This window comes from Furipterus horrens, unplaced genomic scaffold, assembly GCF_987537825.1.
Source record: "Furipterus horrens unplaced genomic scaffold, mFurHor1.1.pri manual_scaffold_4, whole genome shotgun sequence".
NCBI classification, from domain to species: Eukaryota; Metazoa; Chordata; class Mammalia; order Chiroptera; family Furipteridae; genus Furipterus; species Furipterus horrens.
Window position 1 is genome coordinate 32517198 of NW_028327174.1, and position 144179 is coordinate 32661376.

Here is a 144179-nt window from a genome sequence, read left to right on the forward strand (position 1 = left end):
CAGAGACTCTGCCCCACCCAACTTATGGCCTACCTACGCTGCTGCTTTTCCATATGAATGGCTAGTCTTGGCTCATGCTTTATGATTTCCCAAATTCTATCAGACAAGCAATAGCTGGTCTCAGTGAGCCCCAGGCCTGATGCTAACAGCAGCCATCTTAGATTCACAACTTGGCTTCACCTGGGAATTTCTAAGCCTAGCAAAAATAGCAGCTATCTCAGATTGCTTCACAGGCAGGGGGGTCCTGGGCAAAACATAGGTAGGGGCTGACCTTGGCCTGCACCACCTAGCAAACCCCAGGGCCAGTGCACCCAGTAGACAGCTACAGACCGCATCAGAGTACTACCACCCTGCCCCTACACAGCTGATCCTCCATGGAGAGAGGACGTTGGTGTTCAGTGGTCATAGCCACTCCACCTTGTAGCTGACTGGCCTGAGTAAGTCCCTCCCATTGATCTCCCAACTGCAACCAAGGCTCAACTACAAGAGGAGGGTGTACTTAGCCCATAAGAAAAGCACACCTTGTTAGGGGAGGCTGTGTCACTGGACTCTACTCTACAGGACACCTACTATATTAGGCCACACAACTGAGATACAAAGCAGCTCTACCTAATACCTAGAAACAAACTCAGGGGGGCTGACAAAATGAGGAGACAAAGAAACATGACCCAAGTGAAATAACAGAACAAAACTCCAAAAATGAGTTAAACAAAATGGAGATAAGCAATCTATCAGATGTCAAGTTCATAAAACTGTTTATAAGGATGCTCAAGGAACTTAGCGAGGACCTCAGTATCATAAAATGGATCCAGTCAGAAATGAAGGATACATTATTGAAATAAAGAACAATTTACAGGGAAACAACAGTAAAGTGGATGAAGCTGAGAATCAAATCAATGATTTGGAACATAAGGAAGAAAAAACAACCAATCAGAACAAGAAGAAGAAAAAAAGAATCCAAAAAAGTAAGGAAAGTATAGGAAGACTCTGGGACAACTTCAAGAGATCCAACATTTGCATCATAGGGGCACCAGAAAAAGAAGAGAAAGAGCAAGAAATTGGAAATCTATTTGAAAAAATAATGAAATAAAACTTTCCTAATTTGGTGAAACAAACAGACATGTAGATCCAGGAAGTACAGAGTCCAAAACAAGATGGATGCAAAGAGGCCCACTCCAAGACACATTGCAGTTAAAATGCCAAAGATTAAAGATAAAGAGAGACTCTTAAAAGCAGCAAGAGAAAAGAAGCTAGTTACCTACAGGGGAGTTCCCATAAAACTGTCAGCTGATTTCTCAAAAGAAACTTTGCAGGGTAGAAGGGATTGGCAAGAAATATTCAAAGTCATGAAAAGCAGGGACCTATAGCCAAGATTGCTCTACTCAGCAAAAATATAATTTAGAATTGGAGGGCAGATAAAGAGCTTCCTGGATAAGAAAACACTAAAGGAGTTCATCACCATCAAACCATTACTATATGAAATATTAACTTATTTAAGAAAAATACCAAAACTATAAACAGTAAAATGGCAAAATATACATCTATCAACAACTGAATCTAAAAACCAACTAAGCAAACAAGAAGAACAGAGAGAATCATGGATATGGAGACGATTATGATTGTTGTCAGATGTAGGGGAAGGGGTGAAGAGGTGAGGGGATTAAGAGATACAAGTAGGTAGTTATAGAATAGCCATCGGGATGTACAGTACAGTATAGAAAATGGAGTAGCCAAAGAACTTATTCGCATGACCCATGGACATGAACAATGGTGGGGGGATTGCCTGAGGGTGTGGAGGGTGCTGGATGGAGAGGGGCATAGGGGGAAAATCAGGACAACTCTAATAGCATACTCAATAAAATACAATTTTACAAATTCATACACTATACTCTAATGCAGCAAGTAAAACAAAATGTGAATGTGTACACACAGGTGTGCGTACTGGGAGCCCATATACACATGCTGATTGTATGTGGAGGATAGTTTGTAACCTGTGAAAGAGGCTTAGTAATACCCTGTGACAGATTCAAACAGCTGAGGATTCTGTTTATGCCTATATTCAAAGGATTGATAAAACATTTGGGTATTTGAAAGAAAGAGAATAAGACTTTTTAAAAATTGCTCTTTACTTAGTGTTGAAACAAAGCCCCAATTACTATGAGCCAAAGAGCAAAATACCTAGAAGAGTTGGAATAAATCCACTTGGCTCTAATAATATTAAAGGTCAACAGTCTTTTACTTAATAATAACTGATCTTCTGTATAATTAGTACATACTGTAGCCTTTTCCAAGAGAAAAGTGGGAATAAATCAGCATTAAGCAGTGTTGCATTGTTGATGTGTTTGAGCCAGTTTTTAATGCAGTGGGAAGATTAAGTGATAAAAATAATAGTCTGAAAACAAAGCTTTGTCATTACAATGTAGTATATAATCAGAGATGGCCTATGATGGTTGGTGACGCTAAGGTCACAGAGGGCATTCTTCCCACAGCCAATTAACTTAGCCAACTATGGATTCCTTGATCTTTGTCAATCTAGAAAGAGTGCATCATGCGAATAGCTAAGGGAAATTTGCTACTGCCCATATAAAAGGAAATAATTTAAATCCTATGTAGATATGTAGAATAAATATGTCAAAAATGATGACAATAGCTGCAGAAAAATGTGAAGGTGGAAACAGGACTAATAATCATCACAGATAATTTACCTTCTTCCTGTATTGTGAAACATCAATGTGGAACCTACCCAAACCGGTCATGTTTATGTCCTACATACATTTGGATATATAAATTCAAATTTAGCAAAATAATGTGCAAATGACTCAATTGCTAATTCAAATTGGGGCGGGGGCTTTGCATCTTTGTGTAAGCATTTCCTTTAGATCACATTATTTCTGATTAAATCACAAAATAAAATAGGATTCAGAATCCCTGTTTGTATCTTCTCAGCTAATATTCCATTCCTTGACTGTTTCCTTTACACTGGAACTAAGACAGTTTATTCAATGACACGGAGAGGCTTGTTTTAGAAATTCCATGTAAGGTGATGTCAGGAAAGATAGGAAGCATATGAACATCACCTTCAGTATTTTACAGCTCCATGTCATGCATAATAAAGAGAAACCAGGGTGCTGGCTTAGGTAGATCAGTGATTCCTAAATTCAGCTAACTATGAAACCCACCTGGAGGCACTTGCTAGAAATATAGATACCACCTTTATACTGCAGTTTGAGACAGGTGACTCTTACTAATGCTTGAAAAAATCTGTTGTAAGTGATGTGGAGTTACTGAAGAAAACATTAAGTCTAAGTGACAGAGTACATACTCGTGGCTACCGTTCTTCATTCTACAAGGCTAAGACTAGAAGATGGCATTTAACTTTGGATAATGGATCAATAAGGGAATTATCATAGTTCCATAAATCCCAGAACTCCAAAAACTGTAGTATAAAATAAGTGAAAAAGATAGATGTGAAGACAACCATAGAAGTGATCAAGAAACCTTGGGGAAATGTCCAGACATCCAACTATTTAATTACAGATGCCATAAAATTTATTGATATAGCTGTTTCACTTAATGGAAACCTTCATGAAGCCTATATTATATAATTAATGAAGTGCATAATTGATTGAAGCAAATGTGAAACACAACTGTCTCAGCAACAGCTGATTTATTTCTATTGATCATCCCTGGTTGATAACCAATGGTGTTATAAGTGAGAGAATAATCACCCTCTTTAATCAAGCAAACAAAAGAGTAATTTATTATATAACATAAAGCCAATGTATTTTCACAGTAGGATAAACACAACACAGAAAGTGAATAACCCATAGTTCTAGATACATTACTAGTTGTAAAAATAATCAATGAATCAATTAACTATATCTATTAGAGATTATTGTGCACTAAGCACTTGTGTTACATGCCAAGGGCACAAAGACAAATGTTGTTTGGTCCCAGAACTCAAGTATGAGTTACTTAGAAGGGTCTTCTGGTATCTAATCTAGATCTAAATTGAATTTTAAAAGGGTCATGAGTAGAAGTGTACAAGTAGAGGACATAAAATTCTTTAAGAGAATACTTCTCCCTCAGTGATATCAGTGGCCTTATTACTTTCATTACCCTGGCTGGTTTGGCTCAGTGGATTGAGCGTCGGCCTGCGAGCTGTCGCTGGTTCGATCTTCCAGTCAGGGCACATCAGAGAAGGAAAACTCTGACTCCAAAAAATCTCCGCTGCCTTGCGGCATACCTCTTCAGGGGAAAGGCTAAGGGAGTAAACCCCGACAGAAAATCCGGAGCCGGAGTCCCTAAGGCGGTTTGACGTTGTAGTCAACACCGGCAACTCCTGCGGCGCACCTGAAGCCAAGCTGTATTGACTCCGTCTTTCCCTTGGATCCTTCAGCTGCGAAGAGAGGGGGGGTCTGCTGCATGGGCAACAGCAGACCCTCCATATCACCCTGCCCAGGCTCTGTAGCTTCAGCGTCATCACAAGATGTCGATTCAACACGGGAGGAGACAGATACCATGTCACTCCCGAGTTGGACTGCACAGCCATTCTCGGCGGTGCAGATAGACTCTTAAGAAGCTACACCATCGTCTCTCGAGACGGACGGCTGCCGCTGCCGCCGACAATTACTTTCATATAAAGCTTTATGTATTTATTGCTTTTACCAAATCTTAAGCATTTACAATTCACAAAATTGATTTGGTTAGTTAACTGGAAAATTCATGAATGTAAAATTTGACTTAGTTACAGATAGTCTTTTATAGATGCATACCTATTTAGTAAAAAGTTAAATCAAGATGAGTTATGTCAGTACTCAATAAGTCATACAAAGGACATAGTAAACGATTAAACAATTAAAAAAATCATCCCTGACTTATCCTGTTAGTTTAGTTTTGAAAACAATTACTCAATTTAGGAGATTAACAGTTATAAGGGAACCAGCAACCATTACAGCGAATGAATGGTAATTAGATATGCTTCTGCTGACATTGCTTGTATAGCAGTATAGTTCACAAATATTATGAGGGGTTATTTCTATGGCTAAATCTCCATTTCCCTGTGAGAGTGAGTTATAATTTGATACCAACCATCATGTAAATTCAGCCTTATGAAACATTGCATGCCAGGAATACTGTAAGAAGATTGGTGGAAATTTTGGAAAGTATTTTCAAGATCAAATTAATAGTTACTGATTCTTTTCTGTTCACCTTTCTGAAAAGAATAAGAGGATTTTTCTCCAAATGGTGTTTTGTATATATCAATAAATGGTGATGCTTTAAGCTAAATAACATAGAACACTTTTGTCCATCCTTGTGAAACTTATTGCGGGTAAATATCAGGCCTCTATATTCAGGTGAATGCCCAATCAGATATTCTGGATAGACAAGTATTACAGATTTTTCAAAAGTGAATGCATAGTACAATAAACTGAACACAAGAACTAAAGGATGGGAGCATAAATTCTCTTTTCCAATTGATCATAATTCTTCAATATTTTGCAGTGCATGCAGATGCTCATATGAAGATCAGTGACATACTAGGTGGGCACAAAACTGCAGTAGAAAGCTTTGGGTGCTAGCGTGACAGTGAAGGTAACTCTTAGTATTTTTGAATGTATTAATTTACATTTAAGGAAACATAACACGAATATGCCATCACTTTTCACATGCATGTTAAACTAGATCAGGATTGTGTGTGACACAATTGGGCATAACTGTCTAAACAAAATACAGTATTCCCTCATTTATCATGGGCATTACGTTCTAGACAACCCCCATAATAGGTGAAAGTCCGCAAAGTAGAAACCTTACATTTATTTTAGTATTTATATATATTTTAAGGCTTTGTAAACCCTTCCCACACACTTCTAAACCATTCCCAGTCCCTTATTAACCTTTCCCACTCCCTTATTAACCTTTTCCACACTTTTATAAACATTACTTATGTTCTTAAACATATTCTACACTCTTAAACCTACGTAACTTTAACAACATATGTATACAGTACCAAAAAAATCCCATGATATAGTGAAAAATCTGCAATAATTAAATATCATATTTTTTAAAATCCCGCAATACAGTGAAGCTGTGAAAAGTGAACCGCGATATAGAGAGGGACTACTTTACATTCATATATATATATAATCTGCTGTGCAAGAAAGGCCTCTACTCCTGAATCTTGAATATGTGAAAATTTAAGGACTCAGGATCAAACAACATCTAATTGTGAATTAAACCATACAAGGCTTTAGCTGGCATGCCACTGAATGAAGGATTGGACCTAATTACCCTGATCTTCAGTCTAGAAAAGGTGCATTATACCTGATATCTTAATAACTCTGTCCTTACTAGACAGAGAAAAACAGAATTTTGAATATAACTTTTCAAATATTCAAATTCTTTTCATGATCTTCCTAGTTAAGACTTTGGCTTTATAGAGCTATTATAAATATGATAAGTTTTTGATAACAGGAAACAATTTAGATGAAAAAAATAAAAGAGACTGCTAAAGGAATAATTGTATTACTAATATTAATGAATACAGAAAATATTCTCACACAGCAGATAATAAATTTGAAGGTTTCATTTTCTAACTGATTAGAAAACTTGTCCTTTTATTCTCTTCCAGTAACATCTAGAGACATCAACAAAAATGAAAATATATTCATACAAAAAGAGTAAAATAAAACTGAATACTCATTTTAATTTCTATGCCTGAGATATATTTATCAGACCTAAAATCATGAGAAAAGATGATTTAAAGAAGCTTACAAGTTTTAATACAACCTTAAAGGTAAAATGGTTTAATCTTTATAAAAACATCAGTAATGAATATATTAGCCAGTAATGTCTTGGAAAACAAAACACAAACTAGAAAGAAAAGTTGACATAGGAAATACAATATTCATTGGTAAACTGACATTGTTACTAATTGCAAAGTTCTACAACATAGCAAGTAAGCTTTATAAAAATGTGTCAAAGTTTAAGATAGCAGTTTGCAAAGGTCAAGCTGATGATCCATTGAGTGGGTTATGACTATGTTATTTTTAATATGTGTATCATTTAAAGACATCCCTTCACATGTCTGCACGAACAAAAGAAGCAAATACTCCATCTTCCTGGGCCAAGAGGCTTTCTGGAGTGTCGTATTCTAAAATATTTCCTCGCTTCATCACAATAACTAGGTCTGCCGTCAGAATAGTGTGAACCCGATGCTGTGAGTGAAAAGAATACATGTATTTGTTACAAATTTTAGGGCACAAGTCAAAGCAATGAATATGCATATTTCACCAATTATTTATTTACCTTGGGGTGAATTTTTAAAATACTAGTCAGTATGGCCATCCTGTAAAGGCTGGATTAAATTGATTGTTGCTAATATAGTACTTCCATCATTTTCATGGAAGTGTAATTAGGCTAATAAATGATTTGTCAAATAATTAAATAAAAAGAGTCATCGTGAACCAGTTGGGTTATAGCTTCGTCTGGACCAAAATTATCTCTTGTGTGGAGTCAACTAATTCTGTGGGCAAACACACAATTTGAAAAACCCTGGAAGGTGGTCAATTCTAGGAAGACAATATGGGGATGTCCATTTTGGCACGCAGTATTAAAATGGATTATTCAGGATTTCAGACATGCGTCTCTTAATAGTTAGAGATCACTGCCACACACTTGTTCTCTCTTTCTACATGACAGCCTTGGAGAGAAGCTTTGGTGTTAGTAATTAATAATAATAAAAGTGACCACTTATTGAGCATATAGTACACATTAAGTGCTCCACACATATATTTGTTAATCATCAGAACATTCCTCATCTGTAGTTGTTATCCCTCTTCATTTTATGGGGAGACTCTTAGAGTTTATAGAGATAAAGCAAAATCAGGAGATCACATAGAGAGTTAGCAGCAGAACCAGCGCCGACGCCAGGCTTAATTTTAGAGTGTGAGATATTTCCAACCTGCCACCGAACTGTTCCATGTGGGGCATCTGGTAATTTAGAGGATTGTTCACCTGGCATTGTTAGCATTGTGGTTCTGAGCGCAGGCTCTGAAACTACAGTAGGCTTATATTTTGGTTTCACCACCTGTTAGTTGCAATCTTGAGCAACAAACTGGATTTTTGTATGCCTCAAGTTTCCCATCTGTAAAATGACGGTAATAGTAGCACCTTCCTCGGATGATGGTGCTGAGGATCAAATGAGACAGTCCATGTAAAAAAAATTCAGCAGCACATTGTCTGACACATAGCAAATAATAAGTGTCAGCTCCTGTTATTTTTTATTTTTAGGATGTGTAAAGGGAAAATTTGTGCAGTAGGCCTTTTCACTATGCTTGCTAATTGTTGTATAATAGCAATATAATGTGGGCTACAAATGTGAGATACATGTAATTATAAATTTCTTAAGAGCTACATTTTAAAAGCCAATTAAATAGGTAAAATCCACTTCAATAATATATTTTAACCCAACATATTAAAAATGTTATTTCAACATGCAACCAATACAAAAATTATTAATGAGGTCTTTTACATTCTTCTGTTAGTGCTCTTTCAAATCTAGTGAATATTCCACACTTACAATACTTCTCAATTTGGACTACACATATTTCAAGTGCTTCCTAACCCTGTGTGGCTAGGCACTATCATATTGCACCTGGACCATGTGGGTAGAAACAGCATGCTGATAGGAGTGCTAGACGTTAAAGCCGTCTCCAGGGGCAAAGGCCCGTCTTCTGCCCTGGGCCACCTAGATGGGGTAGTCTCACTGTTCCTGCTCTCAGAAAAGCAAGCAGTCATAGCTGGGACTCACGACTAGAGGAGCAAAGAAACACTTATATGGAATGTGATAAAGACAGCTTAGAACACGCATCACTATTTTCAACATCCATAGACAAACCTATCATTCACTGAATATTGGTAGCTAATGATATGTATTTAAGGAATATCACTAGTTGGAAGATAATGTTTATTTGTGTTTGTGAAAGTACCAGAGCCATTTGCATACCCACACATTAAAAAAATATACACTTAAATGGAATGTACTATTTAATATAGGCTGTGCATTTTCCCTCCAAAATAAATTAGTTCTTTAATAACCATATCACAGATGTTAAGAAAAGAATTTGGCTTCTAAACCCACAAATAGAATATTATAAACATTGCCTTGATATTTTAAAATAATGTTTATTTAAAATATTAAACATTGAAAAACTTGGCCAGTGGAAATAAATATAGCTGGTTTTATTCCATTAATCCAAATTATTTTTTGCTTGACAAAGTGTGGTGTCAACTGCAATAGCATTGATGAAATTTTCAAAATGCTCCTCAGAAATTAATCTAATTAACAGTGAAGAACAAGTCACTTTTATAAATAATGCCATGTACTATTTTGGTGCACAAGGGCTTCTTTTTAGAAGCCAGAGAAAATTATCTTAACCTATTCCATAATTTTCATTGGTAAGTAACAAAATTAACAGAACAATTTTTAACAGGGAAGGAAAAATAGTTACTTCTAATAGAGTTGAGGGTCATTCTATAAGGGGTCCCCCACAAGCTGGTGCTCTGTTTCCTATGATCTTTTAGGAGGAGTTGGCCCCACAGCAATTTGTTCTTCCCCACAGCTTTCTGTGTGTCCAGTGGGGAGAGCTCTAGGTATCCTGGTAGCCACCTCCACACTAGTGATCTTGAAATATAAAACAGGTGAAAGCTACATAAGCACATAAAAAAAGTGTTTGGTGAATGTAGCAGAACACAAATGAGGTAAAGGACATAATTCTTTTGGTGAAAAATACATATGATACACAAGTAATCTTCTTGGTGTAGACTAAGAGGGACCATCCAACAAGATCATGCTTCATGCAGAACAGAGAAAACAAGTCTTTTGAGTAGGGTTAGGGTCTGTTTTCCCTCCTTTACCTACCTGCCTATTTAGAAGGAACAGGAAGTTCTTTCTCCCTATCTCTCTGGTAAAAATAGTTTGTTGAAAATATTATGGAACCATTTTTCAAGTTAGCCAATTCTCTTACTCATTAAACTGTTCATTCTTTAGTGTGAATAAATTAACCAGGTGACGACTCCTCCAGGGCAGAAGGAACTACCGAGTTCACTGGGAAAGCTATAGGATGTGGGTTTGTCTTTACTTAGGCATAGTTTACAGAAGGTAGACTCTGACAGGGGAGTCATTTGCTGCCACCTTGAAAAAGCCAAGCTTCAAGGCGTGCATTTTCTCCCATGCGTCATTCACAGAAATGGCAGCCTAAGCAAGCACTCCATACGTAGCTACTTAACTCAACTGCTCAACTGAAGTAATTATTTAAATTAATGCATTCTTCAGGGCAAGTGCAGGACATGCATCATGTTCTTCATGACACTTACAGAACATCCCCAAGAAACAGGACAGAGGTCAGTCTGGTTTTGGGTTTTCGTAAACACTCTCTCTTACATGTTTACATTTTAGTACACATACATGTGCCTCATTCGAACTGAACATAACTGAAGCACCTGGTTGGTGAGTAGTTAGTTCCCTTGCCAATCCCTCCCCTTGGAACGGCTGCCTTAGCCTTGCCTTACTGAGGGGACGCTGCTAAGATAGCTACCAGAGAACAGGATACTTGGCAGTAGCTCATGACGGTCTACTTGTTGGTCATCACCAAAGTGGAAAAGAGACCATTCTTGTGGGCGAGCAAGTTTGGAGGCGTACCACACTCCACTAAAATACCCTCAGAAAAGACTAGAACAAGGCCCGCATCCAAAATAGAAGAAACACGATGCTGGGGAGAAAAGAAAAGTGGAAAGAAGAAAGAGAATCAGCAGAAGAGAAAATGTCCAGGTGATGCATTTACAAAATAGTTTTTGTTAAATATGAGCAAAAATCCACTCATCTGCAAAGAGGGGGAGAGAAAACCATGGCCTATTGAAAGGCAGTTAGCACGTGGATGACAAAGATTTAAGCAGTTCTTTAATTTGGTGCTCAGAGAAAGTATTGCTCAGTTGAGAGGTATTTCATTGCCCCCCCCCTTTTTTTAAGAAAATAGGTAAATGAATAGAGACACAGAAATTCAGTGTAATTAGTAGCAGAATTGGAAGTCAAATTGAAGAATTTTGCTTCTCAAACTGCTCATTAGATTATTAGATCATTGAAAAGACACTTGTCCTATATGAACTACCACCTGTATCTGGGAAAAAGTGCAGGCCATGGCCTGCTGGAACCTTAGATTTAGGGTGTCCTACACTGTAACTTAGGGGAGTTGAGTAGAGCAGATAGTCCAGAGAGAACAATATAAAGGCTTTCAGGACATAGCAGGTATTTTTTTTTCTTTCTTTCACAGATACAGAAACATTAGCAAAGAAATACATAAATCAATATTTGTATATTTTAATTGCTCAAAAACAAAGATGATTGTATCTGGAATGAAAACCAAAGAGGAATATGTCAACTCCATCTCCCATACTTACAGCTATTGTAACAACGGTGCGGTCTGCAAAAGCTGTCATTACCACTTTCTGCAAAATGTTTTCCTGCCAAAAAATAAACAAATTAAGTCTGAATTTTCTCTGGACTACTCCCTCTCCCTATGATATATGGTCCCCAAGAACAATGCTTCCACATGCCCAAACTCTTCTGAGGACTCCCACTCCTAAGTCTGTGGCAGGAGATGTAATGGGGAGCAGTCCTCAGCAGCAAGGCTTTGTTGGGCTCTGTGGGTGTCTTCAAAATGCAAGTAAAACTCATCTGATCAATGAGAATGACTGACAGGTGTATTGCCAGGGGAATGAAAGAGGAAAATGAAAGGAAATGGGCATGGAAATGCTCCTCTGAGCTACACTACAAATAGCATGTGTTCAAAACTAATAAAATCTTTAAAAGATTATTCTTTGGGTCATAAAAAGGAAAAATAAAACGCATGCCCCAAATTTGAAATTTGACCTATAAAAGAACATTTCAGGCAGGAAACATTTTTATTCCAACCACAAACCATTGTTATCATTATATTTTAAAAGATTCAACCAGTCTACTAGAGGCAAGCTTGATTATTTAAGTCTTAATGTGAAGGTGTTCTTTCTTCCAATCAGGTGATTTATTGTCAGTTAATTCATTCTCATTCACATTCTCTCTCTCCCCCCACTTCCTCTCTCTCTCTCTCTCCTTCCTCTCTCTATCTCTCTTAACTCTATTGAGGCAGTATTATCCTTAAAATAACCCCCAATGTTGTAAAACCTTAGTAATTAACACTAATTTTGATATAGTTATGCTTATTTAGTGAAATGGCTTGATTAAACACTATTTTATATCTTTAAATTATGTTAACTTTGAGAAGATATACTATAACTTTGTATAGTTACTTTAATTGATTAATCTTAGTTAGCAGAGAGAAATGCTGTCAAATTAGCATCTTCATATATAAGTGGCTCTTAATCCTAAAACTGTTTCACTATTTGGGGTAGTTTTACCCAATCTAATGTATACAGCAAGAAAATACCATGAGGTTGTGGATGTTTTTATTTTTATCCTTTCTGATGCCAAACTTTTAATAAGGTAGCTTTTATACAAATGTTGATTGCTAGATCATTCAGTTTGTGGTTTAATGTGACTTTAGTTAATCACAGCCTTTGAGGTAGATCTTTCTTATACATAATTGACATTTTAAAATAATTTATTTTTAAAGTCAAAGTTTCTGGTTTGTTAAACACATTGAGATGACCATTATTAATTGTAGCCATTATCAGTTCTAGTGATTCTTCTGCAAATTACTCTAGAAATTAATGATTGACTTTGGTCATCAATAGAGTTTATTAAACAGAGATTTACATACTTCATTTTAGACCTTCCATTATAATACCTGAATTCTTGAATACAGTATAGTACTCTTATGTATTGAGCCCTGGAGTTTTACTCTTTTGAGAATTTAACAAAAAGTAATGGGAAATTAATTTTGTGTTTATTGGCAATAGGAACACCTTTAAAACTAATGTCCGTCTCCTTTATTGTAATTTCCCATGTGCTAGTATCAGTTGATTAAGCAGATGAATGAAATGACCCTCAAAATAATAAGACTGAGGATTCAAGAGAAAAGAACTGTAGTTCTCATGCACATTTCTCCAAGTCATCAATTTAAAAAGCTTAGATGGTGCACTCACCGTGGCCATGTCGATGGAAGCTGTTGCTTCATCCATGATGAGAATGCTGCTCTTGCGGACAAAGGCCCTGGCAAGGCAAAACAGCTGCCTTTGCCCAACACTAAAATTCTCCCCGCCTTCAGTGACAACTGCATCTATATCAGAGGAAGAAGAAGGATTTCACTGAAGAAATGTTACTATCATACTCTTTGGGTAAGGTAGTGAAACAGGTTATGTCCTATTAAAGCAAGCTGGATATTACTTTGTACTGGTACAAGGATTTCATATATGAAAAGTATAGAGGAGTTTTATATTGGAAAATTAATATACTATTGGGCCACCCTATTTTTGACAATGGATGGTAAGTTACATCCATATAGTATGATGTAAAACACTGTTAAACATTTTGAAGAGTAGAAGACCTTGGAGATTATTTAATTATGTAATGTAATTATCTAAGGAGATTATTTAATATAATTGTTTTAGGCCTAGAGAGATGAAATGGCTTGTCCGAGGTTACATAGCTTAATTGTAGTAGACCTTGACAAGAATATTCTCAACTCTATACCCTTTCATTATTTTTCCAAAGAGATTTCCAAATTCTTGCTCTTTCTCTTCTTCCGGCACTCCTATGATGCAAATATTGGCCCTCTTGAGTTGGGGGCTGACTTTGTCCTGCATCACTCAGGAAACCACAGAGCCTGTGCACCCAGTGGACAGCTACAGACCACATTGGAGCACCACCACCCTGCCCCTGCACAACTGATCCTCCATGGAGGGTGGAGGTTGGTGGTCAGTGGTCATAGCCAGTCCACCAGTTGTGGCCTTCTGAATCATCTGAATAATTTCTGCAGATGAATTTTCAGGCTTAACACAAAATCTGATGCAGACTCATTGCTCTACTGGCTCAGTCATATTGAATGCGATGGCCACACAATACACATGCTCACTCAAGGGCATCTATAGCCCCCACTGACTAGTATAGTGAAGTCATCATTATTCATGCATGCTCATTCCAGTCCATTCTTCTTGGCTGCCAGGTTAATCGATGTTGCACAAACCATTCTTGTTACATTAAGTGGCTGGACTTTTTCTGGACAGACCTCAAAATAAAATGAATATGACCTCTTGGCAGCAAAGAAAATGGCAACCAATGTGGATAAAGTACCTGCTCCTAAAGGGCACCAAGTACTCTTTGAAACTAACAGTCTTCTTTTGTCCTCTTACCCATTTGCTGAGGGTAAGTGAATAGGTAGATCATGTGAACAGAATCAACACAAGGAAATATTCTGATTGACGTGACCTGTGCCCACCATTGGTGAAAAGGCAATAAATGTATTTACTGGAATATTTTGGAGTGCTCACATGGAACAGAATGTTATAAGATTCATCCACTTCTACTTCATAGAAAATCATTAGATTTTGAAGTATCCTAATGACCTTTAAAAGATTATTTTAAACTTAAAGAGATTTAACATTAGAATTGTGTGATACTAGCATAAATTATAGATACACACACACACACACACACATATATATATATAGTATTAATTGCATATTTAAAAAAATAAATGTATAATTTAGAAATTTACCTAGGCCTCCGGGTAGGGATTTGACCATATTCTTCAACTGAGCAATTTCTAGAGCTTCCCAGAGTCTGTCATCTGTGCATTTGCATTCTGGATCTAAATTAAATCTGTAGGGGGAAAAAATCAGTTAAATAGTCAATAAGTAAAAATAAATAACATTTTGTATGTTTATGTATTGCTGTTCTTTCCTTAAAATATAAGTTCTATTTGTTTTGGTTGCTGCTGTTTCCCCAGTATATACAACAGTCTTAGGACAGAGTAGGCATTCAACTTATGTTTGACGAATGAGTGAATGACTTTAATATTACAAAGAAAAGATTTTTGGTAATATAATAAATTTATATGCATGAAAATATATAATAAAATTTATTATTTGGATTCTTCTACTTTTATATTGCTTTATTTGTAACTTGAATAGTGTTTAGCAAATATTCCTACAGAAATAATGGGTACAAATACATAAATCTCTCTGGGAAAAAAATGATATATTATCTTTACCAGCTCATTGTGTTGTACAAATATATTTAGAGATATAAATTTATTATGGTATTGTTAAATAAATTGATACATTTGGAACTTATAAATAAAATAATGTTACACCTGAATATCGAGCAATCTCACATATATTTTCTCTTCAAGACAAGGAGCACTAGTAAAAAGAAGTGGCAAATTATTTCTTTGTAATTAAATAAATGGAGAAGGGGAGCAAGTGAGGACAAAGGGGAGATGAAATGAGAGACATAATCTTGTGGAAGATGCCATGGTGGAGTTTGGAGTCAAACTTTATTATCAGTTCTACACTTGCTAAAAAATGAACTTGGGCAAGTTACAACTTCTCTGAGATTCAAAATACTCATCTTTAAAATGGAGACAATACACAGGAAGGGGCAAAAACAATTTTACAGTTGTTCATATGAAAAATAATACAATAAAAATAATAATATTAGAATAAACTCTAAGTTTCATGCACTCACAACTGTAAACCTACTTTTGCCCAATCCTGTATATACTAGAACAATATTATGAGGATTTAATGAGATAATGTATTTAAAGTGCCTAACAGATAGTAAAAATGTCCATCCTTTTTCCCCCTGGGAAACCAAAAGGCAGGAACAAAGAAGACTGCAGCAGCTTCTTAAAAGCAATTTTGGCTAAAAGAAAAATAGTGAGGGATGGGAGGAAGCAGATCAAGCTTGGTTAGTACCTTGATCTGCTAAGGTCAGGCCAAATACACAGAGAGAGGCAGGATATTTGTAGGGTATAACACCTAACAAACATCTGCCAAGAATCACAGCCCCCAAGTCCAGAGAAAAAAGTGACTTTTGTAAAATCAAACAAAAAAGAACTGGAGACATAAAAGACTGGCTTCCACAGGCTAATTTAGCAACTCTAGGGTTCCCCAAACCAAATTGTTGGACAGATATTTGATCTTAGCCTCTTGATAATGTCATTTCACACCTACTTGAAACAGAATTCTAAGCAAAACTGTCCTATAAGCCAAATGGTAAATCCCAAGGTACACAGTTTTCTGTAGAACATGTCACCTACCTAATAGAACCGCTAAATAGTATTGGATCTTGCAGAATGATTGAAAGTCTTGAACGTAGTGTATGCAGTGGTAGTTTTGAAATGTCTATCCCATCAATGACAATCTTTCCTGTTAAAGTAGAACAAAAATGGCACGCATGTAGTAAAATCATAAGCAAAATAATATTTATTTGCTTTCCAAATTGAAAGTACTTTTCTAGTTCAGGGTTGAAATTCCTAAAATTCCTTTATCTCAGTTCCCTGCTTTATTTTCCTTCATAGAACATTCTTTATACTGGTCTTTTTTATTGTGTTTCTCCCCCAACTGAAGTATAAAAGCTCTTTGAAGAAAGGGATTTTTGCATGGTTTTTTTTTTTTTTTCACTCCTATATGGAACAATGTAGTGTATTACAAATAAAAAAGTAAATTCTATGACATAGTTATCAAATCTTAATGAATTTCTCCATAGTGTACACAGACTTACAGAGCCTTGTGCAATTGTCATGTCTTTTCCTCAAACCTGACAGATTTATTTTATCATATCACTTTGTGCAAAAACAAATATGGCCCCATGATATTGCTGTACCAGGTGAAACATGACAATTGAAGTCCCCTTTCCAGCTGACTTTAGATTCAGGAATAGTAAAGGTGCTTAATTAAACTTTCTTTCAGAAATAATGTATTGTCTATTAAAATGCTAATAGTCTAATGATATTAAAAAGAGAACAAGTCATTGAGAGTCTGTATGGTTGTGACTATGTTTCAGTCATAACCATAGTTCTTTAATGAATAGTGTCTATCAATTGTCTTTGGATCATGTAATTGACTTATACTGCAAATCCCTATGGGAAATCTGTGATGTATCTGTGTATTATTACTAGCCATGGAAAGAGCAAACTGATAGTCCAGTGGCAGAAACCTAACCTGTTCCTGAATCTAAACCGTGAAGAGACAGCAATTACCACAGTTCAACTTTGTGTTCATAAACTGATCTCTTTATCTCATTGAACTATTGTGTAGATTAAATTAAATAATATAAACTGTCAAGTACAATAAAAACATGAACTACTATCATCATCATCATAATCATTAATGATAATAGTAAGCGCTCCCTTGAGCTGATGGTCAAACATGTTGCTGGATCCTCTTTTATTCAAGATGGCTTATGTGCTGGTCTATTTATAGGCCACTTGATAGACTAAATATGTGACATATTTTTTTCTGAAGTAAAGATTAAATTATTTCCATGTATCATAAATAATTTTGCAGATGAATAAATATTTTTTATACTGTCAACATGCGCTTGGAACTTTGATAGTAAAGTTTGCTTCCTCACAAAATGTTCAACATCATTAAACAATGTTAACAAGAATAAGATAATATGAGTCATGCACCAAAATTTAAAATGCAGATTACTTATCTCCTTGTACTTTTTTTTTTTGATGAAAAGAGATATATTTTTAGTCTTCAGAAAACAAGACAGTCTTTCCCTCAATTCCTTCTTCTTGAAATGCTACCTCCATCTCTGTTATTCAAAATGGGTGGCCTTGTTTTCATTTTATCAGTTTATTAGAATTCTTTACCAACTATGTCTACAACTAAGTTTTGGGCTTATAGTTTTATTTCCCCAATTCTATATATTTTTTTCTTTACTTCTGGACTGTTTTCCTGGGATACAAAGTCCTTATAAATATTAGTTTTTAGTTTCTATAGGATTAAGTAAGTTGATATTGCATTTTCTAAGGGAAAGGACCACGTGGCTAATGAAAAAATGTGGTTAGTAACTCACCATCAAATATATCAACCATTCTGAAGAAAGCCAGAGATAATGATGACTTCCCGCTGCCAGTGCGACCACATATGCCCACCTGAAAAAGCAACTGTCACTCAGAGAGAATGACAGACTCAGACAAATAATAAAAAATGGAAAAAGGTATTTTTAACTTGGACAAGATACCACAGTGAAACCACAGTTCTATTTAAATACTTATATTAATATCACCATTCTCTTTTTAGATCTCCATTATGAATGATAATTATTAAGATGAAAACATGGAGTCTTCACCAAATCTTCAATAATTCCATTTCACCTCTTTTTATTTTTATGTGATTGTGTTGTTTTTCTTTGTGGCTTAATTTTTGCATTAGTTAGATGTTGGTTTAATGAATATTCATTTTTTCTTAGAAGTGATGATCTTATTTTTTTTAAAAAAGTAGAACAAGTCGTTTATTCCCTGCATGCTTGCTCTTTTTAAAATAACTAAAACAAACCATTTGGGTCTAGAGCTAGTACAAATGCAAAAATTCTCAGGAGGATCTCTGTTATGGCTACAGACATTGACAGAAATTTTGAGAAACACACCTATTGTTGACTTTTCTAATCTCATGGGTGACTAATGAATGGCAATATAATAGAAAACATATATTTTATTCTGATCTTATCTCTCCTATTTTGTTTTACGAAGATAATTTGACCTATAAAGTACAGAGAATATTATGTAAGCCAAGTGAGAATACACTTGGCTGGAATGTCTGAAGACCTCAGGAGGTAACAGAAAATCCATCAAGAGTTTGTATGAAATAAATCAAATGTCAGTGGATTCCATACCTTTTGCCCAGGTTTGATGTAAGCCTTGACATGTTTAAGAACAGGTTTCAGATTATTTTCATATCTGACACACAGATCATGAATCTTGATCTCCCCTTCCTGTGGCCAATGTTCTGGAACTTGAGAAGGATCTGGGGGGTGGATTGGGGGAGTCAGGGAGAGGGTGAGGGAGAGAGTGAGGGCAAAGGAAGAAAGAAAGAGAGAGAGAGAGAGAGAGAGAGAGAGAGAGAGCTTTATATACATTTATACATATGACCATAAATTTTTTTCCTAATTTTAAAGTAATACTGAACTAAATTCTGTGGTTTTTAAATTAAAATTACATTAGAGAAAGGCTTCTGGATTAAGAACTTTTAAAGCAGTATTTTTCTTGTTTGTTTGTTTTTGGAGCATTCAACACCATCATGGCTCTTCAGCATTTCACCACTTAATTCTATTCAAGATAGTTCATCTGTGAATTGATTCATTTGTTCAGTCTGTTGGTCATCAAACATTTGAGTGCTTAAAATGTGAGGGGTGCTGTGCAAGGTATTAGGAGTATGGAGATGATGAAAGACATGCCTCAAGGTGCTCACTGTGTCCTGGGGGAAGCATACATATAAGTCAGCATCTACAGTACTGCATGGAGAGACACAAGAGGGAGGCCAATCCAAGGTGTTCTGGGAGCACAGAAAGTGGCATCCCATCCAGGAGGGCTTCAAGAGGAGGTGGGGTCTGACATGAATCATAGAGGATATGTGATGGGGAAATTTGTTTCAAATGTACTTTGTATATATACAGAGAGGGAATAGAACAAAAATTAAAAGAAAGAATAGCCTGTTTGCATGCCCAGAGTAAAAGGTACGTGGATGGATGATGAGAGATGAGACTAGGTAGGTGGGTAACTGTTGACTAACGCAGGGTCTAGTGGTCTGGATTTTGTCCTTGAAGTCCTGGAGAGCTATTGGAGGATTTAGGCAGAGGAATGGATTTTAAGCCTGAGGTTAACATTTAAGAAAGATTTTTCTGTCCTCAGTATTGAATTTCCTGCCAATTTAATTCCAGCAAAGTTGAGAATCTCAGTCAGTATAAAATCCAAGTTTTCTGACATCTAAGTTAATAAGGTCTTTAAGAAAGAAAATACGATAGTGTATGGTTTAGGTTGGTAATTAATGTAATAATGTCCAAATATTTGTATGATTCTCTTTAAATATTACTAAATAATATCTCTTTGGACTCTGACTGTATCCAAGACTTTTCAGGCCTAGAAAGTCTTATCATCTGCTGTGCACCTAATCAAGCAAAATCTAGAAGAGAGGTGATTCTCTGGATATGGAAGTGGAAAACAAAAGCAAAAGTGATGATGTGTTTGACACACAATGTTTGAATAATATACATATTTAATTGAAACAAAATAATATTCTGAGCAATACCCATGGTGCCTTCGTAGTTCTCAGACTCCATAGTTAAGAAGCTGTTCACTTTCTTCACTGCTCCCATCTGGACCTCCAGGTCAGCCAAGTTCCTCACAACCCAGTTCAAATAATTGGTTATCTGTTAGACAACAGCAACAACAAAAATGAACACATTTCAAATAAAGTATCAATCTTTGCAACCATTGCATGTTTGGAGATAGAATGACTTGGATAGTAAGTATACATTATGTGGTACAATTCATTAGTGCTGCAGGCTATCCAGAGAGGATGTCACGGGCAAGTTGTCAAAGAAGGTGTCTGTTCCCCTTCAAGGGTCCTCAGATGTCACTGTTTTGTGAAGTCCTGATTTCCCTGCACAATGGATAATGGCATGTGCCTCTGTTTGCACTTATCTAATTTATGTTCACATCTATTTTAGTGTCCCTAAATGGGTTGTGAGTAACTCAGGACTTGGATCCTGAGAAGCCTTGGGGGGTGCTCTTGATCATAGGGTTTGAGGTGGTTCTAAAAATTGGCTCACAGACTTGGGGCAGTAAACACACAATATACAGATGATGTATTGTAGAATTGTATACCTGAAACCTATATAATTTTATTAAGCAACATTACACCAATACAATAAATAAACAAACAAATACATAAATAAATTTAAAAAAATTGGTTCACAATATCAGAAATAAAGCCATGTTGTCTTAAAAAAACTGGTTTGGGCCCAAATCTGCTAATAGTTGTGAGATATCATCTTGTTAGAAATTTCAAAGTTATCCTCTAACATCCATGAATAAGAGTTGATAATAACTATGAAAGTACCTCCAACACTGCACAGAAAGATTTTCATCCGTACTTACCGTAAGTGCATATAGAAGACCTAAGCCCACCAATCCAGAATTGGAAGACCCACTAATGCATGCAATAGATGCAGTGAGGACAATGCAAGCTCCAAGATAATCCTAAAAAGGAGCAAGAAAAAATGTTAAAAGTATTTTGCTCAAGTTCTTAAACCAAAGATCCCAATCAACTTAGGTGGTCACCAAGAGAATACACATCACTCCTATGTGTCCTGGTAAGAGGAAGGCTACCTAAGTTATAAAAAATTGCAACTACAATATTTGGGCTGAAATGGGAACGATACAGTGTTTTTATTGTATCCATGCAGATATGGGTTCAGAGAAATTAAATAGCTTGCCAGAAATTGAGCTGTAATTTGTGGTACAACCAGGTTCAGATAGAGAATTTCCTTTTTTTCCCCCTTTCTACTTCTTTGTATTTCTGGACAAGCAACTATTTTTTAACTTGATCTTCTACCTTAAATTTCATGTGTGTTTATGTCAGATTGCAATTAGCTCCCTTGTGTGCAAAGTTCTCCACAGAAATTTGCCTCTGGTTAACTTGTTGGAATTCATATCTGAATTTTTTGGTCAACTCTCTGGACTCAGAGTCTGGGACATTAAATCTCCAGATTATATATAAATAAAAATAAGGATTATATGTGCTCATAAATTAGAAGTGGTGGATATGTCGTATCTGAATTGTCTATGACTCAATGATAAACCCTTTTGTGAGAGTTTAAAAATTCATTAAGGCCTGCTTTAAATTCAAATGAGAGACAGGCCACATGTGTCCATTTGCTAACACCTACTTCCTTTCCCATTTCTCGGCATTCTTAGTATTGTTATCATTCCAAAAAAAAAAAATCTTAAAACTTATCATGCTGATGTGTCACACATCCCAGAAGAGGGTTCAACATTCATTATTCATTCATTCATATATCCTTTTAAAACTGTATGCCAGTTTAAATACTTGCCTTCCTATTATACTCACAATAAATTCTGACTCTGATGAATTACAAAGCCTTATGTGATGTGAAGTCTGGATTTTGGACCCTGCCTACATAACCATATCTGAGAATAATTTTCTGCTTCTTCACTCTGCTCAAATTGTTGTAGAGTGGGGTCCCCAAAATTTCCCAGAGCTTGCAGTTGGGGGATGGGAGAAGGGGACTGCTTTAAAGATGCCTTTGCATATCTATGGCTGGTAGCTAGGGTCTTAGTTATGCAAATGGCTTTGGTTCTTCCAAGGCCCCAAGGAAGTGGGAGGGGTTTTGACCATAGAATGGTGAGGAAAGAGCATAGAAGACCTGTGCAAGGTTCTGCTAATGGCCAGAACCAATTACCTTGCCCACTGCATCACAGACCAGTCAGGGATTTAAAAATAAGGTGGCAGTCATTTACAGGAGGAGAATCATACAGTTTTAGAAGGAAAGAGAGCACCACGCGGTTTTAGAGGGAAGAGAGAGCACCATGTGGCTTTGAAAGGAAAAAGGAGAGAGAACCATGTGTGATCCAGTGCAACATGGCACATGTTTTCCTGGACTGTTATACGGAAGCTGATGACATCGTATCCCAGATCCCGAAGGAGACAGAGCTGAGAGATCAGGGATGGGGAACTTCCGGGCATGATTACAGCCTTATAGCCTTTTGGGGGGCAAGGGAAGTGCTGAGTCCCCTGGGAGAACAGGGCTCTGAGCTAAAGTGCACACTGCCCTCCCCAGGTTGAAATATTGTAAATAAAGACCTGATTTCCTCAACACTAATTGTTGGGTTTTACACCAAGGCACCACATGAAAGAACCCCCTTTCGCTTGGCAACAAAACCACGCTGGCCTTCCTGTCCTTAGTGTTAATAAATCTAGGTTTATTACCTGATCTAACTGCAATTTCAGTCTCTTCTGAAAATATACTCTTAATCAACCTGTCTGGAGTGTTCTGCGTCAAGAACTGGCAGGGTAATCTGTCAGAGGGGTCCTCTCCATTGCACTTCCCCATCCATCAATAAAAAGAAGAGTCAATATGCATGATAAAAACCCTTCACATTCCTGTTTTATTCCTCTCAAAGGAAAAATATCCTGTGCCCAGGAAGAATCCTTTCTTTTGTTAATAGCTCCCTTGCCCCATCCTCCTTCCTATAAAACCCTTCTCCTTTGTACAACTTCTGAGCGTCCTTCCAGTTGCCAGATGGGATGCTGCTTGATTCCAATTAGATCTTCAATTTTACTCCATTGAATTTTGGTTTTTAACATCAGGAACACACCAACTTTGTTTTTGATACTTCAACCATAAGGCTTAGCTTTTTGAAATAAATACATCTATTACAATTTTTTTTTCAGGGGAAATACCCATTTTCAAAATCTCAGTCTACTAAATAGATATGAGATCTTAAAAACCAATAAGTCTGCATTTTACTATCTGTCACAAAGTTATTTTAGTTATAAAAAATAGGTTTTGATTTTTTTTAATTTTAGAAAATGCTATTCATGTGGTTTTTTAGTTATACCAACTAGATACTTTTGAGCTCACTCCTGGATCATTACCACTGCTCAAAAATGTTTTTTTTCTAAGGCAATGGACATTTTTGGAGGCATTTGATAAGAATGTTACCTTGATCTGCCTAAGAGAGGAAGCTCTTTTGTGAATAATATTTATCAAAAATTTTTATAGCTAAGTCATTAACTTACAATCACTTTTCTTCAAACAGTACAGGACTATAGAAGAGTGAAATTGATAGACAATGTAAGAGCTTTATGTTAACTTTCCATTTTATACTTCTTTACCATTAAACTTACCAAGTTTAACGAATTACCAAATGACCTTATAATTATACCTCCTTTACTTTCTCTTCACAAATATTTCAACAGCAAAATGCAATAGATTTAAAAAAGGGAAGCAGATGGTCTCAATAACTCACACACAGGAAAGCAAATACTTAGGGATCTCGAGCAGCATTTATTCTATTGCTAAGACCTCGCACATCCTAACCAATCAATTCAGTGAAAAATAAAAAAAAAGACACCTGTGGTCAAAACAGTACAATGGAATGAGAGATTCAGTTTAGAAACTAGAAGTCACTACATATGTGAATTACCCACTGTGAATGAGGGCCCTACCACAGAACATTTTATCTGTACACTGATAAGTTTTAACATCCATTGAGTTTGTGAATTTGACCCTTTCCTCCACAAGAGAAGCCTTAGATTCCTATGTCAAGACTGAGGTTTCTTGTCAGATCTCTAGTGATTCCATGACATCTATCTATATGTGAGATTATGGTAAAAATGATAATTTTCTAAAAAACATACTTGTAGATACTTAGTAGCAACATAATCTCTTTCCTCCCCAGAGCCCTCAGAAGTCTCTGATACCACTGAGTGCGGGTGTGTGTGTGTGTGTGTGTGTGTGTGTGTGTGTGTGTGTGTGTGTGTGTGTGTGTGTATTAGATCCTCCAGATTACAGGATCAGGGCACACCTGTTTATCACGGAGTTAGGAACACAGGAAAAGGCTCTGTGCTGTTTCACAAAATAGTCTCTTGTGTAAGCTCCCCTGGAGACTATTTTCACGTTAGCCTGTTGATTCTGAAGACTTGTTTTTGTTTTTTTGTTTTTTTTGGCTTCCTGGTGTGAATTTTCTTTTATCCTCTCACCACACAGCAAGACAAAGCCTTGGAAACACAGACTTTAGATAAAGTTACACAATTTTTGCAAATAGAAACACCGATGCCAAAGAACTGGAACTGTTTAGTGCAGAGGGATGAAGAGAAACGCTGTGCCGAACAAAAGAACGTAAGCAGCACTCAAAGGTTAGGACGTAGTGACACACTGCGCCCACGGCGGCTCACTTCACTTGGCATCCAGAGGAAAAACACTCCCACCGGTTGCCAAAGCAACCTGGGTGGTCACAGTCTAGCTACTTCCCGACACGCCAACTTATTTTTTCTTTTCGTTCTTGTGCAGTTTTGATTTGAGTGTGTTTTGACCTTTTTTTTCCGGCCCAATTCAAAATAAATATTGTGGGAAGGGCTAAATATTCCGTAGGTAAAAGCATTTACCCAGAGAAAGGAAATAACTTGTGATTGTCTTTACTCTTACATACTAGAAAAGAAGTGAAAGTCATGTGGCAATTAAATCATAAACAAAACATGGATGGGGCTCAAGGATCCTCCCAAATTCAACAAAAGGTATTTTTACTCTGCTTCCCTTCTTTCCTTCTCCTTAAGATGATCTGTCCATAGAATTCAGTGGCATGGCTTTAGAACGTTAGAGTTGGGAATGAAGATAAAAATAGTCATAAAAAGCTATAATAAGTTTTCTCCTTATTTTCTTCCTCATGGTGATGAGTCCATGAATTATAGTTGCTGAAATCCACAGCTCTGTGTCAGAAAATCCGGCTTGCCTCTTCTGGTTTACGTCCAATGCCTCAACCCTCCCTGTACCATTTTAGTTGTGCTCTGGAAACTCCAAGAATATTTGCTATAAGCAAATACTTTTGTTAATTTACTGAGTAATATGGCAAAAGGGGCTGTGTTAATACTGTGAATAAGATCAATGCAGATTCATTGGGCCAAATAAAAGTTTTCATTACTTTTTTTTTTTAAATGACTTACAAGGCGACAATGTCCAACTGTGGGGTTCAGAAAGCAGTTCACACCCTGGTCTCCAAGGTCCTGTAGCTCAAAATTTATTTTCTGACACGATTCATTTATTTCAAACTGAAATTTGTCTCCAGTGATATGAACATGTCCCCAGGAACCGCAAAGTTGTAATGAGGTCATTTATACATGTACAATTGGGAGAAAGGTTCTTTCCTATTAGGAATCATCTACTTAATTATTCGGTACTGCTACTACGGCATATGTTCCTGGATTATAGCATTTATAATCCAACAGATATGTTAATATTCTAATATTCCAATTATTCTAGTCTATTGAAAACTCTCAATGTAGTCAGAAGAACATAAAGAGAGTGAATCTGACTGGTTTTAAGCTGTATCTCTAGGATTGTCTGGAGCGTTGTGTGTGTGTGCCCATGAGCATACCTACGTGAACTTACTGACACACAAATGCAATTGATGAAGAAGACAAGTGATATGCAGAGGACTTTGGACCTCGACTTTGTCAGCAGATATGCCAGAAACTTTGCAACAAATCAACAAGTTTCTTACCAAAGTTTACTTTTACTCATCAGAAATTGAAGAAAATCATTTCTTCTTTTTTTTTGGTACTGGCTCAGAAGAGAGTTTTGGTAATGAAACTAGATAGCAAGTCTTGAAGAGAGTATAATACAGAGAAAACAAAGACATAATAATAAAGGTACCAGACAGTAACAGAATGAATGACAGATTGTGAGCTTCTTGTTGAAATACCAATATTTTCTTTAGGTTTCTATCAGTGGAACTAGAATTATTTTATATTCAGGTAGGTCTGACTGCTTTCTCCTGTGGGGGTTGAAGTAGTGGGTTTTAAGTCAAACTAAATAACTCATTCTGAATCTGGCTGCCGTTCTAATTTTTCCTGACCTTCCCTTTCTTGGCAGTCTGAAGGCTCTAATATCTTTCATTCTGGCTATGAGAGCAGAACATATGGTTTGCTTGAAGATTCTTGTTAAACACTTGTCCATTAACCTGACAGTAGGAAGTGCTAAAGAGCAGAAACAGAACTCAAGTCAGACACTCACCTCAAGTCCAAAGCAAACACACTTGCCCCCTGAAAAACATACTGATCTCCAAGCATAGGAAAACCATATACAATGGTAGCTTCTAACATTTTTCCCTTATAAATTTGGGACCTTCTTTCATTAAGTTGTTTCATCATTAATTCTGTTATTCAGATATGATTATTTTTCTTAGAGAAAATAGATTTAAACAAATAAACAGATATTTTAAGAAAAGATTTAGGATCTGGCCAGGATCTAGAAATAATATTTTGGTTTTGTTATAAATCCTAAGGAACACTTTATCGGCTTTATGTTACATGTAGGTAATCCAAAAGACATTCCTCCACAGCTATCTGGAAGGAATTTCTTATCAACAACAAATGTTTCCATCAAAATTTGTGAAATAGAATTGTGTTATGTTCTGAATAGTTCCTACATAATGATTAATATAGTGGTAGAGAATCTCTGTAAACTAGAGAGAAATCATGACAACTAAATCTCATGGGGGATCCACGATTCCATATCAATCTGTATTCACCCATCAATAGCTAAGATTTTAACTTGGGCTCCTTCATTTCAATGTTACCAAATTCCCTTTACCATTTGCCTTCTCCGGTCTGTTGAATTTTAAGAGATAGCCTGCATATGATAGGGATGATGAACCCCCGGGCAGAAGTGAGATCCTTCCAAGAGTGCAGATAAACTTCCTTTTCCTTTTTACAAACTAATAGAGAATTGTTTTTTAAAAAGATTACAGACAACTCATCATTACCACCAAAGTAGCTTCCCTATACTACAGATACACAGACCAGTATCCAAACCAGTGTTGACTTGAGCAAAACAGGGGTTAGGGGCACCAACTCACTATAGAGTTGAAAGATATGTATGACTTTTGACTCCCCCCAAACTTCACTACTAACAGTCTACTGTTGACTGGAAGAAGCCTTACCAATAACATAAAGTCAATGAACACATATTTTGTATGTGTATTATATACTGTATACTTATAGTAAAGTAAGTTAAAGAAAAGAAATGCAATTTAAAAATCATAAGGAGAAGACAATACATTTACAGTATTTACTGAAAAAAATCCATGCATAGGGGACCCATGCAGTTCAAAGACATGTTGTTCAGGTGTCAACTGTACATTCCCTTCCCTTCTGAAACCCATGTCTCATCTATTTCCTACTCCACACTCTAGCTGGATGGCTTATGAGTCACTTGCCAGGGCAGGTACTGTTTCCATGCATCCATCCCTCCATCCCTTTAAAAGACATTTGTTGAGCACATTTGTTACTCAGTGAACTAGGGGATTTATATCACTATTTTAATCCTAATATCCCCATGAGGTACATATTCTTATTTCTATTTTATAGATGAGGAACTGGGACTCAAGTAAGTCTGTAAATGCCAATGTTTGTGCCCCTTTCTCCCACTTCATACGAGAGAAGGAGGCAATAGATGATTAGCAGCAGTTTTCTACATTTTGTGCTAACATGATCCTCCACTGACTTAAAACAAAAAAAGTCACCATCTCTTCCAGGCCTGTCAAGCTGAGTGAAGGAAATGAGTACATCTGTTCATTTGTCAAACTTGCTCTTTTGGAAAAAAAAATGAATGTTATACAAATATTTGTCATTCCATTAACTTATGTAATCTAGAGACTAATGAACACAGAATGAAATTTTGCTTTTGGGGCTATTTGTCTTACCATTAGCTAAAACATTGTGACAAATTTCATCTGCAATATAAACAAACCTGATTTATTTTTAAAGTCCAGAAAATGTGAAGCTAGTGCTGAATCTCAGTGGCAGACTAATTTTTACAACTGTCTCCCTCTTTGCATCAGGCCTCTTGACTCTGTTTGGTTTCCATTTCGAAATCATGAAATGAACGTACCGTTCTGACCTCTAGCCATCTGTTGGCAGCTGAGAGAAATAAGTAGGCAATGTTGTTTGTGTCTGTCAGCTCCAGCATACGTTGCTTAAATCTGGTCTCATGCCTGCAGAGAACAAAAATATTCTAATGTTAACCACATAACAGGAGAAATAATAGAAAACAGAAAAAAAGTCACACTTATTACTACACTATTTACTCAACCGAGTGACATACTAATGGGATGAAATGACTAGTGAATGACTCCTATTTCAAAATAAAGGCCGGCTGCTACTGCTCTGTGATAGTCTCAGTAAAGACTGTGTGGTCCAGTTTTTCCTTCATTTCTCAGACCCCTGCTATGAAGAGGACTCTCTCTAAGGACAAAGTCCCATGGATGATCACTTCATAAATTTCCACATAATTGTAGCCATGGAAAAAAGATATGGCCTATGTTGCAAGGGTCTTACACAAACCAGAATCAGTTGTACAAAAATGCAAAAAGATCCCTACCTACTTTTTATTGCATTTATTTTACTTTTCCAAACATCATGGTTTGAGTTGAGTGGAAGGTACTGGATAAGAACCAAGGAAGATGGGAATCTATGCATTTGTATCAAGCAAATATGTACTTCTACATTTCTCCTTTTGCCTGGTGTTTCAGGGAACCAAAAAAGCAAACTGGGATGACATGAAAAATAAAAGGAGTCTTGGAGATGGCTGACGTTCTTAGAAGAATTATGCAATTTCAATAAGATATTTATGCCTCAAAGTTCTAACTATTTGTAAGGATGGTCATTGAATGGAAAGAACCCTTACTCTGTGGTACTTATAGGGTTTAGATACTAACCTTTGATCAAATTAAGGTCATTCCTGGTGAACAACAGAATCAGACCAAATTCTGTGTAACTTGTGTTATAAAGGAAACTTCTAATAAAAATTGTAGCCATTTGAACATATAAGCTATCCTCACAGCAACATGAGCTAATGGTGATAAATCCTTTAAAAATTATTTTTCTTGAATAACAGAAACAATGGAAAGCTGGATAATATAATCAAAATAACTGGTCTGCTTCCTTCAGAAACATTTAGCAAGCACCAACTCTAAGTGACACATTTGAAGGCTGAAGGAAGTGCCAAATCAAAACGTGGTTTATTCACTCTCTGCCACCATGGCTGGTCTTACATAGACCTCCTGTCTACACATCATGTTTGCAAGGGATAGCTAAACTTCATCTGACAGTCTGCCCGTGGTTCCTGCTTGATAAAAGACTGCCTGCCCCAAGTCCCCCCAAATGTTCAAGTCAATTTGTAAAACTTTGTAATAAACCACTACTATGTCAAAGACTGAGTGATCTGGGTGGGGTGTTCACTTGGCCCATGAAACCATCCATACAGGCCAATATAAAGCAGATACTTGGTAACTGTCCAACTGACCTGATCATTCCAATATGCCAAACCAGATAAATCAGATAATTGAGTCTGACAGTAACATCTGATCTAAAATAACCGAAGGATTCTGCCATCTGAGCCAAATAATGACCTCACTTTGAGTGTATAGTCTTGACCCAAATGCCAGGCACAGAGGACCTGTGATGACAGCAACACAGCAGGACAGGACCCAGCAGTCCCAGGAACATGCCTACCCTTGTGATTACCCTTTTATAGATGAATAGAGTGAATACTTAAAAGATAGGATGGTTCATAGGATCAGAGGATTTACTGAGATAGTGAACATGAACTCTAAAGAAAGATATCCACATAAGGACCTTTTTTTTCATGTATTTGCAGAGATAGGCAGATTTTCATCCATTCATTCAGAAACGTTTAGCAAGCACCAACTCTAAGTGACACATCAGAATATGCATATGAACAAGACATGACTTTGGACTCCTGTCCTTGAGGAGCCCACTGTTTGTGAAGGAGGGTTTAAGGCAGTAACAAGCGAGGGTGGTACAGCAGAGAAGCTAGGTATAAGTGCCCAGTGTACAAAAGGCGACATGAGCATAGAAGAAGGGGATGATTTCCAGTGTCCAGAGGATTGGAAGGGCAGGGAATGGGGTGGAGGGTGGGAGAGGAGAAGAATTAAGCCAGGTTTCACAGAGGACTGGGAGGACAGTCTGAGTGTGGTTTAAGGGATGAGTTGGATTTTTCAGGTGAACAGGAGAACAAAGCAGTGGGAGCAGGGGGAGCAGCATGAGCAACGGCACGTAAACAAGAAAATTAAAAACTTTCAAGGGTTCGAGGCAGGGTCCTCCCCTAACAGGATTGCGGTGATGGACAAACTGGAGATGGGCCTGCGGGACCAAGGCCAGTGGACGACATTGGAGACAAACATCAAACATTTCATTCTGACAAAGTGTTTTGTCTGGGACTGTTCTCACTCCTCCGTGAGCTTTGGGATATTGTTTCAGATACGCTCTTAAAGAGTTTGTAAATGTAGTTGGCAACAGTCTGAAGCAGCAGTGAGAGGGGAGGGGTGGAAACGCAGTGAACATTCTTTCTGTGTGTTTCTATTTGGCAAGAAACCTTCTGTTTTCCTAATGGAAACTTTGACACACTCAGTCTGTATCTTTTCATCCACATCCAGCCCATCTTCTGAACATTCTTAGACCTTTATTCTGTCAGACAAAAAAATAATAGGAAAGGTCACTGAAATCTCAGTCTAATTTAACTGTGATACTTTCGTGGTAAAACTTCTTGAGGGAGTTGACGGCTGCATGTGAGTACACCACGGACTCTGAATGCAGGGGAGGAAAAGCAGTCTAATCAGTAAATACTAACTTTCCAAAAGAGCTGAAGACTCTGGGGACTCTGGGTAGCTTGAAAAAAATGGAAGAAATGGATGGAAAAGAATGTGCTTGATTCTTCGCCATATGTGCCGATCCTAAAGATTCTAGAATTGTATTCATGGTAATGGGACCATCCCCACATTTTAAAACTTCTTTTGGTTTAACAATGCTGATATTTGTGGTATTTAATTTTTACTTTAAAAATAAAAGAAGATCTAAATCTGAACAATTCTGGTGCAGGTACTTTTACATAAAAGCTGGGTCATCTTTTGTTTTTTGCAACCATAATTCAAGCCTTAAAGGTTAACAGGTATATTATGTTCTTCTAACAGCTACCTGGAATTTTCCTGATGTAAAATTAGGAACAGTCATGCTAAATTCTGCTCATGTATCTAGTGAAGGTAAATGAAAAATTTAAACATTGACTCTTGGTTCAGTTTCTCTTTCATTCTAAACTTTCTGGATGCATTACCTGATTCTAGTCCTCATCATTCTCAGAAAATATCTCACCTTGTTCTTCAGCAAGAAAACAGAGGCTTTTATATGCTGAACCCAGCAACTTCTTGCTGATCAACACCTAGCAAAAAGCTGATCCTAACAGCATGCCTGAATCTAGTCATGGCTTGCTCCCCGCCACCATGTGATTCTACCCCGTTTCTTTGTGGTTTTTATCTGGGTTGGTAATAAAAGGTCACATCTTTGTAGTCTTTATAGATCCACAGTAAGAGCAGTACTTAGCACGTGTTCGACACTCAAAAAAATTAACTCAAAAGGGATTGTTTGATGAAAAATGTAATCTTTATTTAAAATGGTGTACTCATGAGTACATTTGGTCATTGCTGGCTACTATTAGAATATAAATTTAGTTTAATATCCACATTCAATGTCAATAAATAGTTTTTCTACCACCAATAGAAGTCATTGCACATTCTGATGGGAATATACAAAGCCAAAGAAAATATGAATGCTTCATGATGAAACCAATGTAGATTTATATGGGGATTTATGTATATATAATATATGTGTGTGTGTGTGTGTGTGTGTGTGTGTGTATAGTATTTCTTAGTTTAGAAAAATCCCTGAAATCAATACACATTTGCATTTAGGGTTGCAGAAAGATATAATAATTTTAGATGTAAATTTTTAGATTAAATAAGATATTCAGTGATGCCAGTTTCTTTTCTGATTTACTTAAAGAGGGAAAACAGAAGCAGGTTTTTTATTTTTATTTTGAGGGTTAAGTATTACTCTTGATCAAAAGTTTGGGTTATTACTCTGTTTACCAACATTAAAAAAAACTAAGTCCTAACATAACTAACATAATAATATTTCTTTTATTATTATTAATAAATTTATTTTAACTTATTTGTTGGGTGCTTCTTTGCTTATCACTCATCTGTGGTTTACATGCATTATATCAGTTATCTCAATGACCCTAAGAAATGAAATTGATTTCACATTTCACAAATGAGAAGACTGAGGCTAGGGAATTTAAAAGCTTGATCTAAATCACACAGCTAATATCTTTCCAATGAGGTGCTTCATTCTTTCTTAATTCTTGTTAAAATGGCAGATAATTAAACTCTAACTTTGATCATTTACTGCCTCATTTTCTTCTAATTTAAGACATGGTCATGCCCACAGTGGACATCCAAAAAATGGTAGCAGTTATAAGTTATTTGTAGATAAATATTTCTGATGATGTAATTGCCTAATTAACAAAGTGAAAACACATTTACTCACCTAAATGCCCGAATGGTGGTGAGACCTTCAGCTGTTTCTGAGAAGTGGCAAAGCAGAGGGAGCTGGGTACTATCGTCAAGTTCCTGGAGGTCCCTAGAACAGAGAGAAGTGCAAAAATAAACTTCACGTGCCTTCAGGCTCAAAGACCACCATGTTTATTCTAAAGTAAGGTTATTATTTATCATTAAAGCTATTTCTCTCTTGCACTCAATTAACAAAAATTTAACAGCTTACAGTCTAAAAAGGAAGAGAAAGATGGTTATATAATTAATATGGGTCCAAGCTGAATGTAATACGTTGTACAAAAATATCAGCTTTGTAGGACAGCTGAAGTAACTCCTATGGGGACACAAAGGAATGATCAATTAAGTCATAGGTAATATTTTTTTCAGGAAGCAGCATTTAGGCTAAACCTTAAGCATAAGGAGGGCCTCCACCAAATAGACAAGGAGTAGAGTATTCCAGCTAAGGGAACAAAAAAGTAAGCACAGAAAACTGAAAAAACTTGGCAAGTTCAATCAGTTCAATCTGGCTGGTGCCCAGAATCCTTTGGGGATGTTGTAGTGGGAAAGGGCTTCATAAAAAATGAGCAAGACTAGATTGTAGAGGATCCTGGGTAGGTCAGAAAAATCACTGACATCTAGAAATAAAATGATCAGAGCTGTGCTTGAGCAACAGAGCTTGGGAGACAGTGTAAAGAGTGGAATAGAATGAGTGAGTCCAGTAGTCTACATAAAAGATGTTTCTGAAGTTATGAATTAGTCTGATCATTGTTAAATTTAAAATAGGTGAGGACTGTAAGTCAGCCTTCTAAAAGCAGCCTTCTAAACTGCTACAATCAATTAGTTGTAGCAAGATGAATAAGACAGAAGAGCCAAATATGGCCTGGCTGTTGCTTAGCAGACTTGGAAAATGACAGTGCAATTTACCAGGGTGAAGGACCCAGAATAATTTTATTTAAAAAGGATAACAAGTTGGCTTTGGACACAATGAGATTTAATCCCTGCTTTCTTGGAACTTTTACGAATAAAAGTTTTATATATATCCACACATATGTATACATGCATACACCTATATATCCTTATCTATATGGATATATGTGGCATTAATATGGTGGGCAAATGACTGAATTTAACCCTTTTCATAAGGATGAACATTCATGACAATTTTTCTTTAAACTAAATAAGTTAGCATTTCTACATGATAGGCTGAGTTATACCACGTTTCAAAACATTCCTCCTTTTTTTTTTTTTTTTTTTTTAGTTGCTTTTTCTGCACTTACTTCTCCAGCTCTTTGTAATGGAGGGAATTAGAGTAGCAGCATTGACATTCACAAGCCAGCGTCAACTGAACTGATTACACTGTTAGACAACCTTCAACAATCAATATATGCCATTTCTGGGCTGTCTGTTTAGTCGCACAAATAAATGCAACATCTTTTTTGAGTTTCTGAAATGGATTTGCTCACTTCAGAAACTGCAGATGAGGGGAGGGGAAGAAAGAGGGGAGGATAATGCACATAAAGGAATGTAAATAGTCTGCTATTTTTAAACATAAAACCAAGTGGCTATTTGTAATTTTGACACAAGCAACAGGTGGCCACTACACTGAGGTTAGTGGTGAAGGAAAAAAAATTAGGAAGGAGGAACATTTGTTTATAGGACTGCATTTTGTGAGTAAAGGTGGAAGTACAATTTAATCTTGTAATGTTGGAAGGAAGAAACAGAGTTAACTACACATTAGATCTTTGATTTTAGACTACTCAGAAGTTGTGACATTTCCTGCAGTACGTCCCCCATTCGATTTCTCCTTGGTTTTCACAAAATCATCTGTTAATGCTGCCTGAGCTTTCCAACAGGGATGAGTCCTGCAGAGCTCAATGCCTAGAAGGGGCTTTTTAATCTGAGAGACTTAAAATCATGTGGTCATATTTGCTAGCTTTCAGAGAATTTCAAATAAAAATGGTTTACAAGCCATCATCAATGTTAATATTTAAAAGTTATCATCCTTTCTGTTTTTTAGTAACTACCAATGCTAACAAATTATTCCCACTTATAATGAACAATCTTCACAATTCAAATTAATGAACTAGATCTTTGTCTAGGCTTTACAGTCAATTTGTATAGCTAAGGGATGAAAATAGTCCCAATTAAGTATGCAATTGAAGTAAGTCATGACTGTTCATTTAGTGGTGAAAGGCAGAAATGAAAGAACTAAACGTTTTTGCCCCTCCATCACGGCAGCATAAGCCATAACACTAGGAAAAATGAAAGCGTGATTTTGATGATTAGCTTCTCTCATTTGCCTGAATTTGCTATAAGAAAAGGGTATGAGCCTGGGGATGAAAAAACATTCTAGCTTTAATACAGATCCCTAACATTTCAGGGCCCTAATTCACAGCCTTGAGGGAGAAACTACATTTTTTAAATTAGGAAATGTATGATATTTTCAGAAGTTCCCAACTTTATTCTTGCCCTTTCTTGTTACCTTCCCTGATTTTTCTTACACTTCCCTGCCTTGAGTCCTATTAAACATTTGTAGTTAACTGAATAAACTTAATGCCTTTCTTCCTATTCCAGCATTTAATATGTTTTATCTTCCCAAAATACTGTTTCATAACAGGTCCTTGTCATGTTGATCTCTTCATCTGCCCCATGGCTCAGATAATTATTTGCAACACTGTCAATGCTTAATAAGTGCTTGTTGAAATAATGTGATTATTGCAATGATACAACATTTACTGTACTGTTTATAGTAGGGCTTCAAAGTTAAACTGGAAATTTCAAAACAACTGGTACTATATTTCATTTAACTATTCAACATCTCAGCAACTAACAAATCTTATATTAACAGAATAATTTAATCCATGGCTATCTTTTATTTATTTGGCTGGATGTTCAAGGGCATGTTTAATGATCCAATCTGCACATTTCCAGTCTCCTAAAGTTACAGCAGTCAAGGTTATCTACTTTCATAGTTATCAGTCTGTTTTCTCTCTGATCTTTTTTTTTTTCGTACTGTATTTTTTTTTACATAATGCATCTTAAGCATTTAAAAATATTATACCTTTTTCCTGTACTTGGGAATATAATAACATTAAATCACTTATCCTTTGAGCCTATATTGGATTTCGTAGGTTTTTTTTGCCAATGTCATGTTCAGTAAAAGGACCATGGGATAAAAAATTTGGCAGTCTGTGAACCACTCAGTAGGTAAATCCACGTGTTAATATATTTACATCCTGGGCTATATAAGGTTGGACAACCAGTTACAGAAACAATTATAGTAGATCTCCCATGTCAGGATAGGTTGCATCATGCTAAAAACAGGTGGTATTTCCAAATCTCATACCTTATATTGAAAAACACTACAGCAAATATGGACCACAGTAAATCAAATTTATAGGCTTTTGAAGATGAACAGAATAATGTTTTACTTACTTAGAGGCCACTCGGAAGTACTTCTGGATAAAATAAAAGGCAACTCCCAGAGGCACAATAGCAGCCAGGAACACACGGGTAGCATAAGAAATCATGCCGATAGCAGACAGGCAGAGCAGTGTTGAGCGAGTGAGAGATTCTAAAGTTGGAGGGATGTGCTATTATGAAGGTAGTTTGAAAGGAAAATATTTTAGCTCAATACACGCTAGTTACAATGAAAGATAATATTTATTTTATATTAATGTGATCTACAGTTAATTACAAAAGTATATAAACATTTTTATTGTAAGCAATTTTTTGCTCCAACTGTACTCACTTCCCACAGTTTAGTATATTTAGCCATTTATCTACCTATCTACTTATCATGGATCAGTTATTACTTACCTGTCTATTTATCTGGAGGGCTATAATAGCACTATACTATAAACCTTATTTGTCCATGTGCTTGTTTCTTTCCGCTGAACAAGAGAGACTATAAGTCTTCCCGGGCCACTATATACAAATCAATTTTTTAATGGCTGCATAGTATTAAAAATGTATTTAGCTATTCCTCTACTGTAAGACATTTAAATTAATTTTCTGTAATTGCTTGCTCATATCTTTTACATGTTTTTGATTAGCTTATCTTCCTTATTGATTTTTAGATGCTCTTTATATACTCTAAATGTTTATTCTTTTTCTTTTTATATGTTGCCAGTTTTTCTCCCAGTTAATCTATTGTATTTTAAATTTGGCTTTGATGCTTTTAGCTCAATAGAAGTTTAAAATTTAATATAGTCATTTCTGTTCATCTTTTCCCTTATTGTTTCTGAATTTTGAGTCTTATTTTTAAAAACTTTGCCACTCCCAAATTCTAAAATTACATTTACTCTTACATTTTATTTTTTAATTTTATGTTTTTATATGGCCATCTTTATTCCATATGTATTTGCTTTATATTTTATAGCTAGCTAGTTGTTCCAGAATTATTATTGAAAAAATAATCCTTTTCTTATTGATTCAAAGTACACATTTATCCTATCTTAAATCTCTATATATGCTGGTGTTCTTGAATTCTCCATTTTGTTTTTTTGATAACTATTTTCTGTGATCACCAGAGTGTTTAAATTCAATAGCGTTTTGGAGTTATCTGATAAGAAAATTCTCTCTGTCTATACAGATTTTTATGATTTCCAGGATTTTAAAAATCTCTTTTTTTGTATTAGTTTTATTTTTATCTTGACAATTTCTGTTGTTTTATAAATGGAATTTGTTTTTCACTTAATTTTTTAATTAATGTAGGAAAAGATTACTTTTTTTATATGTATTATGCTGACACTCTGTTGAACTTCCAAATTGGTTCAATCACTTTGAACTCTCAAGGTGGCAATCATTTCATCTTCCAAACAAGGATTGTTTTTTTTCTAATAGATATTTCTTACTAAGTCTTTTAGGTACAATGTGACCTTACAGCATCGTTGTGAAAACACCAAAATTTTTCAGCATACTTTTCAGTCAGCTGCATGTAGTAAGCATTCTTTTTCCAAACTGAGTAATTTAGGTGTTCCTAAAGGCTACTCTATAAAATCAGAAAAGGCAAGGGCTAATTTGATGGATTCTTTTCTCAGTCATCCTAAAGGGTCTGTTCTCAGAGTTAGCTAAGTTCAGAGTTTGAGGTCTTTAATTTCAGGACAAACTTTTAGAGATCTAAGGATCTAAAACTAAGCTGGATATCTTTGGAATATTATTAAAATATCTCACCACCTATAGCTTCTCTCATTCAAGAGCCTATGTAATAAAAATAAAGGACATTTAAGACAGCTTGACATTCCATTCTTTACTTCTGGGAGACACTTTGTATCAACTGAACTTTTAAGAATTTTATTGTGAATGGAGATACAACTTTGATCAAAATCATTCCTTTCTATAATTAAAATTTAAACATTGTGTGTTCTTTGCTATTTCTATTTATTTCATGCTGATTCTCTAAGTGTTCTCTTCTACATGCATAAATTATTTTGAATTAAGGTTTTCCTTAAAGATTTTATTCAATAAATTATTTATCCATATAATATTGGTATGAACATAAATTCGCTTTCATTTAAGTTTTAGAAATCCTATATTGATAAAAGGAATCATGGTTTATCTCAAAATGTTATTTAGCTTACACTAAGAAATTTATTCTTGAACTTGGAAGTAACTCAAGCACTCACCTGATCGATGATATTTGTATCAGCTGAAAAGCGATTGAGAATCAGTCCCAGGGGCGTGGTATCAAAGAATCTAGGCAACAAACACATTGAAATGTATGATAATATTAAACTATTTGGAACCTGAAGACTGTGAATAGACATCTTGGAGTCATGAAAATGAGAAAGTCCCTTTTCACTTGTTAAAGGACTGAATAAATTATTTTAAATTCCACATTTCACTTACATTTAAAAATGCATGTAGATTTTATATGTGGGAGTAAAAATAATTACTTTTTACCTTATTGGTCCAAGAATAATCTTATTGAGGAGATTGTGATGAAGATTTTTGGCAGCTGTGAGACCCATCCATTCCACAGTGAGTGATGTAACAAGGCAGAGGAAAATACCTGCTCCACAGAGTATGCCAAATCCAGCCACATAGTAGGTCTAAGAAGCAACCAACACACACACACACACACACACAAACACATGAAATTATCAGTTGTTTTTTCTTACTAGAACACCAAATATCAAAGTCAGACAATATTGTCAACTTCATTATCTTGCATCAATTTAGACAGTTGAAGGAGTGCAATTGTTGAGAGTCAGAGCGATATCCCCACCAAAATCCTGAGCCCAAGTTCCCCCTTGCTTCCTTCACTCTTTTTCAAGGTTTGCCTAAGGGCAGATGAAGCATGGAGTCTGTTTTTAGGTTTGAAATGTCCTTAGATTTTTATACTGTAGTGCTCATTCTTTTTATCCCTAATTTCAGAATAAACAGCTAATTCACTAGTATAGGTAGTTAAAATCAAATACCAACAGAGCAATAACAGAAGCCCTGTGTGCATGTTTCACACACACACACACACACATGTACACATCATGTGTACATAATTCCCTTGAATCCAAATCCAAACATTATCTGTAAATATTTCTTATGATAAACTTGAAAAATAAAAGTGATGATAATAGATCTCACTTTGTTTGGCAGGTCCTGTTCTAATTAACTTGTTGAATCACTACAAAAGCTTTATGACATTTGGGCTATCAGTATCTAACTAGAGTAAAAGGTATCATTGTCACTCTCACCCTTTCCTTGATGATTGAAGAACAGAACCTACTGTACCTGATCAGCTTTGCCAGTATTGTTTATACTATACACTGATGTCCACGTAGCCAGCCAGTAGTCTATAGCTACAATGACTGAATGCTTCAAAAGCTTAGAGAAAATCATCAGGAAGAGCAAGAAGAATCCTCCAGAAGTGAGGTAGCGCCAACAGGTTTTCCATGGCATTTTAGTCCTGAGCCTCATTACCGTGGACATGTTGTCATCTTCATCTTCCTCCTCTTCTTCCTCTGCATAGAAAACACTTGTTGAAGTTTCAGGCAGGCAGCAGGTAGACAGAATTCCTATTATCCCACAAAAAAGCATATGACAATCTCCCTCAAATTTATTGAAATAGAAGTATTAGTCTTGGAAAATTTAAATACTTTTAGCAGAGAAAATATCATTTTTAAAAAATCAGTGAAATGAATAAACGCATGAGTGAAAAAGTAAATATAAAATCCATGTCTGGATGAGATAATTTGCTGATATACTACACATCAAGTTTACTGGAAGTATAGACTAAAAATTTACTAAGTTATTGAAGGGATTGTGTTGCCAATAAAACCACATACCTGGCCTGCAAATATTTATAAGGAATTCTTTGAACTCTAAATTTCTGAATTTGGAAAACTGTACCAGGAATAAACAGGGTCTGAAATGTGTCTATGGTCCATTTTAGATGTGGTCATGGCAGAGCAAGGCAGAGAGAAACTACCTGAAGGGGAAAACCAGAACCCACAGAGGATTATGGGCAGGGTGTTCCTCTCAGATGTTTAAACCATCTGGAAACTCCAACATGACTATCTTTAGAACATACTACATTATGAGAACAGAGAATCTGGGTATTTCCTGACCAGCAAAATTTGATCATTTGCATGGCTCCATGACTGTTGTGTATTTCCCTTCCTCTCCTTTTCCAAAGGCACATTTCATTGCAGTTATCCTGTATGTATGCCTCCTCTGAACATTGAACAGGTTGTGAGGTGGAAGGACTGATAACTTGGTTTTCGTTTATAGGTTGTCAGACCACAGAGATCTAAATATGGATACAGGGGGAAGACTGAGCATCATCACGGATGCTAATATTTGAGCTGGATGGTATAAATAATCAGGTCTTGAAAAATCTCTCTCTTAAGGGTGGGCTCAATGCATGAGAAAGACAAGATGCAAAAGTCATAGGATGAAAGAGGCAGACACTTGCAAACTGCCAGGTGTCTCCCCAATATTCATTTTCTGTTTCCATAGTAACTGAAACTTCAACTTGCTTGTGACCGTCCCACTAAAGGCAACATCCCTTCACTTCCCCTGTACATAATCTGTCCCTATGATAAATTGGCCAATGTAAGTAGTAGAAACATGTGCAATTACTTTCCTTCGTCCTTTCCTGGTAGTTTGAACAGACATACTGATAGGACCAGAACCAGCAACCTAATAGGTAATATGTACGAGTACCATACTGAGCTCTTTCCTATATATTACCTCATTTTGCCCTGTCAGAAAAGTGTTTTTATCTTACTTTATACTTGAGAAAATGGATGAATAGACTACGTCCAGGGCAGAGTCAGCATCTCAAGTGGTATACTCACCACAGGAACACTGGAGAGAGTAGCTGGACAGGACTCCACTTTTAGAGTGCATTAGAAATAATTGGGTTAGAATTCTAGAGGCTGAGGTCACCAAACAGTCTTTAAAAACATTTAAGATCAAACAAACTGAAGTAAAAATCTATCTATTCATTCAGTCAGTCACTCAATAAGTATTTGTTGAAATACTGAATAGTTATCATCTGAAACATAAAGGCAGCCCATCTTGGTTTTCTTTGGCTCAAAATAACTTGTGACAATGTCACCTTAAGCAAAAACTGTATAGAGAAAATGAAGTCCAGTGCATGTAGTCTATGGGCCTAAGAGTGATTTATCTTACAAACTTCTTGGCAATAAATGCCAATGCAATGTAATTATTTCATCTTATTCCTCAAATTTCCAGTAAATCTTTTTTCCACACTATTCCTTATTAGGTCCAGAAAATTGAAACATAACACATGGCTCCTAATTCTCATTCTTCATTGCTATATTGTCACGAAAACTGCATGAGGAAACCCATGATTCAATATAAATATTTTAGAACAGTATTACCTCCATAGTCCCCATTTATTGTTTACTTCTGAAAGACTGACATTTATTAATAACTTCATTCAGTCATGATATTAGACTTTTCTAATTTTTATGAACAGGGTTCAGATTTATTTACAAACTGCTGCCTTTCCATTTCAGCTTCCTCTCACACACAGCACAAATATACTAAGACACACCATGGGAAATCCTTTAAGATGCCTGTTGATTGATTACACACAACTTTCCTTCACTCTTGCTCTTTGCATTTTCACTATTATGTACTTAATTTAGCTCTTTCCCCCTTGTAAAGTGACTTATTCCTCAGTGGCACACTCATGTATCAGTTGCCAAGGTACAACCCTCATGTCCTATTACCTACTTGAGTATTCCAGATGTAAGAAAACAAAAGTCTACCTTCATCTTCATCCTCCATTTGAGCTTTGGCCTCTCTCGAATACATGGCTCTTCGGAGAGTTTTCCGCTCTAAGGTTGTTTGGTCAGCTTCCATATCCTGCAGTGAACATCGTGCTATATCACTCAAGGAGCTCACAGCCACAGGAAGGTTTTGACTTCTTAGTCAATAACCCACACACACCAATCGTCAGTTTCCTTACCAGCCTGGGCTCTCTACTCTCCCTAGAGATCCATGAATCCTGTCATAGGAGCAGTTGTGGGACAACGCCTGAGGACTGTAGGAAGGGCTGCAGAGCTAAGAAGCACAGAGCACGAAAAATCCAGAAAAGCAGTAACAGGGTGATGCAGCTGACCCCAAGGGCAGGGGACACCTCCCCCAGCCCTAAAGCTGAGGTCTACCACTGACACTTGCTTTATTTTTACATTACCTTCAGATAACCCCTATAATTTCTCTAACTAAAAATTTATTTATGTTGATAAATACCTTCTTTCAAAATACATGTTGTTCTAGATTGGTTAAAGCACTATCTGTCATTCACTGTTATTATGAACTATTAAATCAGAATGAGTTTCTTTAGCATCTCACTAAGATAGCTGCACAAGAGATAGGGACTTCAATAAGATTGAAGGCACTTTGGTAATTTTGAAGAAAATGGGAAATGAGGGTACTTAGGTGCCCAATATTTTAGGAGAAAGCCTGAAGAGGGGAGGTATATGCAGAAAGAGAAGGGGGAAAGTACCAAAAACAAACTGTGAAATTTGTAAGGGTTCCTCCAGACTTGTCCAAGAAAGGAAGAACATTTCGTTTTCTCTGCTCCTCTGCTTCCCCCACCCCTGCCTCCTGACTTCAGAACAGGAGTAGCATTGTGTTGCATTGTGGATTAAACCAGCTTCTGCAGGACATTCTGGGAAACTAACCATATCCTCCGGTTTCTGTGGGGAAATGCACTCTTGAGTTCCAAACAACTGACCCACAAACTTTTGAAATCTAGGTAATTTGAAGGTTTCCTGTACATGCCGATACAAAAAAAATCACAGTTTATTACATCAATAAACCAATAAACCTTTGATGTGATCAGTCTCTAGATAGTGATTTTGGTTTGGGTTTATTTATTCACTTAGCCTCAGATGACATGTGTGATTTAGGAGACTTGCTATTCTAGGATGGTTCTATTGCTTCCAGATTCTTGGTTCAAAACGAATAAAAGTGAAAGTGTCTCATGAACAGTATTTTTTTCAGAGACAACTTAACATCAGCTTTTAATTTTGTCTAATGATATGAAAACCAACACTTGTACATGAGGTTAGATAAAACACAGAATTAAAAAGAACCTAATCCTTTGGGGTTAGTATAATGAAATAAGATGAACATGCCCTTGAAAAGTAGATGATTTTGGTCTTGTTCAACCTCCACACTGTGTGAGCAAAAGATTTAGCATATCATAGACATTTTTAAACATCTGTAAAATCAAGTTCCTTATGAGTAGATGCTCATATTAGGCTCACGGCAGGTTAAATATTTTAAATAGTGTTGATATTTGGATCAGATAAATATGAATTTAGTGTCATTTATCCAATAAATATTTATTGAATGCCTACTATGGGTCAGGTCAAAGTGAGAGCTAGGAGAAGGGGAGGAAACACCAAACGATGCTAGTTTATTTAGCTTAATGACATTATGAAGATAATGTTTGATGCTATCCAAGCTAAAAGTTTTAATAATATTTAAATCAGCTAAAAAAATGAGTTTCTTCTCCTTCTTGTAGTTTTCACTGCTATTCTTTTAACGTGTTTTTTTTCTGTGTACCCTTAACTCTTAAACTGATGGTTCTGTGTAAAGTCCTGAGACAGGATGTTTTTTGGTCCTTTGCGTTCACCTTCCTTCTTGGCCTGCTTGGTCTGTTCTGGCTGTGGGCCAGCCTTCCTCAGCCTTGGCACTATTGCCTTTCAGGGCCAGGAAACTCTCTTTGGTGGGGGCTGCCCCATGCATTGTAGAAGTTTAGCACCTTGTATCTTCTACCCACTGGATGCCAGTAGCACCTTCCCCTGAGTTGTGGCAACCAAAAACATGTGTAGATGTTGCAAATGTCTCCTAGAAGGCAAAAGTGGCCCTGGTCAAGAGCCAATGCTCTAGGGAAACACCCTGCCACATAAGGAATTAACAAAGAATCTATTTTGACAAACACTTCCCCAAGGTGTTCTAGCAGTCTTGTCCCCACAGTGTGACTCTCCCTGGCCTTCCCTAGGTGGCGGTACCCTCCCTCCATTCCCAGGTGAGGATTCTGGGCAGGTGCATGGTTCATTCTGGTTTCTACTCGCCACGCATCCACCTCACACCTGGATTCACTCTGTCCACACCTTAACTTTCTCAATATCTGCCCCAGCAGTTAGAACCCTGTAATGTGTCTTTAATTATAGAGCTATGCTATTTCAAGTGATCACTTCATTTCTAAATATAACTTAATGGACTTTCTTCCTGGCTTGCTTAACAGTATTACTATAAAATCAAGCCAATAGCTAGTTAGCATTCTCTCTCTCTCTCTGTCTCTCCCCAAATCTTCCTTTCAAAGTAAACCATAAATGGTCCCACTCCTTAACCTGACATCATATTCTTTTCTCCCTGGCATCTGAAAAAATATCATTTGGAGTCATCCCTAGTAAGTGCATAATCAAGCTACTCACAGTATAATTTCTAGGTGGGCACTTTCCAATTGTACCTTATTATTATTTTTTAGACAAATGTCTTATTTTCAATGGTTCCATGATTTGTCTTATTCTACTTAAGAATTTTTACATATATCATTTCTTCCTTATGTAGTTAGCTTTTGATATTTTTGGCATATTCACAGAAGACAGAGCAATCCAAGGATCTCTCTGACTTTTTATCTTCCCCTCTCTATTGAACATAGATCCTTTTATGCCCTTATAAATTAAAACATTTTAATTTCCTGATATTCTCAGGAATTTGTTGATATAAAAATTTCATTTTATAATGCTCATTTCTGGCATGGGGTACCAAATTCTGGAGACTTCTTAGTCACAACTCAAGAGATGACAATTCAAAATTTACTAATTCAAGTTACAATTTCATTCTCAATCACAGTTCTTTTTTATGCACTCAGTCTGATTTCCCATGTTATATTTACATCATACATGACATTATATATAATTACACTGGATACGGACCTGGATTTAAGTTCAACTAGTACTGTACAATTTGGGGCAAGTTACTTGGCCTCCCTGAGCTTGTTAGGTGTCTTTTGTTTTCTTTTTTGCTTATTTTTCTCTCACTCATTTTTTTCCCCTGATTTCTGGGATTTTATGGTAATTAAATGATATCCTGTAAAAGGGGCTTTGTGAACTTTAAAAGCTAAGCAAATGTAACATTTGTTATTTCTTTCTCATCACCTTCCTTCATTCCCAATCCTATTCAATACATGCTTTATAATTTCATCCACAGCTGATAGATCTTCCTTTTTTTCTAAATTACCTTAGATTTTGTTTTGCCCATGACCAATCACTTGTAGGTGGTGAAAATATTCTCATATTACAGATGAGAAAAATAAGAAATACATCATAAGAATGAGGATATATGAAATAAGTATATGCTTCAGCAAGTAATGTTTAAGTTTTAATCACATGTATAATTGCAATATGGTTCAAATTCAAGTAAAAAAATCTAAAAACCTGACAGTACTTCATCCAAAAGATAACATTCGAATTTTATAGTTTCAAGGTAGCCCTTTTGTTAATGACATGTAAATATACCATTACTTTGGGTATCAGATGAGGATCATTATCAAATGTTAAACATTAAAATACTTCTTTAAAATATTTTTAGTAATTATACAGTATATTTCTGACTCTTCTGAACTGAACTCCAAACTCTTCTAAACTATGAGCAGTTACCTTTTCTAATTCTTGATCTTGCCGGTTCATAAGTGTTTTCCAGTGTTCATAAAGCTCAACATCTTTGGTCTGAATGTCCTTCAAAGTCCCTTCTCTCAGTACACTTCCATCTTTCATGGCTATGATCTAAGAAAAGCACATGTTAGCAGAACTGTGATGAAAAGCCTTCAGCGGCCAAATGAATTATCTTTATCTCAGAAAGCACTTCTTAATGTCCCTATTTATGAAAAGGACTATAACATAGAAATTAATGAAACTTCTTTTAAACTCTCACCCAGTCAGCATGTGTTAGATACTGTAATTTGTGAGTCACGAGGACGAGTGTCCTCTTGTCATCTTGGAGAAACTTCAAAATTCCTTCCTGCATTAAGTGATCACTCAAGTGAATGTCCAGGGCAGAGAACGGATCATCCTACAACCAGTAAAGAGAGAGAAGGTAAAAGTTTTCTATACCTTTTATGTAATTATTTTCTCTAGAAAGCAGAAATACAAATAACAAAGGACAAATTATCCCTCAAATCTAATTTATAAAAACAGACATCATATATCAATAACTTTAAATAGTCAGAAATGTTACATTATAAAACGAAGCTTTTATTTTCTTTAACCTTAAAAAATTTTAAAGTAAACAACTATATTAAAAGTGGTTTGAATTTTATATATAGAATCTTCAAATTCAAAACTCAGCATTTTTGACAGCCTTTAGCAACAGACTAAACAAAGAACACGCCATATTTTTGGCTCCATAAGACACACCTTTTTCCCCCAAAAGTGGGGGGAAATGTCTGTGCACCTTATGGAGCAGATATTGCATCACAGCTCATGATGTGTATTACCTGACTTGGGGTTCCCAGAAAACTAGAAGAATACTTGAACCTTAAACTCTCTCTTCATTTGTTAATGACAGTGATGATGGTTCTTAATATCGCTGTTGACTGTTGTTCACTTTAAATGGTTGAAATATTATTCTGTTATATTTTATTAAATATTTTAGTACACCATTTGGTTCAGAATTTTTTTTCTGGTTTTCCTCCTCTAAAGCTAGGTGCATCTTATGGTCAGGTGTGTCTTATAGTGTGAAAAATATGGTAATTGGAGTAGTTGAATTTTAGATGATAAAAACAGGCCTAGGCTCTGGACCAAGATGGTTACACAGGAGGCTCCTGAATTTCCCTCCTCCCATGGATGCACCACATATGCAGCTACACACAGAGCAACCCAGAAACTAGTTGCATTAGGCAACTGAGAAAATACCCACATCTAAATGGGTAGGAATAGCTGAGATTCACTCTTACCATAAACCCCACCCTGACACTGCACCATACAGCTGAGAGAGAACCCCCAACTCCCAGCTTCTCCTGAGGAGGGAAGGGCTGGAACCACACATCTAGTGCCATGAATTCTATGGCTGCCACCTGAGGGACAGATCCCAGATCACCTAGGTCTGATAGCCAATGTGGCTTTCATTTATGATCACAAAGGGCTATAGGAGACCAAGAAGCAGCTGTTGACGGGCACATGAGAATCTGCCATGGCTATCTCTTCAGGGCTCAGCACAGAGGGAGCAGGAAAAAGCACCAAGCTCCCAGTCTTCCCCTGGAGGAATATTGACTGCATACTTGATAAGTGTACCTGAAGATCCAGCTTCTAATTAGTATGAACGTAAGTGCTGACATGGACCCCTTTGTAGAGCCTTAAAGAGCTACTGGGCACTTCCTCTGCCTTCTATCTCCAGTTCACTCCAACAATAAAGCAGAGTTGCCAGTATCTCCCTAGAGAGAGCTCCTTCACCCATCTGGTGCCCCAGCTTTTATGGCTGTCACCCAAGAGACAGCCCCAATCACCTAGTTCTGATAGCTAACAGGACTTGCATTCACAAATCTCACAGCAAACAAAGAAGCAGTTTTTAAACAGTGCAGGAGCACCCCACCCCCCACCACACCTGACTATACAACCTGGCTCAGCACAGACAGAGCACCCCAAAATGCCCATCTCCCTCAAAGGGATTTTGATTGAATATTTTCCCAGCCACTTGCTACCTAAGGGTCCAGTTTCTATCAGCTTGCATCTAGGTGCCTGAGCAACCACAAAGGTCTGAGGGACCACCAGGAGCTCTGGTGGGAGAGGTGGTTGTTTTCCACAATGAGCAGAAACTAACACAGAGTCAAGGGGAATGAAGAGACAAGGGAATGTTTCAATAAGATAAATCTCCATGAATCAATCTTCTTAGTGAAATAAAAATAAGTGATTTATGTGATACAGAGTTCAAAATAATGGTCAGAATTTCAACAAAGAAAACAAAATTTTAAAAAGTACCAAACAGAAATTATAGAGCAGAAGAATACCATATAACAAAACCAAAAAACAGTCAGTAAAGGATTTCAAAAGCTGACAGTATCAAGAGGAAGAAACAATTTCTATAAAATTCTGACTTTAAATGTTGCAAGATAGTAAGACATAATGAAAATTTCGTTAACTCTAAATTAAGAGACCCAAATTTTAGTCATGATTCTGCCACTCACTGACACTGAGTAAACTTTCAAATTCAGTCACTTGTATCCACACTTGTAAAATGTGGGTAATGTTGATACCTATCAGAGAGCATGTAAGATTGTTGCAAAGATCAAATAAGATGTAGAAGTCCTATAAAGTGTTTTAAAAGTGTTATTTTATCATTAGTTTCTTATTTTTAGAAAATATGTGGTGGAATAATACTAATCCCTTTAAAGCATCACGGTGAGAGTTTAGTGACTTCCAGGAATCTCTTAATAAGGAAGAATGTGGTGGTTAATGACACAGGCAATGGAATCCGGCCACCGGGGTTTGAATCCTTGCTTTACTATTACTCTCTGTGTGACCTTGGATCAATTATTCCCCAAAGCCTCAATATGCTCTGTAAATAGCAGCAGGAGTAATAATGATAATAACAACAACAACAACAATGCCAAACCTAACAGGGTTATTATGATAATTAAATGAGCTAATGTGTATTAAGTGTTCAGAATTATGCCTAGGTCATAGAAAGCCCTCAGTGATGATCACTTTCTTTTATTTTTTTTCACTTTCATTTTTATGCCATGGCTTCATTATGAGGCATTTTGGTGGTAGAGTACTCCCTCACTTATTGCAGGTATTACATTCCAGACCCTCTGTGAAGTAGGAACCTTACATTTATTCTACACTCTTAAACCTACATAACTTTAACAACATACGTATACGGTACAGCAAAATCACACGATATAGTGAAAAATCCATGATAAATAATTAAGTATAATATTTTAAAAAATTCCACGACACAGTGAGGCCATGATAAGTGAACTGTGATATAGATAGGGACAGGGACTACTGTATAGTCAAATGTAATCTTTTATACATGGTTTGGGAATCATTCCTCAAGATTCAGTTTGCATATTAACATTTGAAGACAACGCTTTCTTTAAAGAAAGTAAGACAATTTGCCGAATGGCCAATTCCTCATTTTCAAGAATACACACACACACACACATACACGCACACACACATAATTCTCATTAATACATTCTTTCCTATATTCACTGATTATGTTCAAGTATTATACTCTTTGTGTGGATATACTTTTAGAAATAACTCCTTATAAATATATTCAATGATACAGCACATTTACAGATATCATAAAGCTTCAAAAATAACTAGCATGCTTGATATATCATTAAAATATTTCCATTTGGCTTTGATATTATGTAAAGACTAATGTAATAAAGTTTAATGATAGCAAAATATAAAACCATTCCAGTAATTATTTGTACAAGTAAGAACCTTAGAGATAAGAGTAATGTATTTTTCTTCTTTATTTCCTCTACCTAGCACAGAACATGGCACTGAAGAGGTTAACTAAATATTGATGGATGAAAAGAAGGAAGAGAGGAAGGGAGGGAGAGAGGGAGGGAGGGAGGAAGGAAGGAAGGACAGGGAAATGAAGGGGAAAGGAAAGGAGAAAAGGCCAAAGGAAGGGAGAAACTAAAGGAAAGCACAGGTCATAACTTGATGGTAATAATTTTTTGAAGATGAAGGAAGGCAGACATGAGCCAAAGACTGTGGACAGTCTCTAGAAGCTGGAAAGGGCTAGGAACCTGATTCTCCCCTGCAGCCTCCAGAAGGGAACGCAGCCCTGCTGACACTCTGATTTTAGCCCAGTGAGATTCACGTGGCACTTCTAATCTACAGAACTGTAACATAATAAATTTTTAATTTTTAAGCCACTAACTATGGCAATTTGTTATACCAGCAAAAGGAAACTCATACACTTCCCAAGAAGGAAAAGGCTACCTTAAAGATAAGCAATTTGTCTTCAGAATGAGTCATCAAGAAGCTGTTAGAAATGATGCAAAAAAAAATAACGCTGTAATGAATAATTAGAAATCCACAATAAATTAACCCTATGACTTGAGTCCTATGGTTCTCCAGTTGAAGTAAGTAAGGGTCACTAAATTGAGGCAGTAAAATGAACTGGAACAGAACACCATACCCAGAGGGCCTTGGTCTATCTCAGATTTCCAAGTCACTTGGGTCTCAGGTGGTTCAGTCATTAACTGATTCCAAAGTTCAAGAAGTCATTTCTAGTTGTGGACCCATCATTATGAAAAAGATTTACAGTTACATAGGTTAGTGCTAGAACTTACTATGGATTTTACGGTGTTTTTTTCTGGAAAAATTTGGGGACTGGTATTCTTAGGGAGATTAATCTGAAGTGAATTTACAATATGTCCAAATTCTACTCCCATCACCAATAATGGATCCAAACTTAGTGGGAAACTCCAAAACCAACCTACTCTTTGAAGTGCATTTCAAGATTAAATTAAGTGAAAACTCTAAACCATATTTATGAATAGTCAATAATTGAACAGAAGGAAAAGACAGGGAAGGATGCACTTGCATCATCTTCTGATCGCTAATATACGTTATCTATTTGTAAGTTAAGAACTAGAACAAATTCATAATCATCTCATTTTACCTTTGGATCCACAAACAGAACCAAGTTATAGCCCAGAATATACATGATAAACACCAATGGAGCTTTTTCAAAACACAGGCCCTAGAATCTGCCTTTCCAGGTTATGATTCAATAGGTCTAGGATGGTAACAAGATTTCTATAGTTTAAGAAAACTTATCCATAGCCTAAGTTGCACACCACTTGACAGGATTTCTATGTTCACCAAAAATGTATTTTCCAACCTTTTTTCTTTGCCATCAAACATAAATGAGAAGACCTATGGTCTTGTCCAGTTGATCCAGCACCATTCACACTCCCTCAATAATAATCCTTGCAGTTAAGAAACTCATATAAACAATCATATAGGAACCTCAGTCCCTTGCACATCAATCTGGCTCCTCTAACTCTCAACTTACATGTCAATCTGATTTGTACTGTGAGGATTTGTTTCTCCTACATTTTCTATGATTTCACAACTTCAACCATCTTTCCTTAAGTTATTTGACTTGTCCTTTGAAAACTCATTTTTTTCCAGAGGGAGAAAATGAAGTAGAAATAAAAGTAAAGGCCGTATTCTCACCAAGAAGACGATGTTGGTGTTTTGATAGAGAGCTCGTGCCACACAGATTCTTTGCCTCTGACCCCCACTCAGGTTGATGCCCTAGAGAAGAAATATCCATAAATATCCACCTTGTGCATTAGTAAATGATTTGTTGGTAAAAAAAAGTCCCTTTCAAATACAAATTTCTCTAAAAAAAATCTTAAACTAATGGTAATTTACTAACTACACTGTAATAAAATTGATAAGATAAAATGAAAACTGTCTAGTGGTCAATGCCTGAATTCTATATTAAGGTAATTTTTGACTGATAGCAGTAATCCCTCTTTCACTCTGAGAGAGAGCTATGTTGTACAAAAATATTAATAATCAGAACACTGGTGAGTGCTGAAGACTGTCAACAATTCAATTTTTTTTTCTAGCTTTGTGTCTGTAGTGTACTTCATATATACTTCTTAAGTTTGATATTACAAGTTTTGTTCAACAGAACTGTGCAGCAATACAACTTTATAATCAAGTGCTAATTATAACATTTTAAAAACTATTATAGTAAGTCCTCACTGAACACATCCGCAAGTTCTTGGAACCACAGCAAAACAACATATAACAAAACCAACTTTACCATAAGCTAATTGATATAAACAATAGTTAAGTTCCAATGGCATCTGAATGTTATAACAAAACAATATTGAACAAAATGATGTTACTTGAGGACTTGCTATATTTATTGAGCACATGTGTGAATGGCTTTACATTCTTCATTTCTTTTATTCCTCAGAGGAATTCCAATGTGGAGTATTGTTCTCACTTTACAACCACAGAAACTAAGGCTCTGAGAAGTTAAGTTCATGCTCTTAAATACTATATACAATGGTGCAATAAACAGTCATTAAGAATGCAGACTGCAGCTCTTTCCCTGTTACCTCGGAGTTGCATAGAGGAAGAGACTTGGGTATATTCAAGATTTAGCTCCACCCATAACCCAGCACCATAGCCAAGGAAGGCATCGCTGCTGGAACTGTAATGGACATTAATTCTGCTTTACAAGAAGTGCCGAAGGCTGCCCTGACTCACAATGGCCTAGCGTGTGGAATTAGCGAAGCTGCCAAAGCCATAGACGAGTATCAAGCCCATCTATGTGCGCTTGCATCCAACTGTGTGAGCCTGAGTATGTCAAGTTGGTGGAGGCCCTTTGTGCTGAACACTAAATCAACCTAATAAAAGTTGACAACAACAAGAAACTAGGGGGATGGGTAGGCCTCTGTAAATTTGACAGAGGGCAGACTCTATAAAGTGGTTGGATGCAGTTGTGTGGTCGTTAAGGACTATGGCAAAGAGTCTCAAGGCCAAGGACATCATCGAGGAGTATTTCAAATGCACAAAATGAACAAATAAACTTGACTTTTGTTTCTTAAAAAAAGAATGCAGACTACAAAGTCAGACTAATCCCAGCTGCACCACTGACCCAATGATTGGGCTAGTTCTTTAATCTAACCTCTCTCAGCTTTTGCTTTCTCAGCTTCAACATACAGGTAGCATAAAAAGTCTTTTCCTGAACACTTGATGCTTATAAGAGTAAAAAAAATTTAGCCAACATTGTTATAAAGATTACATAGTTATAAATATTTTTCAGCTCGTCAGAATAATATAACGTCAATGACAAAGATGTTTACACAAAGAAAAGAAAACAACACTTGAACAAGAATAAATAGATGCTGACAAGAGTGGAAGAAATTGTTGAAAGCAATCTCAGTTTCCAAATCAGTTTAAAGTAACCTCCAAGTAAGTAAAATTACGTTTGATCAAAAGCAGGAACTGCTCTATTCCTTGAGGACTCTCAAGTGGCCAGCACAATGTTAAATATATGGTGGTTACACAACAACCACTTAAGAGAGAGTGGCATCAAAGAGCTCCTGTCCTCCTGTTCCTGGAACTTGTCACTGGTACAACACACAAACCTTAAACTCGCAGATTTTATTATGCTCCATTAGAGGTTAAAGACAACCAGAAGACTTTTTCTAGGTTTTTGTTCATCATTTAATTAAACTACACATAGCTCACCCTCTCTCCAATTTCAGTTTGGTCTCCAAATGGTAGTAAGTCAATATCTGGCTGAAGAGAACAGGCATCTGTGACAGCTTTATACCTTTAGGAGAAATGATTTTGAATTTTTAGAACACTCTTAATAGGTTGCCCATAAATGAAGTCCCAAGTTCAGTATCTTGGAAGCTGAAATATAACATTTATTGAACAATTGTACATATTAGCCTCTAAGCTAAGTTGTGGATACGAAGATAAATAAGTATTGGTTCTCACTCTCACACATCTAGTAAATAAAGTGCAAGACTGATACAGAAACATAATAAAAATGTACCTTGTTAGGTGCTCTAGCAACAGGTAATTATAAAATGCTCCTAGAATACATGGGGAAAAAAATGACTGACAGTTCTGAGAGGTAGTGACATCTCTGCAGAGGAAGGAAGGTATAACTAACATCCAGAAAGAGAAGTCATAATTAGTCAAGAAACGAGGGAAAGGAAGCTTAAAAAACTGCTTGAAGGTGAGTTTATGGTGCATATGAGAGAAAACAGGAGGCCCGCCACGCCTGAAGCCTGGGCTGTGGGTGGGTGTCTGTGATATACTCATCAATCGTGATGCTGCAGGACCAGCGAACAGAAGATGGGGCGGGTTGACAGTGCTCACACTGATCTAAGGCTGGGACCGGGGATGGAACGGATTGGAAGTATAAGGAAGCACGGAGTTTGAAAATGCTGCAGAAACTATCGGTGGTTTCATTTTCTCAGTCACCTAGTCTCCAAATATTCAAGTCATTCTTGATTCTTCCCTCTCCTCCCTGCTCATATTTGGCCGCTCTTATTCGAGAATGGTTTTCTGTCAACCGCCTCCTCTTCTCCATTTTTCTAGTCACCCCCCATGCAGGCAACAAGCCCTGAGTGGTTGGATAATTATTCTAACAAGCATCTAAATGGAATTAGGATGCACCTAATTCAGATGCATCTGCATATCTGTCATTACACTGCCAGATGAAACACCACGTTTACCTCACTATTTTCCTTCTTCACACATACTGTGCCTCCCCAGAATCCACGCAGTTACATCCAGTTGGATTTTATGGCCCACCATTACCTCATCTCAGACTTCCTTTACAATCTAGTTCCCCACTGTCAGTACCCCCAAACTCCTTTCTATCCGGCCTGTTCCCAAGCCCCAAATGACCCCCACACCATTTAGGTTCCTCCTCCCACACTATTTCCTCTTCCCACCCCCTTCCTCGTGCCTCTCCCATGACCTAATTCTCCTTAACTTTTGAGACCCAGTTTGGGGTCTTAAGACCCACCCTTGTGAAAGTAGCATAAGGAAAGCGTCATACCTTGGAACACTCCAGTGGTATCTAAAAAGATGGGTTAAATATAGCACATTCTGATTGCTCCTAGACACTAGATCCCTCAGATCCCACAGTCTTCCTCTTCTTTCAAGATGTGAACCTTCCTTCTGCTGCTTACTTGGGTTTTCCTTCTGCTTACCAATAATCTCATCACCACCACCCCTCTGTGCCTCACATACTCATATGCACACACTTCACTTTCGGCTCTTTAGTTTTGGTGTACAGACTGTTCTCAGTAAGTGTACAAAACAGACTGAAACTTCCAATAAGGCTTCTCTTCAAAGAGTTGAATCAAAAGGCCTGGTCATGAGGCAACCAGGGGGGAAAGGAACTCCCGATGTAAAGATTCCAGTGGAGGTGGACCAAACATAAGGATTTTATATGTTGAAAATTACCTCTGTTTGTTGAAAGGACTTCCAAAGGTAATATTTTCTTCTACTGTCGCATTTAATAGCCAGGGCTTTTGAGCTGCATAAGCCACAGAATACCTGCTCCTACTGGAAAATGGAAGAAAAAAAAAAGCAAATAGCAAAATCTTGCAAGGGTGCTAGGCTTTATGTGTATTTTAGTGTGATTAAGTCGATAAAATATCTCAAGTGCAAAAATAGAGAACTTCTAAAAGAAAACATTTGAACAACCAGCAACCTTATTAATTAATGGTTAAAGATTCCACCTGAACTCAAGGGATTAGAATTTTATCAAAATGTCATACATTGTGTGAAATTTGATTTTGCTATGCTAAAGCAGTGTTTTAAAGTAAAAATGATTAATTATAGTGTTATTTTCTAGAATGGTATAATTTTTAAAATAACTAAAGGTTAATAACAATTCACTTTCTCATAGCCACAGCTATTTTAATTTATAGTATAAGCACTTTATATCACTGTGAATTTTGTATGTAGATCTTTAAAAATGTGACTTGAACTGTAATTATAGTATGTGTCTGTGGCTCAATCATATTAACATATATTGAGGCAATAGATAACATATTTTAAGACAAAGAATAATATTTTGAGGAGTCCATTTCAATATTGAAAGACATATACATCTGAAAACTACGTATTTCAATGCATATTGAAATAGTTTATTTAAAAATGATAATGCTCTCCTCTCGCATTTTTGGGCTTGTAAATTCTACCAGACCGATATCTTGCCATAATTAGGAAAATGCATGTGAGCTGAAGATAAAGAAGATGATGGGCTTGGGGCAGGGAAAAGGTTACACGTCCATAGTTAGTTCATTGACTGTAAGTACTCATAAAGGAATTAAGGTTAAAAGTGTAAGATTAAGAAAAAGAGTAGTTAGAAATGGTCAGTGATTATCCTGAAACATAATGTCTAGCAGTTTAGAAGACATGATAATGTACAGTAAGCTAGTGGTCTCTCAGGTAACCACACGTACAGCAGAACAGTGATTCCCAACTTCTGACATGTCTGCTTCACCTTCCCTCAAGCCCTTTAAGTGCTTTTTTTTCTTTTTGAAATACAGGAAACGTTTGGTTCTCCATCTCTACCTTATTCACAAATTCCATCACTGTTTAATTTGTAAACAACTTACATGTTAATTCTTGCATTTTCATTGAATTTATTGGGGTGACATTGGTTAATAATAATATTTAAGTTTCAGGTGCACAATTTTATTATGCATCATCTATATATTGTATCGTGTGTTCACCACCCAAAGTCTATCCTCTTTCCACCACTATTTATTCCCCTTTACCCTCTTCTACCTTGCCTTGCCCCCTTTCCAATTTTTTGATATCCCAAACCCAATTTGCTAAGAATAGATTGAGTTTCAGCCAAAATTGTGACATATGTGACTCAGTGAAGGAAAACAATTGACACAATGGGACCTTCTGTTTGGCAAATTAATTCTTTCAGCAGCCTGCAAATGTTGGGAACCCCTGCTATGGGAAGTATTCTAGCACATTTTAATAAATAACTTTCTACATCATCAGAATGAACAAAATGACTAGGAGAAAGAAATTGAGTATCAAGTAAAGTCTTAGGAAGGAAGTCATTCTTATTCAATGCAGATTAAAATAGAAATACCTTCTGGTTGCTTCAAAAGAAGGTTCAGATTCATTTACACTGTAAGTATGGCAAACAATGTTCATTAATAATGAAATGTAAATACAGAATGACTGTCTTCACATATCAAGCAAAAGATAAAATAAACATTGGACATATTAAATAGCTATATTTCCCAAATGATTTTTATATTAGCTTCAAAGACAAATCAGATAAATATTTTAATGTCTTAATTTGTTAGAAAATAATTACTTAGTAAGCTTCCAAAAGATAAATAGCACTGTTCTTTTTCATACAAAATATGGATTTATACAATGATCTGGGTTCTAGCCCCAACTCTGCTCCAACTTGCTGTATAAATTTAGGCAATTTCTCTAGAATAGTTTCCTAGTCTGTAAAAGGATTTAATATCTCCAAGGCCTCCTTACCTTTAAAATTCAAACTTAATTTATTTAAATTCCTAATTAGCTACCCTAAAGTATGAGAGAAAGAAATAACTTTGGGACTCTGAACTTTAAATATTTAGAAACAGCCTGGTCCTTAAGGAACTGGTAAGAAAGATAGGCATTCACAATAGGTCAAACTGCCACATTTGGGTATAATTAATTACTGATAGATATAATTTTTTTAAAAAGAGGTGCTTGACTAATTAAATTTAATTATAGTTTTAGTATGGGGAAAAACACCTAAATACCTGTTTGTTTTATTTTTACTAAATTTTAATAATTCAGTTGAACTTCATCATTCTAAAGAAACCTGAATTTGAAAATCACACACATATTAAAATCTATAGAGCTCCAAAAATAGATCTTATTTGACTTTGTAAAGCAACATAAACTTTTTTGGAGAAAATTTACCTATGATACCTAGTGATATTTAGTTTGGAGTTACCACTGATAAGATTTTCAAAATGGCACATTGCTAATGACATCTTGAGATAGTTAATAGAAGCAGAAAAGGCAATCTCAGACTAAAAATTCTCTCTCAATAATGAGTATCTCCTAATTTAAGTTGCTTACAGAATATAAATTAATAAAACACAATTTCCCAAGTGATATTTTCCATATAATATGCTTTCAATGACAAGAAATTTGGATTTTATTTTTTTAATGATAAGAAGCCAATAAATTTTCTCAATAATTTTAGTTTATCTGAGGAAGATAAAGAACAGAAGAGGAAGAGCAAGTAAATGGAAGAATTAATAGATTAATTCTCTTACTGGCCAGCCAGGTGGAAAGACCCATCAGACATTTGAAAATGTCAGCCCAAACTGAAGATACAACTTTGGAAGTTACCAATTTTTTTCATTTACTATTGATTAAATTCCAGCTATATTTACTCACTACCAATTCAAAAACATTAATTGATCATCTCCTAGTGCCAAAATAGTAGAGATGCTGTAAATGAGAAAAACTCATTACTTCTTTCATGCTGCTTCATGTTTTATGGCAGTGTGATAAGGGGACAGACAGTGGGATAGGTGAAGTAAAGAGTGGTATTAAAGCACAGATAAAGAACCCCCAGTTAAAGGTAAACAATAGAGTTGATGCCAGAGGAATAAGACTGGGCTAGATGAAAAAGGTAAAGGGTATTTCACACTAGATACCTGGTCATACAAGGAACTGATAAAAATTTAGCATGACTGAAATGTAAGTATAAATAGCAAGTGAAGAAAATTACATGGTAAGCTTTTTAAAAGCATGCACAGCCCAGATAATGAAAGGACTCAAACTATTTTACAGAGTTGGAAATTTTCCTCAGAGCAATGGAAAACCAGTGAAAGGGTTTAAACAAAAGAGGTAGGTTTTTTAGAAATATCACTCTGGTTGCAGAAAGGAACAAATGAATTGAAGGGAGCAAGACTGGAGGTAATATAGAGACCACTGGAGGCTCTCAGAGTAATGGAGATAAGAAGGTAGCGCCCTTAATTAGGGTAATGGTGAATAAATGAAAGGAAGTGGACATATTTCAAAATACCAAGGATTGTGTAACTGATGATATGGGAGGGGGTGAAAGAGAGAAAGAAGTCAAGGACAGGAAACACAAAATAGGAAGTACATATGGAGTACATATGGTAGGAGAAGATAGTGAATTTGATAGCAGACACATTAAGTTTGAGGTAAGTAAGGAATGTCCAAAAGACCATGGCCCAGAAGCAGAATTTGAAACTCAGAGAGAGATCTGGTAAACAAATAAAGATATTGGGGTGATCTGACCTTATAATATATGCCTTAGATAATAAAGACTTTGGGTTCCATCCTTTGTTAGTGAAAAGTCAATAAATGACTTTAACAATTCTTGGTTGTTTCATAAGCAAACAAAGAAACAGCCTACCTTTTGTGACAATGTGGATGGAACTGGAGAGTATTATGTTTAGTGAAGTAAGCCAGGCAGTGAAAGACAAATACCATACGATCTCACCTAATACAGGGAACTAATGAGCAAAATAGAACCAGAGGTATGTAAACAAGGAACAGACTGACAGTGACCAGGGGGGAGATGGGAAAGGAGGGAAAGAAGGGGAAGGGTCTAGTTAAGGAGCTAGTATAAATGACCCATGGACATGGACAATGGGCTGGGGATTGACTATGGGGGTCTGGTAGGGGAGAGCAATGGGAGAAAAAATGGGATAGAAAAACAATAATAATAATAATAATAAAAAGAAATGGAAGTAGACAGATAAAACTAAGTCATGGCAAGCTATGTGATTCCCCAGGGAGCATGTCGTCGTCGGCAGCCGTCCGTCTCGAGAGACGATGGTGTAGCTTCTTAAGAGTTTATCTGCACCGCCGAGAATGGCTGTGCAGTCCGACTCGGGAGTGACACGGTATCTGTCTCCTCCCGTGTTAAATCGACATCTTGCGATGTATATGGGCAGGAAAGAAGGAGACAAAGGCAGAACCCTGACAACATCACTATTTAACAAATGGCTAAGGAAGGGAAATCTGCAGAAGAGACCAAGAGGATCAGGTAAAAGCTATCAGAGGTAAACAAAACCACGAGTTTTATTGGGAACTAAGCAAGAGACATTCTGAAGCACAAAATATGTCAAGTGGCCTGGAGGTCAAGTAAGATAAGTATCATAAAAATGCCCAGTGAATTTAACAATTAGAATGAAATCTATGGATTTGATAAGAATAGTTTCAATGGGGTGGCAGAAGTAGAAACCAGACTGCAGTGGACTGAGGTGAGAGCAGAAAGAGAGAAATTGGCGAGAATGAGCGAAGACCTTTTATCTACAAAAAGAAGAGGAAAGGGCAGTAGTTGTTGGCTGAGATTAGAAAGAGAAAGAGAGGGAGAGGGAGTGAGAGGGAGAAGGAGGTTGAGAGAGAGAGAGAGAGAGAGCTGGAGAGGCAGAGATAAAGAAAAACAGAGAGTTCTGTTTTACAGATAGAAATGAGAATGAACCAGGGGCTGGGCAAGATGTGAAGCAGATACTGTGCTTTGGTTTTAGGATGTCCCAATCTAGTGAGAGGACTAGACTGAGTGACTTGAATCCACCTTAACGAGTTGCACATTGTACAGAGGAACTAGAAGGAGAAAGTACATCTCAGTCCACATGGGAGAATAAGAGGCTTTGTCAAAGAGGTAAAATATAAGTTGACACTAGAAACAGGGATGAAGCCACCAATCTGAGGCAGGGTATTCCATACATCGTATGTGCATTTGAGAACTACCTGCAGTTCAGGGTTATGGGAGCACAATGGTAAAGGTGGTTGGAATGGCAGGATATGAGTTTTATAAGTCAGACAGGAAGAAGATTATGAAAGACCCTGATACAGTATGCAAAGGTCTTTGGAATATTACTTTTTTATATAAGAAAAAATTAAAAATAAAGTAATTGGATTTGCATGTTAAAACGGTAAATCTTGCAGTGATGTGAAGAAAGGTGAAGGAGTTATTAGGGTGAGTAGTCCATATAAGTGAGAACTACTTAAACTAGGACTATTAAAACAGACATAGAAATATAAGGACAGACATAAGAAAAGGGATTGGTTGGATTTTGCAGGCAAGGGAGAGAAAGAGATGAATCTAGATTGAATCTTTGAGCACTGACATTTTAAGAATAAGCCAAAATTAATGTGTCAGGAGCTGTATTAGAAATGGTGATGAAATGGAGGGGGCATTCAAATTCTTTCTCCAGTTTTCTGCAGTCTCTACCTACCAAGGCATAGGAGAAGCAGGCTTTGGAGATACGAAAGATATGAGTTAAGTTTGGATGTGTTGAACTCACGGCTTGTATAAAACTTATTGGAGCTGCTCTTAGGTCTTCAGAAGAAAGATCTTAGCCAGAAATGTACATGGGTATGTCGTTAGTACTTTCAGAGTAGCTGAAGTCAAGATAATAATGTAAGGGCTAAGAGGAGGAAAAGGGCCCTGGCCGACATGGCTTGGTTGAATGTCATCTCGCAAAGCCGAAGGTCTCTGGTTTGACCTCTGGTCAGGGCTCATGCCTGGGCTGTGGGCCTGGTCCCTGGTTGGGGTATACGTGGGAGGCAACCAATCGATGTTTCTCTTATACATCAATATTTATTTCCCTTTCTTTCTCTCTCCCTTTCCCTCTCTCTAAAATAAATAAATAAAATCTTTTTAAAAAAGGAACAAGATCCTACAGTATACTGCAGAAAAATTTAAAAATTGGAGTGTTGTCCCACCTAGTGCAGCTCCTGACTTTTTGACATGTTAACTATGGTTTATCCTCAAAATGTAAGTTCAAGTACCGTTCATTTATTCATCCCCCTAAAAAAGTGCTTGTCGAACCCACAGACTTGACTTAGATCACTCATTATTTTTTTCTTATAAAACCCTGCACAACTTTTTCTTGGCATTTATAAAAATTGAACCAAATAATTATGAAAATTTTTTTCTTACTTCCTCATGGCCTTTGCTGCTAAACAGTAAGTTTTGTGAGAATAGGGGCTGGCTCCCCTTGTTTGTTATTTACCTCCAACAACTAATACAATGATTTGCCTGTTATAGGTGTGCCATACACATTTTTAATAAATGAATAAGTGAAGGTGTCATTGAAACCAAGAAAACAGTTGGTTTCAAGGAGTCATCATCAGTGGCGAACAGTTTAAAAAGCTATGGAGAAGTTAAGTAGGATTGCAACAAATTATGATGATTTAGCACTTAGGCAGGCATTGGTGAGAACTTTTCAGCCAGACTGCAATGCAGTGAGTGCAAGGAAAGGAGGAGGTTAAGTATGGACAGACTCCTCCAATATACACACCCCTGTGTTCATTGATCGGACTCCTCAAATATAAGCACCCCTATGTTCATTGTAGCTTTATTTATAATAGCCTAGATATGGAAGCAGGCCAAGTACCCATCAGCAGATGAGTGGATAAAAAGATGTGGTGCGTTTACACATTGGAATACAACATGACTGTAAAAAAGAAGGAACTCTACCTTTTGCGACAGCATGGATGGACCTGGAGATTATTATGCTAAGCAAAATAAGCCAGTCAGAGAAATACAAATACCATATGATTTCATTTATATGAGGAATCTAAGGAAGAAAATAAATTAACAGATCTCAGAGGGAAGGGCATGTATGTGTTGGTTGGACCAGAAGAGATTAGCCAAAGAATGTATTTTGCATATATTCTTAGTCCATGGACACAGACAAAAATGTGGTGAAGGCTGGGGGTTTGGTAGAGGGTGACAAAGAAGAGGGAATGGGACACATTTGTAATAGTGTCAACAATAAAAAGAGAGAAATGCCCCCAGTTTAAGACAGCAGCAAGACTTTTCTTCTTAATGGAGTATAATGGAATGTCAATAACAAGAAATTAAAGACATATAAGAAAGAAGGGTTAATTAATGTAGTAGTGCCCTCAATTAGACAAGACAGTATATAGTAGATTTGCATTTGTGAAGCCCTCCCATTGCAGGATTTATATATATTTTCTTTTAAACATTAAAATTAAATATCATGTACTAGTTTCAGAGGAATAAAAAGGTAAATATAAATCCATTTGTTGGCAGTCATCTTACATAAGCAAATAAAAAATTATCCTACTCTTTCAGTAACATTTTCCTTGAATAATGATATAGTCCTTAACTTCTAGAGACTACCTACTCTAACTCTTTTGCATAGCAACATATTTAATGAAATTCAGTTGTGGAAGGTTTTCTCTTGCAAAATAAATAACTAAAGCTAGTTTTATATTCCAACAACAGGTCATATTTGATAACATGAAAATCCCTGGATACATGTCCAAAGTTATCTTCCAACATTTGGTATGGTATCATCACTGAAGGCAACAAGAGAAAGCAAAGAGGTCACATGGAAAATCCTCTTCTGGAAAAATGTCCTAAAATTTCATTTCTGCACACAGAATTTGTGTATATGGCTCTTGAAGTGTAAAAGTTAAACTTGGTGTTCCGAGTATCATAGTTGATATCTCATGGAACAGAAAGAGTGACTTTCACAAGCCTGAAACAGGAACAATATTTGGAAGAAGGGGAGATGTGGACACAAGCATGCTATATTCTATCAGATCCAAGAAAGCTGACTCAACGTGTTATCATTCCTTCATGCCAGGTAAAGTCACATGAAAAGGAGCAACTCTTTACTTCACCAGTCTCAGAATAATTGAGCCACTGTTCTAATGCTGATTGCATGAAGGCATAAGAAGATGACATCAAGCCGACGACATAGCGAGGGGAAAGGGAAAGCAGAGGTAACGATGGCTCTGTCTCACATGATTACCACAATCATTACACATTCTGGACTCCCTCACTGGAAGCATCCATCAGGTAGAGCATTTTAATTCTAGCCCCTTAGATATAAGTAGGAATTATTGTTTATCATGACATTTAATAAAGGACAACTTCTGTCCGGCAGAACATCTTTTAAACAAATAGAGAGCACACCTAGATGCATGTGTGAACCCCCTGGCATTCTGACAGTTTGGGAGAATGGTTGGGTCACTCCTTCCGCTCTCTCACCTTTCTCTTCTAGGGCTACAAGATGTCAGACTAAGTCAAAGGTAGCAATTTCCAAGGAAACATCTACAGATGTCTTTGGGGTGTACCAGGTTCTATCCACATAGGCATGTCTTGCACAAGTAGCAGTACCTTCTCTACTGTCCAGAGTAAACACTTAGTGCTTCAAGAGGGCAGAGCACTTTATTGCTCTTTGCTCATCTAGTCTGTGAGGACATATATTGCATTCATGCAACCAGAGATATATGCAGCACTAAACTATGGCAGCGAGGCACTTGGTGCCTTACCATAGCATTTGATGTTTTGTCTTGCTTTTTTATTTTTTAAGGTTTTAAAAAAATATCAAACAATTCAGTCTGCTGAAATAAAGTATTTTGCACAGCATCAACCTATCAATGGTGATAATTTCTAAATTTGCTTTTTTCTCGTAACAGTTACATGCCTTTCCTTATTGGACCAGGCACAACAGCTTCTTTTCTGAAATGAAGAGCAACTAACTCTTTAAGAAAAGATCAGTATTCTCTGAATATTCCTGATTGAAAATATGTTTTATCAGCTATTAGGATGCCATGGAAGAAAATTAAGTGATTAAAGAAAAATGGAATAAGTGTTAGCTTATCCAAACTCTTAAAGGTTTAGTTTTTAAGTTGTGTTTGTGTGTCTGAGCCAACACAACATTTTTTATAGAATATCTTAGTCCTTCTGCCATTAAAAGATGGGGTTATTGTTTATTGCGTATTCATTAAAAAATGATTTATAAATTATAGGAATTTTATAAATACTTAGAATTATCTTAAATCTTTTCTTGCACATTAATTATATTGTTCTTTCTCCAACATATAACCTTTTATTAGAATTTAAATTAGAATCCATGGGAGAGATTTCTTTCAAAAAAGTCTTAACCTCTATTGAATAAAAGTATGTCTTTATCTCTTATTTCCCTCTTTGCTAGCTTTCATAAAGCTCACAGTGAAATCTATGGCCTATATTTTATAATGGACTCCTGTGCATGCATTTCAATTTATTAATTTATCAGATTGTTATTTAAACCTTATTTTCCTTCTTGATATCTTGATATCTTTATCAAGATTTATTATACTATGTAAGTTTAAATAAAATAATTCACAACCTTTATGAAATGAAGATATCTTACTTAGGAATGCAGAAAAAAATAACTAGATTGTATAAAACAATTAACACAATTATAATAATTATTAATGATAATATTGGGAATCAACTTGGCCCAGGTGGAGGTAGGGGTTAGAATCCTTTTTTTTAACACTGGAGAAAATGTGATAAGGCGAATGTCCTAGAGCTATGAAAAGTGAACCTCAAGCTTTTTCTGTCACTGTCTCCTCTTCATTCTCTCTGTTTTAATGATAGTGAAACAAGGCATAAACAAAACCCACATCACTTGATTATGGCTGTACATGTCACACAATGTAATTTAGCCCAAGAATACTTGCTTCTCCAAACCTACAGTCATGCAGAATGGAAGGTGACAGTGGCACGGTAAGCACTGCCTGGTGCCTGACCTTAGTGACCAGCAGGAACTTGTCATGAAGCAAACAGCAGGTAGCAATTATTTACCAAGCTCTCTGCTGAGTAGTCATGAAACAGTTTCATGTGGACTATCTGTTAAATTTGCTCAACAGAAATAAAATGTGCACTCAGCTTCTCAGCCTTCTTTCGCCCGTGATACCAAAAATAGGATTTATAGTTCTATTGTTTCCAGTTCAAATTTCACATCCAAGTACTTCCTTCTCTTAATTGGAGTTTAAAATAGAATCTATCCTTAAAATGCCCTTAAATAGTCTTTACTCATTCTTGAGAGATGTCTGTGTATGTGAACAGCAGGCTAGGCCACAATAAAATTCACAATGATGGGTACAAAATGATATTAAAGAACATGTGTAAGTCTACAGCAAGATTTTCTAATCTTGGCACAACTAACCTTTGGGGCCCAATAATTGCTCTTGGTGGGTGGGTGGGGTGGGCATGGAGCTGTCCTGTGCATTGTAGATTGTTTGGAGGCATCCCTAGACTCTGCCAACCATATCAGTAGCAGCCTAATTTCCCTTTTTGACAGCCAAAAAATATCTCTAGATGTTACCTAATGTCCCCAAAGTTACACCTGGTTTATAACTGGTCCACAACCCAATTTCTTAGGAAAATGTAACCAATTTGTTACATAAACTGCTTATGAGGTCTACGAGGTAGATAATACTATATAGTTGTGAGGCACAACATGCTTTGAAGACACCAAGCCAACCACTCAAATATCCAGATGAGGCACCATGCTATATAACTTCTTTTTTTTTTATGTCCCTAGGGGTATACAACATACCAGTCCGACCTATTCTTGTCTCTAACTAGGTACTTCTATTGTTTAAATTGGGTGTGAAGATAAATGCTGACTTCTCAGCCCTTTATAAAGATTCTGGAAAATATTATTTCATATTTCTTCTCTGAACGTTGAACCATTTGCATTTAAACTTTATACATACTGCAAATTCTCCATAACTTCTTGTAGTATAAGATGAATTTTAAATTATTTCTTTGATTGTTATCCATTTAACTTTAAAAATCTATCTTTACAATCTCAATTTTTTATCTCAGCCACACACTAGTTTATACTATTATAAACCTCTATAAAGTTACTTTGTGATTCTTAATTTATGACATTTAATGTTCCACTAATTTAAGTAAATAAATAACTAAATAAATAAGTAACTGTTTTTATTTCTGAGGGAGTTCTCAGACTCCTGGCACAGGAATCTATTACTCTAATTTCTCTCCTTGGAAGATCATCAGATGTGTAACAGAGCAATAGAAGCCATTTTAAAATGCACATACTTGCTCCAGTGAACTTTTCCTTCCAATGTCTGCATCTCGCCGAGGATGGCAAGGAGAAGAGAGGACTTCCCACATCCCACCTGGCCCACAATCATGGTTAACTGACCTAGAGAAATGAACAAAGGACACAACAGAATGAGATGGAGTTTTCTTGGTCAAATAAAAGCAAAATACATTAGAAAAGGCCTGTGTTTCACCATCAATGAACGGCTCAGTTTTGGTCTTTGACAATAAGGTATTCAAAATAGCTCCTTTCTTTGGTATGTCAGTTTTTTGAAAAAAGAAAAAAATTATAAGATATATAACTTAATTTATTTTGCAAACTATAAGAATAGCTGAAATTAGTGAACAGAGCATTGAAATATTTGCCTAAATTCTCTAGATTAGCTTTAACTTTCTTATTCAATTCATTTGGAGAAAAAGGCAGTTTTGACTAAAATCAGTCATTGGAATGAGTGACTTGGGCTGTTACTAAGAGGTCTTCTCCAATATCTTACATTGATTTGCATGTATAATAGAAAAATTCCAAGCTACTGACCATCAGGAGATATCAAAAATATTTCTACTTAACTATTCAGACATTTTAAATAAAAGTTATTGCATATTTCAGCCTTAAATATCTTGAAAACTTCATCAGTCTTCATTAGGGATAAAAAAATATTTTTCTCATATACTCTTCCTTTAAATCCTTTATCAAACAAAATAAGAAATCAGCTACCCCATTATTTAAATAAGACAAATCAACAAAAGAATCCATCACAGTTTAATCTGGACATTGTCCAAAAATCTACACTCAATAGTGAAAGGCAAGTCTTCTCATTTCCAATCATTTCCACAATAATACAGACAGTCAGGTGCTCCCTGGTGCAAATAAAATAACTATAAATAATATTTGTAATTCTTTTCATTAGGCTAAATTATCTTGAAAATTTATAGTTGTGATTATTAACAATTACAAAAATTAGTAACCAATGATTCTTACCTGTTGGAATTCGAATATTTATATCAGATAACGTAGCTAACCCACTGCCCCAAGAAAAGTACCCATTTGTGACCTAGAAAATAAGAATATAAAAATTAAATTATAAAATTATGTAAATGTGTAGTGTTAAAAATAATACAATTAAAATAAATTTTCTTTTTAAAGCATGGACAAACTTTAAATACAAGAGAGAACACACAGTGGTGAAATTATTTCAAAGGTATAAGTGAAAAACAAAAGAGAATATAAGTATTGTAAAAGGAGGGTCTCTGAATTAGTGACATTATGAAGAATACTGAAAATTTGGGATTCCTGAGCATTTTCATGTGAGCAGTCTTAAAAAGCAATCAGCCCATTTATTTTCCAAGTAACCCTCTCCATTGATTCTTTTCTCACTACCAGGCAACTCCCAGAACCCTGGTGATGTAACAGAAATAACTACAAGTTATTCCACCCAAATGATTCTGTTACCTGAGGAGAAAGATTTTGTAATAAATGAGTTTCTTGTACTCTATGGACACTTGTTATTCATTGAACTTAAAGAAAGAGTAAAGAAAATACAGGAATAAAGAACAGAAATTAGGCAACCTTGCTGGGGACTGGAAACCTCAACAACCAGCAAAGATCACAGGAACTTAGAATCAGCCAAAGCTATATATTTCTTTTGTTTTTGTTATTGTTTTATTTTTGCATTTTTTATTGTAGCAGGCTTCAAGTGGACTTGGTAGTTTTAATAGTTACAATAATGGGAAATAAAATAGGCATAACGGAACTCAAAGACTGGGAGGGTGAATAGAGACAGATGAGGGGAGGGAAAGATTTTGAAAAATCAGAGGAAATTAAAGTAAGAATACATATTGCTTATAAATTAATATGTTGTTTCAAAACTACAAATGATGAAATCTCTAAGTGCATTATGTTTTTTGGAATTTTGCAGAATAGATTGGTGATGTCTAAATTGTTACTAAATATATCTCTAAAAACATTTTCATAAAACAACTTAAAGAGTAAAAAAGTTTTTTGAAAAGGCTAGATTGTGTTTTTCCATGTAGGTTTTCTCTAGCTTGTAAAATGCATGGCAGTTATGCATGAAATATCCATCATATAGATATGTATGAAATTAATCCTGGAAAGAGGGTGTAGGGAAGGGCTAAGTTACTGATTGATTTATAAATTTTTGCTGAGCACCCACTGTGTGTGAGGTGCTGTGTTGGGATTGATGTCAGCTACAAAGAAAGTATGTATAACGCACCCTCCTTACCCCTATGGAACTTGTTATCAGATGAGTATAACAAACCATGGATGTAAGTGCAGGATAGTATGGGCTAAGTAATAATAGACAAAACAGACAGACAGTAAGTACAATAACAGAGAAGAAAGAAGATCATTTGTATATACAATGCCTAAAAAACTGTGAAAGAAGAGTCCCTTTAACTAGTTTTAGAGAAGACTGAATTTCAGTGAAGGCATTTCTGGGTACAGAACTACAATAAGAATAGCTGCAGGACCAGAAAACTATGAAACATAGTATAGAAATAATAAAGGTGGCTGGGACAGGGGTTTCAGATACTGTACCTAAGTGCCAATTAATGCTTAAAGAAATTATACAGCCTCAGAGGCTGAGGATCCTTCTTTCTCTAAGGCAGTAAACAAGGAAGCTAAAAGAGGTGTAAATTAGTTTGGAAGAGGGTCCGCATGGAACCAAGAGAGGCCCTACAAGACAACTTTTATGTGTTCAGTGAATTGGGATTGAAGGATATCTGCAGAAAATGGGGACAGTGGAGAGATAGGAGATGGGAAGAGAGTGGTGGGAGTGGAAGAGCTACTGTAGATTCTGAAAAATAATGCCGAGGAGAGGCATGCAAATGAATTGCCAAGAACTACTGAGGGTCAGCTGAGGCTGGAGATAATAAATCTGTGGCTATGTCAGCTTGGACCATTGTGCCATTTTCTCCATAGTACTCAGCAGCCCACTTATAGGACAGACTGTAGAAGAGTCAAGGTATCTCCAACTCAAGATGGGCAGACCATGTGTCAGAGAGGCAAAGTAATTTCCCCCAAAGTCACACATCAAATTAATGGCAGCGTAGGACTATCAGAGGCTTATTCCACCCACTAACACGTTTGCTCCAATTGCAAGCTATTGTAGGACAGGTATTGTGCCAGGCAATAAGGAAAGGAGAAAAATCTAATGTAGCTCTTGGCTCTACTATATACCCCACTGAGCCTCACTCATTCTCTGATTGGCTGGGCAGTGCAGGGAGTTAGATAGTTTGGAGCAGCGAAAGCAGGTAGTTTTGTTCAAGGGCTAGTTTCTTGGTCTCTGGTGGCTCCAAAGTCCAGAGGCTTTTGGCTACTGCAAACATCTGTCCTTCTCTCTGCACAGTACTGACCCCTCCCTGGGCTTACCCTAACTATCAGTCCTCAGCCTGTGTTCCTCTGGTGGCCTGTTCTACCAAAGCATGGGTGCCCTGAGAACATACTAAAAGATGAGTATAAAATTAGATCAGAGGCAGAATTAGAAACCTGGGTGAATGCATGCATGCAGTATTAGCATAAACTTTTCCTGGTTGAAGACAATTACTAGGTCATTTATTTACTTAAACATTGAATTTATAATATTGGTATTCTTTATATATCAATTTACTTGGTAGATAAACATAAAAGTGCAATAGGAATTATGCTGGATACTAGATTCTAAAGCAAATTAAGAAGAAAGGCTCCTTCTCAAACTAGTAAAGCATACTGCTGAGGCAAAACTGAGGTTGGGAGGTAAGGAAGAACTAAACTCATCGGTATATCCATTTTTCAATGTTATAAGGATTAGTGATCACTGTAAAGAGACTTTAAAGCCACATTTCAGGACATGTTTGCTGAACTTCACCATAAAATAGTAACAAAATAGTTTCTATTCATGTAAGAATCCAGGAAGTAGAATAACCTTTATTGCAATATCCTCTGTCTCTACAGGACGGAGACGTCTAGTTGATTGCTCATAGCTGTCCAGGTGATATCTTCCAGGCTGTTTCCTGTTTATAGTTTTTGGCTGCTGCATTCCAAATGGAAAAGGACACAAGTTGAAGCTTTATGAAAAAAACGAGGTTTTACTGAACTCACATTGCTACTTCTCCACTTGAATTCCAAGAAAAAGAAACAAAGTAAATGTCATACTTAAACTATTTCAATGGTTTCTCCAAAAAAAGGCAAACGATAACAAATATGTGCTCAGCTATAATTTTAAATCTAATTCATAGCTTTTTAAGAAAAACGAAAATATGAAGATATGCTACACTAATTGCAAATGATGGAGGTTAAAGCACCAAACTCCAAACTAGGTTTTGCACATTTTCCCTCTCGTTAGCTGGATGAATATACCCAAGCAATAAAAGCCTGTGTGTCATGTCAAAAGGCACACAGACTAACTCATGTCAAACCTGAATTTACTTTGTTAGGCCATCAGGCTTGTAAATGTTCCAACAGTACATTTTTTTATTACACTCTCCGTCACGAGAACTTTGAATCTCATCCACTCACTTAAATCAGATTGGGCTAACATCACTTGAGGACCCAGTGTGGAGTGAGAAAAAGCATAAAGATGTAGGATATATTTGCCCAAACATGTGTTATTTCATAAGGAAACCCATAAGCATTGTACAATGATATAGTCTTTCTCAGATGTTATAGCATTGTTCCTCGTCAACAGACTAAAGCATCCATAATAAAGAAGATGCCAGCTGTAACTGCTACTCTTCAGATACTTACGATGACCTTAAGTTAGGTCATAACTAGAAGTCTATTATTCTCCAATTTTGAGTTTAATTTCAGGGGATAAAGACAAATGGCCAAAGAGAAGGTAGAAAATTCAGCTCTGTAAGTCTCTAATATAGAAAAGTTTATAAATTCAAACTTTGTGTTAGGAGTCAAATGAACAAGTATTTCAACATAAATAATTATCTGTCTTACTTAAATACTTTATAGAGGTTTTGAAGACTAAATAGTAATACACTTTAAAACTGATAAAGTATCTATAAGAGCAAAGGATCCTAGAATTGTGAAACATTTTTTTTGGCCCAAAATTATAGATTTAGTTTTTTGAAAAATCCATTGAACTCTACTATCAGAATTAGGAATATACTCAAATAATCAGTAACCTAATTCAAACAAGGTATTGTTCTTCCAAGTTCTATCAATTGGTGCATTAACTAAATATCATACTATGAAATAAACCACATGTGAATAAATCCACAGATTAAAAAGCCACTGAGAACTATCAGTGGTTCTGTCACAGAAAATACTTAATGTGTTTTAACTTAAAAAATAAAAAAGTGTTTATGAGATTTTATTTTAGTTTTGGTTTTTTTCTCACAATTCTCACAGATGACCCTGGAAGTGCATTCTATGAGATGCTGCAGAAAGTCACTATCCCTTAAGAATATTTCCCACACAGGACAGGTCTATGCCAATACATATTCAATGTCTTCTAGAGTAATTCTATAGTAGTATTGTCCCCAGAGGTCCAAAAGGAATGACTTCATATTCTTCACAAAACTAAGGAGAGGTGGGGAGGAGGAGATGTGTTGACAGAGATTTGAGTTGGAGCTCCACAGATGTAATTTGAAGAGACTTTGGCTCTAGAATGTCACTAATTCTCCATGGAGATTCTACAGCCAAAACCACTTAACTCTAAGCTTTTACAGACAGCATCTTAAGCGCTCTCAAGATGGAGTCTCCATTAGTGTTATTTTCAAACGCACAGCTTTTTTCACTCCATTTTAAAAAGTTTGTCGTTTGTGGTTTGGCCCATCAGCAGTGATGAATGACCCTGAAAGACATCAGAAGTCCAGTCTGGTTTCAATAACCCTGAAGATATTGGATGCATTTGAAGGGGATTCTTTTTCCTTCCAAAAATCTTTTCTCAGTTCAATTTTTCTTCTAACCCTCATCTCCTCTGAAAGATTCTTCAGATTTCCCTGACTCCACAAACTTGACCTCTATCCCCTTTCTCCAGGTCACCTCTTCTCATCCTCACATCTCTGAAAGATGATCTAATAAGTTCTTTGGTAATCTCCTGTCATCCGAAGTGTGACAAAGCTGGTTCTAATCAAATGCTTGACTTTCCTGCTGCCTCAACGTGTAGACACTCTACAATGTGTTGTTGTCTTTGTGACCATGCCCACACGACAAACAAGTGCTTGGAGGCACCGTGATGTTAGTGTCCACAAGCAAGGGTGGTAGTTCCTTCTCAGACAGAAATCACACCTGCTCAATAAAATCCCTTAACAGAGAGTGAAAAATAACTTCAGGAAAGCAGAAGAAAAAAACAAATCTAAATATAGTCAAATGCTCAGCTTAAGTGTTTTCAGTATTGTTAAACATGATGTAAAGAAAAATTCAATATTGGATTTCAGACAAAGGCTTTTCAAGCCTCAATCAGTTCCAGTCAGACGGAACTTGCATGTTGCAGTTTTGTTAGGTTATATAAATGGTACATACATTAATATTTTCTCTAAGAATAAAAAATGATTTATACTAACTTGTAACATAACTCATTTTAGAATAATCTTTCTATTTTACTCTTAAAATATATACATGCTAATTTGAAAGACTTCAGAATTTTTCAGATACACTTCTAGAGAATCTAGTTCTATTGACTTAAATACATACTATTATCTAATGGCTAAGGGCTCCTTTTCTATATATTTTTTTTATTTTTAAACATCATTTAAAATATTGATATTTTATTGATTATGATACTATATTTGTCCCAATTTTTCTCCTTTTGCCACCCTCTGCCCAGTATCCCCATTCTCTCCAGCAATCCACTTCCTTAGTCCATGTCCATGAGTTTTGCACATCTTTGGCTTCTCCATTTTCTATACTGTTTTTAACAACCCCCTCTCTATTTTGTACCTACCAATTTGGACTTCTTAAACCATACACCTTTTCCCCATTCTCTCCCTTCCCCCTCCCAACTGATTACCATGCATATGATCTACATATTGACAATTATATTCCTGTTCTGGATGTTTGCTAAGTTTGTTTTTTAGATTCTGTTGTTGATAGTTGTGAATTTGTTGCCATTTTAATGTTCATAGTTTTGATCTTCTTTTTCTTATATTGTTCCCTTTAATATTTCATATAATAATGGCTTGATGATGAACTTCTTTAGTTTTACTTTGTCTGGGAAGCACTTTATCTTCCCTTCCATTCTAAATGATAGCTTTACTGGATGGAGTAATCTTGGTTGTGGGTCCTTGCTTTTCCTCACTTTGAATACTTCTTGCCAGTCCCTTCTAGCTTGCAAAGTTTCTTTTGAGAAAACAACTGATAGTCTTATGGGAACTCCCCTGTAGAGAACTCTCTGCTTTTCTCTTGCTGCTTTTAAGATTCTCTATCTTTAACCTTTGGCATTTTAATTATGATATGACTTGGTGTGGTCCTCTTGGGGTCTGACTTGTTTGGGACTCTGTGCTTCCTGGACTTGTATGTCTATTTCCTTCACCAAATTATGAAAGTTTTCTTTCATTATTTTTTCAAATAAGTTTTCAATTTCTTGGTCTTCCTCTTATCCTTCTGGCATCCCTATGATTTGAATGTTGATGCATCAGAAAGCACTTTTAAACCAAAAAGTGTAATATAGTAAAAAGTATTATAAAGAATATGGAGAAGGAGTTATAAGTTGAACTTGTATTACTCTTATCTAGAGTTTTGGGTATAATCTCTCAATTTCTGCTTGAATTAAACATGAGCTGTCTTGGGATATAACCTATAGCATAGGAAATATAATCAATAATATTTTAATAACTATGTATGGTGCCAGGTGATTGTTAGATTATCAGAAAGATCATTTTGTAAGTTACATAAATGTCTAACCACTATGCTGTACACCTGAAATTAATATAATATTGAATGTCAATTGTAATTGAAACATAAAAAATAGATTGTTAAAAAATGTGCTGAGTCTCTTCAGATAATTCTTTGATGATTTATAAAGATAAACCCTGTATATTTATTGACTGATTTTAGATTTGTGAGGTTTGTTGTAGAAGCAGGTGGCTATCGTTCTTCATATAAATGAAAGTAAAGCTTATAATTTCTTCTAATTGTGCCCATTTTAAGCCATCCATTCTCAAGGCTATTCCCTGGTCACAGTTTCCATAATGAGCAAAAGCACTTACAACTCCGGTGTGTTTCTTACAGGACTCAAAAGGAAGAGAGCCTTCTCCCGTCCGCCAGCTGTCATCGCCAATCTCGTCACTCAGGAGAAACTCGTTCAACTTTTGAACACTGCAGAGAGCAAACAAACACAAAGATTCAAAAATAATGCTACAAACAATGAAGTTTGACTTAAATAAACAAACTGTTCCCCCCTCATTATCCTGTTGAGCAAGCAACTCTGAGAGTCAGGTCTCAAGACCAATGGAAAATTTAGCTCCGATAAAGAAGCATCCTAAATAGCTCAGGAATGATGGGTTCCCAGGACCTTGGACTTTTAGCACTAAAACTAGAAAAATCCCGGGGGGGGGGGGGAGGAGAACAATCAGGCACCTTAAATTAGTTAAATTTCTTTTGCACTGGTTTTTCTTTTTGCAATTGTATTCCTTGTCAAAGATAGTAGAGTTGGAGAAGAACTTGAAACAGAGGGGTTAAAAATAATAATACCAATGAGGGAAGTAGTCATTATTCCAATTTTACAAATGAGGGGAAATAAGGTACAGAGAAGTTAAGTAACCTGTCTAAAAGCATTTGGTGTGAACACACAGACCTGGGGTCCATGCCACTGTGTTATCTGGCTTAAGCATTATATATTACATGTATTTTCTGACCTCGTAAGGAGAGGGCCCTCTAGACAGCAGGTATATAAAGTGTTGGCCAAGGACCAGCAGCATCAACATCCATGAAATATTATGAGAAACAGAGAATCTCAGGCCCCACCCAAGGCCTACTAAATCAAAATACACATTTTAACAAGACCCAGGGATGCTCCATAAGCATATTACAGTGTGAAAAGCCCTGCTCCAGGAGAGTGGTTTGCAAACATTCTTTATTATGGTCCCCTTAGGCTGGGCACAAAACTCCTTGGCCCTTCTGTCCCTCCCATTCTAATGTTCAAACCAATACCGCAGGATTAGAAGCAAAAAGAAAGAATCAAAGAAAACAATTAGATGATTTGAAAACACCTTCCTACAAATAAAATAATACACTACAGAAAATTCTGTGGAATTGCAAAAGAAATGTTCCCATTAGCATTCTAAAATGGGACATGCAGCCTCAACCACAGGGAAACACTGCCTTGGGTAGGATACTAGAAAATATATATCTGAAACAGTTTTATTTGTTTTTTATTTGAAATTGTAGTCAAGTTAAGTGCCTCCAAATAGGTCTGACTAGTTTGACTTTGTGACAGACTAGTAAAATGAAGAAAATTTAATTCATGTTTTTACCCATGAACTTTAAACCCTTTATCCTTACATGCTATAGAAACTACTTCCTTCTATTGAAAACATAAAAGTAGATAAAATTCATTGGGGCAATCTAATATTAGTTTTCAAATTATATTTTCAGGGGACTAAAAGAGATCATTGTGTAAGAAGAGCTTTGGCTGATTAATAAATATCCCATTGTAGGTATATGCCACAGTTTATTTATTCATCCATTTATGGACACTTTTTGTCTATTGTGAATAATGCTGCTATAAACAGGTGTATCAATATCTGTTCAAGTCCCTACTTTCCATTCTTTTGGGTATATACTCAGAAGTGGAATTGCTGCATGATGTAATAATCTTGTGTTTAGTTTTTTGAGGAAGCACTATATTGTTTTTTCACAATGGTTGCACCATGTTTCTGGAATTCTTGATTCATTTAAACATATTACTGTTATGAAAACATGGATGAACCTTAAAGACACTATGCTAAGTAAAACAAATCAGGTACACACACACACACTAACAAATGTATGATTCACTTATATGAGATACATAATATAGTCAAATTCATAGAGACAGAAAGTCAGTGGTGATTCCCAGGGACTGGGAACAGAGGTAAATGGGAAGTCATTGTTTAATGAGCATAGAGTTTTGATTTGAGAAGGAAAAAGAAGTTCTGGATATGGAGTAATGATGGTTGCACAATAGCGTAAATATACTTAATGCCATTGAATGGTATATTTAATCCAGTTTAAGTGGTAAATTTATGTTAAGTATTTTACTGCAATTAAAAAAGTTTCAGACCCCAAAAAGAAAAAGAAGAGCTTCAGTTTGTGTGCCCTTTTTTGAGTCTTTGCAGCAAAGCCTGACCATTAGAAATGCCTTATACAATGGTATTTTACTAATCTTACATAGCATTATTCTCTCTTCATTTTCTTATTGAGGTATAACTGACATGTAACATTAGCTTCAGGTGTACAACGTAATAACTTGACATCTGTATATATTTCAAAATGATCCCATAAGTCTAGTTGCATCCATCACCATATACATTTACAAAGTTTTTTTCTTGTGATGAGAACTTTTAAGATACACCTTAAAAGCAGTAGTGAAAGACTTTCTTTATTTTTATAGATTTTAATTGTCATTTTGTTCCTATGTTTTGAAGAGATTGTATTTTAAGGCATACAGCTTCATAAATCAAAGGTCTACTTCAAACAATCTCACACTATGTCTTCACACACAAAGGAAAGTACAAGGCCAGGCTCACTTGCCTTGGTAACTCTAAGTCTACCAGCTCCTGGCACATATTACTCAATGAATGTTTGTTGAATAAATCAAAAAAGTAATAAATCAATGATTCAGACATTTAAGTAAAAGTAAAGTCAGTTGATTCAATTCTCCATTTCACTTTTTTAGTATACATGCAAATCTTACTGAAGCTTTTATGGAATTAATGAGCCCCGTTATTCTGAATATCTAGAATAGTCTCAGCATAATTGGGGTATAGGAGAAATTTATTTTCTCTTTATAAAACCCCCTTTTGGAACTCCAATTACAATGAAGACTGGAGAAGCTCAAAACTAAGCCTTCTCTGAATTTCTCCCTTCCTTTCCCCTCTTCTGTCCCCTTCATTCTAGGCTCTCTGGCTGAGGGTCCTATGCATTTCTATTTTGTCATTGTTTGTTTATTGTCTGTCTCTCTCACTAGGCTGTGAACACCTTAAGAGCAAAAATTTTTGTCTTCAGAATCTAGCTCAATGGCAAAGATATAACATAGTAATTCCTCAAGAAATGTCTGGTGAATTAATATGTGTGTAATACAAAAAGCATTTCCTGTTCATATGAAATCAGATATCAGAGGCAAAACCATTATGAAAAATGCATGAGTTTTGACTAAGGGTGCAGTAATTTCCACCATGCTGCCAGGCTTATATTTTAAAATCCAAATCTATTCATATAACAATTCTTTCTTTAAAGTAACAAAGGACACTCCTTACCTTTCAGCATCCTTAGCATCATCTGCCAGCTTCATCCCCTGACTCTTTCCACATCAGATCCTTCCCCTAACTACACTCAACTACTTTCTGTGCCCTGAATATACCGAGACCTACCTATTCACCCTTCCTCCTTGCATATGTTGCTCCTTTACATAGGACATGTTTCCCCTTTTTATTCAAGTAACTGAGTCTTCTAATTCATTAAGATCTAATGAAGGATCCATCGTCTCCTTTAAACATTCACTGATCAGACTGTCTGCCTCCTCTTTTGATGAGCTTCAGTGATCCCCATATATGGGCACATGGCATTCTGTGTAGAGCTCTACATCATATTGTAATTAGTTTCCTTGCTTGGTCTCTTTAACAGGACTTTGGACTCCTTGTGAATTTCATGCTACCTTTTCTCTTTGCAATCCCTAGTGCCTAGCGATGTACCCAAAGTGTTAACAAATGCATGTAGACCTACAGAAATATCTCTCTAAAGTATGGAATGGAGATCAGTAAAATGGTGGTAAATTAGTAAGATGGGGATTTAAAAATATATACTTTTCATGTATTATCTCATTTAATTCTCTCAATCTCCATAAGCAGGAGCCATTACTATGCCCATTTGATAAAAGAGAAAGATGAACTATAGAGACACTAATGTGTTTGAGGTTAAACAATGAGTACTCCATGGCAGTGCCAGGGTTGAAAAGCAGGTGTATTTGAGACCAACCAATTTGCTCTCCACTCTCCATTACCTTTATAAGCATGACTTGGCATTTTTAGGTAAGTATAACTCAGTATTTTCACCAAATCATGTCTTGGTATTTTAAGCAAGCATGACTCAACATTTTACCAAACCAGGTCTCAACACTTTTGGCTAAGCACGACTTGTCATTTTTAGGAAAGCATTATTCAGCATTTTTACATAATGATGGCTCATCATCTTTAGGCAAGCATGACCTGGCATTTTTACCAAATCACAACTCAGCATTTTCACATTACTATGACTCAGAATTTCTAGAAAAGCACGACTTAGCATTTTTAGAAAAGTTTGACTCAGCCTGTTTATATAAGAATGACCTGACATTTTTAAGAAAACATGGCTCCGCATTTTACCAAATCATGACTCAGCATTTCTAGGGTAGCTTGACACTGTTTTTATATAATGATGAGCCATCATTTTTAGGAAAGCATGACTCAACATTTTCACCAAATCATTACTCGGCATTTTAGGCAAACACGAACCAGCATTTTACCAAATAATGACTCAGCATTTTTGGCTAAGCATGACTTGGCATTTTAACTAACCATGCCTCAGCCTTTTCAGGAAAGCATGACTCATGTATTTAGATAATTTAAAAACATATTTAAAGTTTTACATACACTTGTTATTTTCTCACTTTTCAAGTTTCACTTTGAGTATTTAGACACAGCTTGAGTACCCTGTACAGGTATCATATTAATAGGAATAACTTTTCTGTGGCTGACAGCTACATGTTTTTCTTGTAATTTTTCCTGAAATTTTTGTAAAACAGGCACAAGGCCAAAGTGTGTGTCTGTTTTATGATAAGTATCAGTAACAACTTACTTGATTAAAGGTAATTACAATAGATAAGCCAAGCATACATTCCTTTGCATGAGAGAAAGGGAACAAAGTTATTTTCCACAAAGATAAGGGTTCTTTTTGTACATTTTTCCTTTGGCAAATAACATCTTTGGACATAGATTTCGTATTATACATTAAATAACAGAAACCTAAACTCAAAGTATCTATTAAGGATATAACATATCACCTTAAATTCTCCTCTAGAACAGCAAAACACATAAATTATTTTCTCATAAATAAAACAAACTGGAGAACTGAGGAAAGCATCCTGAAAAATCACTCTCATTCAAGTATTTTATTTTAGATAATAGTTACCTTTTTTTACCATTCTTTACATCTCTCTCTGTTTTGCAAACTTAGACTGGAACATATCATTATAAAATGTCCAGAAAGTTCAGATGGTGCGGAGTACTGGTGTTGTGAGCAGATGACCTGAATTGCTGCTTTCTCCCATTTTATCTTGTATACATGGGGTCCACCCATTGAGCAATGTGAAGAAATTTTGTCTAACAAGCTAAACATTTTTAAAAGAAAGCACAGAACTTCCCCATAGCAAAGAATTTTAGGTGGCATGGACATCTCCTAGAGTAGAGATGTTTACAAGTCTCTTACATGCATGTATAACACAGTTTTAGAGTATGCTGCGCCCTACTCTAACCTACTAATTTGGTTTAAGAATGCAGAGAAGAACTTATGACTTCCACAGTCCTAAAGAAGAGGTTTCAAAATCAGCTAACCAAAGTCTGATTATGAACAGGCTGCTGTGGGCCAACTGCCATCAACGATTGGTCATGGGTTCCTAGGCACGTAATATGCTGAGCCCCGTCAACAATGGGAAAACGCTCAGTTGGGTTCCCAGAAGCAGCACACAATGAGGAAAAGCACTGGCTTCTCTGTTGACTGCTCATCACTGTAGGATCCACACCAACCTCGGAAACTCATTTTAGAGAAGCAAGTTTTTGTAAGCAGACTGTATTTGGCCTATGGCTTGGGAAATCTGGAGCTGAGCCCTGAAAACAGACTGGTCTTTATCAAACTGGCAAATGCCTTTTCCCTGGGACATAGAGAAGAGAGAGTGCCATGCAGAAATATAAAGAGAATATTATCAACCCTCAAATTTACCAGGATTTACTACAGCATGATTATATACTGTGGACTTGAGGACGCCGTCAGATTTTTTGTTTTGTTTTGTTTTTCGTATCAACTCTTAACATCCTTTTGGTGCTTTGTAACCTCCTGATTTCAGAGTACTTATCCAGTATAAGCTATCAACTGCTTTCTATCTTCACTTATAGCAGCACAAAGTCAAATTTCAATTTAAAATGCAACCATGAGAGGGACAGCTATTAAATGGAGAAAATGAAAATAAGGACCAAAATAGCAGACTCTGGCCATTTATCAATTTTACTGTTTGAAGTAGCTTCCCTTCCAGAGCACTGCCTAATTTGGAAGTGGCACTACAAAAATCAGTCAGTGATCTGTACAAGTGTTTCAGAGGCAGAACAATAAGAAAAGAAAATTAGGGCAGATGAGGCCACGAAGCCTGAGCTTTAAACTCAGCTCTAGAATTGGCTATTAATGGCATATCTTATAGGAAAGGACAGAAATCATGTTATGATACTATTGTAACCAATCAGAACTTGTTTTACAATAAAATAATATTTACATATTTTAAAGTTATTGAGTATTAAGATGTTAAGCCAATATAAACTATTGCCTAAAACCCAAGATATTTTAAATAATAAATATTGGTTTTTTTAGTACTTGACATTGGGAAAATTAGCTCATTTTGAAAGATCACACAAAAGATGTTCTACATTGCTATCAATGGTAACACCATACTTTGTATATTTAAGATCACATTTTTTTCAATTTTCCTTCATTATTGCAAAATTTTGGCATTTTTTTCAAAGACTAGATCTAAATATAACTATGAAACATACTGATGTTCAATAAAGTTTATAAGATGTCATAACAAAAAGCAAAATACTACTTTAAGTCTGTCTTGTTTATAATAAGAACTTACATATGATAGACTATGGCATGTACCGTGTCATATAACATATATAGCTTGGTAACATATTTATTATATAATAGAAGTAAAAATGGTAGGGAAATGGTCATTATCATATTATATCTATTGTCATAGTTGTGCATTGTGGACAACTGTGAGTCTGAGACAAAGTCTACACTGGTTACCACCATAGAAGCATGTCTAAAATGAACAAAATACTGAGTGTTATCAAGTCTTTCCATTTGCAGAGACTGTTAGCCTGGAATTTTTTTTTTTTTTTTTTTGATTATGATGTGATATGTTAATGTTGCTGAAACAAGCTTATCCAGCTTCACTGGAAAACATGACCATAGTCATAAAAAAATCTTAAAAATGCATATACCTTTTGACTCACTCCTTCAGTGGAAAATATATAGGCATATTCATCAAGGACCTTTAAAATGTGCATCCCATTAGAACTAGTATTCCCACGTCTAGAAATTTAACTTAAGAAAATAATCAGAAAAGTTTAAAGGTAAACAAAATTGTTTACCTCAATGTTATATATAACATCTTATTTATGTTAGGGAGAAAACAAAAATTTCTAAATATCCAATACACAGTCATTAAATAAATTGTAATACTTCCAAACAATGAAATAGCACATAGCCAGTAAACATGTGTTATGATCTAGATGAAGGTGAAAATAATAAAAACCATAAGTAAAACAGGAGTCAAAAGCTACATAAATTCAAAACTTTATTTTAGAAAAATTATTTCTATATGAAATAAGTAAAATTTAAAAAGTCAGCATACCAAATTTTTTAACAATGATTATCTCTGGATGGTGATTTTACTGTTTGTTTTACATTTTTTCAAATTTACTACCATGAGTGTATATTATTTTTAGCACCAAACAAAGAATTCCAAACATTCCAATGCATACCTTATGATGGCTTTCACTGCAAATCTGACCACTGTGGACAGCAGAAACAACGGGGTGACCAGGATATGAAAGAGAGACAGTGAAGCAAAGGCCTCTGCAGGTTTTAGGTTGTGCTTGCTGGCATATGCATGGGTCACAAAGGTCTGCGCAAAGAAATGATGTCTTCAGAGAAAGGTGGAGAAAGTTTCATAAATGCTTACTTCAACTTTACAAATTTAATATATTCTGCTATGCCAATATGTCCATTGCAACTATGAAAACAGTTACTACGCCTAAATTACTCCGTAAGAAAAATAATACTTGCTATTGGTAGAATGCTTAATGGATTACATTCATTTTAGCAGCAAACATGTAAGAAGGGTAAAACAAATTCTGTTTACAGACTAGAAAACTAACTTCTGTTAAATTACTGAGTAGGGAGAATAACAGTGAGGGAGAAGCAGAGTTCTTAACAACCAACCAGGACCTTTGCAAACAATATTAAATTTTCTGAGAGAGAAAAAGAAAACATTCCATTGTTTTTAGGTCCTTATTGTGGACCATTACTAAAATTGCCAACACTGGGGTCCAATGAAGAACCCTTTATATTTCTAAATATACTACTAGCTCATGGGTTTGTAATTTAAGTTTGAAATACAATGTAATTATTTTACAATTCCTGGTTGTTGAGCTAACACCATCCTGTTGTAAGAATATCTGGGAACCAGATTATGGGGATCAGAGCAGTTAGTTTCCAACTACTGTTCAAAGTTGTTCCCAGGGCACATTTGGTAACGTCTGGGGGTATTTTTGATTGTCATGACTTGGGCTGGGGGTGTTAGGGTACGTGGGGAGGAGGATTCTGATGGCATCTAATAGGTAGAAGCCAGGAATGCTGTTAAACAACCTACTACTCAAGACAGGCCCTTACAAACAAAGAATTCTCTGAGCCAAAATGTCCATTACGTGCCATGGTTGGGAAACACTGGATTAGAACTATTGCAACGGAGACTGCAAAGAAAAAGCTGGCACAGGTAAGGTAATATTTATTACCACTCACACATTCTTATCCATAAATCATTTCTAAACACTGACTTTGTTCCATGTCTAAAAGGAAGAAAAAGTTTCTTACAGCAAGAACAGCTGCTATAGGAATTGCTGCATTCATGAAGACTGTGGAAAGAAATAAAATACATTAGTTTCATTGAACTGTGAAAATTTTCAGAAACTTTAATTAATCACCTATTATTACTTGAACTTTCCTTGAAGACAGGAAGGACCACGTGCTTAAATAACATCTTATCTGGAGTCTACAATATTTCCCAGTTGGTATTTTCTTGTTTGCAGTTGTATGAGCTCCTACCCATTAGTTTTAACCAGAAAATGTTTTTCCTTATTGAAAAATATTATTTTTTGTGAAATGTTACAAACAACAAAATTCATGTAAAATAATCCTTTAATGATGTGAATGATTAGAGTTTAACAAACATTGATAGTATTTACAATCTATATTTTGTTTGGTCTATAAAACTAGCAAAAATATATGAAAACTGGGTTATTACACAGATTAAAAACAAGAAGTTGACATCACTTCAAGTTCTCTTCCAGCCCTTTTGTTTGATAAAAATAACTTCCTCTCCTGGATGCTCTGCTTGCTTAAATAACTCTGCAGGAATATACTGCACTCTCATTTGGTAAGCATGATAAGCATAACTGAAGCAAGGAAAATCCGTATTTTAGGCTAAAATACTAGTATTTGGAAGTTGTAGTAAAAATAAAAAGCCAAGTTGATGATTTATAATTATATTTTTGGCAAAGTATAGTATTTTAAAGACCAAGACCAAAAGATTAAAATCAGTTATTGTTAACAGAGCCGGGCAATGGCAGAATGAAAACTAGAACCTGGTTTTCTGGACACCCAGGAGAGAGTTCACCCCAAAATTTATTATCAGCTCTCATGATCCATTCTCAAGAACTGTCCTTAAAGCCGTGCACAGAATCAGCCTTCACTTTTGCAGGTCCAGATGTGGCTTAGTTCAAGTTCTTAACCACCAAGAACACAGTACTTACCCAAATCATAAAACTTGATAATAATCTAACTGGAACTTCCCACCACTGACTCATGAATTTCTGCTACCTATTAAAAATGCATCATTGTGTACTTCTACCTTCATGATTTCTTTTTTTTCTTCCCTATTATGACTTCATCTGTCCCCCAAATCTCATGTCTGAAGACAAATTGGGTTAACAAACCCACCCCTGCTTTTTAGTAGCTGGATGATTTGCTGGAAGTTCAAGTTACTTAAGCTCTTCCCAACTTAATCTTTAAATTTCTAAAATGGGGTTGATAATAGAATCTAAATTATTGGGTTGTTGTGAGGATTAAATGAGATGATATATGTAAAGCCACTTATGGCAATAATTGGTTGAGTATCTGAATATATTTTTGTTATTGTTGTTAGTAGTAATAGCAGTCATAGTAGTAGTTTCATCATCATTCTGATCCTTATTTCTGGCTGCATCCATCCACCCCATGAGAATTTCAGTCTACTCCAGGGAGGAAAAATTGTGGGGGTCACCAGCGTGGAGTCTTATTATATATGTAAGTAGATAATCATGATTTCGTCTTCTAACATTTTGACACCACATTAGTAGTTGCGCATGGCTGGAAGACAAATCATTTCCATTTCCTTTCTAAAGCAGTAGGGCTAGAATAAATGAGCTATATGAACTAAATATTTTCTTTACATCCATTTCACAAAAGAAGAGTTTATCTCTAAAAACTAGTTTATAATTCAAGAGGAAACAATATATAATCCTCCAAACCTTTAAGTAATTAAAAGTTTTGAGAACAATAGAGCTGAGCAAAACTGACACATATATCAAATCAAATATTTTCGTTTCGGCAGCCGTCCGTCTCGAGAGACGATGGTGTAGCTTCTTAAGAGTCTATCTGCACCGCCGAGAATGGCTGTGCAGTCCGATTCGGGAGTGACACGGTATCTGTCTCCTCCCGTGTTGAATCGACATCTTGTGATGACGCTGGAGTGTCCTCTCCAGTGAAGCTGAAGCTACAGAGCCTGGGCAGGGTGATATGGAGGGTCTGCTGTTGCCCATGCAGCAGACCCCCCCTCTCTTCGCAGCTGAAGGGTCCAAGGGAAAGACGGAGTCAATACAGCTTGGTTTCAGGTGCGCCGCAGGAGTTGCCGGTGTTGACTACAACGTCAAACCGCCTTAGGGACTCCGGCTCCGGATTTTCTGTCGGGATTTACTCCCTTAGCCTTTCCCCTGAAGAGGTATGCCGCAAGGCAGCGGAGGTTTTTTGGAGTCACAGTTTTCCTTCTCTGAAATCAAATATTAGTGGGAGCATTTTGGCTAAGTTCATAAGAATTGTATTAACATAAACTCATTATTCTTGAGAGTATTTAGTGTCACTCTTTCAGAAAAAACAACATTTTTTAAGAATTATTTTTGAGAAATTAGAGTTGAGTATCAATGTGCTCTGTATTTAAAAGTTCTTAAAAATATATTGGAAATGAAGGTTTTATGTAAATGTAGTTTAGCTTCTTCACTTGGAAATGTTGACATTTCTTTCTCCTCAATTTTCAGAAATGGCACTTCAAATACAATCTTTAAGAAAATACAATATCATAAGCTCCCAAGAGTCAGACAAAACAACTGCAGATAATTTTTAAAGATCTTTGGGAATAAAGAGATCAATAGTAAATACAATCAAATGAGTTTATATACACAAATTTTTACTGAAAACCCAATCCATCCCAATTGTAAATGATAAGAAGGTTCCAATTGCCTATATTACTACCATCAGCATCCCCATTTTACAGATGAAGAGACCCAGGATTTCAGATGTAAAGTAACATGGCAGAGGACTACAACTTCCAAAGAATCAGGTTCAGGTCTACTTGACTATAAGCCTGTGCTAACCCTACTCTTTAATTTTAATTGCCTCATGTGGTCAGTAGCTATTGAACGGCACATATGTAGAAAATAAATGGGCTTCCTCTGACTGACTAGAATGTCTCAGTGGAAATTAAACAGACCATGGTTTTTTGGTTGTTTGTTTGTTTTTGTTTTTGTTTTTGTTTTTGTTTTTGGTAGTCCTTAGAGCAAAAGCAACTTACTGGAGAGCGATGTATAAAGGGCAAAGGTTTTGAGACTGGATAGTTCTTTCATTCTTGTTTCTTCCACACTTTTGCAAAAGATGTGCTCCCAGGCATACAGCTTTAGAAGTTTGATACCTTTCAATATTTCATTTGTTTTCTTCAGTCTCTCAGTGGAATAATCCTATAAAACAAAAAAATAAAAATAAAATCACAATGCAGGCTACATCCAAGTGAATCAAAGAAGCAGGACCATACAACAGACAGGGATATGGAGATCTTGACTGCTTCATTCTCCCACTAATTATTATGGCTGTGAAATACCTGGGAGAAGTGAATTCTCTGTGCTTCAGCCTCCCACTTTAAAGAATTGAATGAGATGACCTCAAATTTCTTTCCACCTGACAGCTTTTATGTATCTGTTGCTTTGGTTTCAATAAAAGCAGTTTCTTAAGTTTGAGATGGTTTTCTTGAATGTCTACTGATAATACATATATGCATAAATTTAGGAAAGTGACGGAGACCTCCAAAGGCTTCCTTTTAATATCAAAATCATTTCATTCTCCTCTCAGCACCACCTGCCATACTCAGAAGAGAAACAATGAATTTAAGAAAAGTTAGTTTGCTTCTCATTCAGGAATGGGGGGGTGGTTACAGCATTGTGTGTGTTCACATTGTGTCTTCATAATACAATTATTGAAACTAAGCCTATTACCTTTAAATTCAAGATACTTTGCATACTACTTTTTTATAAGCTCTTGTTTCAGGTCTACATTAGATTTACTGATTAATAATGACTTGGGATAACTGTAAAGAGATTTGTTGCAGATACAAAAGCCTCAATTTAGTCAACTGTTTCAGCTTCCTCCACCACCAAATATTAGCTTAGAATAACTAGTAAGGCACTGGATGATCTGTGAACTATCAAAGGGGCTATAAAGTAGCAAAAGGTAACTGGGAGGAAGCAAAAGAAGCAAATAGCCTGTCTTTTTATTCATCTTTTTGCCTCTTCAAGTTCTTAAATGCTTATCAAATGACTGTTAACAAGTAAATGAACACTGCATGAAAGGCTAAGTGAAAGATACTTGAGGATGGTGCTGTCTCCACTTTGTGTCTTCTTTTATGTCTTTCTGTATTCTTGTACTGAAGTAAAGAGGGTGGAAGACTCAGGTGGAAATAATGAGTAACCTTACCAGAAGCAGCAGAAAAACAAGTGATAAAAGTCACCTGTGTGACATGCAACTTGCTAATCACAGGAGAAATACCAATGTGGGAAACAATTCCATCAGTGACAGCATGCCTATGTTTTATGCCTGATTTATAGATAGACGACCTTGCTTATATTTAATCAAACTTTATTTCTCAGCACTGTCAACAGTTTTATTATTTGCAAGTATTTCTTCAAAAGAAGCCAAGTCTTGCTCAAATAAAATGATTTCATGGCAAACTGAAGCCAGAAAGAGTCAATAATTTGGCTTTCACTTGCTTGCTAAGTTGACCATGAACATATTCAGCCAGAGCAGCTGCCACTGAAACATTTCAGTGTAACTCCACAGATCATCATATGGTCTGATTCAACCCTATGGAAACTGAATTTCAGAAGCACCAAACCTGATCTTTTATTTGTTTCTTGCTCCATTTCTCCCATGTCAATGACTGACATCCAATGGCCTCAAAGTATACTTAAGTGTGTTCTCTAGGCAAGTGATCTAGAAGAAGATCCAAAACCTCATTACCTCATGGCACTGAAAAACACCAGGAACTGCAATTCTGGTATTTTGACTCTAAAATCCTCAGGTCTTAAATTTCAAACCACTTTTAAAAATGATTTTGTCGTACAGAAAATACATATTCACTGCCTACGAACTGAAATGAAAGATAATGATTTCCAAATAATCCTGAATGCTATGTATTCATTTCCTACATTTAAAAACTAAAACAGCATTAGATTTTCCTAATGAAGTTTCCCAAAGATGGTACTTACAAGAGTGCTCTTTTGAGCCTCTGCCAACTTTGTAGCAATGAAGTACTGAATTGGCGCTAGAAGCACAATGACAGCTGCACCAACTAATGCGCTTAATCCCAGTAAATTATAGAGCAGAATCACTCCCATTATGATCTAGGAAGGAAACACATGGAAAAGGGAAGATTAATGGGGGTGTGGGGGCCACTGCATGAAAGAAGTAATTTTAAAGTGAAAGTATTTTTTAATTATTATATTAAGTTTATTTAAAAGTCAACTCAGCCATGACAATGAGTTTTACTATGATTTATTTGGGGAAAGATAAGTAGTAGAAATTTATTTTTAGGACGATGATCTGTACAACTGGTGTCAAACCACTTTATTGTATGAAGTTGCATAGCAGTCCCATAATGCTTCTGGGCTTCTAAAGCAGTCTTCACTTTTTTAAAAGAACATGAAACTTTTCTTGAAAATGTTGTCACTCACCATAAATTTGACACTCTGCGTTCTCTTGGAAGTGTACTAGATTTCCAAGGTGAGGAAGAAAGAAAGTAGGGGCAGCATCATAACGTGAGTATAGGATGGCTGTTTCTGGCCTAAAGGAATAATCTGAGTGCCTCACCTCCTCAGTGACCCCAGAAATCACATAATGAGAAGAAGCCACGGCCTAACCAAAACTGAAGGTGCTGAAGTTGGTGCCCCATCTTATCTCACTGCCCTTTTTAAGTTTACATCCCAAAACTGAGGACAGACCCACTTAGCCTATCCTCTCTGGCTTATCATTTTCTTCTTCGTTTGTTTTTGTTTTGTTTTTCCTGAAAATTTTTTCCCAGTAGTAGAGCTTATCGCAGTTCTAAATGTCAACTAATGAACTGTATTGATGCAGTTAAAGCATTTAACCCATGCCTGTATGCCAGTGAGCTTACCGTGGCCTTCTAGAGGCAAGGCCGTATGTTCACTGCCTCCTCAATTAGGCTCTTTGGGAACTCCAATTAAAACAAAAATTTCCTTAAAGTCACTGACAATGCAGTCATTCAGAGGCAGCTTGGGATTTTTGGTGCACTCAATTATACCATATAGGCAGCTACATAGCTGACCTGTGCATAAGTACATCTTGATAAGGTGAGCCAAAACATATTTGCTATCTTACTTTGTGCCAAGCACTGTGTATGATACCCACTGTTAGTTGACTTGGATTTCCATTTAAAAGTAAAAAGGCAAACAATAAATATATAAACTACCATATCTTCTTTATTATTTTATGTTCTTTAGTAAATAGGGTACATAGGAATATAGGTGACAGACTGTATCGAGTAAGATCTACAGTTTAAGCTCCATTTACAGGATGCAAAAGTTGAAATAATTAAAAACATTCAGTATTACAATGAGGAAAATACTGAATACACTTCTTTTGCCATTTTTACCCAATGAGGAGGGAAAAAACATTGTTAAAATGCTGTTTTTCATTAGAAATAGCTAAATAACCCTACAGCTTGTTGGTGTTTTACTATCTTATAAAGTTTGGCATTTTATAACATCAACTATTGAAACTACACAATGGATTAAAGTAATTGCTCTAGCTTAGAAAGACTATAGGAGAGTTTGTCAAAATGAAAAGGGTCGAGTCTTGGCTCTGTGACTTGCATAAATTTGGGCAACAATAATAACTTACAATTTTTGAGGGTCAATGAAATGTTAGGCACTCTGCTAAATTCTTTACATATAATAACTTATTTAGTTTTGACTATTCTAATAACTCTACAAGGCAGATGCTATTATCATCTGCATTTTACAGTTAAGGAAACAGATGTTTTGAGGGGTTAAACACATGTGCAAAAAAGGGGGAGAGCAGATATTTAAACTCATGCAATGTAATTCCAAATCCTTTTCTCTTCACCTATGTCATAGAATTTCTGAGCCTCAGCTTCCTTCTCTACAAGAAGGTATACAATTAGCACATTCAAAAACTGTACCCTTGACTCAGATAAGCATCTTACACTCCTTTTGTATTATTTCCTCTACAAATGACAATCTTACTTATATTGATCTACCTGAACAGGCATAGCCCATAGATTGGGACACAGGAACAAGAACCACATGAGCTGATTGGTTTCAATGGCAACCAAGTTATTAATTTGTCCCAGGGTCATCTCACCCATGGATAAATTAGATGTAGAAAGCCTAAGGATTTTATTGTATATCATGGCCTGTAAAAAAATAAAAAAAGAAAGAAAGAATAAAAAGAAAATTTATTTGAAGTTCTAAATTTAATAATCAGCACTATGCATATTTATTTTCATTAAAATAACATTCAAAAATTGTTTTAAAAAGGAAAAAAACCATAATGCCATCTTAAGTCAACCACTATTTTCATTTTTGCACAGTGACTTTCAATTCTCAACTAAATACAAACTTATTTTTTTAGTGACATGATCAAAACATATATCCAGACTTAAACATAAGCTCTAGAACAAATAAAAACAGAGATAAATAAATGCAAGTTTTCAAGATATTTTCTTAATATATTATTTAAAACTTATCTTTAAGTCAATGGGTTTATTAATTAGCTCTATGTTTCTTCTCTTAAGTCCTAGAAGTGTTGATGTTATAACATCAACGTGAAAATGAAATGCAAAAACAAAACTGAAGGCACTACCCTTTCTGTAACTGGATGGCATATGGCATTTTAAAGAATCAATGATCATGAATAAAGTGTGTACATACCAGCAGAGCTCCACGGAGGTTAATGCCAGTCTCTATGGTTACATAGTACGAAGCTTGCAAAAATGTCCTTTGCAGAATAAGGGCCAAGAAAAGGAGAACTGCTAGAACATAAGCATTTTCAAGAAACTCCTTTGATGAGAGGGGTTTTGAGTACTTGTCCTAAAAGAAAAAAGACATAAACTAAAACTAGTATTTTCATATACCAGTTGTACAGTGTGCATTTATTAAACAAAATATGTTTTCTAATACATCAGTGGAATGAGCCACAAAAAGGCAATCTGGGGTTTTCTTCACAATGTCCACAAAAAGAAAAAAAATACAAATCAGTTCAATGCATAAAATCCCAAATTGATCATTATGATAACTGGAAATGCCTGATTGTAGGGAAAAAAGTACATTTTAAATTTTTTAATTTGAATACATTTCCCGCAAAGATATATTCTACCTTAGTATTATGGGAAGTAATGAATGAAACTAGAAGATAATTTAGATTAACTTAGAAATAAAAACCACAAAACTGATACTTGGTCAGCAAGCCCAATGGAACAAAAATACAAGTTCTGCAGCTTTATTATTTTAAAATAATTCTACAGAGTTGACTGTTTCTTATTTTCATATATCTTAATTTATATAAATGAAATAAATTATAAATTATAAAATACAAAATTGGCTAATTGATTTCACCCACATGACACTTTCAGTGATAAAAAAATTAGGGGAACAGTTATTTTAGTAGGAATATGACTTCATAAAATTGATTGCTTTTTGTTTGTATCAATAGCATATGGTAATTCATGTGTGAGAAGTGAGGGAAAAGTAATACTCGAGTAATACTCGAGTAATACTCGAAGAAGTACATCATGTCAGTATGAGCACTCCTCATTTTGTATGGTTTAGATCCATTAAATTCTACTTCTGGTCCCTTCTTCTTTCATGGGGATACATAAAATTTGTAAGTTCTGTCCCTTCTTCTCTCATGGGGATACATAAAATTTGTAAAATTTGTAAATTCTGTTCCTTCTCAGAAAAACATGTGGCTAATATATGTAAGGGAGAGGGATAATAGAAGAATCTATATGAACTTTAAATATTGGTATGTAAATTAGGTAGCAGGGACAAAACATCATAAAAGTGCAAATATCTGCTTCACTTCAATAATATCAATAATTGAACACTATTGTATACAAGGAACTTGACTATGTATTGTAGGTACAAATATAAACTGTTCATAGTCATTCATTTTGAAAAGCTTTCAACCTAGAGAGATAAGCATATCCATAAATAACATGCTTCATTATAAATAGCATTTATGACAAGTGTCAACATGAATTAAACAATGTGTTAGAGAAGTACCAAAGAGAGTCAAATTCCAACCAGGACAATCAGAAGAGGCTTCACTGAGAAGGCAGCCTTTACTGCAGGATTTGAAAATGCATAAAAGTTTAATAGGTAAAAAAATGACAAGAAATCAGAGAGACTAGAAAAGGAAAATCAATGCATCTGGACTAGCATTTCTAGCTGTGAAACCAGGGAAATTAACTCATCTTAGAAAACAAGTAGAAATAATGTAGACTTTATTAAGAACAGAAAATATAAGATTATAAATTTATAATAGCAAATACCTTACACTAAATAGCCCCCCAGACAGTAATGTGACATCTAATAAAATATCTTAATATGACTTGCCTTTATCATTGTGAACCAGGATGACTTTAATATGTTAGAAAAAGGAAATGTACATATTAAAATCACATTGCTAATATTATTGGTCATAGGCTTTTAAAAAAGTGATGCAAACACCACTCCTCATTTACTCATGCATGAAAATTCTTTAAATAATTACTATAAAGATAAAATAAGCAGTGTGAAATTTCTGAACATAATTTCTGGTGCATAGTAAGTGCCTATTACATTTTTATAGGCTCTGAATCTGAGAAAAGATTTTGTTGGTCAGGTTCATTCAATTAATACAAAAACATAATATATTCTCCACAAGAAAAATTCGTGTTTTTTTTCTTAAAGAGTATTCAATTCTTTATAAATAAGCCTGCTTGAACTGCTCATAAAACTGCATTAATAAAAAGTAATACTGTGTTCATTAGATTCTATGTATGAGTGAAATCACATGGTGTTTGTCTTTCTCTGACTGACTTATTTCACTTAGCATAAGGCTCTCCAGGTCCATCCATGCTGTGGCAAAGGGTAAAAATTTCTTCTTTTTTAATGGCCGAGTAGTATTCCATTACAAACAAACTAAAGACAGACTCATAGATAGAGAGTAGTAGGCTGAGAGCTGTTGGGAGTGGGGCAGTAGAGGGATAGAGAAAAAAAATTTTTTAAGAGAAAAACTCATGGACCGGGACAACAGTGTAATGACTGCCAGGGGAAGGAGGGGTGGGGGAAGGTGGAGGAAAGTATAGGAGGGATACATGATGATGGACGGAGACTTGACTTGGAGTGGTGAACACATAATATAGTGCGCAGATGATGTGTTGTTGAACTGTGCACCTGAAACCTGTATAATTTTGATAACCAGTGTCACCCCAATAAATCCAATAAAAAAGTAACAATTATAATGAGATCTGCCAATGTTTCCTTTCAAAGCACCACAGACTTACTCCTGTTGTGTTATTTGTCCCATTCTGAGTTTCATTCACACGCTGCACTATTCCAGAAATACAGAGAGGTCCAGCGAAACCCAGTAAGTCAGCAAGATAGCGGAACGTGCTACTAAGTAGAATTGGTCGCCCGAAAGCTCTGTACATTGCTAGCCATATAGATGGAGTCCGGTTTGGATGATCTGCTACTTTTTTCTGAAAAAAAAAAAGCACAAATAAACAAACAAACAAAAAAACCCAGGTGAACTAGAATAAAATGACTAGAGCAGTAATTAATCTTAGCCACTATGGAAATTTCTTCTGATATTTTTTATGACGATTTAAAAGTTTATAAATAACTGCTAATGGGTCCCTTTCAGTATAGTATGCATGATTCTGTATTCTCACATTCCATGCTACTGAATGTGTTTAAATGATATAGAATAAAGATTAACCAGGACAGTTTTTCAGACATTGTATTATTTTTAGTTGTCAAAAGATGACCCCAAATTCTTAAGATTAAATTAATTTTAAATCCCTTTGATTTGGAAAATGTAGATTTGTTGTGACTATTCCAAATAACATTGCATGAAAAGAAGATAGGAACACACAAAGATCAAGGTTACTGAAAGACTAATCATGATTTATGGAGTTAGTAGATCACAAAAGATTCTCTTGTCAAATTATTATAAGATAATCAAAACAGATGATCCCAACTTCAAATTGTTTCTCCTCCATGTATTTCTCATCTCTGTGAATAGCAGATAATTTTAAAGCCATGTTAGACTTGTGTTTTCTAGTTTTTCCTTAAAAAATGCAAAATAAAGAGTGGCACATATGCTTAAGCCAACTCATGGCTTCACACATCTGTAGTCTTTTGTCAAAAAGATTTTAAAAGTTAAGCAATCATCATAATTATGTCTTGGAGAAAAGGTGAATAAAATTTTTTCACTGTGGTGAAGAAGCTAACTCAATGCAATAGAGTTCAAGTGTGTTTCATATTCAATCTCCTATTAGATAAATAATTTGATTATTGTTAAGTTTTTGGTAAAAGGAGTTAACACACCAAGTTCAAGCTAATCTGTGTTATGAGTACTCAAAAACTTAAGTTATGTTTAGACTATATTGTTAATCTTTACTTTAGTACAGTAGTTTAAAAAGTATTATGCAATACTTTTCCCAGAGGTGAAATCAAAGAGATGACTCAGGTTCATCTGTAGTAACCATTTCCTGCAAAATTAATTTCATAATACACATTTTTGACCCAAAACAGAGATTATTTTCATCATTTACCATAAATGTTTCATTGATATTAATTTAGAACAGCCAAAACCTCTATAACTGATTTTCCATACCCTGCTCCCTTCCAATGTTGTTGTGAATACTCATGTATTTAATTACAAAAAAAAAAAAAATTGTAGATGATTGCAATATAAAATACATTTACCACTGTGGATAACATACAGAATGAAAACAAGACAAATTGAAAAGACCCAAAGATTCCCACATTTATATTTTTAAAGCAATTATAAATACTCAAAGAAAGTACCAGAAAAAAACAATTTTGGCCAACATATAGTTTGGTATGTACATGGAGTAGGTAGAAGATGCCCCTTTATTTGATTTAGATTCCTACATTTGAAATTCAAAGTCCAAATTTTAGTTAATAATTAAAGGATTTTAGTTTCTTAAAAGTAATTTATTAAAGGATATAATCTTAAAAAGACTTACAAAAATTCCATGAATTATTAGGATTATATGTATATGGTAACAAGGATTAGTCATACATTATCACTGAACTTAATTCTTACTTTCCACTTGATCTCAGAGTAAAGAGTGCTCTCTATCCTTACTCATGTATTGACTGGGCAACTAATACAACTTACAGGGTGGGGCAAAAATAGTTGAACAGTTGTTCATATGGAAAACAATACTATAATTAATAAATAATAACACAAGAATAAATTCTGTTTCATGTACTTACAACTGTAGGTCTATTTTTGCCCCACAAATATTTCTGGTTTGTGTCCTCAGCAGCCCAATTAACATGACTCAAAACTACTGGGAAAGACAGAGAAAATCTGTTCTTCCTTAACCACAGATATGATTTTTGCTTAGTGCCTTTATATTTAATAGGCTCATTCTCTACAATTATCAACATACAAAACAGATATTACGTTACCTTTTGTTCTTCATATGCGTCTTTCAGGCAAACATAATTTGTTACTGCCCTCATTGCTATTGGTAATTTTCCAATTGCCTTCAGATCAATAGGCTTTTTATGAGCAGATATGATAAGTGTGTTCATCCACCAGTATGTTGCTTTTGACAGTAAATTTACAAATGGTTGAAGAAATCTCACACCCAGATCCTGGAGGTCTTCAGGAGGCTTTACTTTCTGAGGATTCATGAAGAAAACATATCTCTGTGGCAAGAAAAATTCCACAGAATAACAATTAACCTGATCCTTTTTCCATATATTAAAAATAAAATTTTAGGGGAGAAGATGGTGGCGGAGTAGGTAGCAGTGTTATCTACTTGCTCCCATCGTGGAAGGACTTGGAGTACAAAGACAGAGTGGAGTGAGTGAGTGCAGATTTCAGAGAGGGTGAACAGGGACGAGAGTGTGGGAGCAGCGTGAAAAGGGGCAGACAGCTCGGCCTGTGTTCTCCAAGCGGAGTCACTGGGATTCCCAGCCCCGGTGCTTCTGCTGCACTATACCCGAAAGGGGCAGCTGCTGAGCGGCTCATTAGCCAGGATCTGCTTGTAAACTTCCCCCTGTCATAGGCGCCCCTACCAGCAGAGTCCTGGAGGGAGCCAGTGAGAAGGTTTGGTTGAAACAGCCAGAGGCATGTGAAGACAGTGAACAGCCTGGAGTGTGAGAAACTTTATGAATTGAGCCTAGGTGGGGACTCCCTGGGCTGGCAACCCTGGGCTGGCAATACTGCACCCTGGGCTCTCACATCAAGGCTCCACCAAACAAAAAAGCAGAACTGAGCCATGGAGAGGGGCACATATGGAAAAGCTGTGGCAGAACCCCAGACTCGGTAGAGATCCCAGGCAGGCAAGTGGTACACGCAGGTGCACAACAAGGCTCTGCCAGGCAGGAACATACACTGGTGTTGCAGCTTAGAGGCAACACAGAGACTTTTTTGGATGAGGAGCAGAGATAGGACCCGAGGCTGGGCAGGGACTATGGGCATGTACACTGGCTCACCAGCATAACAGCATTGCTAGACAAGCCTGAGGACAGCTGGAGAGTGTCACAGGACCGGGATGGGGGGGGGGGGCACTCAACTAAGTGCAGCTCACAGCAGAGAGCTGTGGCAGGCCCACGAGTGAGAGAATAGCAGCCTCAGAATCCAGCTAGATTTCCTCACAGCCAGCTAGCCAGAAAAAATTTGAAACCCATGTAATTTTAACCAGGGGTGGATCCAGAGAGAGAAGACAGAGCCCAAAGGTTGTGCTGGAGAAAAACTTTTTCTTTAATCTATTTCCTACCTTCTCTCCCTCCTATTCGTCTTCTTTAATTTTTGTTTGTTTGTCTGTTTTGTTTATCCTCCCTCTTGTACTAAGTATAACATATAACTGCTATATAAACCTAATACTATACACTTTCACTTTCTCACTTCATTCTGCATCTTCCCTCCCTTTTTCAACATACAATTTAAATATTACTTACTGTCTCACATAGCTTTGACCCTACTTGCTACTATTATTATTGTATCATCTTCTCTCTCAAAAATCATCTTTCTTTCAGTTAAAACAACTCTTATTTGTTTTTCATATAGTATAATAGTCTTAACCTCTTTACATCTATATTAATACTGTCTCATTTGCTGCTGATAGTGTGATTGTGGGTGGGAGATATTTTTGAGGGTGTGGGTTTCTTGCCTGGGTTGTGTGTTTATGTTTTAACAGCATCTCCACAAAAGAACTCAAAACAAGGTGGGCAGAGTGACTCTCAATCAACTAGTGAGAGGGAAGCTTCCACCAAACAGTAACTGAAATACAACCAGACAGCATAAACAAATGACATAAAGGGCATCCCAAGAGCATCAAGCTCAGGAGAGCAAAGAGACTGCACCACTGAATCCCCCAGGTCTCATACAAAATCTCATACCATGAAGGCAGGAAATCAAAGCAGACAAATCTAAGAAACAAAAACAAACAAGAAGAGGCATCCAAAATGGGGAGACACAGAAACAACCTCCCAATAAAAGGAAAAGAGGAATCTCCAGAAAGAGTGCTAGATGAAACAGAGGTAAGCAAACTATAAGACATGGAATTCAAAAGAATGGTTGTAAGGAAGCTCAATGAACTTGACAAACTCAGAGAAAACTACAATGAACTCCAAGGGAATTACAAAGAACTCCAGGGAAACTACAAAGAACTCCAGGGAAGCTACAAGAAACTTATGGAGAACTACACCAGCATTAAAAAGGACATAGAAACTATCAATAAGAACCAGGAAGAAATGAAGAATACAATTTCTGAACTGAAGAATACAGTAGAATCAATCAAAAGCAGGCTAAATGAAGCAGAGGATCAGATCCGTGAGTTAGAGGACAATGCAGAAAAAAATTTCCAGACACTACAACAAAATGAAAAAATACTTAAAAAGAATGAAAAGGGTTTAAAAGAACTGCAGGACAACATGAAGTGAAACAATATCTGTATCATAGGAATACAAGAAGGAGAAGAAAGAAAGCATGGGATAGAAAACCTGGTTGAAAAAGTAATGACAGAAAATTTTCCTATCTTGATGAGAGAAAAAGTCATGCAAGTCCAGGAAGCACAGAGGGTCCCAATGAAGATGAACCCAAAAAGACCCACTCCAGGGCACATCATAATTAAAATGGCAACATTCAAAGACAAAGAGAGAATCCTAAAGGCAGCAAGGGAAAAACAGCAAAAACTATACAAGGGAGCTCTGATAAGGCTATCAACTGATTTCTCAACAGAAACACTACAAGCCAGAGGGAATGGCAAAAAAATATTTCAAGCAATGAAAAACAAAGGCCTATAACCAAGACTACTCTATCCAGCAAGGCTCTCTTTCAAACTGGAAGGTGAAATAAGGACTTTCCCTGACAAAGGAAAACTAAAAGAATACATCTCCACCAAACCAGCATTTCAAGAGATGCTAAAGGAAATGCTTTAAGAAAAAGAGAGAGGGAAAGGAACACAGGTACAAAGGGAAATGAATAAATACCTGTTGATAATAACCTTAAATGTAAATGGATTAAATACTCCAATCAAAAGACATAGGGAAGCAGAATGGATATGAAAACATGACCCACATATATGCTGTCTACAAGAGACACACCTCAAAACAAAATATTTACACAGAGTGAAAGTGAAGAGATGGAAGAAAGTATTCCAAGCAAATAGACATGAAAAGCTGGAGTAGCAATACTTATATCAGACAAAACAGATTTCACAGCAAAGGCCATAAAAAGAGACAAAGAAAGGCATTTCATAATACTTAAGGGAACAATCCATTAAGAAGATATAACCCTGGTAAACATACATACACCCAACATAAGAGTACCTAAATATATAAGGAAAACATTAGATGACTACAAGAAGGATATGAACAGCAATACACTCATAGTAGCGGACTTTAACATCCCATTATCAACAATAGACAGATCTTCGAAGCAAAGAAACACCAAGGATATTGTGACATTGAATAACACACTAGATCAAATGAACTTAATTGATATATATAGCATTTTTTATCCCAAAGAAGCAAAATATACATTCTTTTCAAATGTACATGGGACATCTTCAAAGATAGACCACATGGTAGGACACAAAAACAAGCCTCAAAAATTCAAGAAATCTGAAATTATATCAAGCATCTTCTCAGACCACAATGCCTTGAAACAAGAAATCAACCTCAAGGAAGAAAACTCAAAGACATTCAAATTCATGGAGAATCAATAACATATTAAATAATGAATGGGTTAACAATGATATCAAAGAAGAGATCAAGAAGTGTCTGGAAACTAATGATAATGAACACACAACAGCCCAAAACCTATGGGACACAGCAAAAGCAGTCCGGAGAGGAAAGTTCATAGCAATACAGGCCTACCTGAAAAGGATAGAAGAATCTCAAATAAAAAATCTAACCCTACAGCTATAAGAACTAGAACAACAACAACAATCAAATCCCAGGGTGAATAGAAGGAAGGAAATCATCAAGATCAGAGCAGAATTAAATGACATAGAAACTAAACAAACAATTCAAAAGATCAACAAAAGTAGGAGCTGGTTCTTTGAAAAGATAAACAAAATCGACAAGCTTTTAGCCAGACTAATCAAGAAAAAAAGAGAGAGGACCCCCCCCCCCAAAAAAAAAAACAAAATCAGAAAAGAAAGAGGAGAAATCACTACCGATATCACAGAAATACAAAGAATTGTAAGAAATTACTACAAACAACTGTATGGCAAAAAACTTGACAACCTAGAGGAAATGGACAAATTTCTAGAAAGATATAATCTTCCAAAACTGAATCAAGAAGAAGTAGAAAGCCTGAAGAGACCAATAACAAGGAGTGATATTGAAACTGTAATAAAAAAAAACTCCTGGCACACAAAAGCCCTGGACCAGATGGCTTCACAGGTGAATTTTACAAAACATTTAGGAAAGAACTAACTCCTATCCTTCTCAAACTATTCCAAAAAATCCAAGAAGAGGGAAAACTCCCAAACTCTTTCTAAGAAGCCAGTATTACCCTAATTCCAAAACCAGGTCAAGACAAAACAAGGAAAGAAAACTACAGGCCAATATAGCTGATGAACATAGATGCTAAAATCTCAACAAAATATTGGCAAGTAGGATCCAGCAACACATTAAAAAGATCATACACCACAATCAAGTGGGATTCATCCCAGGGATGCAAGCATGGTTTAATATTCACAAATCAATAAATGTAATACATCACATAAAAAAATGAAAGACAAAAATCATATGATCATATCAATAGATGCTGAAAAGGCATTTGATAAAGTACAACACCCATTTATGATGAAAACCCTCAGCAAAATGGGAATAGAGGGAGCATACCTCAACATAATAAAAGCTATATATGAGAAACCTAAAGCCAATATCATACTCAATGAACAAAAACTGAGAGAATTCCCCTTTAGGTCAGAAACAAGACAAGGCTGTCCACTCTCTCCACTCCTATTCAACATAGTCTTGAAAGTTCTAGTCACAGCAATCAGACAAGGAAGAGAAATAAAAGGTATCCAAATTGGAAAAGAGGAAGTAAAACTGTCATTATTTGCAGATGACATGATAGTATACATAGAAAACCCTATAGACTCCACTAATAAACTACTCAAAATAATAAGTAAATTTGGCAAAACAGCAGGGTACAAGATCAATATCCAGAAATCAAAGGCATTTCTGTACACCAACAATAAAATGTCAGAGATAGAAACAAAAAAAAAAATAAAAAATTTACTGTAGCAACAAGAAAAATAAAGTACCTAGGAAAAAGCTTAACCAAAGAGATAAAAGACTTGTACTCGGAAAACAACATAACACTGAAGAAAGAAATTAAGGAAGATACAAATAAATGGAAGCATATACCATGTTCATGGGTGGGAAGAATCAACATCATCAAAATGGCCATACTACAGAAAGCAATTTATAGATTCAACTCAATCCCTATTAAAATACCAGTAACGTATTTCACAGACCCAGAACAAATATTTCAAAAATTTATATGGAACCAAAAAAGACCCCTAATAGACACAGCAATCTTGAGACAGAAGGACACAGCAGGAGAAATCACAATACCTGACATCAAACTATACTACAAAGCCACTGTGATCAAAACAGCCTAGTACTGGCATAAGAACAGACATATAGATCAATGGAACAGAATAGAGAGCCCAGAAATAAACCCAGGCCTCTATGGTCAACCAATATTCCACGAAGGTGGAAGGAACATAAAATGGAGCGAGAAGAGCCTCTTCAACAAATGGTGCGGGGAGAACTGGACAGGGATGTGCAAAAAAATGAAGCTAGACCACCAATTTACATCACACACCAGAATAAACTCAAGATGGGTTAAAGACTTAAATGTAAGCTGTGACACCATAAAAGTCCTAGAGGAAAACATAGGCAGGAAAATTTCAGATATCCCACATAGCAATATTTTCACTGTTACATCTCCTAAGGCAAGGGAAATAAAGGAAACAATAAACAAATGGGACTACATCAAACTAAAGAGTTTCTGCTCAGCAAAAGAAAACATCAGCAAGATGAAAAGGGAACCGACCATATGAGAAAACATATTTGCCAATGATACATCAGATAAGAACTTACAAATATCAACACAAAGAAGACAGACATCTCAATTAAAAAATGGGCAAAGGACCTGAACAAACGCTTCTCCAAGGAGGATATACAGAGGGTCCATAGGCATATGAAAGAATGCTCAATATCACTAGCTATCAGAGAGATGCAAATAAAAAACACAATGAGATACTATTTTACACCAGTCAGAATGGCCATCATCAACAAATCAACAAACAACAAGTGCTGGCGAGGATGCGGAGAAACGGGAACCCTACTGCACTGTTGGTGGGAATGCAGACTGCTGCAGCCACTATGGAAAACAGTATGGAATTATCTCAAAAAACTAAAAACGGAACTGCCTTTTGAACCACTGCTAGGATAATACTCGAAGAATCCTGAAACACCAGTTTGAACAAACCTATGCACCCCTATGTTCATAGCAGCACTGTTTACCATAGCCAAGTGCTGGAAACAACCTAAGTGCCCATCTGTAGATGAGTGGATTAAAAAAAACTGTGGTACATTTACACAATGGAATGCTATGTAGCAGAAAGAAAGAAGGAACTCCTGCTATTTATGACAACATGGATGGAACTAGAGAGAATTATGCTTAGTGAAATAAGCCAGGCAATGAAAGAAAAGTACCATATGATATTACCTGATACAGGAGACTAATGAACAACACAAACAAATGAACAAAATTGAACAAGGAACAGAGTAACAGTTATCCAGAGGGCGAGGGGGAGGGGAGGGAATGAGGGTAAATAGGGGAAGGGTCTAGTAAAGGAACTAATATACATAAGGGTTATGACTATGGGAGAAGGAGTGGGCAGGGTGTGTGGGAAGCAATGAGAGAAAAACGGGACAACTGTAATAGAAAAACAATTTTTTAAAAACTAAAAAAAATAAAAATAAATAAATAAATAAATAAAAATAAAAAAGAATAATAAAATTTTAACATTTTCTACATATTCATTTCAGGAGGCCAAAATGTATATTTTCATACCTCTTTCATCCCTTTCTGAAATATTCTTTAAAATATTACCCCTTTGTTGTGACTAAATTAACTAATTGAATTCCAGAATTTTATATTTAATCCACTTGGACTACTTCTAAAAAATCAATTATTCCTTTAAAGTATGGTCATTACTAAAAATCAATCAGTCATGAGATCCTGTAATAAAATCAACTGAACAAAGATTTTTACATTATTTAGATTTTTAAAATATGTTATCAGCACAACTGTTAAGTCATTCTGTTATAATTTGTGGTCTGGCTAATGTTAACTGACTGTTCTCTACTATTTATTGCAGCACATATCTTGCCATTCAGTGCAAATTCAAAGTGCTCTGATTGAAAATTAATATTGGAAAATTTGTCACTAATATGTCACACAACATAACTGGAAGCATTATATGGTGGTAAGTACAGTAGATTTGAAATCCCAGGTCAGATATGAGTCTCAATCATCTTGGTTCATAGCGAGAGTTCTCTCTATAGAAGTTTTTGCAGCAAGTTGGATTAGATTATCTTTTTTTCAGTTTGAAATTTCTGATAAAACAGTAGTTTGATTAATCCAGGCTTGCTTGGAATCAATCATAGATGATGGAACTTCTGATAAAAACAATTTCATCTATAATATGAACTAATCATAGTGTTTAGCACATGACAGACATTCATTCCATCAATATTTGTCAATGAATAAATAGATTCCAGGGTCAAATTAAGATTTCTGGAACATTAATGGTCTGAAATTTAGTGACTCATTCAACTTTCTATTTATACACACAGATGACATACAGTTGTTAGATACTAATGATTTCTGTCCAACTGCGATCTTTAATATCAGGGTCTTGAATTCCAGAAACTAAACATCATTAGATACTTACTCTGACCCGAATGACATTGATCTCCACAGCCATCAGGAGTCCATTCAAGATGACCATTATGCCTGTGATACAGAAACGCAGGTCTGATACTCCCCAACCAAGCTGCCAGTGCTTCACCAGTTTTATGGTTTTGGTAATAAAGGCCATTACCCAATACAGGAATAGAGCTGAAAAAAGAAAAAGAAAAAGATGCAATCTTCCACTAATATTTTTAAAACTTCACTGAAATGTCAGTATAAATATGTTTTTAAATAACAAAAGACAACTTTAAATATTCTATTTTGAAATAACTTTATTTGTTAAGAAAGCATGTATGCTTTAGTGTACTTTCAGAGTCTTGAATTGAAGGTACGGCAATGACTTTAAAATGTTAGTGTTTCCACTCTGATTATATGTAATAGACTCAAAGAGATAGGAGCCATATACATATACATCCTTTACACTACAGAACTTATGTGTAATTCTGTAGACTTTAAACAGACTTTGTCTTCTGGTCTATTTTTAAAGCCTTCATTATATGAAGAATTCACACAGTGGTATTTGTGTAACCTAACCAATAGGTGTGTTGCAATTTCCAGGGATATGACTAACAGTGCCACCCTGGAATTATTATGGAATCCACGTGGCTAGGTAATAGGTTTCCTGCTTTACAAATCAGCATTCAATTAGTGGCTCTTCTCACTCAAAATGCTTTAAAACCCCACATGCAACCACAGAGCACAGAGAAGAACAATAATCCTACAGAGCAAACCCAGACTGCAAGCAGTCAGGTCAGAAGGATAAGGATTTATACTATCTCACAACCACAGCCAGAATTTTGCAGCAAATATGAGATGAAAGCAGAGATGTTCCTGGAAATTTGTTGTCACAGATTCAGTATACTTTGAAGTTTGCATACTGGTCAGTACAAATAAATATGAGCTGAGAAAGAAGAAATTTAAATACATATGAGGTGATCCAGTTTGGACAACACTTATCAAAGCCAGAATACTTATGGATGATAACAACTTTATTAGTGAAAAAGAACTAAATTGTCATATAAGTTCATCATATATCTTTTTTTTAAGCTTAAAATACAGAGATTGTCAAAATAGATTTAGAAAAAAATAAAAAACAGACCAAATTACTGTATGCTACCTAAAGAGATTCAACTTAAATATATATATATATATATATATATATGTATATATATATATATATATATATATATATATATAAAACAGTAGATTGAATTTAAGTGGAAGAAAAATATATACAGTACACATTAAAATTTGGGTGGTTGCATTAGTGTCAGATAATGGAGACTTCAGGACAAAGAGTACTATTTAAAAAATTTTTAAACTTTTAATAATAACAAATGCATCAATTTTTAAGAAATAGACAATTAAAGTTCACATAGGCCTAATAAAGACTTTGACAATCTGAACATCATCAACCACCTTGAACTATCTAGTATTTATAAGATTGGTATTTAATCTTATAAAAATACACTCCCAAATCTTCAGAACATATATTCTTGTTAAGTGTGCATAGTACTGGTGCAGCCTATCTCTTCAGAAAACAAGGAGCAATAAATTTAACATACAGAAGTAATATAGTGTATGTTCTCTGATAACAATGAAATTAAACCAAAAATCAAGAACAATAAATGTATTGATTTAACAAACTGTGACAGATTTAGTAATTTAAAATAACACACACTTATTATCTCACAATTTCCACGGATCAAGAGTTTCTATGGATTCAACTGCAATCCATATGTGGATAGGACTGCAGTCTCAACAGATTTGGTATCTTCCTCTTTGTCATAATGTATTGGCTAGATATAGTCACAATTCCCACTAACACTCAAGAGGAGAGGATAATACAGGGTGAGAACACCAGGCGCACAAATAATGAACATAATCTCTCAGTCTTTCCACACAGTAAGGTATCTAAAGTCTCCACATAGTTGTAATTCAAACAGTACATTTCTAACTAACCACATATTAAAGAATAAATCACCAGGAAAGTTAGAAAATATTTTAAGTAAATTATAATGAAAATACTACAGATTAAAAATTTAAGGATAGCTACTAAAGCAATACTTAGAGAAAATTTTTAGCTTTCAATATTTATTTTAAGGGGAAAAAAGTCAAGTCTAAAATGAGTAATCGAAGTTTCCATCTTAAAAGCTAGGAAAAGAAGAACAATGAACAAAATAAATAAAAGGATGAAAACAACAGAGATAAGAATAGAAAGCAATAAAATAGAAAACAAATAATTGAGAAAATGAAAAAAAAGAAAAAAACAAAGCCAACAAGGTTAATTTTTTTAAAGATCCAGATAATTGATAAGGCCCTTGCTAGAATGGTGAAGAAAAGAGAAACACAAATTACCAATATCAGGAACAGAAGAAGAGTTATCCTTACATATATTAGGTACTTAAAAAAAGAAAATCAGGGAATATCTTAAACAACTTTATGACAATAAAAAACTTAATTTTTGAAATTTTCTTGAAAATTATAAAAAAGCTTATTGAAAACTATAGCTTACCAAAATTAAAATAAGAAAAAATAGATTCTCTGAAAAGACTATATCTAATCATTAAATTAAAAAATCCTCCCTTAGTTAAAAGTATAGGACCAGGTTACTTCACTGGTGAATTCTGTCGAACATTTAAGGAAGAAATAAAATGAATTTCATGAATGTCTTTCAGTAAATAGAAACACAGAGAACTTTTTCAGATACATTTGTATATCCCAGCATATAAAAACTGGAAAAGATATTGTGAGAAAAAAACAGACCAATATCCCTCACAATATAGCTATAAAAGACCTTAACAAATAAATTCTAGCAATATACAGCATAAATAATGTATCACATGTGACTTAACCCAGAAATGCATGGTTACTTTATCATTTGAAAAATTAATCAATGTACATCAACAGAAGCACATTAACAGAAATATGTGTCTGAACAAATGTAGAAGAAACATTTTTAATAAAATCCAACATCTATCTACGATAAAAATAAACCCTCTGAGAAAGCTTTGAAAAGGATACGTACTAACCTGATAAAGGTCTTATATGAAAAGTCTGTATTAACTTTATAATTAATTATGAAAGACTACATTTTCTCTAACATCAGAAAATAGGCGAGAATTTCACTCTCACCATGTCTATTCTACATTTTACTGATGGCGGTACCTAATGCAATATAGCAAGAAAAGGAAAGCATAAATTAAAGTTTGAAAAGAAACTAGTATAACTGTCACTATTTTCAGATGGTATTTATTTATATAGAATATCTCAAGAAAACTACAAAGTATTGTTTAGCTCTAATAAGCAAATTTCCAAGGTGATGAGAATCAAGGTCAATATATAAAATCAACTGTATTTTATAAAATGACAGAAACAATGGGAAACGAAACTTAAACTACAATTCCATTTATAATAGCAGCAGTGAACCAAAATAGCTAGTATGTATTAACAAGACCTGAAAGGCCTCTACACTGTGAACTATAAAGCAGTGCTAAAGCAAATGAAAGACCAAAAAAAAAAAAAAAAAAAGGGATTGTTAAAGAATGTTTTTACGATGTCAATTCTCCCTAAATTGTTCTATACATACAATGTAACTCCTATCATAATCCCACTAAATACACACACACACATACCCCAGAACATATATATATGTCCCCTCCCCTTTCCCTCTGCCACCACCAACACATCGCGAGGGGCCTTGAGTGGAGAACACATAACCTGGGAACGTGATGCCTTCACAGCCTAGAGCAACTTAGCTTATTTTCATTTCCACATTTATTGGGAGACTGCAGAACAATTAACTATTGTGGTTTTCCCATCTGTAATTCTTCCCAATCCCAACCCGCACTGATCACATATACTGTGAGGAGAAGGGAAGACAAAGTAGCTTTTGGGGGGCACTTGATCATACTTACCTAAAAGTAACTTAGGAAAATTTGATGTTTCAATGTTATGATAATACACTATTGACGTCGTAGTGGCAACAAATCCCATCACGGCCGGCATGAAGAGATGGAGATGCCGCGATTCCCGCCGTCTGCAGAGAGCGGTACAGTGTCAGTGTCTACGGCAGGAGATTCTACACAGTCTCTCATTTTGTTTCCGTTTTCTCATTAAAACTCTCTTTTTGCAATAAGGTATTTAAAATGCGGAGTTCAGCAGCAGTTGCCAAGAGAACGTATCAAGGATGAATAATACAGCGGGAGACAATTCTGTTGAAAGGATCTATGCTAACACGGAGGGCTGTGTGAACACAGCTAAATAAGACCTTAAAATGCACACAACAAAAGCAAATATATAACTGTTCCTATACTGAGGGGCAGACCTGCTAAAATAATTTCACACCTATAGCAAGTGAAAACAATAAACTGAAAATACACTCTGAAGTATGTGAGAACTACATTTGTTTTTGCTAGCTATCCTAAACTATTCAGTGATTTCTCCAGTTTCATTAATTCGTTGAATTCACACGTGCTTGTTGGTCCAGACACTGTATTAGATTCTGGGACGCAACAGTAAACAAGACATGATACAGTTGCTGTGGTAACAAAATTTAGAGTTTATTAAGGACAGCAATAGTATACAGGAAATTATAACACAGGTGGAGGGAAGGGGCTGTGAGCACAGACAGGGCTAGTGTCTGCGATAGAGGAAGCTTTGTGAAGGAATGGACGTCTAAACTGAGACTTTACAAATGAGAAATTGCTGCCCAGAGGAAGAAGAGGGTAGGGCAGTTCCACGCAGAGGGCCTAGATATGTTTGAGGGAACTACAAGCAATTCAGTATGATTGCAAGGAAATGAGGCTTCATTCTGAGGATAATAGTTTCAGGTGGATCAGAACTATGACAGGACACATATGCGTGGGAGCCAGCCCTCAACTCCATTTGCATGAACAATGCCACACAATTAAACAGATTTTCTCAAATACTTAAATACACAAACAGTGTAGAGAAGAAAGTAACTTGTTTGAGAGTGAGGGAAAGAGGAACATTTGGGAAAGTCATTTCAGAGAGAGCTGTGGTTGACAATGGGAACTGAATATATATAAAGGAATCCACTAGTAAAGAAAGTGGTGGAAGAGCACTTTAAAGAGAAAGAACAGGGTGTGCGAATATGTAGAAGCGTGAAACAGTACAACATCTTCAAAATTCCAAGCAATGTAATGTTCCTTAAATAGAAAATCGGAGATAGGATAAAAGGCTCTGTGGGCCATGGAACTGGAGTCTCATCTTGGGAAAATTGAAATACTTTAATAGGTAAGTGGTATAGTGATTTGAGTTTTAGACACATCAGTCTGGTAGTAATGTGGATACTGGAGTTGACAGTGTGCAGGTTTGAGATGAGGCGAAAAACATAGCAAGAAAGGAAGTAGTTAGCCAGGAATTGGTGTGGGCCAGGTGAGGGATGATGAAAGCTTGAATTAAGGTTTGGCAACAGAAACATGGAGGAAATAATACATTTGCAAAATATTAATTGTAAAATGGACAGGACTTTAGTAGGGTTTGGGTATGAGGACGATGATAATGGAGATGTAGAGAATAGTTTCCACAGTGCCTGAATGGATGGTGGTGTGAACAGTAAGATTTAAGAGGATAAGCGGATTGAAGGCAAGAAAGTAATAAGTTTCAGCAAGGATGTATGGACTAATAAACACTCAAAGGAAGTCATCTAATAGGAAAGTATATGTAGAGATCTGGAACATAATCAGCGATAAATCTGGAAATATTAATATAGACATAGTAATGAAAATATGGAAGTACTATGATAGCATAAAAACTAGCTTACAAACTACCCACCACCTTCCAGAAATAGTTCAAAGCAGCCAAAGAGAAAACGTAGGAAATAAATATTTTATCATTACAGAAATTAGGAAATGCTTCCAATACTTCTTAATTATTGAACCAAAGAATCAAAAATTCACTTAATATTTAGGAAATTTTAAAATAAACATACCACTTATTAAAGCCTGTAAAATGTCACCAAAACTATACCCAGAAGAAAGCTTATAACCTTAAACATATTCAATAGAAATAAGTATAATAAATTAAGTAGTCAATTCAAGTTAGAAAAAGAATGAGAAAACATCATTAAGAGAAGCAATAATAAAGGATGAATAAAGATAGCAGCAGCTACTGTAAGGTTTTATATTTACTGTGGCATTTATTTATTCATGTCTTTTAAACATTCAAGTTTTTTTTTAATTTATTAAAATTGCTATTATATTGTTAGTGCTCTACTCACAAAGTTGTCTAGTTTGCAAGTGGTTGCCCCAACCCTATCTTTTCCCTGAAGCTCTATTATTTTTAGAGTGTGATTCACAGATCTCAATGTTCTGTAGAAGCTTTTATATCCTGTCATAGCAGAAAATCTTAAGTCAGAAAGTTAGGAAGGAAATTTTAAAAGTGTACATTATGGAGGACAAAAGAAAAATTTCAAAGAAGAGAAAATGATAAAAATAAAAACCTAAATAAAAACACAATAATAGTGAAGATTTTAATATACATTTTTAGAATTTAATGGATTAAATAATATAAAAATAATCAATGCACAATACTTTAGTAATCCAATCAATAAACTCAATAACATTTCATTTCCTACAAAAAAATGTATATTATTTTCTAATACTCATTAATTACTATAAAATAATTAAGTATTTTACTATTAGGAAAATGGTAATAAATCCCAAAAGGTATTCATTTAACAAATTAGATGCCCTAATAATAAACCTATCAAATTAGATTAAAGAGGAAGCCAAAAATGATTCCTAGACCTAGGAGAGTATCTATGCCAAATGATAAATTATTCAGATAGAAATAAAAAAGTGAGCACATTACAAATACCTATGCAAAACAAATGAGGATATTTCAAAAGAAAAATTAATAGCTTTAATATTTGTATTATTATAAAAGAAATCAGTTAGTCAATTTAGGTCTTTGCATTGTTTTGCTAATTATAATGAGCATTTGTGATATTAATGTAAAAGAAAAATCCATGAAGATTTGGTTTTAAAAAATAAAGAAGGAAGAAATGATCAGCAGCATCTAATATAATAACTATGTTAAGGAGGAAAAGGTATCCATTAAAGTGTCATCATGTTCACTGGGATTCCTGTAGAAGCAAGAGAAAGCAAACTAAATATTTGGGTTCATAAGTAACTGAAAGATGACTTTGAGAAGCTTGTATAAAAAGGGTAAGAGGAAGAAGTCTATAGCTAAAGAATGGGATGGAGTAGGACAAAACAAAAGGTTTATTTCTGCTTGTTTTTAGCATAGGTCTTTTCTGTCACTACCACCATAAAATAAGGGTCTGCCAATGGCATATGCCCTCATCATTATTAGTTCAGCCTCCAATTCTAGGTCTCTGACTGAATCTATACATCAACCATGAGGCTGGAAAGGAGAATCATCCTTGCCTATGTGATGTCAAATTTTTAGGAAATATTGGACTTTATTCTACTTTATACATACACATAGAAAAATGTAGAGTCGGCCTGTATATGCATATATATTAAGGGAATAAATAATGAACACTATAAGAGATTATAGTACAAATACAACAAAGTGTTTAAACAATTACTAATAAGGTAACAGCCAATTAAGTTTCTAAATGCTTGAAGGCATGGCATATCTTAGAGTCTCTGATTTTTCTTTTTATCAGAAACTATGATGTGCACATATATGCAAAGAACTGTCATATGCAACATTATAAAATAGTTGGCTGCGTAGCAAAAGCTTAAATTCCAATTCCTCATTAATGGCAACAGCAAAACATAAACAGATGTCAAGGGAAGTTCTTATTAGATAAGAGGAAAATGATTTTTGGAGCTTTCTTTTTTTTAAATCTTCAAAGATTCTTTCCTATCAATTCTTCAATGAAAGATGTACTGTTTGGCATAATTTTAAAATCAAAATTTTTGTATTACCTGAGTTTATTTTCTGTCACTATGTGATAAAAACATTTTCCATATGTTACGTTCAAGTTTATAAACAGAATTCACTATATTTTAACTGCCTAATACAAGTTTCTTCTTTTATAAGAATGAAAAAATTCCTTCAATAGTAGTGGTCTTGTGATGACCCTGATTTTAAGATAATTTGTGGTATGCCTCAATTTGTAGTTATATCCTCACAGATTCTTGGACTCCTTTAATGCCTGCCTCATCTATATTTGCCTCTTTACAAAATAAATTGACACATCTGGTTATATACTTATATGTAAATATATAATTATTAGAGCTATAAATCAATATAGATAATCTTGCTATTTATATCTATTTTGAAAAACAAGGTAAACATTAAAGTGTTTAAAAGGACAGAGCTTTCTGCCAGGACTACATAGATGAAGAAGACAAAAAAAAAAAGAAAGTACATCAATGAGTTCTAGTCGTTCTAGTCACAGAGAACTGAACTTGTGTTATCAAAGAAATTATGTAGCAATACAAAAATAAGGCCAGCATGCATGATCATCATAGATATTGGGTGGCAGCTGTTGTTCCTAATTTATGCCTAAAAAGTTAAGCCTTATTTAGTATGCATTTAGCTTCTACCCATATCAACACACTCACTTGTATGTATAGTATATCACATTAACTAAGTTAAGTTACTTACGAATCTGAAACTATGCCTTCTGCTATTTCACAAACATGCACAAATAGGAGAGCAAATGTAAGAATCCATCTCAGGTTATGTCCAGGAAAATGAAGCCATGTGTTATGATGAATTTGTACTTTTGAGCTTTGACTGCCCCACCCTGAAAAAAGAAAAAAGTAAAGAGATAAACAAAAGAATCAGTTATAATCATGGAAATAATTTACATTGTGATATGCTGTGGGGAATTCATGAAACCTTAGTGCTTTCTAGAATAACAGTAGAAATTCTGATCCATTTTTATTCTGTTAAAAATATTAATTTCAATTTATTTTTATAAGCCTGTTTAGGTTAACATGTTAACATTTATTGCATTGTAGGGGATTAACACCAACTCTGAGTAACAATATGATTATTTCATGCTAATCAAAGCTCTTATTCACAGATCTCTGACTCATTCAAAAGGAAAAATTTAATGATAATATTAATAAAAGCAGCCTGGTGTCTAAAATCTTTCAAACCATAGGATCCATGGAAGACAAACAATAAAGGTTGTATTTGGTGATGAAATATAGGACTCATTAGTTGAGTCAACTCTTAATCATATGTGTATCATGTGAGAAAAATGAAAACCTATGACTGAGCCAGCACTTTTCAACAGTGGTAGTGATATTTTCTAAAAAAAAAAGCTAAAGTTTTGTTCATTGTCTATCTTTTAAGTAGCATCAAGAACAATGTAGGTTCACCCTTAGTTCATCATTGAAGAAAAATTCAAGACTACATTTTAACAAGGAACAGACTAACAATGACCAGTGGGGAGGGAGGAGGGAGAGAAGGGGGAAGAGTCTAATCAAGGAACTAGTATGAATGACCCATGGACATAGACAACGGGGTGGGTATTGACTGTGGGAGAAGGGGTGGGTGGGGTGGGGGTGAGCAATGGGGGAAAAAGTGGGACAATTAATAGAAAAATTATCAAAAAAATAGAAAGAATGACATTTTAGTAGAATTTTGATGGTTTCTTTCAAACAACAGAGTAATGCCAACTCATATATGGTGTGCTAGGAAAGAACACCTTGTATCATTTTGTCTCCCTTTTCTCTCATTTTTTTTAATACTGAGAAGTCCCACATATGTCAAGAATGAATATGTTGACCACCATGAATAATGCCTCAATGAACATAGGGGTGCATGTGTCTTTGCAAATAGGTATTGCCAAATTGGAAACAACCAAAGTGTCCTTCAATTGATGATTGGATAAAGAAGATATGGTATATTTATTCAATGGAATACTACACAACCATAATAAAAGATAAAATAATGCCATTTACAACAACCTGGATGGGCCTTGAGAATATCATGCTAAGCAAAATAAATCAGACAGAAAAAATTAAGGACCATATAATTTCACTCATAAGTGGGATAGAAAACTGAAAGCAACAAATGGAAAAACAAGAAAAACAAACAAAAAGTCATAGAAACAGACAACAGTATGGTGGTTATCAGAGGAAAGGGGGGTGGATAGTATAGGGTAGACAGGGTCAAACACATGGTCATGAAAGATGATTTGACTTTGGGTGGTGGACATACAATACAATATGAAGATCACGTATCATAGAAATGTACAGTTGAAACATATAATCTTATTAACAAATGTCACCCCAATAAATTTAATAAAAAGAAATTTTATAAAATGAATGAACATATTTTGTGTCTGAAATATTGTAGGAAGAAAATTCTTCATGAAAGAAAGGAACCCCCCAAAGCATTCTTTGAAAATAAAATTGACTCATTAGTGGATGATTACTAACATTTAACATATTTTACTAGAATTTATGCCATAAAATCTTGAAGGTAAGCCCTGGGTCTTTTTTGCAGCATTATAACTTTCCTTATAGCTGGTACTTCTTTGATATTTATTTTTGTACTCTCACTAACTCAAGTAGCCAATATTAGAGATAAATAGTTTGCATTTTCTTCCATTTCCCTTTGATAAGGTTCATTCAAATTCCACTTGATTCAAAGAGCCTTTTGCCAGCCTTTGTATTTGATGCTAGAAATGCAAATAAGTATGTCACAGTATTTGCTCTTAAGAATTTAACTGAATGTCAAAAATGAATTATTAATTTTAGAATTGTAATTTAAAAAATGAATGCTCTGCCCTGGCTGGGTAGCACAGTTGGTTAGAGCATTATCCTGATATGCCAATGTTGCAGGTTCAGTACCCAGTCAGGACACATACGAGAATCAACCAGTGAATGCAGAAAGAAGTGGAGAAGCAAACTGATATTTCTCTCTCTCTTTCTCTCTCTCTCTCAAAAAAAAAAAAAAAAAATCAATAAAAAATTTTTAAGAAGGATGTCCTACTTTTAGCCAAAGGACATTCTAAATATCCTACAAATAATACCACATAAATGACTAGTGTCTCTATACATGACCATTGTAGTCTCAATATATTTAATGTCTGTACATTGATTTAACATGAACAACTGTGTGCCAAGAATATGTTGGCCTCTACATGACATGATATGCTACATAACAGAACTTCCCTTTTGGCCCCAGAAAGAGTTAGTTGGTCTAGAACGTTAATTTCCAAGAAAATCTGTTCCTATATCTGTAACTGAGCTGATAATGTGGTATATTAGGGTCCTCCCTAGTCCTCAAGGGATACATTCCAAGACCCCCAGTGGATGCATGAAATTATAAATAGTACCGAACCATATATATATACTATGTTTATTCCTATACCATATACCTATAATAAATTTTAATTTATAAATTAGGAAAACTATACCAGATTAACAAACATGACTAATAATAAGATAGAACAATTGTAACAATACACTTTAATAAAAATTGTTGTAAATGTGTTCTCTCTCACTCGCTCTCAAAATATTTTGTTGTACTATACTCACCTTACCATTCAAAAGAAGCATTTCACAGCTTCTCTTTGACATATTGACATATCTTAACTGTCAGCATCAATATTCTTGCACTTTAGGGCCATTATTTAGTAAAATAAGAGTTACTTGAGGACAAGCATTGTGATACCATGATACTCAATCTGTTAACCAAGGTGGCTGCTAAGTAACTAATGGGTGTGTAGCATATACAATCGTGGACACACTGGACAAAAGGATGATTTACATCCCTTTTGGGACAGAATGGGAAGGCACAAAATTTCATCATGCTACTTAGAATGACATGTAATTTAAAACTTATGAATTGTTTATTTCTGGAATTTTCCATTAGTATTTCTGGACTGCATTTGACTGTGGTAACTAAAACCAAGAGAGGGTAACTCAAACCACAGAAAGCAAAACCATGAATAAGGGGTGACTACTGTAGTCATTTCTCTGAATTCTGACACATCTGTTTCACTGGACTATTACAGTGAATATCCTCGGCAAGTATTGCGTTTTATTCATTTTCCATTCTCTTTACCTAGCACAAAGCAAGGTTTAACAAGTGCTTTAGAGCTATCTCATATAATCTTCTTTTCCTTCTTTTTAAAAAACGTTGCTACTACTTGATGTCCATTTCTAAGATGGCATGTAAACTCTACTTTACCTACAGAATATTACATGCCAAAAATTAAATAACTGAAACACCCAAAATACTCACTTGTTCTTTTTTACAGTTATATATCAGTTTCCATGTTGGAGAAATTAGTCAACATTATACCAAATCTCAGGTATTAATAAGACTTTTTAAAAATAAACATTAGTTGATGTAATATGGAACAACAGTACATTACTTACCAATAAACAATATTGGAAAAGTGATAAACAACAGGAAGACATGAGGAACCAGGTTGAGGGCATCCACAAAGCAGGGATTTTGTAAAACACCATCGTAGATATTATATGAAGAAATGTTGTTACCACAGAATGAAGGGCCCATTTCTTATTATGTGGTTTATTCTAAAATGAAGAGAAAAGAGGAAGAACCTCTTATTATTAAATTTTGCTTCATAAAATTATAGCCTTAAAAACGTGTTATCTTAAGTCCTCAGAAAAACCATGGGATGTTAGTGGAATTATTCACAATTCACAGAGGATATTGAAGTTCAGATTGGTTCAGTAACTTGCCAATCAGTAAAGTAGCTGGCATCCACACCCACATGTCTGACTGTAAACTGTCCCACTGTATCACACTGCCTCCAATCTATTTTTTAAAGAAAATATATATGTATTTTTATTAAAATAAGTAGTGGCTTAGATTTTTAACTTCATCAGGCTTTGTTTCTTTTCCATATTTATGTCACCCGAAATTCTGAGTTAGATTATTGAAAGCTGGCAATAGTTTGAATAATTAAAATAGTACTTTTTCTCTCTTTCCTTTCATTGGTAATTCATGTGGCATTAGCCATGAACAATATCTTTTCCTGAAAAAAAAAAAATGTTACATAGAAAAGTTTGGCCACAGGAGATAAACTGTTGGAGAAACAACATTTCTAGCAAATGTTTTATAAAGCATCATGTAAATAGAACAACTCGTTAGAAAGCCTATGTATTTACAGTCTATTAAAGGTTATATGAAGCTTCTTTCACATATTATTTCTGGTAAATCCTTTTTTTTTAAATAAATAATTTATATGCTCTCAAGTTGAGACCTTTTCTCATCTTAAAAAAAAGGTCATACTTTAAAAAACTCAATGTTATACACTTTGCAAATCCTTATCAACTATAAGATTCTAAGAGAAACAAAATAATGAAAAATGAGTTGAGATCTTTTAAAATAACAGTAAAATGGAATTTATGAGTTTATAATTATATGTTTGATGTATTTCTGGTATAGATGGAAAAAACAGAAACTAAAAATTAACAGCTAGTAATAGAATTTTTAGTAGAGATGATAAAAGAAAACTTTAATCCCCCTCTAAATTAACAGACATGTATAAACTGTTTTATTTACTTTAGCTGGTTATATAATTTTATTCAAAATTATAATATTCCAATTGACTAGATTTATAAACCTTGACATATAACCATTATCATGGAGTCAGATCCTAGAAATACAATCAGAATTTGTAAAACATACACTTCCTTAGCTCTAAGCATTGCTTGCTCAGTATTTAATCGATCCTAAAACCAACCAATTAAGTAACATTTGGATAAATGTATGTAACTGTGGAAAGAAAATACTGTATCAGAGAACTACAACAACCTGAAAAAGTCAAAGAACAGATTCAGTCATGCACCTGATGTCTGGGATGCTAGGCCAATAATTAATTAACTGTAAAAATACTTACTGATGTTGATCATGTGCTAGACACTAGGAATCCAATATTGCACAAGACAGAAGCAGTCTCTGTGGTCTTACGACTGTATACACTACACTAATCCCAATAGTTTTTGATATAATAATGTAAAGGTTATGATCTAAGAGGCAGCAAAATACACAACGACATTATCACATGAAGGTGCATACTCCAGGTTGGTACAGCAAAAGCTTTTTAATGATTTATTCCTTCTACCATAATCTAACCTCAGATTCCCCCTGGCTCACAACATATTCACTGTCTCTCTCACCACATCTCCCTTTTGCCTGTTCTTCTGCCTCATCCTCTATCCTCTCCCCTTAACCCTTAGCCCCTTTCTCCAACATCTAGTGTGTGGGTGGCACATCTAACAGCCAGTCCATACTACAACCCAACATGGACAAAAAAAGAGGGAAGAAGTAAACTTATTGTAGATACATTGAAAATCATAGTGTTTAGCTAAACAATTTTTATTCAATCAGGATTTTTAACTTATACCTCCAAATGTCATTCAAAGTTTCCCTACCGGAACCCAGGTTAAATTAGGAAGGCTTTCCAAAGGGTACAAATTGCTGCTCTTGCTGGCTAAGCTCTGTCCGTGACATCTTTCAGCCCCGCCCCTTCTGGATCTGTCCAGTTCAGCTAAGCAGGGACAGAGGCCGGCACCAAGGAGTGGGGAGAAGGAAAAGGGACCAGTTAGGAAGACATGGCATTTTTCTCCCCACAAGCATAAACCTACGGGAAGGTGCTCAACTGTTTATGCCTCCTGATAAGAGTTGGAGATTTTGACTGAATAAATTTTAAAGACAAACATCAAAACTGAAATTTTGATTATAAGGATGGTCTGCAAAGCAGAAAACAAAAAGAAAACAATCCTTGATGACCAAACATAATTTCATGGCAAGAATACTACTCTGGGTATTCTCATCCTTTGAAATGCATTGTATGAAGAACTCGCCTCAGAGTTAAAAAGTTTGGATTTGGTTGACATGCATCAAGTAAGGGAAAACTAGTACCCTTTGTTTCTCCAGCAGAAAGCGTCAGTTCTACTGCAATAGCAATTCCTGGAAATTTAACATGCTGGAAACACCTAAAGAAAACATACTAAAAGCAGTATTAAAGCTTTCATTCTCACATGCACAATAAATTTTTTTTTAGTGATTCAGAGTTTCATCAAATTGTTATGAGGAAGAAACATGACATCTTAAAGAACTTAGTTAGGACTTTATCCTTATCTATGACATTTTTCAGGATGAGATCAATTATGAAAACAAATATAATATAACGTCTTTAAGTTATTCAGCCGATGGCTCATAAAATGTGAACTAAAATAAGTATGTCTATTTATCTGTCTCTATGAACGACAGATCCAAGTGGGAAAATCACTAGCAAAAAAAAGAAAAATGACCACTGACTTCTGATTCAGTGCCTGATCTGAACGCACACATTGAAGTTCTATCGCATACGCAAGGATATGTTGTAACTACTCAGCAGATAAAATTCCTTAGACACTCCAATGGAATATTTTTAAATCTCAAACTGAACAGATAAAGCAGCAAATAAATACCTTGGATAATCTGACGCTGCTTCAAACTCTTACTGGCGCACTGGCTCTACCCTTAAAACACGGGCTTCCTACACGGGCTTCCTACACTGGCTTAAATGTACATTTCAAACCGGGAAGCAGAACTCCTAAGAAAGCAAAGAGTAACACAAATTAAACCGATAGAAAGCTACTTCATAAACAATACAGGAAATATCTAAGAGAAAAAAATTAGTAATAACTCCTTGCACTGTCTCCAGTTGGTTTCAGTAGGAGCCGGCAGAGCTTTGCTTAGGAACGCTGGAAACCTGATCCCCACGCCCTCTCGTCTCCGTCTCCGCGGAGGCCGGCTCCCTTAATCCTAGAAATGCCACCGTGAAGGCAAAGCGCTGGAGAGTGCGCGGGCGCCTCTGATTGCCGAAATGTTAAATCCAAATCGATAGCTTAGTTATTCTTAAAATTGTTTAATGATATTGATGTAAAAGATAGGGACTCACTCACTCCGAAGGCAGTTTTCCTCCCCTATCCGAAGCTCGCAGGCCGCCTGAGTGGATTATTTTTAGGGTGGTGGGAGATCAGCTGCTGCCTCCTATCGAGTTTCTAAATTGCACCAACTGCTCTGGGCTGGGGCGGATGCGGCGACGCTGAGGCAGGAAACCAGGCAGAAGCCCCGAGCGCAACGCCTGAGACTGGGACCCTCCCCACCCCTGCTCAGCCCAGCTTTCCGCATGGGAGCCGCAAACTTGGGGCACGCAGTGCAGAGATTTTGCAAAGACGAGTAATATGCGCCCCCCAAACTTCATTAGGCACTGGAACTTATAATATGTGATTCAGTGATTCACCGGAGTCGGGTTTTTAAACGTCAAAATACTACGCAAGTCACTCACTTGCATTCTTCCCCTCCCCGGGCTCTTGTTTGCGCTCTTTTATTAGCCACATAAGGAAGCAGATTTGGGGTTTTCACCGCTTTTCCCTGAGCAGACCAGGAAAATGAAACGCTTATTTCAAGCAGAAGAACCGGCTGCCGGGCTGTGTCAGTGCTGGCGAAGATCTCCCAGGAGCGAGGCAGGCTTAAGACGAATAATTGCCGGAGCGTTCTGGACAACTTGGTTACTCCTGTGTACCAGGGGCCGCGCTAATGCGAAGCTACCCTACCCCTAACTCCACAGAAGTGGGACTTTGGCTCCCATGGATGCACAAGCCGTCCCCCCTACTCCAGTTCCCCACCAGAGATCATTTATTCTCAAGAAGATGTGTTTAAAACACACTCACCCCACAATAATTCCCCCCAGGATGCAAGCTGTAAATTTTGTCCCAGAAAGTGTTCTTTAAGTGACACTCGCTTTTCTCAGGGACCACTGCTCAGTGAGATTGCGTCACTATTTTCAGCAACTGTCCTAATGTAATAAAGGATGGTCCGGCCGGCGGGCTGCTGCCTCTGTGGCGCCGTGCGCGTCCCCCAACCCCAGGGCCACCGCTCCAGGGCTGCCAGCACCCGAAGCTAGTCCCCGGCATGAACCCTAAACCCTGGCGGCCTCCCGGCCTCTCGGCCTCTGACTGTGTGAGCAGGGGCCGATTCCCGACTGCAAGCCCCAGGGGATTTCCCCGTGGGCGCCTCACTCTGGGAAGGAGGCTGCATTCCTGGCTGGGTGCCGGGCCTCTTTCAGCCACTGAAGCTTGAACCTGTGGCCGCTAGGGGTCTGCAGGGCCTCGTGGGGCGGCACCCAGGAGGGTCCTGAAGACTCTGGCCCTGTGGCCTCTAAAAGCTTGACAACTGCACCCGCGAGGTGTTTGGTGCGACGCAGGCGCAGGGGGAAAAAAGCTTGCTTCAAGAATGGGGCTCTGGATACTGTGGATGGAATCCGGGAGACCCCGTGAACAAGCAGGAAGGAGGACCAGAGGGTGCCCAGGGCTGCAAGTAACCCCCAGATATAGGCTCGGAGTGTGACTACGCAGAAGCAAGTTGATTTGGGGATTTAAAAGAATTACCATTATTTAGAACGTATGATAAATGCTTATTGGAGAAACTTTCAGAGTTACGGAAAAATATAGAGGCCAATAAGGCTCCAAACCTATAAAACTATTGGAAACATTTTATGTTTTAACAAAAACAAGCCCGATAGTGCAGTGATTAAAGCCCTCTATCAAACCCTGCTATCCCACTTGTTACCTCAGGGACTTTGGACGAGTTAATTACCCTGTGAATCAGTTTCCTCAACTTTTCAATGGTACAGATTTTTTTTTTTAAGTGTCGTAAATTTGATGTGAGGGTAAATAATATAATCCCTTTAAAGTGCTGAGAGAGTGCCCCTTCAGTAAATGATAATACATATGCTATGTTTATTTATTTTTTTCTCTGCATATTTTGTATTGTTGGCGATCACAAAACAATTTACAGGTTGGTGCAAAAGTAATGTCCAAGTTTTTTAAAAGAAAGTTTTTGGAAAGTATTTATTAAATTTGTGCCTTTTCTTCCAATTTTTTGATGTCACAGTGACTAGTCTATACCTTATTTATTTCAGATTATGGAAGTATTGTTCAGAATTGTCCACAATATTTGCACCCATGTTCGTCCCATCTAAAGAACACATTAGAAATGTTTTACTCTATGAGTTTCATAAAGGTGCCAATGCACGTACAGCAGCAAAGTCTATTCAGAGTGCTTATGGGGCCAATGCAGTGACTGAAAGAAGTTGCAGGAGGTGGTTTTCCCATTTCTGAAGTGGGGATTTCAGTTTAAAAAATGAGTCAAAAGAGGGTCGTCCAAAAAAACTTGATTCCAAAGTGTTGGAAGCTGTTGTCACAGAAAACCCCACCATTACCTCTAGGGAACTTGCAGAACAATTTAACATAGCCCATACAATTGTGCTATGCCAACTGAAAAGGGCCGGAAAGGTTTCAGTAGTTGGAAAACGGGTCCCTCACGAACTGTCACCAGAGAATCTGCAACAGCATGTTGCTTGTTGTGAATCATTGCTTTCACGACACCTTCAGGTACCATTTTCAGGTAGACTTGTTACAGGTGCTGAGAAGTAGATCTTTTACTATAACATTACACATCGCCAATCATTGATCAGTCAAGGAGGAAGAAGAATTCAACAACCAAGAGGAGGACTTCATTCAAAGAAGATCATATTGAGTGGATGGTGGGATATGGAAGGAATTGCCCATTACAAACTGTTAGACAACAATCAAACAAGTACTGCTAATCTTTACTGTGAACAACTTCATCATTTGAAAGCAACTTTGAACCAAAAGCGACCTTCCTTAGTCAACAGAAAGGGTGTTATCTTCCATCACGATAATTCTCGTCCTCACATAGTTCAACTTACCAAAAATTTCTTGAAAGAGCTTGGTTGGAAAATAGTGCTCCATCCTCCATATTCTCCTAACCTTGCTCCTTCTGATTATCACTTGTTTCAGAAACTACAGAGTCATTTTGATGGTCTTAGGTTGACATCAAGAGAAGAGGTTGAAAATGAGTTGGATTCATATTTTGCCTCAAAACCTAAAGAATTTTACAAGTGTGGCATTTATAAGCTAGTTGACAGATGGAATGAGGTTCTAGAAAGCAAAGGAATTTGTGTTAATGAATAAGTATTTTCATACTCATGAGCTTTTTCATTTTTAAAATAGACCTTGAAATTAGACATTATTTTTGCACCAACCTTATATCTCCTCAGTATCTTTTAAAACAATTATTTACCAATGGTATTTTAAAATCTTCATAAAAATCATTTAAATGGCTGCATAGTATTCCATTGTGTAGCTATACCAAAATTTTAAACCCAGTTTCCTATTGTTAGGCATAGAATTGCCAGTTTTTCATGACCTTATATAATTCTATGATAAATTTTATTAAGTATTTTCTTGTATCAGATAATTTCTTAAGATGCATTCTCTGAAAAGTGGTTGCAGAGTCAAAAGGAGAACATATTTTTAAGGCTAAGAATACAAAATGCAATAATAGATTGTATCAATTTCCCCAAAACTGCATAACATGACCTACTGTAACAGAGTGAAATGCTTGGCTGCTGTGACTCCATCTTGTTCAAACCTGCTTTGTTCCTAAAGCCTTTAGGTTAATAACTTTTGCATATAGACATAATAATCATTAGAGGAATTCTGCTTATGGCTTGAGTTTTACAAAAAAAGCCCCTTACCAGAAAGTGCCTCTCCCAAGGCGGTAAGGGAAGTGTGCATTGCTTATCAAATATTTGCAGGAAACTTGTGATCAGACTCACATCAACTAGGGTGAATAGACTAAGTACAATCTTCCTCTGACCCCTGCTAGTGCCCAGGTGTCTGCGGTCCTCAGTCACCTCTTGCCTCCCCCATTTCCCCCTTCCCTTTAACTCCATTTTAAGGAACCACTAGGTCTCATTTTCTCCATTAGCACCTTCTAGATCAATAAACTTTTCCTTACTCCAAACTCTGACATTTTGAGTTTTGACCTTTTGAAGCATCAGGCACACAGACTTTGGACCAGTAATACTGTAACTCCTAAACTTTTATTGGATGTTCTTATTTTTTTTAATCTTATAATTTGACAGATAACATACAATTCCTATTATAAACATTCAGTGTTTTTCAAATGCTCATTAATCTTTGTATTTTCTTTATTATGAATTGCTTGGCCACCTACTTATCCATCTAATGGTCTTCAAAGAAGTTTCTTATCATTTGCATGAACTGTTAATAAGAGAAGGCTATCAATCCCATTTCATATACATGACAAATATTTTTTCTCATTCTGTCATTTTTAAATTGATAGTGGTTCTGCCTTTACATACATTTTACAAATGTATGAAATGTATAAAGATTTATTAGAGCATACACCATTGGCTAGATCTCATGCTGGCCACTGAGGTCAGTGATAAGTCAGACTTCTAGGGTCTCTGCCTTCATGGTGCTTCCCTCTAAGGCAGCGTCAATCTTTTTCATCTCCTGGCACACATAAACTAATTACAGAAATTCTGTGGCACACCAAAAATATATATTTTTACCTATCTGACAAAAAAAATAGGTATAATTATGATTCATTCACACCAAACAGCTATTGTGCTGGTTGTTATTTTTTGTTTGTTTGTTTTTTGACAATCTAAGGAAAAAGAGGTCAGTGCCCCTGACTAAATAGTCAGATATTGCATGTTTTAAGTTTTATTGTGGCACACCAGTTGAAAATTGCTGCTCTAAGGCAAATTTGGTTCTTTTTGCCATTACATTGCATTACAATGCTTTAGTTAACAAATATGAATCTCTATTTATATTTGTTTAAAAGATTTTTAAATTTGATTCTGGAATTTATCTTGACATCTGATATTGGATGAGAACTAAGTTAACATTTTATTTGTTATTCCACACCATTTACTGAACAACTATTTTTTTTTGCCCTGATGTGTAATACCATATTTGTCATATACATATAATTCTTTTATAAAAAGATCTGCTTCTGGGCTACCTATTCTGTTCAACTGATCTGTTTTTCAATTTTTCTGTGCTTTTACTGTGATCATAAATTTAATTATTATACCTTTAAAGTATATTTTAACTCTGGGAGTGTCAGCTCTCTTTATTTTTTATAAAATTTTCTTAGCTATTCTCTTTGGGGAATTTTATTAAATCTAGTAATTAATTTATAAAGAAATGTCATATTTCTAGTGTCTGTCTTTCCATCCAGAAACATGGCTTCCAGTTTCTTTTTAGCTCAATATTAAATTTTTATAGATCTGTACATATCTTGTAATGATTGATCATACCAATTTCATATTTTTGTTTTCACATGTTATACTGCTATTAGGAATGCACTAATTTATATTTTTAGCAGATTATATATTTATTTTATATTCAGCCATTTACTGAGTTTTCTCAATAATCCCAGTATTGTTTTACCATGCTACCTTCACTTTCCAGAAAATACAATTTTATTTAAAAATAGTAGTACACTGTTATGCACTGCATGTTTGTGTCCTTCAAATCTCACAGGTTGAAAACCTAACCCACCAATGGGATGGCATTAGGAGGTGAGGCCTTTGAGAGGTTTGGATGATGTCATGAGGGTGGAGGCCCATGATGAGATTTATGTCCATATAAGAAGAAAAAGATACTAAAGCTCTCTCTCTCCTCTATGAGGACACAGCAAGAAGGTAGATATTGGCAAAACAGGAAGAGGGTCCTCACAAATAACTGAATTTGCCAATGCCTTGATCTGGGACTTACCAGCCTCTAGAACTGTGAGAGATAAACATTTGTTGTATAAGCCACTCAGTCTTTGGTAATTTGTTAAGCAGCCCAAACTAAGACAACTTGCTTCTTCTTTTTAAACTTACTGCTTATTTGGATTTTTTGTTGAATTTTATGAACTCTTAATTTCAGCATGGTGTTAAGCAATAAAAGAAGATGTAACCTCCCTGTTTTCATTAGAAATATATACAATATATTTTATAACCAACTTGGTTAAGTATAATTTTTTATAAAATAAAAGCCATCCATTCTACATATTCTATATGCAAAATCCAAAATGTTTGACATAATCATGATCTCTAAAAGATATAGAATATTTCGGTCTCCACAGAAAGTTTTTCTGTACCTCTGACTAATCACTCATCTTTACGCTAGGTAGCCACTGATCTGATGTCTTTCACTAGAGATTAGCTTTGCCTTTTCAGAAGTGTCATATAAATGTAGTTATACAGTATATACCTTGATGGTCTGGGTTCTTTAATTAAACTTAATATTTTTAAGATTCATCCATGTTGTTGCATGTATCAGTAATTTATTCTTTTATATTGCAGAGAACTTTATTGTATGAATATAGCACAATTTGTTTATTCATTCATTAGTAGATATATATTGAAGTTATTTCCAGTTTTTGACAATGATAAATACAGCTTCAATGCAAGTTTTGTAGCTATAGTTTTCATTTCTCTTAGGTAAATGCCAAGCAGTGGATTTGCTGGGTTATATGGTAACTATACATAAACTTTACAGAAATTGCCAAAATATTCTCCATAGTGATTGAAACATTTTACACTTCCAAAAAAATAATATGAGAGTTCCAGTTGCTCTACAGTCTTACTAATATTTAATATTGGCCATTTTTAATTTTTATTTTAATCCTTCTATTCGGTGTAGACTGGTTCCTGATTGTGGTTTTAATTGGATCTCTTTTATGACTAAGGTTTTTGAGCATAGATTTTCATGGGTTTATTGATCATTTATGTATCTTCTTGTGGTAGGCATAATTCTAAGACGAGTCTCATGACTTATCCTCCCAGTGTGACTCCCATGATTACTTTATATTACATAGCAAAAAGGATTTTTCAGATGTAATTAGGGTTACAAATCAGTTGACTTTTAAACAGGCAGATTATCCAGGCAGCTTAATTGATATCAACCTCTTAGTTGCTCCCTTTCTGCCTAAATTATTTACACATACATATTATTTATCTTCCTAAAATGCATCTTCAGTCACAGAAATAACACATTCACACAACTTTCATGACTCACTATGTTGTTTAAGATCCTCACAGAGCTTGCCTCATTCTCACTAACCCCTTATATTCCACCAAACTCTACCACTTTTAGCTCCAGGACAGCCCCTGCTCTAACCACCTTAACATCCTTGCCTTTGCCCACACAGCTGCCCAAATAATATCCTTTATGCTTTTTTCTTTCTGAATCCTGCCCTGTCCACTTCCCTGACACCTTATTTTCTGCATCACCTAACTGCGGATCTAGCTGCCACATAATTGATATTAAATTGATGCCTACAGGCCTGTAACTGTGGTTGTAACAATCCCTCCAACATGGCTTTCACAGTGTTTCCCCGACATAGGATAGGCTCTGGTTTTAGCTGGCACACTCCTTCCCAAATCAAGAGAGCTTAGAAGGCAGTGGTTTAGTAGTAGCTGCTGCCCCTTTTCTTCTCCCTTCAAGTGCAAAGCATAGATTGCCTAAAGGACAAATGGCAAAAGACCAGTGGTGTCTAATCAAACATGTAGTCTTCTACCATCTCTTAAGTCATGCCTTTACTGCCACTAACATGTAGCAATAAAGGCATGAAATTGATATTCTCTTGCCCTTAAGTCTTTTTAAAATGAGAACAGAGGTTCAAGTCAAGAGAAATGCAAAGCTTAAAAGTAATGCATGTGTTCTGTGAGAGAAATCATGAGAACACTATTAGGGGTGAGTCCAATAGGATTTTGGGTCAAATATATTGTATTTAAAGCAATGAAATTTGTTCTGAATCATACTATAGTTAACATGCACCTAGCAACAAAAATCAGAGAGTAGTTTCTCCAAAGGTTGTTTGCAGGAATTAAAGATTTTCAAAATGTTTATACAAAACAAAAAGCGTAAGGCCTATATTTCTATTACTATGAATTTTATAAATCTGGAAAAACAAACTCATATTCAAAAGCTCCTACTGTGGATGTGAATACAGATCAACTTCCTTAGGAAATACTATAAAAAGACATAAGGTTAGAGTCAAACATTTTTTTAAAAGAACATGATGTTGTTTCTGGAACAGCAGATCACAGAAGCTAATCTGTAAAATAAATCTTGAGGTCATTTAATAAATTTAGATAAGCTCTAAAGATTACACTGGGTCAGTCACATAGTAACAATTTTTTATTCTTTTGCAAATGTGAACCATTTAGAAGGGTGCATTTCCTTTTTTTCTATGATTCATTTGGGGAGAAAGATACCTGTCTAAGCCAAAGAAAGTGCAATTTTTTAGATCTTGAACAAAAGTCCTAAAAATCAACAGGTTGATGTTTTTGGTTCTACCAGCCTCACAGAGCATTCGTTTCTTGAAACAAACAAGTATTAAGACTTGGATTGATTTATTATTTCAACAAATATTTATTGACTGTCTACTAAGTGTCTCACGTGTAGCAGGAGAAAATAGCATTGAACAAAGCAAACATACCTTCTTTCTTTCTAGAACTTTAAATCTAGCAAGAAAGAAAACCATTAAATAAATAACAAGAAACACTTTTTAAAATAAAATTATGGTAATTATTACAAGGGGAAAGTAGGTCTCCCATACCAGACCTAGTCAGAACTTTTCCTATGGAAATAGCAGTGAAGCATCAACTAAGAGGATAAGGAGTAAGCCAAGTGAAAGGTAAAAGAGGTTAGGGAAGATCATCATGTTCTGAGTCCAGAGAGCATGTTCAAAGGTCCTGCAGGAGAAAGGGATGCATGTCTTTGAGGCACAAATAGAAGGCCACTGGCTAACATATAGTAAACACAAAGAAGAGCAAGGTAAGATGAAGCAGAGAAGACGAGGCCTTAGGCAGTTGCAAGAAAGATCTTTCATTGTGTTCTATCAGTAGGAAACTGGTCAGCGGGTGAAAATTTAGGTTGATTCCTCTTTTTAAAAATATTATAAGCCTATTTAGAGATCTTTTGTACTCATCTACTTTCTTGTATTGCATTATTTTTTAATACATTGCTAAAAAATAGACACCAATTTATGTGGTAGAAATATCTTTTTCATACTATGCAAGTTACTATTACTGTAACTTTCAGCATTATGATTTTCCTCTTGTACATTTTGCTAATTTTTTAAAGCATATTAACTAAGGCGAGTCTAGATATTCTGTCAGAGACCTCAAAAGCTTATTTCTTATTGACACTCTACTTGTGCTTATGCAGCTGTGTTTTGTGGCTGCTCTCAAGTCTCTCACCTCCCACAAAGTGAGTGTCTAGACACTCTGGGCTCTGCTGTCTTAAGGTCTCAAGCAAAACTTTCACTTGAACACTCATTACATATTTTTTCAGTTGTCTTGGTTCATACAAAGAAAACTCTGAAGAGTAGAAAGGAATAATTCAGGCTTTTGGGTATTTTTACACAAGATTAAAATAAAATAAAGTGAAAACTCCTGTCAAACCATAAAATTGTAAGATACTAGTGTTATTTGGTGTTTATTTATTATAAATACTTATTGCATTGAAAAGATTGCTTCTCAAAATGTAATATTTTACATATAAAATATAGCAGATTCAATTTATTTGGGGCCTTTCTGTATTTAGTATAAAGTCATGACTTCATGGGTTTAAACTTGGCAAAGTTAGTAAGAGTCATTAAAAAAAAAAACTAACTTCACTTGAGACATTTTCCGTAATACTCCTTTTTTCTGTCCCTGTCCCAGTTTTTTGTTTCAATGGAAAAACACCAGGGAAAATATTTCAAGTAGTTATTTTAAAAGACAAAGAGGAAGTCAAATGAAGTGAAACCTCTCTCTTGAAATCCAGTTATCTTGAAATGGAGATAACTCACGTCCAAAAACTGACCTATTAATTATAAAGATCAAGAGCTAATACCTCCCCTCATTGGAAAGCAAAAACAATAACAATGATAAAACTTAGTTAAAAGACAGGAAAATATATAAAACTTTAAGAAAGAAAAGAGTTATTCCAAGAGAGGCAGAAGATGAGATATGATTAAAAATAGTAATTCCAAGAGGAAAAAGGAAAAAATGTACAAGCAAATTTGACAGTGAAGGAAATTTCAGTTTAATAGGAAGAAGATGAAGAAATGTTTCATACATTTTACACATTTTAGTGGTAAGTTCTTATACAGGGAAATAAAAACAGAGTAAGTATAACTAAATCCATGTAGTCCATAGTGAGCATGAAATAAGATCTGTCTTGGGAATTGCTAGGAGGATGTTTGATTGTTTTGCACAGCAATTGCATGCATTCATGTTTCCGTCCAGTGGGAGATCTATTTCTAGCTTGGGCCTAGGAAGAAAGAAGGACAAAATCAGGGCTCAGCAATTAACTTGATCAAGTTCATATTGTTAAGTATAAGGCAGAGCTGAGATTCAAACCCAAAATGAGTCTGAATTCCAAATCAGGTCTCTTTGTTTTAACAGAACCAACTTAACTGCTTGATAAGAAACAATTAAGAATAAAGGTCCTAACTCTGGCTGCTGTGGCTCAGGGGATTGAGCTTCGGCCTGTGAACCAAGTGTTGCTGGTTCGATTCCCAGTCAGGGCACTGACTAGGTTGCACATCAGGTCCCCAGCTAGGTGTGCATGAGAGGCAACCATGCAGTGATGTTTCTCTCCCTCTCTTTCTGCTTTCCCCTCTCTCTAAAAATAAATAAATTAAAAAAAAAAAAAAGAATAAAGGTCCTGAGGCAGAAGGATATTGCATTGCGCAGCATTTCAAGACACAGAACTGTATGGCACAAGGACAGTGTGGGATATCTTTCCTATTAGATTCTCTAGATAGCAGAGACTGAGATGAGTTAGGAGTGCAGTTTATTGGCCAGTCTACCTTCAAAGGAAAGAGGATGAAGTAGAATTGGGAAGGGAGTGCTGTCAGACCATGACAGAGACCTGTCAAAAGCTCTGTCAACTCAGTGGGGATCGCTGGAACAAAGATAATTCAAAGCTAAACTCTGGACCACCTGTAGCCCCACTTTGCTCAGTCATTCTTTGGGGTTGGGGGGGGCACACTGAGAACTTGACCTCTGTTCAAAGCTGAGACAGATCCTAAGGGGGCCACTTGTAAGCTCTTGAACTCCTTCAGGTGGGGTATCAGATCCTTTCGAAGTGGGATTTGAGCAGCACACTTCAGCATCTGCTATGGATACACACAAGAGCAACAGTTTGCATGACTCGGGAAGATAAAGCAGAAGGGAGGTCATTCTTCTGACTATAAGTGTGTCACCTACATTTCCTGAGTCATAGTAATTTGGATTTAAGAGCAAGATTATAAAAATAACCATTAAGAACAAAAAGCTATCTGTAATTCTGCTTGAGTGTGCTATATGCTGTTGAGTTGGCGCTAACTCCCAGCGACCTTATAAATAAATGAGTGATGTCTGCAACATCCTGTCCCCAACAGCCCTGCTCAGCTCCTGTAGATTCATGCTTATGGCGTCTTTTACAAAGTCAATCTAGTTCATAGTTGGTCTTCTTTTCCTGCACCCTTCTATGTTTCCCAGCATTATTGTTTTTTTCCCAATGAACCCTCCCTTTCTTCTCATGACCTACCTGAAGTATGACAACCTCAGTTTTGTCATTTTTGCCTCCAGCAACGTTTCAGGCTTAATTTGCTCTAAGACCCACATGTTCGCCTTTCTGGTGGTTCAGGTACCCATACAGCTCTCTTCTTACACCATATTTCAAGTTAATTAATTTTTCTCCCATCAGTCTTCTTCATGGCCCAACTTTTACCTCTGTACATAGTACATAATTGGGGATAAAAGGGAGGTGTGGATAATCTTACCCTTGGTCTCTAATAACAGACCTTTGCTCTTCGTCTTTTCTATTCTTCCTCTGCTCCATTCCAGATCTCAGCTCTCTCTCTCTTGATTTCTTGGCTGCAATCTCCATTTGAATTGATGATTAAACCAAAGTAAGGAAAAAAATTTTTTTTAACCATTTAATGTCTTTATTGTCCATGTTGAAGTTGTATATTTCTTCTGCAGTCATGATTTTTGTCATCTTGATGTTCAAATGCAGTCCTGCTGTGGCACTTTCTTCTTTCACTTTTATCAGAAGCCATTTCTAATCATTGCTACTTTCTGCCAGGAAGATGGTGTCATCCGTTTATCTTAAGTTATTGATATTTCTTCCACCAATTTTCACTCCTCCTTCCTCCGACTCTAGCCCCGTTTTTTGAATGATATATTCTGCATACAGATTAAACAAATAGGAAGATAAAATGCACCCTCGTATGACACCTTTGCCTAGAGGAAACCATCCTGTCTCTCCATATTCTTCCCTGACAGTGGTTTTCTGTCCACAATACAGGTTACACATCAGGATGATGATGTGCTGAGGCATGCCCATTTCTTTCAGAGCAACCCATAGCTGCTCACAAAGGTTGTACTGTAACCTGTCAAAGATAGACGAACCTTCTTCTGAAGTTCTTTGGAGCACTCCAGCATTCAATGGATGTTTGCAATTAAGATTTTGAATGCCTCTTCTTTCTCTGAATCTAACTTGAGCATCCAGCATTTCTTGCTTCATATAAGGTAGAAGTCTTTGTTGCATCCCCTTGAGCACCACTTAATCACATGGGAAATAAGAGCAACAGTCTTATAATTACTGTGTGCACTCCTTGGCATCTTCTTTCTTGAAGATTTTAATGCATATTGAACTTTTCCAGTCTGTGTAGACCATTGTTTTGTTTTCCAAGTTTGCTGACATATTCTTGTTAGAATTAAGACAAATTTGGTCTCTGTGGCTGGAAATAATTCTATTAGTATCCCATCTACCCCTGGGGATTTACTTTCTTCCCAATAGTTTCAGAGAAGCTTTCGCTTCACCTCCTAGAATTATGCATTCTTCCTTATAGGAAACTTCTTCAATGGTATCTGCCACCCTTTTGTTTCTGCTGTATAGATTTTTAGTATACTATTTATACTTTGCCTTTATTTTCTCCTGTTCAGATAATGTACTTCGTTGGTTGTTCCTCGTTCCTAGTCTAGGTTTGAATTTCCCTTTTATTTCTTGAATCTTCTGGTAGAGAGCTCTTGTTTTTCCTTTTATGTTGTTTTCTTCTGACTGCTTGCATTGACTATTATAATAATTCTCTTTATCTCTATGTGATAGTCATTGAAAAACTATGTTCAGGACTCTAAACTCTGCTTTTGCCTCTCATATGTCTTCAACAATTTTCATTATTTCTTCTGTCATTCATCTTAATTGTCCTTCCCTTTTTTACTTCCAGCACTGCCTTTTTGCATTTATCTCTAATAACATTAGTAGTTTCAGTCCACAGTTCTTCCAGTTCTCGGTCAATTAAGTTTAACAGTGCAAATCTGTGTTTAATGTGGACTTTAAATACATTAGGAATGTTATTACACTATATTTTGGCACTACGATTCTTTTAGTGTTCTTCATCTTTACTCTAATGTTTGATATTGGCAGTTCATGGCCAGTACCACAATCTGCTCCTGGTCTTGTTTTGGCAGAGAGAATACAACTTCTCCATCTCCTGCTTCCAATTACATAGTCTATTTGATTTCTATATTGGTCATCTGGTTACAAGCTTGTGAACAGTCATCTGTTCAGTTGTTTGAAGTGTGTATTTGTGATGGACAAGTTGTTGGCTTACTCCTCAAAACACATAACACACAGTGCTCCCTTCGGCAGTACATATGCTAAAACTGGAATGATACAAAGAAGATGAGCATGGCCTGTGTGCAAGGATGACACACAAATTCATGAAGTGTTCCATAAATTAAAAGAAAAAAAAAAAAACATAACCCAGATCTTCCCAAATAAATTCAATAATCTCCAATATCATATACACAGGTTCTAATAGCATTCTGTTGACTACTATGAAGCAACCTACCATTTTTTCTTATCTCCTAATCCAGATCACTGAGAAAATATGTCTAAAAGCACCTAAGTTCAGAATGGCAGTTGTGCTATTGCTACCCATCGACAGTATCATTGTCCAGAGGCGGGACCACTGATAATGCCAAGTACCCAAGACTGGGGATTCTCATTTCTTGTCATGTGTTCTGATGTTTTATATCCAGAGAATAGAAGGCACTGGAGCAAATACTTTATCATTACCCATACGACCAATGCAGCTGTTCTCAACATTGCTAAGATTCTGTTCCTGTGTCACCAATGCCACCACTTCCAGGAAGACTCAGGATCTCTTGAGATTTTGCTTATTTTTCATTGCAGGTCTTTTACTCTCAAGTCTGAGGATAGCCAGGTTGATTGATAATCTAAGTAGCAAATACCTCCCTTCTAACAATAACATATTGGATTTGACCAGACTTCTGCACTTCTACCTCCCCCACCTTAGGAGAAATTCTTTCTTCATAAGAAAACAGATCTTGCTGTATTGTTCACTCCCAGTCTTCTAGACATATGCGGGTATTCTTCTATCTTAGGATGCAAGCTGAAATACTGGCTACATTTCCTTGAGAGTTTTCTTCAGTTCCTAGGGAATGGGGAACTGGTACCAGAAACTGCATGGTTAATCATTTGTATAGCATAATCTCTATAAGAACCTGAATATAGCTATCATCTACATCATCAGTGTGAAGAGGACTAATCTCAACAGTTCCTTTTTCTCTCTACAGTTTTATCTAAAAAGTGCTCCAACTCTTCTTGACAGAATGGCATGCTCCACATGACCATGACTGTTACAAGCATGTTGGTCACACAGGACCGAGTTGGCATACAACATTCCTCATAAATAGTCCTGAATTTTCTATTTGATTCTTCCATATGTTACATTAATACCAACCTATGTTTTCAGTACAGATACTTGCATTTGAGAAAGTCAAAATAATGCTTAATTCTTTGGAACTGTAGCTTGAAGGGTTCAGTATCTATCCTACAGTTTGCATTTGAATCATTTGTTACAAGTTTTCTTTGCTGGAAGCTAGATGCCTCTTTTATAGCTTTATTTGGGCTGTTACCTTATAAGACACATTGGGAGGGCCAGCATGGTCTCAGTACTTTTCAGGAAGTACTAAAGAAAAAATTAGAATGCCAGACTTTAGTCTTAGTTCCTGTTGTACATTCAGCATATGGGGACTTTTCTGTTTTGGAGGATAGAAGAAAAACTGAGGAAGGTGCATCTCAGTTGTTTCTCCAGGTATCTCAGTAATCTCATATTATTTTCTAAGAAAAAAACGTACGAAAGAGAATTTCCTACCAATCCTGTTTACGCTACAGAAATTGAATGCATTTGTAGGCCATAGAGCACACAAGCTTCAGAGTGGTGACACGTTCTTCCTGTTTACCCCTCTTGAGGATATCAGCTTCTCCACGCTTCAGTTTCAGGAACTCTTTGGTGTCACGGCTTTCTCCACACCCTCCCTCTACCTTTTCTCCAGCACTCATCTTAAGGAACCATTTAGGGCTCATTCACTCAAAGACTCCTGGTGTCCAAACAGAGACTAGAAAGACAAGAACCTTACTTGTAGTTCACATTTGAAGTTCTTCCCACACAGAATTCACCTGATAGAAGAGACAGAAGGTCCAAAATTGAAGGATTATATAAACAGAAAACCAGAACAGGAGTAAGGAGAGCCCTTTCACAGACACAGCCTGGTCTTTAACCAGACTGTGTGCAAACATGTGCAGTCACAGAATATGCTATGGGAGATAATTTGATCAGTAACACCTAGATTGGGTTTTAATTCTTGCAAAGAGTAGATTAGAGACTTGCACTGAAATGTTGCTTTAAGGCCTTTCATAGAGGAGTTATTCCCATTATGTAAAGAGAAACTCAGAGAAAAAAATGGCTCAGCAGTCCAGGGAGCTGACATGCAAGCTCCTTGAGGCTTGTACTTCAGGCCAAAACAATTATTAAATGAGAAATCAGCTTGTTTGGCCTGTTACTTTTCAGGATAGAAACCTGCATGGTATCAGAAAATCCCCAAATTGAGAACCAAACATAAATAATGTTCTTCAGCCAGTTACACACTTCCATGCCTGGCAGAGTTGAATACAAAATTGTCCTGCCGAGGGTGCAGTGAATAATGTCAGTGTCTGTGCTTCATACAGGTCCCTTGGTCTATTCTTACTGTTTCTTGGGGGGGTTGGGAGGGAGGTTGGTGTCCCCCCCTTTGGTGTGCTTTCCTATCCAGGACCTTCTGGGCCTCCTTTATCAAAAAATTGCCCTCAAAAACACATTCCCCTACCCAGCCAATTTTCATAGATCCCCAGCTTCAGTTACAACTCTGTAGCATAACTTTTAAATTCCAGAGTCTCCCGCAGCATCAGCTTGAGATAATTTTCTATGGGACTTTCTCTGAGATTATACACATATTTGGATTTCTCCTCTTCTCTGTCTTTTTGCCAGTTTTCCTGAAACACTTTCTTAATAAGCACTACCACTGAATCCTCATCTCAAGTGTCTGGTTCTAAGAATGTGACCCAACACACTCCCATGGGATTCTCTCAGGAAAATAAACAAGCACCTCTAAAGACAAACTCTCTAAAAAATTTACAAAACACTTGAGAAAAAAAAATCCATCTGCGATCAAGTCTGCAGACAGGGTAACAGAAGTGTAATTGCTACTAAGGACTTAATGTAATAGAAGAACAACTTGACAGAATACATAAATTACCCAGGGTACAGGTGGAGAGAACTAAAAATGGGAAGTATGATGGCAAGATTTGAAAATAGCCCAAGTGCGCATCAGTAGATGAGTGGATAAAAAAGCTGTGGCACATTTACATAGTGGAATAGTACTCGGCCATAAAAAGAAGGAACTCTTACCTTTTACAACAACATGGATGGACCTGGAAATTACTAAGCTAAGTGGAGTAAGGAAGTCAAAGAAAGACAAATACCATATGATCTCACTTATATGAGGAATCTAATGAACAAAATAAACTGATGAACAAAATAGAAACAGAGTCATGGATTCATGGAACAGACTGACAGCTGTCAGGGGAGTGGGAATGGGGGACTGGATGAAAGGATGTGAAGGGATTAAGAATATATATATATATATATATATATATGAACACGGACAACAGTGTAGTGATAGCCAGAGGGAAAGGGAGGTGGGGGGAGGGGGAAGTAGGCAAAACAGGGGGAGGTAGGCAAAGCAAGGGAAATAGGGATGAAAACAAATTTTGCTTAGGGCAGTGGGAACATGATGCAGTGTGCAGGTGATGTTTTATTGAGTGGTACACTTGAAACTTGTATGGTTCCACTAACCAATGTCACCCCAATCAATTCAATAATAAAAAGAGATACAGGGAAACAATGAGAAAAATTTCCATAGGTCTAAAAGCAGTTCCTGCAAAGAGAATAAAGAATGGTAGAGAAGCAAAATTTGAAGCAATAATGTCTGATTAGTTTACAAAAGAATCTGAGTTAGTATATCATATTTTCATGTCCACATCTTGTTATGAAACCACAGAAAGAAAGTGACATCAATACCACCTACATCAACATAAGAAATTACAGGGACTTTATAGGGTATTAGTGACTTCTGATAATAAACACGTCTTGTTTATGCATTCAGCTCAAATAAGTTAACATTAAAACCATAGTCAAGAACACTATGAGCCAAGCTTTCTCTTTGGGTAATAAGATATATAATTAACTTTTGAAAGATTAATTTTTCTACTAAATGTCAAATGCCAAAAATTTTTCTTAGATAAAATACACTTCCAGTGTTTATATTAAATTTTAAAATCAAGTTAACTTGTTGTGTGTCACTTCTGACTACCTCTATTATACAGATATAGTAAAGTGTGATGAGCAAATAATTATCAGTATACTACTTGGCTCATATTGAGCCTATTTTCTCATTTGAAAAATATGACTGGCCCTACTTACCCTATTAGGGTCATAATGAAGCTTAAAGCAACAACATATGCAAAGCGCAAGGACAAACACTTAGTATCTGTTATTTTTCTGTCCTCAGAATTGTAATATTTTTTCCATAATCCTTTGTCTTTGATTCAAAATTTCTTGAATTGGTTTCTTAAAAATGTTCTTACAAGGAAGTAAAATAGTGTATTCTCTGCATTATATAATTATCATTCATTCTAAAAGTTCTTTGTTTCCAAGGGTCTACGTATTAAAGCCAGGTCATAATTGTATGGCTCATGGCCCTTAACTGTTCTACCTATTTATTCTTGCCTTATCCTTGCTAATTTGCAAAACTTGGCAGCAAAGTCTTTGAGAGTGATATGTCCTAGTTTTCTGACTACTGTTTTATGTACAGACTTGAAAAGCCACAGTCTTTAAAAAAGTTCCCTTACGAAGATTTCAGCTATCCAAACAAAGGAGCATCCCCAGCTCCCACCATCTAGCTCATTTAGAAAGTGCTTTCCCCTCTGGTTATAGAAGTTTCCCACCATCACAGACTGTTAGACATCCTACCATTCTCAGCCATTCGTTTCTGAAATTTTGCAATTTTTAATATTCCGAGAATGAATGTGAAGCTCAAATTTTCACAGCTTTTGCTCTGCAATGTTGCTCCCCCTAGTGTTTACTGAAGAGACTGAATATTCGTTAGCCAATGTAGGCATTTTGCTAATTTAATAAGGTTAACTACAGGAAGGGGGGGGGAGAGAGAGATAGAGAGAGAGAGAGAGAGAGAGAGAGAGAGAGACATGACATTGAGTGGGCTCTGACTCCTGCTGACCCTGTGAATGAGTGATGAGTGATGTTCATCCTCAACCGCCCTGCTTAGTTCATGCCTGTGACTTCTTTTATGAAGTCAATCTACCTTGTATTCAGTCCTCCTCTTTTCCTGATATCTTCCATTTTTCCCAGCATTACTGTCTTTTCAAAAGAACTCTTGACATACCCGAAGTTAAATAGCTTCAGTTTTGTCACTTTTGCCTCCAATGATGTGTTTTCAGTCTTAATTTTCTGTAGAACCTACTTGTTTGTCTTTCTAGCAGTACAGGGTATAGGGAGAGCTCTCCCCTAACCCCATACTTAAAATGAACAAACTCTTTTCTTATTAGCCTCCTTTATTATCTTCTAGTATTTATATATTAAAAGTATTTCTGCAAGTCAGGAATAGGGTCTTATTCATCACGCATGTACACAGCAGTGAGTGTAGCACTGACTCCTAGCAAGTGTCCTTTGACTCAAACTGCCAAGAGAATACATAAAATGAAAAAATAATAATTAGGGCTCTGTCTCTATTTTAATTTTTAAATGTAAAATGTGCCTTTATAGTAGTACCTAAATTTTTAGAAACATCTTGTCATAAATCAGCATTATTTAACTAATATAAAAAAAATAGAATAATTCCTTGTAAATATTTTTACATCCTCCAAGAATGAGGTACATAATTCAAATACACTTAGAAAGAAGAAACTTCGCAGTGATTCTCACAGGTGAATATTGTGTCAACCAGACTTTTGAGTAATTCTTCTGTATGTCACAGACTAGATTACTGAACCACCATGAATTCCATTATCCTTTAGGGTTGGAGAAAACTTTTAGCAAAGCTCACTTTACCCAATGAGAGTTCTCATGCACTCTTAACAGTCAACCCTTTACTTCAAGTCTTTACTTCTACCGTTCTTCCCCAATGCCCCTAAATTTTTGCAGCTCCATCCTCAAATTGACCATACTTTGCTCTTTGACTCTCAGATTGTTGTCTAAAATATCTACAACTGCAACTTTAGATTTAGAGTAAGGACCTTCCATTTGAAGAAACAGTGATAGTAAGGGACATATCCAATATTTGGCATAGGATGTCATTATTGTACTACTTAATATATTAAAAGATACTTATACATTTGAAAAGGCATTCTATTGCTGTTATAATTCAATCTACAAAAAATAAGTCTTGACAAGATCACCTTGGCTGGTGGGAAAACAGAGGTTAACCAGTGACCTTCAAATCTCTGGAAGTAGAGTGATCGTGAAATGTTTGTTTATCAAAAAGAGCATGGATTTTCAACAGTTGAGAAATACAAGTCTAGTTTAGAGGGGCTTCTCTTAAGAGTTATGGGGGTTTAAGTCTATGGCCTTATTAAAGTCTCAGACTGATAGCTCAATTTAACATAATCCAACTACAAAATAATAATCTCAAAATAACTCAGTGTTTTTACTGTTATTTCACAAACATTGTGAAGTTTATATATTACTCCTCTATTTTCCATCTTTGTTTCTTTCATTCCACAGATGTTCCTAGTATCGGTCCTCCTCCTATCACTTGTGTCTTTATTTCTCAGGCAAAGTTCAGAAAAACCCACTTGGGAAAGTTAGAACTGTCCTCAGAGGGTGAAGAAGAGGAAACTTTGCCAGACAGAGTTAATACCTATTCAGTGGGCAAAAGTAAAAGACAGATTAAGAACACCATGTGTTAAAATGTTTTACCCATCACATTATTGTGTGTGTATTGAAGTTGGAGGGAAAAAAAACCGAAAAGAGCATTTTGGATTCTTACACCCATGTGGGGAAAAAGTACCTCTGATAATTTCTATACTGATTATTCTCTGAATGTTTCAACACAGCTGAAAAACAGTCTAGATGCCTCTCTAATTATGGAAGCAATAGATGGCTCTTGGCTTTCCCTTCAATATTTATCAAGACTCCTTTGAGAATAAGCCTCGGCATTGGCTCGTGTGGGCAAATGGCTTCACGTTAGGGAATTTTATCATCAGGTCAGTCACAGGGCACACAACAAGATAAGGCAAGGTGTGAGTGTAATGAGGGTTTCATCTTTCAGGCTAGGAGAATATCTAGGAAAATGAGAGATGATTACCCCTTGTGTTAAATAACAAACATTTTTAAAGTTGCTGAAGTGCAGACATTTAAGAAGGGCATACTTCTCTGTGCCTGGATATTATAGAGATAGGTTATACAGTATCCGATGTGCTTTCTGGACTGTAGGTTTAACTATCATATTAAATAATTGTGGAAAATTTGGGTTTATTAATGATCCATTTTATATTTTTAAATAAAAATGTTCTCTATGCAGTGGTAGTATAAGAACCTCTTAAGAGACTTCCAAGATGGAAGATACTGATTTGAAAGAGGTAATTTTCTTATTTGTAAGAATATCATAGGAAAATATATGTGTCTTAGAGACTCCGTATTTTTCAGTGCACAGGAGAAATCATCTTCGCCACTACACTCTTAAGAGCCTGCTTTAGAATGTGGATTCTGTCTAGCATTCTGGGGCTAGTTTCCTGTGGCTCCCAAGTTTTAAAATTGCTTGATATATCACCAAGAGAAAGAAAGTGTAATAGTTATAACTCGGTTCCACTGCATATAATAACAACCCTCCTATGGAAGCTGAAAAGCACTAATTTCTGCTAAGATGAAGATCAGAGAGTGCAGCCTGGGCCTGCTTTGGTGGCTCCATTGAAGTCACAGGAACCCCAGCGATGCACCAAGCTCACCTATCTACTCTGTTTACAAATGTATTACTTTTACTGCCCAGACTATGAAATGCACCTTTAAAATATTCCTTTTACAATAGTGTAGTAGTTACAAAATGGGTTTTCCTGCTAGTGGCAGAGACTGAAAATAAAACATTCATAAACAAGATAGATGTCCTTGTATCTTTCACTAGTGTAGAGATAGGGAGGGCAAGGGTGGTATGGCTGTGCAGTTATCACGCTTCTCATCTCTTTCTGCTTTGTTATCCTTAGAGAGTAGCTTTTCTCTCATCCAGTTTCCCCCTATGTCTATAATCGCTGCTTGAGCTCCAGCTATCACAGCCACAGTCCCAAGCAGAAACTAAGAAATGGCAGGAAGACCAAAAGTTACATTCAGCTGTCTTTTAAGAAAACTCCCTAGAAGTTACAAAACTCCACTCCACATTATTGAGGTTCTTCCCCTTTCCTTAGAGTAAACTTAAATTTCCAAAGAACACATTACATACATATTAATCACATAAGTATTTCTTACCGAATATTATTTATATAGTTTTCTGCAATCAAAAGTTCTCTAGCCTTTGCTATACTTTCTTGTATTATTGCCATCATGAAGCCAGTGAGTACTGTGGAAATCCACATGCTCTAAATCCTCTTCATTCTAACCTCAAGTCTTTTAAGGTCCTCCAGTCACTTGCTACCTGGCAGCTTGAGAGTTCTCATGTACTACCCATTGTTAGAGTAGGAGAGGCTACCCTGCAGTAAAGGAGGAAAGAAAAATAGGAATAAAAGAGGGAGGGAGGAAGATAAGTATCTCCTAATCTCAGATGTTGAACATACAACATCATGCTGCATGTCCGTTAAGATTTTCTAGGGAGCTTGGCTCCATGTCGCCAATCAGGAGCCATGCTGGGGAGGGTTCCACCAACCCTCTTGTAGTTGTGCTATCTAGACCACTGGCCTCCTCTGTCACTACCATAGGGGAAGAAAGAGGCTGTACAGTCAACATGGGGAGGGATGGTTAGTACCTCGGCCCCCAAATTGACACATCACTTCTAATCTCATTTTGTTGACCAGTTTAGGAACACGGTCCCACCTAATTGTAAGAGGACTAGAAAATGTATCTTTCATATGTCAGAGGAGGAAGGAAAACTGGGTATTGGGTAGAATTGGTGATGTTTATCCCTTGAGCTGCTTGTGACTCTGTAAGGTCACCCCCAGGCCCATCAATCTAATCACTCCCTTAATGATTGCTGATCTACCTCTAAGTTGCAGTATTGCACATTGAACTTCTTTATGAAGTTTGTGGTCTCCTAGGCTGCTTTCAGAAGTCCAAAAACTTTTACCATATGTTCTCCAGTATTTTCCAGCATATCTGGAATTTCAATTTATCTACTGAAAAAGCAGGTGGAGAATAATATTTTCTTAGAAACCAACTTATTCTAAGCTCTCAATACTACATCACCTCCATTTCCATCCATCATCTTATTAGGCTCTTATTTTATCACTTTTTTTTTTGGTTGCAGTTAGTATAACTTGTGTGTATTCTTAGAATCTGCTTCAAGTTATACTGGTTTAGATAAATCAAAATTTACTTATACGTTTTTCTCTCAATAGAGCCTTACTGTTTCAAGCTTATTTGTGTCTGCTGTAGATTTACAAATGCTCTTAAGCATTTTAATTGGCTTATTTGTCATATACTACCTCTTCCCACCTCTTGAAGGCAGGTCATATAGAAAATTGTTTCTACCACTTGTATGAAGGATGGCAATAAATATAAAAATAGAGGTGTGATGCAAATAATTTTCAGAATTTCAATATATCATGCCAAATACTTGTAAAGTTTGGAACACTACTATCACACTACCTATAATATTTGCAAAACTAAACACACCTATGTTCCTTTCATTTAAAATGTGATTTTTGTGTGTGTGTGTGTGTGTGTGCTTCTCATCCTTTAAAATACTGGGTTTTATGGCATCAGGGAACTGTAAAGTCCCTAATGAGATCTGATTGCTAAATTATATATTTCATTTTTTTACTCTGTAGAAAGTCTTGATTTGAGAGCAAGACTTGTTACAGTGAATAGGAATTTCTAAATTCCAAAATGCCATTTACAAATCTAGTAGACTTTGACAATGGATATATATACATTATATATCTGTGACTCAGAGTGAAGAGTATTCACGGAATGTAGCATAACAAATGCCATAAACTAGGAAAGAAACCACGATAAGGAAGGAAAGCAAACAAGGTCAAATTCAAAGATTCTTACCTCCTTTCTCAGTCTTGAAAAACATTTAAGTGCTCTTAAGATGGTAG

The 144179-nt window shown here is 35.9% G+C and overlaps 1 protein-coding gene, 1 non-coding gene and 1 pseudogene across 2 annotated transcripts; 2 read left to right on the forward strand and 1 right to left on the reverse strand.

Moving 5' to 3' along the window:
- Positions 1-6139: 6139 nt before the first annotated feature.
- ABCC9 (ATP binding cassette subfamily C member 9) lies at positions 6140-120796 on the reverse strand. Its single transcript, XM_090272907.1, has 40 exons — positions 120536-120796; positions 120063-120187; positions 116994-117155; positions 113254-113395; positions 108561-108682; positions 104624-104790; positions 96594-96836; positions 94433-94627; positions 91815-91973; positions 91142-91297; positions 89112-89246; positions 87149-87311; positions 84139-84179; positions 83028-83170; positions 75246-75354; positions 71009-71116; positions 68068-68140; positions 67086-67191; positions 57297-57335; positions 55640-55741; positions 53900-53984; positions 51860-51940; positions 46584-46721; positions 46310-46435; positions 42401-42497; positions 39891-40120; positions 39063-39211; positions 38786-38855; positions 36594-36751; positions 33154-33246; positions 28643-28745; positions 21108-21209; positions 20257-20377; positions 18845-18975; positions 18026-18104; positions 16257-16365; positions 14712-14815; positions 13141-13274; positions 11458-11520; positions 6140-7217 (listed from the first exon to the last, which is right to left on the reverse strand). Exons 3-40 carry the CDS (start codon positions 117133-117135, stop codon positions 7080-7082), a joined length of 4656 nt encoding a protein of 1551 aa, XP_090129033.1. The 5' UTR covers positions 117136-117155; positions 120063-120187; positions 120536-120796; the 3' UTR covers positions 6140-7079.
- On the forward strand, positions 52114-53225 carry LOC150011485 (small ribosomal subunit protein eS12 pseudogene; annotated as a pseudogene).
- Positions 120797-134149: 13353 nt separating the features above from the next.
- Positions 134150-134256, forward strand: LOC150011486 (U6 spliceosomal RNA). The gene has a single exon (XR_016510899.1). It is a non-coding gene; the product is annotated as a U6 spliceosomal RNA (small nuclear RNA).
- The last annotated feature ends 9923 nt before the right edge of the window (positions 134257-144179 follow it).

Excerpts from the sequence above, each read along its gene's own strand:
- ABCC9 (XM_090272907.1), bottom strand. The coding sequence starts at position 117,135 with ATGGGCCCTTCATTCTGTGGTAACAACATTTCTTCATATAATATCTAC. Across the intron at positions 51,941-53,899 it reads AAACTGAAATTGGAGAGAGG|GGCATCAACCTGAGTGGGGG; the intron begins GTGAGCTATGTG and ends TTTCTTCTCTAG. Across the intron at positions 20,378-21,107 it reads GTCTTCTATATGCACTTACG|ATAACCAATTATTTGAACTG; the intron begins GTAAGTACGGAT and ends GTTGTCTAACAG.